Source organism: Phoenix dactylifera, chromosome 14 (genome assembly GCF_009389715.1).
Source record: "Phoenix dactylifera cultivar Barhee BC4 chromosome 14, palm_55x_up_171113_PBpolish2nd_filt_p, whole genome shotgun sequence".
In the NCBI taxonomy this organism is placed as follows: domain Eukaryota; kingdom Viridiplantae; phylum Streptophyta; class Magnoliopsida; order Arecales; family Arecaceae; genus Phoenix; species Phoenix dactylifera.
The window spans coordinates 11,443,850-11,575,414 of NC_052405.1; the positions used below are offsets into that span (position 1 = coordinate 11,443,850).

Here is a 131,565-nt window from a genome sequence, read left to right on the forward strand (position 1 = left end):
GTTATTGTTGACAGCCATCCATGTTTTGATGGCGGCCATTGAGCGTTGTACGACACTCTAGAGTGTAATCCATGCATCACAAAGAATCTTGGGTCCACTCCTTGTTCCCTTCCCATGATTGTTTGGTGCATCCAATCATGCGAGAAGCGCCTTTACATGTCCTTCCACCATCTAGGAGGGCATGGTTGGATATAGATGGGAGATTAGGAAAAAGCTATAGGGCATCAACGATGGTTAATTTGTTAGGCTCCATCATTAGGTATGGATGATATCATACATGCTTGAAAGAGACCAAATGCTATCATGATTGATAATATGCATTGGAGGTGGGTATATACATGCCCATTGAGGAGCATGACCTTATCATTGATAAAGCGGTTACTCCAAGTTGGGATGAGGACTCTCCCATCCACAACTATTTATATACACTTTCAAACATAATCTAGATTGTTCTTGATTCATCATTGAGTTTTTGTGCTATAATCATTTTATTAATTTAGAAGGTTCGAGATAGCAATAAATCCACTGAGAGTGATGACTCGCCAAATATAGAAGGTTTAAGATGGTTAAACTTAGTGGCTCGCCAAATATAGAAGGTTTTAGATGTCAAACTTAGTGGCTCGCCAAATATAGAAGGTTTTAGATGGTCAAACTTAGTGGTACCATATTTTTAGGCGTATATAAATCTTTTGATATGCAACCTATTTTTGATAGAAGTTTTAATGATGAATAACTTTTTACATTTTGAGCAGTTCTTCATTGATAGAAAGTGATATAATCATTTTCCTAGATCTTAGCATGTGAAATGTAGATGAGAGAAAGCATGGATAAGCATAATCACCTATGTAATTTAACTTATATTATGCAACTTGACAATTGCACTCTCCTTTTCATTGAAGACATTTTTCATGATTCTTCTTTCACCTAAGAAAGAAAATAGAGTATGACTAAGACAGGTGCATTTAGTAAGGAAAGCATGTATCTTGAAAAGTACTTCTAAAATGTCAAGACGATCGAACATCACAAAGACACGAATATTCATAGGTTTCATATATTATAGTGAGATATATTAATCATAAATATTGGTAGCAGTGGATCATCTAGGCCACTTAAATATTAGCTATTATGCATAAATCTCCTCATTTTGAATTTCTATTATCTATTTCAAGCATTGTACTATTAGGAGCTAAATCATGGACTAGATGAAAAATAAAATGTTTCATGGTCTATACACTTTATTTATCATAGTCTATACACTTTATGTAGATAACAATTTAATTTATTTTTTTCTATATTTACTATATCAAAAAGGATAGCAAAGATATGGGTTCTAGTCAAACTCATTTCGATCATCTCTTAAGAAAGCCAAAGCCAGAGTTTTTGACAGAATTCAACCTTCTATCTTAGAAAAGAATCCCACATTCTGCCAATGTGTTTCACCTTTCCTCATGTGGCCGATAACCACAAGGTCAAATGTTCGAATCCTTCTTTTAACATTCATTATTAATCTATATAAATTTTATTTCTATTAAAAAGAATAATAAGTGCATCACATGTGTTATATTTAACCAAAGGCTATAAGTAATCATTTGGATTGGATTATTGCAACTTTATGAACTTGAGACATTATCAAGATTAGCTACGATCTCATTCTAGTTGACTTAGATCTCATAAAAACCCTAGATAAGAGAGGAAGATCGGGCAACAATGGAAGGCGAGCCGTGATGATAAGTTGCAATCGTTGCAATCATTCGTTATTGGTTTTAGGTAATAAAAAAAAAAGTTAATGAGCATACAATAACAATTGTTTGATGTCAAGCTTAATATTTCTACCTTCTCTAATGGAGAGTCATCAACATCCAAGTTGTTAAAAAATGAGTTTAATTTCAATCATCATTAGTTCTCCATTTTGCAACAACTCTACTGCTACGATGGAAATGTAATGAGCCTACTTCTATAATCTTTTTTATTTTTATTTTTTTTAAATTTATTTAAGACTCGAAGGGGGCAAGTCCCCGTTTCCATCTTATACCCATCTCATCCCTTAACATGGTAGAACCTCGAGAAACAAGCGCTGGATTGCTGTTTTCATATTTCTAAGTGGAATCAATTCAATTCTGCAAACAAAGTCCCAAAGCCCTTAATCCCTGCACAAGAAGGAGACGTCCACAAGATTTAAACTGAAATCACTTCCAAAAAATCCTGATCCAAGAAGACCTTGTGTTGCTACGACATCGATTCATTCTAAGATTACACAGAGAGAGAGAGAGAGAGAGAAAGAAATCATGCTTCTAATGGAGATCTCAAAGCTGCCGGTCGGCCGCCGCGGCGACGAGCGGCAGATACGGCGTCCTCCCCAGGATGCAATTCGCGAGACTGTAAAAGAAGCAGGCAGCGGAGAAGATGAAGATGGCGTCGTAGCCGAGCTCGAGGAGGCGGAAGCCGAGGCCCCTCGACGGCACACCGACGACCCGCTGGACGAGCACCGGCAGCGCGAGGAGGACGTCGAGGACGACGGCCTGCATGGAGTTGAACCGGACGAAGCGGTCGAAGGCCGGGTTGCGGACGACGCCGAGGTAGAGGGCGAAGAAGGCGACGAAGCTGGCGTAGGGGAGGGCGCGGTAGGCGGCGACGAGGGGGAACAGCGGGGCAGCGGCGGCGGCGGCGACCGGGAAGCGGGCGAAGAGGAATCGGGCGTAGTGGAGGGAGTTGAGGAAAGGGAGGGAGTAGGCCAGGGCGGCGAGGAGTCGGTCCGACGCCGGGACTGCCGGTCGGTACGACGCCGAGATGGTGTTCGATCTCGGGACGGAGCGGATCGCGGCCGTCGATTTGAGGCGGAGGGGGATATGGACGGTGGGAGATGGGAGGAGGGGGCGAGATTTTGGTAGGGTTTGGAGAGGGGAAAGAGGGGAGAAGCGGAGGAGAGAAAAAGTCGCCATTTTTATTGTCTGGGTTTGGGAGAGAGGGGGTTTAAATAGGGGGCATTCTGTGGGGGGTGATTATTGGCCGTCTGATGTTTGAATATTTCGATCATAACCGTTGAAATTGTGGATTTGGATTGGATGGTCTCCAGGATCTCGTTGGCGGGATCGGGACAAAGATAAGAAGGGTTAATGGGTCACCACTCACCATCGAGAAGGGAATGGGGGATAGAGAGGAAAGGCCTCATCTTTTGGGGATCTCTTCTCCAATTTTGTGTTAAAAGTTGGAATTTGTTTTTCCGCTAAAAATGGCGATGAAGGCTTCCATCAGTGGGTTGAGCTTAGCTTCACCTTCGTCTTCTATGGCTTCTCCTTTGCCGAGGGTTCTCGTCTCTAGACGACTGCTCGGGACCTCATTTCTTAATGGTGGAGGTAATTTCTTCTGCCTTGTGTTCTTTTTGAATTTCTGTTACCTTATTGGACTGTGAGAAATATCAATCGACTCTGCAGCAACTACTTATCTTTTTCTGTATTTGGTTAGTGTCGAATTATTTGATAGTCTTCGGAGAATAGCAGGGGTCATGAATTTGCTCCAAAAAAGAATGGTGAACATAGTGCTAGAGAATTTGCTCAAAAAAGCGTAGTGCTGACCTTATTGTTACCCTTTCGGATCTCCAGTCATGTATGCCTGTTCTGCACAGTTCCTAGGCTGCATTAACATTAATAATCAGTTACCAACTGATGAATGAAGTGGATATCATTCATGTACTAGAGACTGTAGTGCTACTGCCGTGATATATTGTACATCAAAACAAAGTCTCTGTCTCTCTCTCTCTTGTGTTCGTGCACGCAAGCATGTATGTGTGCATGCTTGTGTGCACATATGCACATGCACATGAAATTCTGCGCGACAGGGATTTCTAGGGCCAGTTGGAAATAGTTGCAAATGATTGTGCACCACTAAACTTGATTTTGTTTGAGGCCCAAGGTTGATGGGACTGGTCTGAAGATCAAAAGATGACTAGATATTAGTGTCATGGATTCCTTTGTTTGAAATTTAAAAAGGGACCCGGCATGTTCCATTAACATTTCTTTTTTGGGAATTTGCTACCTTATTATCAATAGTAGATCAATGATTGTGGATATCCCAATGTCTCAACTTTTATGAGGCATAAAATTTCATTTTCATTTTCCAGCTCAGTTGTGCATCCCTTGTGAGCTTGGTTCTAATTGATTTATAGTACATTTGACTCACTAAGACATGTTTTTATCAATTTAGCGAATACTGAATAGGTTGTTCTATGCCTGGAAGCGAGCTGGTTAGGTTCAGCAAATGGGTTACATACCCTAGTCTACCTTATGTATGTTAGTTCAAGTTAATGCTACATATGCATCCATTTTTCGGATTTTATAGCTTGCTAGTGGTATCTGAATTCTTGCCTCATGTTTATGCCTCACAGTGGGAGCATTGAAAGCCAAGGGAGTACAAACATCCAATATCAAAAGAGTAAAATGTCATAAACACGGTGCCCTTGGTGCGCAGATGAATTTATTTGATCGGCTAGCTAGGGTAGTCAAGGTAAGATTAAGAAGTCCCTGTCACATCACCATGTGATATTCCAGGTGCTTTTTTTCTTTTCTTGTCGCTGGTAGAAATAATTCAGTGTACCTGTTTCATTGCAAAAATCTAGTCATATGCAAATTCAATCTTGAGTTCCTTGGAGGATCCAGAAAAGATTTTGGAACAAGCTGTGCTGGAAATGAATGATGACTTGACAAAGATGCGCCAGGCCACAGCCCAGGTACATCAGTTTATTTCTGGTAGTAGAGATGGTATTTTGCTCTCATAGGCACTTAGGCAGTCCATAACAAGCACATACCCTTTCTCTGAGATGATATATCGTTCTGGTTCCAAGTTGCAGATCAATTTAATTTTTTTTCACCTACACAGCTGCATTGTCATTCCTATAGTCTCTTTTTTGAAAGATTTTTGGCCATCTCTGAACTAGTTCACGAAATTGCGAGGAAAGAACTTGACTTCTTCCCAAGTGGAGCCAAGCCGAGGCTAACTATCTGAGGATGGAAAACTTCTTCTTCTTCTTCTTTTAATACTGAAGAAACCAAGAGTCCACTCTTACTAGTATTGCATTATCAGACTAACTAACACATGACTTCTGCATAGAAGGATAAAAAGGTATTGAGATATGTATCTTGTACATCTTGTAAATGACATGCAGTTGCCTTTGGACTCTAGTTTTATACATGCATAAAAGGTATATGCATGTCTAGTGTGATGCTCATATGTATTCTGTCCTGTTAAAGAAAGTATAATGGCCCGAAGTTTCGTACGCAGATGTGAGACATTCATGTGCAATATAATTCCAATATGAATTGTATTACCTGTTATATTGTATTTATGTTAAGAACTTGGTAATTACTGTACCAAATGCACCCTCATTGTGGTCTTTGCAGCCAGGTGTTTAAATCCTTTTTGATTGTACAAATTTGGTTCAATCCCCTATTCATATTATTAGTCATTCCAACTTGTTCTCTTCAAGTTTCATGACACTAGGGTAACTAGACTAGAGCATGAGATCATAATTTTCACAAGCTTCAAAGATCTACCATGTGAGATCATCATCAAATCCTTCCCCAATTTCCCTGCCATTAAACAGCCAAAGAGTTAACGTAGCATGTCCAACGTTCATTTTGGCCTCCTTTTCTTTATAATAAGACCTTTATTGCTATTTTCTCACTTATGAATTGGTTTATAACTGAACCAATCCAGTTTGATACAAGTTTCTGTACATGATGGAACTTCCACTCTGCTTCAAATCTTCCAAGAGACTCCTCATTAAAATTTAAGACCCTCTCCATCCAATTAGTGGCCTTTTGTTGAGCTTTGCATTTCTTTTTTTTGGCAATCATGTTGATTGGTCTTTGGTGTTTTTGGTTGCTGGATCTTTATTCTACCCTTCAGGCAATTTCCATATACTTTCCTATCATGCCCTAGCATGGGGTGCTCTTGTAGCCTCCGTGGGATAACCAGGAAAAAGAAAAAAAGCCTTGGTTGGTTGCTATTTATCCATTGGCGAGGACTCCCCTCTATTTGGTTGATAATCTGCGTTGATATTTTGTTGGCTGCAGTAGAGAGAAAATCATTCCTGCAGGCAAGGAAGGAATTTCTCTTTTTTGGGGATGGGCAATTATCCGCACTTGGCTTTATAGGTGCAAGTAAGGACGTGCTCTAGGGTAAGATGGTATGTTTGCAAGGTAACCAGCAGCAAATAATCTTATTGGCCTGATCTTAACCTTCCATGCCCTCTTTTTAGTCTAGTTGAGAAACTTGAGGTCATCTTTCATTGTTTTTGGTTGACTGAGTCTTGATACCTGGCCTCTCTCAATTTTGTTTGCATATGGTTGCTTATGGGCTTCAACTACCTCTCTAATTCATAGGATGTGCTTTAGGATCATCATGGGATGATTTTGCCCTCCACTAATTAGAGATGGCTTGTTTGCTTTTGCTTATCTTTATCTTGCCTCATTGGACTTAGTAGGGTGCTCCTTTCCTGGATTTTGAATTTCCTTCCTTGCAACCTTCTCTGGGCCTGGCTAATCTATGTGATTGTTGGGTTTAGGGCTGTAAATAAAATGGCTCTGACTCTTAGAAAGCTCATTTATCAGGAATCAGCAAACTCAAGTTGCATGTCAAGGCTCAGCTTATGTCCAAGCCATGCCTGAACAACCTCCAACCTGCAAAATTATGCAGAAGGTTGATTTGGATGAAGAATCTTGTTCAAGGGACTATTTAGTGAAGATTAGACACTCATTATTCACCTTAGCTCAAGGCTTAGGTAGGCTTGTGCTTGAGCCAAGATGGAACACCCATTTCATACAACTGGGTCAAGCTCAAACAGCCCAAAGATCTGCTGGGTTTGGCTCATTGTAGCCCCAGTTAGTTTGACACATAAATTTATAATTTCATATGCCTCATTCGTATAATTTCATATCTCAAAGGCCTTCCTTAGACTTAAGCTTTTCCATGTTTCTTGAATCGACCATCTCTTCTGGTTCATATATCTTTTTTGATGAACTTTCTGGTTCATATATCAGTGAGCCTATAATTTATCATGTCTTGTACTCTCAGTCTTAACCTTTACTTGGACATTCTTGCGTCATGTGCAGAGCTGAGTCACAATCAATTTGCATCTGCTAACCTGCAGATTGTCTTAATATTGTAGTCTATCTTGGTTCATCACTTGATGGTTGCATTGCCTTTTCATTTTTTTCACGTGTCATTTCCTCATCAGATTATCTCTGCTAACCTGAATCATCAGATTTTCTATCCGTTCTAATGTCATATGTTGCAAATCTTCTACCTGGAAATTCTTTCCTCATTACAGTGCATGATTCTTCAAATCCATCCATGTTTGCTTCATACATATAAAGTTTCACCCAATCATTGCTTCCAGCCTGCTTCTTTCTTGTGGAATACTCTCCATGACCACCAACTACCATTTATTTTGCTGCTTTTGGTGTTTGCTGTTTCCTGACATAGTTTGGCTTTGGTTTTGCATCTGTAGCTGACTTGATGATGACAGTACTTCATTATTAACTGGTTCATGGTGCCATTAATCTGCTTTGGTTTTGCATCTGTAGCTGACTTGATGATGACAGTACTCTCCATTATTAACTGGTTTTGCGTCGTTGCTACTCTGTAACTCGTCTGTAGCTGACTTGATGATGACAGTACTTCATTATTAACTGGTTCATGGTGCCATTATTCTGCTTTAACAATCAGGTCAACTCTTATAAACACAGCCTATCGAATTTTACTCTAATGCTTCCTGGAGGTTGGATTATGCCTTTAGCCACTTCTATTAGATTGCTTTCATTGCTACGTGCACCATGCTTTATGTATCTCTGCTCCCTTTGGTTTTTACTAAACAACAGACGTTACAGACCTGTAATTTCACCCCTTTTCACATTTGCAGTTGCACTGTTGATTCTCCCAATGCCTGCTTTCTAGTACTCACCAACAGCTATCTAGGCGGTACCTTAGCTCATTATCATGACATAAACAGTTTGGCCACCTATCATCCTTGAATCTTGGCTCTCAAATATTGTCCTATGGGATGATCCTTCCTATGTTCCATGGTCAGTCTGTACATCTTGCTACACACTCTTTGTAAAAGATCAGTATAAGAAGATATTTGGCACAGCATTATGAGACTGGATTTCTCCATTACTTCTTAGGTTTTATATCTTAAACCATTCTGGCATTCTTGTCCTTTAAAAATTCACTAAATGCAAAATAAACTGTTTGGGAAAATGGTGAGAAAATGCAGAAAAAGCATTGCTCTAAAGTTTTACTCGTTATGTAAGGGATGCTCTCACATACTTTACTGCTGGCTAAAAGCACGAGGTTATTTTGGTCAAAATTTCGAGGAGTAACGAGATATGTTACTTTAATCAGGCTGGCTAAGGTGTTGAAGTAGATATACCTACCTATGTTTTGCAGCGGTTCATGTTGGAAGGCACTGTGGCATGTTGATCAATTATGGTGTGTTAAATGCATTTGAACTTTACAATCATTAATATAATTTTTAAGCAGTGTTCGATGGGTACAGAATCTACAGATATGAGAATTGGATTTGGACATATCCAAGTGTTTGACTTGGTAAGAGGAAAAAGAAGAGATGGGGATACATAGGATGACATATAAATTTAACTAAATTATATATTTGTACCTTTAAATATTATCTATTTGAATATTAAAAAGAAGATGTTAAAAAGATATTATTTGTTAAGATCTTTTAGTATACAAGTATCTCATTCATAGCTACCAATTAAGTATATTAGCAAAATACTATTTTGCAAAGTTGTTTCAATATCAACATGCTTAACAAATATTAAAACATAACAGCTACTCACTCCTGATATCAAATTAGAGAATAACTCATTGTTGGAAGAGTTCAACTCAATTCATTGTTGGAAGAGTTCAACACTTTTCCAATCTTTAAAAGTGGCTATCACAGTTCTTAAGTATTCAAGTATCTGATATATCCAGCATGGATATTTGAAAATCATTGTCGTTCCTTGTCTTGATTATACAAAACATCGGTTGATTTAGTCTGTAAACAACTTTGATTACTCAGGCCCAAGTAAATTGATGAGAAAAGGTTTGATGGTTTAATGTTTTATGATCAAAATTTTATAAGGGTCATCACGAACTTACATGTTTGTGCACATATTTACTTATATTTGAAAATTTTGTACTAAACATATCTTCTGACACCAAAATATTGATAATAATCCAAGACTCTTATGAATAATTGGCATATTCAAACTAGAGCTGTATGATTTACCAATTAGAAACTTAGGATGGATGATGTAAGATCTATTTAGATTGACTAAAATCACTAAATATTTGATATCTAGCCCCAATATTTCTTTCTTTTCTTTGTAAATACATTTTTGTATGTTAGTATGTACTTGAGTGTGTTAATGTGCACATAGGTCCATATATTTTATACATTTTAAGTCCCTTCTTCTATCTTGTAAAACAAATCTTTTCATACTTCCTCCAAATGTTCAAGGTTATAGCATCTCAGAGAAGGCTGGAAAACAAATACAAAGCTGCACAGCAACAATCTGATGATTGGTAATCTTACCTTTGAAGTGGAGTTCTACTACTATACCAGTAACCAAATATGTTGCATGCCAAAAACCTGGAAGTCTTGTTCTGGTTGCAGGTATCGTCGGGCACAGCTTGCTCTTGCGAAAGGAGATGAGGATCTTGCCCGTGAGGCTCTCAAGAGGCGTAAATCTTATGCTGTAGGTATCTCCTAGAAATTCTGGTCAGTTATAATTTTGATGTGCACCACTTTTCATTTACTAGCATTGTTATGATTAAAACTTACAAACATGTCTCACGGAATTGGTCATATGTTTTGTTTTCTAGACTATCATGATAGCAGTAAGATGCAAGCTTCAAAAATTTTTTCATCACAATGAAGAAATTTTTTGGATTTATAAAAGTGAAATCATGCTTTCTCGCCAATTATGGAAATATTATAGTCTGATTATGGGTTTGGCTTTTAAATTGTTTCATCACCACTATTAAAAATCATGTTATGCTAATAAAAAGAGAGTAACAGAAGTGTTTAACGTGGTACCTTGCTGTTCTGATTGAAACTGGTCTACCTGGTTCCAGTCCTAGGTCAGACAGTTGTCTCCCAAATAGTCACATTTTTCCTCAAGCATGTCGAGATCCCTGTGGAAAAGATAAGCTTATAAGTTGATTATTACTATAATATATTAATTTTGTTAAATCATTTTGATCACTTCTATATATTTATATTTGAATTATTGATTATTTTCTTTTAGAACTGGCTAGGCATGGTGCTTCTGCAACGACTGCTGCAAAGGCAAGTGGTTTAGGATGAAATAAGAGGGTGCCTGTGAGAATTCTTGTGTTGAATCTTAAGATATGTCAAGTTTTAAGTTTTTTGAAATTTATGAAGTGCAACTTATCCCCTTTTGGGAGATGTATTGCTATATGCCTACAGTGGCTCTATGGTTGTCAATGGCCATGCTCAACTTAGTAGCCGAAAGGTCTGCCCTGAAAAATTTCGAGTCCAGGTTCAAGACTTAGGCATATTTAATCAAGAACCTCAGGCCGGGGGGCCGGGCTTATTTTGGGCCAGCCCGGCTTATGCCTAAGATTTCAAGAATAGGTCAAATCAGCCTGGGCCCGACCCTTCTCATTGGCACCCCTAAGTGGCTTAATGACTAACCCCATAATGAGATTTTGAAGAGTAGGAATGTATGAACTATGAAGTAGCACTCACGTTTAAATCACTGATATATGGCAGCATTCTAATGCTTCTCCTTTAATCATGTAATTTTTGTAAAGTATCTTACTTGTTGCGTTGCTAAAAAATCTCAGCTTTCCCTCTTTCTCGTTATCCACGGCTCAATCTGCTGTACAGTTGTTGGATTTCCTCATTATGGTAGATTGTCAATTTGTGTTTTTGGTCGATTGTATTAGATTGCTAACACAAGGGCCAAGAACAGTAGCTCGTATCTTCTCCATCTTTGACTTGGGGAATACATCATTTTCTTACATGCCAGCGTATGTACAAGCACATGTATGAATATGTTTGCATGTTTGCATGTGTTTGACTCCACTGTGCATGTATAAAGGTAGGCTGCAAGCCTCAATTGGTTTAACTATAAAAAGGAACACTGACATATTGTTTTGTAGAAAAGTATGTTATGAGTAGGGGTTAAGGTATACACAACTCTTTTTAAACTAACATCCATCTGATGGCATTGATTTTAGAGACTTTGATCTTCAAGTATGCCGAGGAAGGTTTGTATACGATAGAATATGTATATGCATGTGCTTATGTTTTATTTTAATGGAGTAATATAATAATGCACAAAGTTAGTTATTCTATAAATGGTTTTCTGATATTCATGTGTGGCAGTTTGAGGGTCTGATTGTTTTTATTCATTCTTTTCAGGATAATGCAAGCTCTTTAAAAGCTCAGCTTGATCAACAGAAGAGTGTGGTTGACAATCTTGTATCCAATACTCGGGTGAGTACGGTATCCATTACATAATTCTGTTACTCGTAAACCTGTGTTGCCACCTCTCCACCAGCCTTCCACCCCCTGCCGCCACCCTGGCCCTGAAACTTATTTATCCTTGCTTTCATATGATGTTGTTGAATTTAATATTTGGAATCTTAGATGGATTAAATTTAATCTTTAACAAGTATGACCTAGAGTATTTTCTGTAACCTTCTTATTTAGCAGGAGTTATGTATTTCATGCATAGCCTTTTCAGTTCCCCGTTATCCTTTTTGGTAGGCCTCAGTTTTCCTATGGCATTATCCACTGCTAAGCTGAAGGATATATCTCATTGAAACATTCGGACATGCTCCACCTTACTTTATTTGCAAATCTGTACCACTGGGGATCAAAGGCAACATCAGAGAGAATCTCCACCCCCCGCAGCCACCCCCCCCCCTCTCTCTCTCTCTCTCTCTCTCTCTCTCCCCATGTGATTAGGATGCCCTTGAACCAGTTGCATCATACTCCTATTGACATGTGGTGAATGTGCAATCTAATGGAACACTACAAAAAGATTGCCTCTTTTACTCTTATTTTTGCATCATTTTTACAATTTATGGTTGAGTGGTCTATTCAGAAACTTGAATGCTATAGTTTATTTAATGGAAGCAGCTAATCTTGAATGTTTCCATGAGGGGAAAGAGTAAAACAAGGATAAATATTCCTATATTTGACATTCTGATGAGTATTTAAGGTCTGCATGTATGAGATGATTTGGCTAAGAACTATAGTTATTGCTTCCTAGAGCTAAATCTGTGTGGGGGAATTTGAGGAAACTTTGTGATGGGGTTATATTGGTGGTATGCATCAATTAAACTTAACTAATCGAACTGTCTCTACCCTTTCTGATTACATTGTCTTCTAGTTTATCTCCTGGTTAATATCCTCTTATTAGGTGCACAAAGTTTCTAGTTTATCTCCTGGTTAACTTTAGAATATGAATTTTGATACCACTTATTTCAGATATCCCACCATCTATACAATACATTAAAGGATAGTCCAGTGCTCTCCCAGGCCGCCAAGTGTCATCCATTGGTGCAGCCGCCATGTGTCAACAATTAGTTATCCATGATAATGAAGTCCAGCACAGATTGCTTTTTCTTCTTCTTCTTCTTGGAAGATCAACACAGATGGCAAAAAGATGTAGCAATTTCAAGATCATTACATGCATGTGTGCTGTGTGCCAATATTATGCTAGGTCTTCATCTATAAGCCCAAGAAGGTTGTCTAGGGCTGTAGTTATTAGTATTTTTGATATTAGAGAATTTTAAATGCTTGAATTGTATAAGTTGTCACCTGCAATGTGTCATATAAATTTTTGACGAGGACTACAAGAAATTTGTTTCATGAAAATTCAATTGTTTTGATTACTGTTTTCAGTTCTGTATCTCTAATATCTGGTTTTGGGCCATGCATTATATTGATGATTATCTGATTTTAATTACTCTGATACTGTTTTGTGTAGCTTTTAGAGAGCAAGATGCAGGAGGCCAGGTCAAAGAAAGATACTTTGAAGGCTCGTGCACAGTCAGCAAAGTCTGTTCTCTATTCTGGTCGTGTTGGTAGTATTTAATTTATTTATTTCTAATTTGGTATGATACTTAAAAATTCATCTTTTGCCTTAGGACTGCAACAAAAGTGAGTGAAATGTTAGGAAATGTCAATACAAGTAGTGCTCTTTCAGCATTTGAAAAGATGGAGGACAAAGGTAAGCTCTTTGATCTTTTAGTAGAATTCTTATGGTAAATTATTTAACACTCTTCATCTGCGGGAAAATGATTTTTAAAGTCAAAACTCCAGCTACAGCTGAATCTAATCAATTAGTCGATACATTAAGCAAGAATCTTGCAGATTTGCAATCATAGTGGATGTTTGAACCTGAGTGGAAGGTAAACTATGTTTACCATGGCTCATTAGGTTGACAAAAACCATGCAAATCTGATATGGGGGTTGAAACCCACCTTACCTGTCAAATCGAGGTTTCTGAGTTTCATACCATCAAGGTAAGAGATTAGGCTTTTTAAAAGCTGAAAGTACTCCATGTTCTTTCTTTGCATGGTTATTTGGCCTCATCGACAGTGCCTTTCATACTTTTTCTGATTAATAAATATGCCTGGGGAAAGCAGCCTATATTTTGGTTGATACTGATATATTTTTCCATCAAAAGTTAAGAATTTGTACCACTGATTGTCATAATAAGGTCATGTAGCTTGAGTTAAGGTAAAGGCCACACCCATGTTCTCAGGAATATAATCCTATATGCTAGAAGGTTGGTTATTTATACTGGCTTGAGTGTTCCTCCAGATCTCCCCTTCCCATTCGAGGTGTTATGTTTGCTGTATTGCTAAAATTGAGACTGCCAAATTTCCTTGGGTTATTGAAAAGTGGAAGGGGTACAGAGGGATAATCTAGGATCTCAAGGCATGTCTTTTAAGTAGCGGCGTTCAGGGAGGGCCTGGAGCTTCCTCATATATGATCAGTGTAGGGAGGTTTGGAGTGTGCTTGGAGAAAATTATCTGACCTTTACTTTTGACAGTTATGGCTATGGAGTCCCAAGCAGAGGCTGTTGGCCAATTAACCAGTGATGATCTAGAAGGAAAGGTAGTTTTTTTTCTTTTCCCTGGGTACAAGTCTTGGTTAAGCCAGCTCAAAGTTATTTATATCTCTAACACACCCTTTTCTTGTTTGTAGTTTGCATTGCTTGAGAACTCGTCAGTGGATGATGATCTTGCAAACTTAAAAAGGGAACTATCAGGGAGCTCACCGGTAAATTTTCCTTATCTTGGATCATGTTATGCTGAAGTATTTTTTAAAGATTTTTTTGTAAGTAAAACATACTGTTCTTGGTCTCAAAAAACTACTAGATTGCAAGGTTGCACTCTTTCTATTACAGTGTTAGTCTTGTTGCTAGATTTTCTTTTTAAATATCCCTTGCAAATTGTGAGCAATTGTTAATATTATTTATAGCATGCTAGTAATTGTGCACGCGCAATACATGTTTAAGGTAAGAGATAAGAAAGAGCAAGTGATTGAGTCCAACCAGTTTAGGAGACAATTCAAGAATCCGATTGATTTAAGAGTTGAAGGAATTAAGGAAATAAATCGAATCCAGTTAGTTTGGAAGTTTTATGTAACAGGTTCAATCTGATCCGGAAAGTGGAAAGAGCGTATGTGGTAGTTAATTATGCCAAAGCTAATGAGTTATTTAATGTATTTTTAAGATAAATAGAAGGGGTATTATGGGTATAAAAATTGATAGATGGAATCAAGAGGGAAGATTGCTTGATTTCAAAACTGACATTGTTTATATATAGTATACATCTTGAATGCCTTGCTGTAACTATTACACGCTTAGGGCTTCTTTGGATCGTTTGTATTTCTTATTTTTTGCTTTTAAAAACAAAATCATAGGAATCAAGGCAAAAACATGTTTGGCACTATTATTTTTATTTTCAATTTTTAGAAAATATTTTTATTATTTCTAGAAAAATGAAAGTCGAAAAATATAACTTTCACTATTTTGAAAAACAAGAAACTTATATCTTTTACTGCCACCATCAAAACCATCTCCACCATCGCAGCCATCACCGCCACCATTGCCGCCACTACCATCTTCACCTCCACCATCATTGTTACCACCCTCATCTTTTCCGCTAACACCCTTGCCACTGCCGCCACTATCATCTCCACCACTGTCACTGACGCTACCGTCGACACTGCTACAAACGCTGCCACCGCCACCTCCACTACTTTTGCCACATTGATGTTGTTATCAAAGCTGCTGTTGCAACACCACCACGATCATTGCCACTCCCACTATATTGTTGGTTCCCCCACCACTGTTGTAGCTGTCGCCACCAAATCATTGGGATTGTTGTTGCTGCCGCCACCACTTCGAACACCTCAACCATCGTCATCAAATTTATGTTTTTAAAGTAATTGATTATATCAAATATATTTATATTTTTAAAAATTTAGAAGTAAAATAGGAACAAAATTTCTATTTTTCTATTTTCGATTAGAAAAGCGAAAGTGATATCTAACTGCATCGTAATTTCATAATCTAAATTCTGACATGAGTAAGTTGGGATTAATTTCTACAATTATTCATGTTAAACTTGTCATGCTCCCGTGCATCCACAATATGAAAAAGTGGATTTTAGAAAAATAAGGAATTCCTGTATTTCACCATTTGTTTTTGCCTATGTGTACAAGACCATCTAATAACCTCCAGCTTGTAAGGCAGTCACAAACAAATATTTTTTAATTTTATCATCATTGTGTTTCCCAAATTGCATCTGGCATTGAGATTTTTTGCCATTTTATTGTGAGTATGCCTGTGACCCTGAGCAGTGAGCAGTTGATGATTTAATAGACACCAACTAAATCATGTGCTACTTTTGTTCCGTCAAATTAAAAAGCTGCAATTATTTATTTTCATTATTTCTGGTGCACTGTTGTATTCCCTTTTTAATCTTGGAGCTTTTCTTCATAACCAAGTGAGTGGCATTACTACCATCTGTTTACATGATTCAGCGGGTTCCCACCTTTTTGGTATATATCAAAACTTTTTTTTTCCCATTTGACATTATATGACACATGTAACATTTTTCCCTTGCAAGTGTTTCAGTTTGGTGTTCTCAAACCATGAGTCATGCAAAGCTGCTTTCTTCCTTAATATGTATTTTAATTTTTTGTTTGTAGAAAGGGGAGCTCCCTTCTGGTAGAACTGTTAGCAGCTCAAGCACGGGATTGCCTTTCAAAGACATGGAAATTGAGAAGGAACTTAATGAGTTAAGAAGACAGGCCAAGGAGTACTAATGTTATCTTTTTTTTCTGTGTCTGGGAAGCTTAGCTTTAGTGCTCTTTAATTAATCAAACTCATCATCAAGGAACCTGTTGTTGCTCCATTGAAGTTGAGAAGTGAAAGATCGCAATATCTGTTGGTTGCCAAAATTGTGGATAACTTGGTTTTCTATGCCCATAGCTAAATGACTGTACATAGAACCTATTTATATATATTCTTCTATGCTTGATATTCCGTATTCCATCATTCAAAAATATCCAGGCTCAAAATTCGACTTGAGATCGATCAAACTTTTATATTAAAATTCGAACTCAAATCAATTAAAAAAATACAATATTGAAGACCGACTCGACGACGAATATCAATCAAGCCATACTTTAGCTCGAGTTCGAATTTGAATTTAAGCCTCGGTCATAATTAAAAATATGATTGAAACAAAACATACAAACAAAAAGTAGCCTATATATTATATTTTAAAATATTAAATTAATAATATATATTTTAAGTAAAATATAATATTATCAAAAATATATCTACTCAGGCTTTCAAAGTAAGTATTTTGCTACTCGATTTGGGTTCGAAAAATTGTTCGGGCTACTTGGGTTCGACTCGAGTTCGGTAATAGTCGAGTTGAGCTTAGATCCGAGTCAAGTATAAATTCGAGTCAAGCTCAAGCAACTCGTGAGTTGCTAAGCTTTTCACCTACGCAAACCTTTCCTATGTATAAACCTGAGACACAAATTGGGTCCGGATGAGCAGGAGGACAGCAGCAGTCAGATACAACCTCATTCCAAAACAAGCATTTGCTGTGCCAGTGAGAACTGGTAAGACTGCATGGTCATCTGCCACGAATCATATCAACTAATTGGCTGGTCGGCAGGTCAAAGATCATGTGTCCATGCTAGCTGAAAATGATCTGACTATCTCACTGCAACCATGTTTGTATTGCATCTTAACTTCTCTTTAAATGGAACTCATTTCCATCCAATTTCTTGAAGTATTGCATGTCTCTAATGACACTTCGGAGCATAAGTGATCTAGCTTTCCATCTAATGGACTCCCCTTGAGACATGCCATTGATCACACCAACCTTCTCAGCATTTCAGTTTTGCATTGTTTTTCTTTAGCCCTTGCTTAAATTTCTAAACATGCGTTAACTTTGATCTCATGGTATCCTTTTCGTTCTATAGGTTACTAAAATAACTTAAAATTTAAACAAGCTGGTGAACTTTGTTTTTGGTTCAATTATGAGCACGTATAAGCAATCAGCAACCTTTTATCACGGCATGAAAAGTGTTGGTTTGTGACCTTGGAGCTTGCTTATCCTTGTCGCAAAGCTAATCCCGGAATCCGAGCCTTTAGACTAATAGATTCGATATGTTGCAGAGAAAAAACCCTAGTGTGGACAACCATGACTTCAGAAAGGCATTGTAGTCACCCCAAAATTTAGTCCAGTCTCACACGGTCCAAAGACCTACGAGGGCCACGGTCATTTTAAAGTGTCAGCTTTTGAGCTTGGAATAGACTAAGTATATCCTTTCTGATTCCTTGATCTGAAACAGTCTTCACTGTTGCAATTTAATTTGGGTTGCACCAAGGGAATTTTACCAGAAGAGTTTATTTTTATGAAAATTATCTGCTTTTATTTTTTTCCCCCACCATTTCCACTTTAATACATCATTATGTCCCTGCTCGCCATGATTACAGTAAATATATCGACCTATATAGTACTATAGAAAAAAATAGTTTTTTCGGTCTGTGATGTGTCGAGTTAGAAAAAAGCGTCAGCAATTTAGTCACCGCGCTAGTGTCATTAGAAGTTAAACTAAAATGACGTTTATAAGCATCATCGAAAACCAAGGATAAACAGCCAGTTCTAATTTGTAAATGTGTTTATGTGCATTTGAGGGTTCTAATTGCATCATTTAAGGGTTGGGAATTGGGATAATAAAATCCAAGCTATAAGATTTCTGAAGAAATAAAATACATTATTACAAAAAAATAAATAAAGCAAACTTTTCCTGTAATGCCCATGACATTGATCTATCATCAAAATAGATTTTCGCATGCTGTCCTCTAAATACCACCTATTTACTGTACAAACCCCACAATGGAGATCCATGCAAGAATTTTGAGACAAATATGTAATTCATAACGTGCCATCGAATTTGATCCACAAACTAACTGCAGTTTTGAGTAGTATTAGCAGTTTGCTTGAATCCAGTTGGATCCGATGCAAATGATTATGAGATTTTTCTATTCTTTTCATAGAATGGCTCTGAGATCTGTGAACTAAGACCTCAAGATCCGCGCCAATGCTTCCATCCAAACGACAAGTATGCTAACGAAATCTTGAGACTGTTTGCATGGTGTTTACGTTAGTAGAAATTGGACATTAATTCTTTGGTCACAACAACCAATGCCAATTAAGCTATGTCCAAGAAAAATAGCATTCCACTTAGGACAAAGCATGCAGGACCATCACTCACATGCATTGCCATCAAAATATTATTTCACCATAGCTTATATAAAAACCAAACTAGTCCTTAATTATCGTGCTAACTCCCATGCATCAAAAGACGAGCCATCTCCTTTTCCACCGGCACGACGAATTCCACCAACTCTTAGTCAACACGGAACCCTTCGAACACATGCACGCAGGACCAACTAAAACACGCCAAGAGACCCTTATAAATATAACCTCATTTGAAGGCATCCCACCACCAGTCCAAGTTCCTTCCGAGTCCCAAAGCTCAGCACCACCAAGTTCACCAACCCCGTCCAAGTAACAAATGAGCTTCTTCACCGTGAGGGCAGGAACTCTCTTGCTCATCATTCTTATTATCGTCTCCACCATTGCCATGAGCTCCAATGGAGTCGCTGCCACGAGGCAAGTGCCGGAGGGTAGGAGGAGGGGCCAAGTGGCTGAGTTCTTCGATGGCATGAGCTATTTGGTGTATCCGAACGTCTACGAGAAGGCGAAGTCGACGATGGCGTGCTGGATGGCGAAGTTGGCCGCCGGGCCAAGCCCCAAAGGCCCCGGTCACTAGTCCGGCCAGCGGCGGAGACTACGTAGAGGGCCGGCCAGCTTCTTGTATAGCAGTTAATACTTTGAAGTATTTCAAAGAGAGGAGGAGGAGGAGAGATGGCTCCATGTAAAAGCTAGATGTGGTTTTTTTCTATTTCAGCATCGCTTGTTCTTGATCTGATCAAGATCTACTCGTTCTATATATTATGCTAATTATCACCTTTTTCTATTAACTTTTTGTCCCTATGGGCAGGGGGCTTCACTCCAAATAATTTGAATTATATAATTTTATATCAGAAAAGATTTCTCTAGACATTGTTAACCCTATTTTTAACTATTTATGCTTTTGGGTAAATTCAACGTCGTCTTAAAGCCGTGTCTGCTGGAGGTTCAGATTTCCGATACCTTCCATGCTAATTATTTATTTAGTTATTTCTAAATCAGAATCATGGTTGATATGTATGGTTTATTTAATTATAATGCTTGCTGATATCATTATTATCTCTTCATGTGCATATGTAAGATGGGAGCCATCAGGGTTGATATACATTGTTTATTTAATTATCCCGGTTATTGAAGTCATTATTGTTTTCTATGTGCATGATTTTGACTGATTATAAGAGGGATGTGAAGCCTGATATATACAATTGACCTTTTTTTTTCTATCAGTTTAAGTTGTCGGGATCAATGGATTACTTATAAACAATAGTGTAAATGTGCTCAGTATTCATGATTTTTTGTTGTATTTTTGACAATAGACGATATTATCTTTTGCTTAGCTAACCTCATGGATCAACGATCAAAACATGTATATATATATATATATATATATATATATATATATATATATATATATATATATATATATATATATATATATATATATATATTAATGTATATGTAGATGCTATGTGTATACATATATAAGTGCAATAATGTTAGTATAGTTTCCATCTATACTGCATCATACTCTAAGGATGCAAATGGGTTGCATGGGAGCAAGGTATGCTTAACCCTGATGCGACTTGATTTCTTATTTTGGTCATGATTTTGAACCTGGTCCAACCCATTATCTAATCAGGTCGGTCCATGGAAAGAATTTATACCTGATAGGGCAGGTTTGCCATTCGAGTCAAGCATCTAGCTATTTTTACATAGTTAAAATATAATAATCAACAGTTAAATATAAAATTATTAAAAAAATAAATAAAACTAAAAAGAGCCAACTTAAACTTGAATTTTCATCCAAAAATATTTTTATTCCATCCAATTAATTTATCATTCTTAAGTTTACAAATTACAAATTATAACATACATACATGCACATGAGGGTATTACAAAATAAGTATCCACCAAAAAAAACGATAAAATGAATAATTAAATATAGTTAAATGAAAATAGATGAGAGATATAGTTGTTAAGATGAAAAGAAGAATTAGTTTAAATAAGAGTATATTCAATGAATTGAGAAAAATATCTATAGTGAAGGAGAAAGATGCTTATATGATTCGGATTTTTGGATCAAGCAAAATTGGATTCAAGCCAGATCGAGCTCATTTTTATTGACCGAAACTAGGCTTGGGTTGAAAAATATAAAATCTGAACCCTATCCAGAATTTAGATTGGGTCAAATTGTTGAACCTGATCCAATCCATAAATCTTCAAATCTAGAATGTGTTGGCTCTAATCAGGCCAGGATCAAATTGGGTCATGAGTCGACCGGATCTATTTGTAGTCCTAATCATATCTTTTTCTCTTTTGCATATGTTAGAATATTAAAAAATGTAACATGTATACATGGCGTCAAATGAGGCCACTTGTCGCGTGGCTAATATTACAGGTGTCAGCGGTGCAAAGTTGATTGGCCTATATGGTTTCCACCTGAGGTGGACTTCTTCAGTTTTTTAATGTATAAGGAGGATCTTATGGTTATACAGGCATTGCCTCATTCGTGTAACTACTATCAATCAGAAAAAAATGAGGTAGTTTATTGTATTCATCACATATTTTTAGTTTTTTTAAAAATGCTAAATGGCTAGTATGCAGTCAGCCCATCACTTGTCTAAACAAAATTGTTTACAAAATATATATTAAGTGGGTGAAAAAAATAGAGAACTAGGAATGACTTCAATGATGGAGGGTACCAGAAAGAGCATCGTTTCATAGGCTTCATTTTAAAAGTGGAGATTGGTCTGTGTTAGAGATTTGTATTGGGATGATCCGGCTTTCGCTCTATTCAATCTCTACTTGTGGATGGAGGTTTTGATTGTAATCTAACTAGCCAGCCTTCTCTTCCCCCGTGTCAACTTTGCTCGACCCCTTCATGCATCATTTCATTTGTTTAATGAAATGGTGATGACTGTGTCTTTGTTTTACCGTCAAACTGATACGCATTGTAGACTTGGCCAATATGCATTTACCTTTTTCATATTTAAAGATTAACTAGAGGAGAAATTTTTTTGACATAAATCTTGATCAAGATATGATCAAATAAGTTTGATATCATCAAATCTAGGTAGATTTTAAAAAGCCTTGATATCAAGATCAACCAAAGATCCTAGGCAATTGCGAGAAGATCATTTCTATAATCACTTTCAACATTTGTACTTAATCAAATATTAACTAATTATAAGAGAGATTATATTCTACTTTCACGGATAAGAGCAGAATCCTACAACTGTAAATAGGGGTGCCTAATATCATTGTCTTAGATCGACTGAGAGTGTTATATGGGTTTTAAAGTCTGGGCTGATCGCCCATCAAATAGAAAGAAGCTATGACTCTATGACGGATGGTATTAGAGCCAGGTTTAATATGCATCACGATCTTATCAGCCCTGTGGATCTTTCACTAGGGATATTAAGGTCATCTAGGACTCAGGCCATAGGCGGATCCCTTTCTTGAATGCGAGCTAACCCGTGACAAGGGTGTTACAAGGTACCTTATATGGGTTTATAAGCTTGGGTTGGTTCCTCGGGTAATAACTTAAGTTTTTGGGCTATGAGTCTGTGATATGAGCTACTATAAAAAAGGTTATTTTGGATTAAATGAAATATTTAATTCTCTTCTTTATTGTTTTATGAGTTTCAGAGTCTTCTATTATTACTTCATCTCCTGTATTACTACTCCATTATTGGAAAGATCTTCTTTCTCAAGAAGAAAGATTATCATGTGCACTACAAACTTACTTATGTAATAGTCAACCGGTAATTTAGAATGCCAGCTCAATTAGTATCATCTATTTTGGAGCTAGATGCATAAGTAGAGGCATTAAAATATTCATTTTTAAGCTTATGAGCATTTTCAGTGTTTGAATATGATGAATGGTGAGAATCTCCACTTTGGATGGCCTATATTGATATTTGCATTATAATCATTGCTCAAGCAGGTGAAAAGGAAAATGTCATGCAACACAGCAGGAGAGCCATTTTGGATTTCACATTAAAGCACTCAAAGCTACTACAAAAAAAAAAAAAAAAAAAAAAAAAAAAGTTGGATTTCCTACTCTAGCTCTGAACAACTTAAACATATCAGATGCAAAAGTCATGCCAAAAACATAAAAAAAGGTAGCCTCATGTCATGCCAACCTTTATTCAACAATTTCAAATTAATATTTATTCCTCTCATTTTAACATGCAATGGACTTGGACCTAGGTAAATCATAAAATTAATATGAGAAGAAGGAATATGTAGGTAGCCACACCTTTATTCAATAATTTCAAATTAATATTTATTCCCCTCCATTTAATATGCAATGGACTTGGAGCTACAAGGAATAGATAGGTAGCCACACCTTTATTCAATAATTTCAAATTAATATGTATTCCCCTCCATTTAACATGCAATGGAGTTGGAGCTAGGTAAATCATAAAAGCATCTAACAAGTAAGGTTGTCTCCTGGAGCCACACCAAATTGCTTGCAGTAATCCAGGTAGTATCCAACGCGTTTATTAACTGTTTCTGGGTTCTTGCCATCACACTCAAGAGCTCCATTGATGGCTCGAATCGTGGCTCCGAACCCTTGGCCAGAAGTTATGAGCGAATGCACGTTGGTCATCCAATACCACAAGGCTGTCTTGAATGATATAACAACATCATTAGCCACGGTTTCAGGTGAATTCAAGCCATCGAATCCAATGCTTTTTCCCGCAGGACCGTAGTTAAAGTTCCAGGATAGCTGAATTGGGCCACGGCCGTAGTACCCCTTCCCTGGAACGCATGGCCACTGTGTGTTGGTCTCATCGCAGTAGTCCTTCGACGCGCCGTCGATCTCTTCTATGTAGCAGAAATCTGCAACGAAGAACATTAGAAATCAGTCATGTTGCTGGATGATTCAGCAGCACTAATTGATGAGATGCAAACAAAAACATAAAGGCTGCATATGGAGCAAACATAGAAGGTAGCCTGTAGATATTTGGTTGTGTTGCTACTTGCTACTGAAAAGCTGGACAGAGAGCAAACTAGCAGCTAAATTGGAGGAAATGATGAACAAAAAGTTTTGGGGCTTCTTTTGGGTGAGTTTCCTTCTTCCTATGGTCTCTGAACTATTTGTACAGTTTGGCTCGTTTCAGTTGTGCAGCTTCGATCGATGCTTTAATTTGACGGCATAGGAGATGCACTGCTCTTGGGTCTCACATGACTTCATGATGATCTTCCGATGCATGCGTGCATCTTCAAGAATCTGATATTATACATAAGCTTTTTGTTGGTGGGATTCATGGCTAGTGGAAAAGTCTCATTCACCTCGGCAGGGAGAACCAAAGCATATTCCAAAGAGAAATATCTTAAGAATATATGTTTACTTATGCCATGGGGAATAAACCAATGAAGCACCTAAATAGTCTTTGAAAAAGCCATATAAGAAAGAAATAGAGATTATACCAATTCCAAGCCTGCAACTATTTCAAGAGAAAACAATCATAAACTATTTATGGCTTAAAACCATCATTTATGCCTGTTTTATTTTCTTTGTTTTAAAGGCACGGATAAGAATACCCTTCACTCCAAAATTTTAGCCCACCAGAAATATAGGAATGGGAATAACATGGGCATAACTTTCCCATTCCAATTTTTCTTCTTCTCGATTCAAACGCAGCCTAAAAGAAAAACAAAGAGCAATATACCTGGCTAGACATGTCATGCACCAATATCTTGTTAATTATGCTGTCCGACTGGTATGGATAAGAGTATCCTCAGCCAAAAGTCATTCCAAAATTTTAGCCCACCAGAAAAGTAGGAATGGGAATAACTATTCGAGCAGGCATAACTTTCCTATTCCAATTTTTCTTCTTCTCGACTCTAACGCAGCCTTAAATGAAACCAATATCTTGTTAATTATGCTGTCCGACTAATGCTTAATCCATTCGACTCGTCTATAAAATCCTACACCATGGGTCGACAGGAATAAAGTTATACTTTGGAGAACTTACGTCCAGTCTCATGGGTGACATGGGCGAAGAAGGCTGCTATCTCCCTCTTGGAATCATCCACGGTCCCATCCCGGCCAAAGTTGGGGTAGGAGCCGAGAGCATCAAGGAACGCGGCTCTTGTGTAGAAGTTCTTGCCGACGCACCCGTTATCCGCCTGATTAATAATTCCGTCGAAGAATTGCTGCGTGACAATATCCGCCACCGAGACATCGTTGGGGGGAGGCGAGGACTCGCATGGGCCTTCGCGGCAGCTAGGGGCGGCCCAATGCATTTGGGGGCCTAAGGCGAACTCGCTAAGAGAGGCCTTTAAAAAAAAATGATAAAAAAATTTAATAAGTGTAAAATACTCTAAAAATTTATTTAAAAATAATTCGTCTATCAAACAAAGCAATTAAGACAATCACTACAAACAAATCAAAATATAAAAGAGTTGAAAATGATAAAACTTGATAATGTCAAGAAAAACGAACTCAAGTTCCAACAAAGCAGGGCCGAACTTGACGGTGAGAAGCGGTGCTGGAGACTGATGGATGGAGTTGGAGAAGAGGCCGAAGACGCAACCGTCGAGATTCGAGAACGCCCAGGATGCAAACTATCCAAAAACAATAAGATGAAACCAACAATCAAAATTAGAAGAGAACAATGAGAGGTTAGATGATAGAATACGCCACGAGAGCTTATTTGACAGACAAAGCACTCATTAGCAGCCCTGGCCCAGTCCACTATGCTGCTGTCTTTTTATATCGTTAGCCTAATCTATGTTCTATAATCTTTGGCCCAGTTGGCCCAGACCACTAGCATCACTAAAGGATAAAAGAAGGCGTATTATGCATAAAGAGTTGTTCCAAACATGGATGGAGAGAGAGGCTGCAAATTGTGACAGAATCTACAAACAATCTCCATTACAAATCAGATTTAGATGTAAGATCTTATAAAAAGAAGTTGAGCCCAACTTTAAATGCGATCTTGGTCCTCTTCCCAGGATTACAAACACTCAAATCCAACACCCTTAAACATAAAATCAGGAAGAAATTTTGTGATCCTAACTACTCCCCTGAGTCCCCTCATGGAAGATCTCAAGTTTGCAAGCCCATCTGAGAGTCTGAGACTATTGAGTGGATTTGAGAATGGAAGATAAAAGGAATTATTTTGGTATTTTGCTTTCTATTTGTTCATAGGCATTTCCTCAAACATCTTTCTTGTCCATCTAGAGAGACTGTGAGAGAGACTGCGAGAGAGACTTACAACTACAGATACTGAGATACAGTGGTAGTATACAGACGGAAGAGGCAAACCTCTTGGTCCTCTTCCCAAGATTTATAAGCACTCAAATCCAACACCTTTAAAGTTTAAACATAAAATCAGGAAGAAATTTTGTGATCCTAGCTACTCCCCTGAGTCCCCCCATGGAAGATCTCAAGTTTGCAAGCCCATCTGAGAGTCTGAGACTATTGAGTGGATTTGGAATGGAAGATAAAAGGAATTATTTTGGTATTTTGCTTTCTATTTTTTCATAGGCATTTCCTCAAACATCTTTCTTGTCCATCTAGAGAGACTGTGAGAGAGACTTACAAGTGCAGCGGGCTGACGTGAAGAAAACGGGAGTCAGGGACTCAGGGGACGAGAGGGAGGCGAGGAGGTTGCGGGAGATGAAGGTGGGCACGGGCGGTGCTGCGGCCGGTGGATGCCGGGGAGGTGGAGGAGACGACCGCGCCGGCGAGCGGTCGGTGAAGACTGAAGCAGATCTGCAGAAGAGGAGGTCAGGAGTCAGGAGGACGATGAGGATTGAGGAGTGGAGGACGATGAGGATTTTAAAGAAAGGGACGATGGGCGATGCTGCGATAGGATTGGGACGGCATCGCGGCGACTCACCCTCAGTGGCTCAATCGTCTTGTCGAGGTAGCCGTTGGCTCTGCGCCTCAACCTTTACGGACCACTATAGCTACGAGATAGGAGTCACCATCGGGCGAGGCCTTTCTTTGGGCCGGCGCCTTGGACGGCCGCCTAGGTCGCCTAAGCCTTGGGCCGGCGCTGGACAGTTGGTATTAGAGCCAGATTTAATATGCATCACGATCTTGTCAGCCCTGTGGGTCTTTCATTAGTTGGATATTAAGGTCATCTAGGACTCAGGCCATAGGCAGATCCCTTTCTTGAATAGGAGCTAACCCGTGACAAGGGTGTTACAAGGTACCTTATGGTTTATAAGCTTGGGTCGGTTCCTCGGGTAATAACTTAAGTTTTTGAACTGTGAGTCTGTGATATGAGCTACTATGAAAAAGGTCATTTTGGATTAAATGAAATATTTAGTTCTCTTCTTCATTGTTTTATGAGTTTCAAAGTCTGCTATTATTACTTCATCTCCTGTATTACTACTCCATTATTGGAAAGATCCTCTTTCTCAAGAAGATAGATTATCATGTGTACTACAAACTTACTTATGTAATAGTACTCAACTGGTAATTTAGAATGCCAGCACAATTAGTATCATCTATTTTGGAGCTAGATGCATAAGTAGAGCCATTAAAATATTCATTTTTAAGTTTATGAGCATTTTCAGTGTTTGAATATGATGAATGGTGTGAATCTCCACTTTGGATGGCCTATATTGATATTTGCATTATAATCATTGCTCAAGCAGGTGAAAAGGAAAATGTCATGCAACACAGCAGGAGAGCCATTTTGGATTTCACATTAAAGCACTCAAAGCTACTACAAAAAATAAAAAAAATGTTTGATTTCCTACTCTAGCTCTGGACAACTTAAACATATCAGATGCAAAAGTCATGCCAAAAAAAAAAGGCAGCCGCATGTCATGCCAACCTTTATTCAATAATTTCAAATTAATATTTATTCCTCTCTATTTAACATGCAAAGGACTTGGAGCTAGGTAAATGATACAAGCTCTAGCAAGTAGGGTTATCTCCAGCAGGAGGAGGAGGAGGAGAAGAAAAAGAAGGAATATGTAGGTAGCCACACGTTTATTCAATAATTTCAAATTAATATTTATTTCCCTCCATTTAATATGCTATGGACTTGGAGCTAGAAGGAATAGGTAGGTAGCCACACCTTTGTTCAATAATTTGAAATTAAGAAGAAGAAGAAGGAGGAGGAGGAGGAGGAATATGTAGGTAGCCACACGTTTATTCAATAATTTCAAATTAATATTTATTCCCCTCCATTTAATATGCTATGGACTTGGAGCTAGAAGGAATAGGTAGGTAGCCGCACCTTTGTTCAATAATTTCAAATTAATATTTATTCCCCTCCATTTAATATGCTATGGGCTTGGAGCTAGAAGGAATAGGTAGGTAGCCACACCTTTGTTCAATAATTTCAAATTAAGAAGAAGAAGAAGAAGAAGAAGAAGAAGAAGAAGGAGAAGGAATAGATAGGTAGCCACATCTTTATTCAATAATTTCAAATTAAGAAGAAGAAGAAGAAGAATATGTAGGTAGCCACACCTTTATTCAATAATTTCAAATTAATATTTATTCCCCTCCATTTAATATGCAATGGACTTGGAGCTACAAGGAATAGGTAGGTAGCCACACCTTTATTCAATAGTTTCAAATTAATATGTATTCCCCTCCATTTAACATGCAATGGAGTTGGAGCTAGGTAAATCATAAAAGCATCTAACAAGTAAGGTTGTCTCCTGGAGCCACACCAAATTGCTTGCAGTAATCCAGGTAGTATCCAACGCGTTTATTAACTGTTTCCGGGTTCTTGCCATCACACTCAAGAGCTCCATTGATGGCTCGAATCGTGGCCCCGAACCCTTGGCCAGAAGTTATGAGCGAATGCACGTTGGTCATCCAATACCACAAGGCTGTCTTGAATGATATAACAACATCATTAGCCACGGTTTCAGGTGAATTCAAGCCATCGAATCCAATGCTTTTTCCCGCAGGACCGTAGTTAAAGTTCCAGGATAGCTGAATTGGGCCACGGCCGTAGTACCCCTTCCCTGGAACGCATGGCCACTGTGTGTTGGTCTCATCGCAGTAGTCCTTCGACGCGCCGTCGATCTCTTCTATGTAGCAGAAATCTGCAACGAAGAACATTAGAAATCAGTCATGTTGCTGGATGATTCAGCAGCACTAATTGATGAGATGCAAACAAAAACATAAAGGCTGCATATGGAGCAAACATAGAAGGTAGCCTGTAGATATTTGGTTGTGTTGCTACTTGCTACTGAAAAGCTGGACAGAGAGCAAACTAGCAGCTAAATTGGAGGAAATGATGAACAAAAAGTTTTGGGGCTTCTTTTGGGTGAGTTTCCTTCTTCCTATGGTCTCTGAACTATTTGTACAGTTTGGCTCGTTTCAGTTGTGCAGCTTCGATCGATGCTTTAATTTGACGGCATAGGAGATGCACTGCTCTTGGGTCTCACATGACTTCATGATGATCTTCCGATGCATGCGTGCATCTTCAAGAATCTGATATTATACATAAGCTTTTTGTTGGTGGGATTCATGGCTAGTGGAAAAGTCTCATTCACCTCGGCAGGGAGAACCAAAGCATATTCCAAAGAGAAATATCTTAAGAATATATGTTTACTTATGCCATGGGGAATAAACCAATGAAGCACCTAAATAGTCTTTGAAAAAGCCATATAAGAAAGAAATAGAGATTATACCAATTCCAAGCCTGCAACTATTTCAAGAGAAAACAATCATAAACTATTTATGGCTTAAAACCATCATTTATGCCTGTTTCATTTTCTTTGTTTTAAAAGTATGGATAAGAATACCCTTCATTCCAAAATTTTAGCCCACAGGAAAAGTAGGAATGGGAATAACATGGGCATAACTTTCCTATTCCAATTTTTCTTCTTCTCGACTCAAACGCAGCCTAAAAGAAAAACAAAGAGCAATATACCTCGCTAGACATGTCATGCACCAATATCTTGTTAATTATGCTGTCCAACTAGTATGGATAAGAATATCCTCAGCCAAAAGTCATTCCAAAATTTTATCCCACCAGAAAAGTAGGAATGGGAATAACTATTCGAGCAGGCATAACTTTCCTATTCCAATTTTTCTTCTTCTCGACTCAAACGCAGCCTTAAATGAAACCAATATCTTGTTAATTATGCTGGCCGACTAATGCTTAATCCATTCGACTCTGTCTATAAAATCCTACACCATGGGTCGACAGGAATAAAGTTATACTTTGGAGAACTTACGTCCAGTCTCATGGGTGACATGGGCGAAGAAGGCTGCTATCTCCCTCTTGGAATCATCCACTGTCCCATCCCGGCCAAAGTTGGGGTAGGAGCCGAGAGCATCAAGGAACGCAGCTCTTGTGTAGAAGCTCTTGCCGACGCACCCGTTATCCGCCTGATTAATAATTCCGTCGAAGAATTGCTGCGTGACGATATCCGCGACCGAGACATCGTTGGGGGGCGGCGAGGACTCGCATGGGCCCTCGCGGCAGCCCGTGCCGCAGTAGTCGCTGCCGGTGCCGCAGTAGCCCCACTGGCTGCAGCAGAGGTCCGGCGAGCAACCGCAGTTCTGGGCGGTGGCGGAGGAGATTATTCCAGCAAGTAGGAAGGGGAGGAATAAAGTTATACTGCGTGCCATCTTGGCAGATATTTGAGGGTAGTGGGGAGAGAAGTTAGATGTATGGGGTTGAGATTTTGAGAGGGATTTATAGATGCGGAGAGAGAGGTTGGGTGTTGGGGAAGTTTGAATTCAAGCGCTTGGAGGCTTTTTTTGGTGGATTGACTTGGCTTTTTTTTTATTTTTTTATCCCCCCTCTCTCGTAGTGGTGGGAATAGTAGTGGTCTTTGGTGGAATAAAGTGGGCGCCGACTAGTTGGATGGCTGCTGCAAGCAACTCCAAGGATATCGTGCGTCACGTAGGGAAAAATTGTGGGTGTGAATAAGCCAAGATTTCATGGTGGGCGCTGGCAAATTATGATGGATCTGCAATGAGGGAAGTTAGATATTTTTTTTCCAATGCATCGCCATGTTCCTTAAATACACACATGATGCATCGAACGTGCTTTGATAGGTTTTCTTTGGCTATCCAGTTTGCATACTTTTAGATGTGGCGTGCAGCAACCGTCCCATACTTCGTATATTTTTTGCCTCGAGTCTGGCCCATATGCATGTAGAAAATTATAGAGAGAAGGATCCTACAAATTTTTTCTTTTTCATATGCTATATGAGGATCTTAGTTCCATATATCCCAGTTATTCATCAAGAAGATCTGAGATATTTATATAGAACTAAAGAGCCTTAAAAAAATAACTTCGAGCTAGTTATTTTGGGTGAGGTCCTGGGCTGTTACAGTCTATCTTTGGTTTTTTTTTTTTTTGGTAGATGGTTTTATCCACTTGGAAATGAAACAAAATTTTAGCATCTTCTGTTTGGAATTTGGATGCATTTCTTCTTCTTTTTCTCAAAGTTCCTTCAAAAGAATTATTATTGGTTTGCCATCAGACAAATTCCAAGGCTCAAACTTTGAAACTCTGCCCATGTGGAGGAGGGCTTTTTTCCACTTCGTGGAACTTCGAGAAGATCTTGTGTATTTATACAGAACTAAGGAGCTCAAAAAAATACCTTCCAGCTAGCTATTTTGGGTGAGGTTTTGGGTTGTTACGCACTTTATTTTTTTTTTAGCGGGTAGTTTTATCCACTTGGAAATGAAAAAAAAAAATTAGCATCTTCTCCTTCAAAAAAAAAGCAGGCTGCATATTTATGTTTGTTGGGAATTTGGATACATTTTTTGTTCTTTTTCTCAAAGTTCTTTCATAAGAATTATTATTGGATTGCCATCAGACGAATTCCAAGGCTCAAACTCTGAAACTTCGCCCAGTGGAGGAGGGCCTTCTTCCACTTCGTGGGAATTTCGAGAATTATTCTTTCAAACGGAGATGGTGGGAATCATGCGTGCTTCATGGATGAGAAGTCATTGATTTGGACCTTGGATGCCAATTTGCATTACATGGTCAACAGCGAAAGGATAGGAGCGCATGGCAGTACGGCTTGCCACGAGGTGCCTAGTTGACTTGGTATCTTCTTTTCTTTCTAGAACAACAAAGTCAGAGACAAACCTCGTGTAAGCGCTGCCAATCATCTCACCATCAAAATTTTCAAATAGATTAAAGCTGTAGTACTTTTGGCGTGTGATGTTTGGGAGTCAATGACTCATTTTTTAATGAGAAGTTAGAAGCGAAGGATAGTGGAAGATAACAGGGTTTGACATTGGATATTTGACTATCATCCGGATGCTCTTTCCAGCCTTAAAAGTCTTGTTCTGCGCCGCCAAAACACGGTCAATATATAAGACATTGTCAAAAGATTACAAAAGTCCTCCCTGGCTAACTGTTGAATAGTTTAGGCGAGATATCGAGAATCCATATGATGAATGCCTTAGATTTCCGTATCTTTGTTTACCAACATGTTATATCTCTGTTTATCAGCTTATGTTTGAGCAATGCAAATATGTAGCATCTCTGAACTTGTTTATATGATAAAGAGTCATGGTTACACTGAAGCTCCTGCTGCAAATAGTTTTAGGGCCCTTTTTGTTAAAGCACTTGGAGTTACTATAAATTTGGGATTGCATGTTGTTATGATTTAAGCACTGGCTGTTATTTTTCTGGCTAGTTAATGCAACGCAAAGCGCAATATTTGTTTGTTTAAGAGCAACCAGCTCATGAAAATTGACCATCAGTCAGGATGTGTTGCTACATTAAACAAAGGTTTTCTGATAAGTTTGCAGTTAAGCATGATTTGAACTGTTGCAATTGCTCGGCCAATTGTGACCAAACATGAGCTTACTAGTAATGTTGATTGATCTCTCCAGCAAATTATTTGATGCGATTGCCCTTGTTATCAACTAATGAGGGATGCAGCTTGGATATAGAGGATGGTACACAGCCGAGAGTGGTGCTACTCCTTTGAAAAGTGGTGTGAAACTGGCTGCCATGCAGGAGTACCTTACATCACCGAGGGGTTGCTATTCTCCTCTTCTACAAGCAATGTGTAGATACTGAGGAATCTATCAACCATATGCTATTTGAGTGCCATAGAGCATAAAAGGGAGGAGTCACCAGAATTTGGAGGCTTTTCTTCAGCACATAAAATGGAGGAGTCACCATGGAATTTGAGTTCAAAGAGTGATTGCCTTATGTTATGTGGCCTATCATATTTGACTAGCCTCCTAGTGATTGTAATGAAAGTACTCCGCATCTAAAATTTCTTTCAGACCAAGAACTCGAAGAGGTTTTTAATAGCTACAAAACTCTAGGGTCCTAGGTTCTGCATCTTGTGTGATTCGCTTCTTCTAGGAACCTCCACCGTGATCTTTCTCAAGATCAACTTCGATGTTAGTGTAAAGAATAGAGGATAGCATGGAGGAGCCATCTTTGTTGTCTGCGATGCAGGATCAACGTGGCGGCAATAGACAAATCCCCACTTTATGACATTAATAATCTCATTGGCTGAATAAGAGTTGTGTGGAAGGGGCTAGTTTGTTGCCATCAATTCACTAATATCCCCTTGTTGGATGATGTTCAGAGGCTTATAGCAAATATTATGGTCAAACATGTTTATAAGAAGGATGATAGTTGATGGGGGGCAAAATGGATCGTCCTGCTCGCTACAGTTGGGCCATCCAATTTCAGCCAAATAGACTCCAGCATCGGTTGAGCCGGACCTTGGTCCCGCTAAGAGCCAATCCGAGCTTGAACTTCATCGAAGGCTCAGCCAATCTTAGACAGGTCTCTCCGTTGCTACAACCTGCGCTGACCTTCTCCGATGCTCATAGCAAGGCGTCCCTCATGGGACGAAGCCGTGAGGGAGAAATTGTCGTGCACGAAATGCGCACGTGTGTGCTCCCCCAAAGCGGACAGTACCTTTCTCTCCACCGAGCTGTTCCAGCACACTCCATAGACAGTACACCCTGACCGAGCTCAGGACGCCCCTATATTCACTGACGCATCCTGACCGAGCTCGGGGTGCCTTATTCAATAATGCGCTCCGACCCCCGAGCTCGGGGCGCTCTACCGAGCACATCTCGGAATCAGGGACGCCGGGCTAGCCTCAGCACTCGTCAAGCCGACCTCGCCGAGTATATGATGCGACCTCTCAACAAGCTCGGCCTTGCTCACGGCCGCATCTACGAGCATGGCCACACCCACCTACGTGGCCGTACATCGCAACACCTCCCCACCATGCCTTACCTGCTGGCCAACAACAGTCAACGACAACGCCATGCTACTCCGACTATCCCCTTCTACGACCGTCAATGCCTTACCGTTCACAAGAACGGATCGCGCTGCGTGCCACAAGCAAGCCTCCTCTTCCTCAACACTTCGGCAGCTCTCTTGACTCCTCCGACATGGTCACCTTCGGACCAAATTTAAACCACAACAATAGTATAGTGGACTGGATGACATCCTTCGTGACCGATCACAACAGCAGGAGGCTCCTCCTATTTTACCCCAATGGCTCCGAGATGTACTTAAGACGGATGCCGGTGGTTGTATCTATTCAAGGAGGCATTCACTCTGATATGCACAGGTATGCATGACAGACTAAATGTTTGGGCATTGCATACTTCAATTTTTGCAGAACATTTCACATTACGTCTCCATCTCACCCACTATTCCGACCACTCCATCTCACCCACTATTCCAACCACCGCTGTCACCATACAAGCGGCTGAAACGATGATAGATTTGAAATAGTACTGATAGGACACTATGGGATGAGTGGCTCGAATTAAGATCCATAATTATACAGCAAATTTGAAGAAACCCCCAACAATTGAACCTATGATCAGATATTAACACATCATCTCACATAAAATTACTCGATGAATGCCCTGAAGGGGTCCATAACAGGACTAAAGAAATGATCCAGTGGCTCTAACTGAAAAGAATATTGATTGCATAAACAAATGCATAGAGTTTCATAGAGCTCTCCATTATCAAAAATCACTAAACCATCTAAAATATAGTTCGAATCAACATTTTTTTTCTCGATTGCAGAATTCCTCGCTTGCTTGCAAATTCACTACCTTGCACAGTTGCACCCTCTCTCAAGGTTCCATGTTCAAGTTTGTAATGACTTCATGGCAACAAAAGAAAAATTTAAGTTCTTAAAACTCTACTCTCTGCATCGCAATTACTTGATGAACTCCCATAGCTTGTGTAAACTTATGTTATCAACAAGTTGTCCATAATAAACAGTGTCACAAATACATATAGTAGGTGAAAAGTAAGGGTACAATCCACTAAAAAAAGAGTGCCTCTCCTCAAGAATATAATGCCGTACAAATATGATACATGGAAGAAAGAATATAACAGAAATCAACTCGGGTAAAATCAAAAGAAAAACTGACCACTAGCAATTGATTGATTAATGCGGAAGCGTTCTTCATTAGAGTAGAACATTTGAATATGGCCTTTTCCATAAAATATTTAAATATGATCTTTACTCCAAACCTGCAAAACAAAGTGGCAACCCTCCTCTTTACAAAAAAAAAAAAAAAACCTCCATTGCAACGGAGAGCTCATTTGTGATCTTCCACTCCCACCACTTCTGGATTTTTCCTTCATCTGATCATCAAAGCGGCATGTCGCACCGTAATCCTTCTAGGCTCCTGATAATTTAGCCTTCAGCAATCATACAAACAACAAAAAAGGGTGACAATTGCATGCATTCGGTGCAATGACATGATATCCGAGCAATCATGTCAAGCTTTTCCCTACTACTTCTCATCCTCGTAAGCAGATGCCTTGCCAGTCCTACCAATTACATAAGATTGAGGAAGAGGATTTTCATACTGCATGTTCAGACCTTGGAACGATCGAGCTGCAAAAAACTCTGCCCCGAATCTAGCTTTTCCTTTAAATAACACAGAATCTGTACACTGGTTTTTCAAATTCAGAGCCTTCTCTGTAGCCTCCGCCAAGGCAAGAGACGACTCCTTGTGTTCTCCATTTTCTGTCAGCATACAAGCTCCAATTATTAGACTCACGAATAATAAGAGAAAGTGACAAACAGAGAGCAATTCTCGGTAGCCTATGTTCGAAGAAAATGGAAACGGGTTTATTAATCCCGACCCAGGTGCAGGCGGGATTCCCCAGGTCACTGGCACCAGCCCCTGGTGACTTTACCAACCAAGCCCGTTGGTACCCACAACATATGATTTGGATATATGAAGAAAAGTAATGAAGCCAAGGGAATGTGCAGCAAAGAAGTTGACAATGAAAGTGTCAGCTAAAAGCAGAGGTCATTAATTAAAAGCATGTAATAAAATCTATTCATGAAAAGCACTTAATTATTATGAAATTAGAACATCAAGGGGGATAATATCTGTATCCATCTTTATGTATGACACAAAGAATAACTAAGCTCATAGTTAATCATGTCCAAGTAAGTTTCATTGGCTAGATCAATTTTTTGGTGGTATAGATAGAATGGATCAGTGCAAGAATAAGGTAATCACTTCCAATCTTCCATTAGAATAACAGAAATATTCATGAATTATGTTCAAGATTGCTCAGGTCAGTGTTGTGTGGCCTTCTTCTAAAAATAGCAACAAAGTGATCAGTTTCAATAGTTCAAAGATGCAGTGAGATCGATCATTCTTGATCTAGAAGTGCAACAACTTTTTTCATTATTTTTATGTTATAGCTACATTTGTTCAAGAAAAGCTAATATTAGAAAATAAACAGATTCTTGTTTAATTATCATCCATTACATGCAGAGTCATCTTTTACTGCCCTGCACACAAAACAAAAGCATAGGATGGTAATGATCCAATTCTAGGATCCAAATGGAAATCACTGATTGCCGCATGTTGGATATCTGAATAAAATAATGCCTTTAACATGACTAATGAGTAAACTTTCATGCAAATCCAACTTTTAGCTGTAAAAGATTAATGAGCATGAAAATGAAATTTAATAATTCAACAAGCACATAATTAAGGATCATATCACAAGAATAATACCTAGAGGCTGAATATCTTCGACATAGCCTCCTTGAATAAAAGAAAACCTAGCTTCTTCTGTGTCGTTGACAACTTCAGATGTAGTAGAAGCTGTCAAATCCTGAAAATTTATCACATATTTTCCTGTCCATTTGCTTCCCCTGATAAGATCAGGACTATGATTAGATTAAAAATAAAGATGACAAATTGTTTTATGCAGAAAACAAGTTCGTTTAAGTAAGATGACAAATTGTTTTAGGCAGATAACAACTTCATTAATGTAACTATGTAAAGAAAAGGAAAGAATTGCATCACTAGACTACCAAAGTGATCCAGGGTCACAAATTCACATGACCTGAACAATTATGCATGGATAGGCCATGACCAACGACTTGAATTTTGCCTATTTATACGTGATTATGCAATTCATTACTTCAAGCAAGGAAAGCCAGTAAAACATGTTCACAGAAATGTGTGAAGTTCCTTTTAGCGGGGAAAAACAAATGAAGTGTCAGAATGGAGAAAATAACCCACCTATTCTTTTATGGTGTTTAAAATAACAAACATGGTGAAAGTAGAACTGGCATGAATCAGCAATTAGCTTTATGATTTGCCATGTTTGATCTTCTTACAGATTTCAAAGAAAATTAAATACATCATAATAATTAAAGAAAGGTGATTGAAAACTGGCCAATCCGTCCACATATAGAAAAAAAGCTAACACTCATTTACAGTTACTAACAAATATCATCTACATATAACTTAACTGCCAAAGCGGTTAAGAGCTTTTGCACTTCTGCAAGAAATATGCAACTGACTGTAATACTTATGAACGTTAACTTTCCTTGTAACTGCTGGTATCTAATGAACCATCTCATCCTTTGGTACTCTCTTACTGTATGTAAAACATCAAGTGCATAACCGCAAGGATTCAAGTCCTGATGAGACGTGGCGAGACGGGGGTGTATGCTGTTCCACGGAAAAATCCAGGACAGTCCCATCCCACAGGACTTGAATAATTGCATGAGGATGTTCCCTCTGCAATCTGCAGAGAAAGAGGAAAGAAAATTCAAGAGGCAAAAATAAACATCCAAGAAGGAGCATCATAGACAGTTTCTAACTATTAAATATATGAATAGCCAATAACCAATCGGAGAGTGATCATGGTGGTCATTGCTCTCATACATTGGAGAAAAAAATCAATGTATTCTCCTGAGTTATTCAATTATTGCAGGTGTTGTGAAGTTGAAGCAGAAGTGATGCAACATGCATGGTATGGAGGCTCAAAAGCTAGCTTGGGCCGGGCCTAGTGCTCGGGGATTTTAAGGCTTTCTGCCCTGTTTGCCTGTGCATGTATGTGCATCCGTCTGTGAACACCCAACTGCAGTCGCAGCTAATACAATGAATAAAATCAAATAACCAGTTGCAAGTGGCTGCAGAAAGTTAACATAGCTGCAAAGATGCGATGGGCAAAACCAAATAACCGGCTGCAATACTGGGACTCAGATGAATTAAGCAATTCAGCATGGCACAGATTTGGATATTCAAATAAAATTGCACCTGCTGAAAGCTAATACGGCTTCAAAAGGGGTGATGACTGGAGCCAAGAATTCTTTGCTATCCAAAAGTGCAGTTTGGGCACAAGAGACATAAACAAAAACATCACACTGCAAAACAAGAAATTTGATTGAGATAATTCAACCATGACCAAATAAAGAAGAGTAAATCTGTGCTGAGCTTGTAAACAGTAATTACCTCAGGAAAGTTGGCGAGTTTGGCAGAGTTTGGTCTTCCCATAACAAGTGTGTAGGACTTCTTCCCAGCCCTCTCAATCAGTTCTTTCATTTGTTGAATTATACGAAGATAACCAGCTGGAAAAGGCAAAACCAATTTAACATAAAATGCCCGAAAATAGAAACCTGTTTGGCATGAATTTTAAAGAATAACTTTTTTTTATTTGTTCTTATCTTGGTCCGTAACAATGTAAAATACGATGTAAAATACGCCATTCGTTCAACCCCTCAGCAGTAAGAAGGCAGAAGAAACATTGCACAAAGAGCACATTTTTTAAGAAGTACTCTTAGGTATAGCAGGGAACTTTATGATCATATATTGCAGAATAAGGAAATATTTTTGAGTCACAATAAAAGGATATCAGTTGTCTTCAAAACATTGGAGAGACATTTCAACCGTCATGACTAGATGTCAATTCAAAACCTAAGTCCCAAAAAATGTAAGTCCCTTAGGATGAGGAACAATTATCTAGGTCACAACTTGAAAACTTCCAAATGTCTGGGAAGTTGCTAATGAAGTTAAACCCTAAACAAATAGCTTGGGTAATCGACTTTAAATTCATGATTTCTAGGAATGACAGATATCATAGATTAGTCATTTAGGTCCAAAAAAAAAAAAACTCCAAATGTTTGAGAACTGGTTGATAAATATTCACTCAAAATCAAATAAAAGGTTAAACCATAAAATTGTGATACTACAAAGTGTAGATATGAGAAAACGTGCAAAGTGAACTTATCCAGTCCATAACTTTTGCAGTATATATATCACATATTTCATGATGAAGGGTCCTAGATAGAAGGTCATTTACAGGTTGACAAGTTATTGTGTTAAAGATCTTTCAGCATGTCATGGCTATGACAAGAAAAGCTGCATAGTAGAAATTTCTTTGGGTTTAAAAATTCATGGTGAATGTGTTGCATTTGTCCTGATGAGTGATGACTGGTCCACATTATGCAAGATTAAAAGTTAGAACTAAAGTTCCTCAGAAACTTTATAAAAAATAGAAGTATGGGATCATTGATGATTGAAAAAGCAATTATAATAGCATATAGTCTCAAAAACATAGCCGTTTCAATGATCCTGTAAGAGAGTTTACCCAGAGAAAACCTTTGCAAAGAAAATTAGCAGAGTAAACCTTTATTCCAATCACACCTTGTACGATAATTTAGGATCAATGTTAATTGGATCTGCAACCGACATGGGTTTTATCTATATCATCTGTGAAATGATAATGTGGCCCTATTTCAAAATATAGCATGAATATGTCTAACAGAATATATGAACGAATCTCTAAATTGAACATACCAACACCAAGAGTGCCCACCAAAATTCCAACAATGTTTGCATCCTTTGCTTTCTCCACAAGGTAATATCTACAGAAGTGATATATATCAGGGCACACTGTCGGTGAGCATAGAACAGTTCTCTCCATGTCCACAAGTTGATTGGCATATTACATGCTTAAAGAAAGGCATACAAGAAAATATTACATCAAATACCTTCGCTTAAGAATCCTCCTCTGATAAGCAAAGTCCTTCAGCAAGTTACTTTGCTCTGCATCATACCTGACTGAACATGACCAAACCTTAGAACACAAAAACAGCTCCAAAAAATATCAACATAATTATGGATGGAGAGAAGGAATTATTTTCTTATGAATCCATATTTTATGCATGTATTTTTGCATTTAAAAGGATAAAAATATAATTCTGACTTATAAGGAATTAAGAAATACTTTTAACAAATAATAAAATCTTTAAACTAAAAGGCCTAGATATTTAATTGACTTGCAGCATACACTCAAATTCAAGCATCCTAAAGTCTTTCCAGATTACAGGATCCATTGAATATAATAATGAGTAGTATTAAAAGATGAGAAGATGATGATTCAAAAACAAATAACAAAACCAAGAGTTATCTCACCTATTTCACAATTGTTGAATGTAAGCACAACATTGGTAAAGGCAGGGTTCTCAGAACCAATCCAGAACAACAAATAGTCCTCCATCTTGTGGCCTACTGGCATATTCCATATCAGTCCACCAAGACTGTATTTGGTACAAGGCTCCAATTTATTGCAATCAACAGAAATAAGACTAGAATTTCCATTTGCATACTTATGAACTTCCTCAATATCAGAAACACCATTATGAGAATATAATTGCTCCTTCTCTGTCATTTTATCCCCTGATGGATTTATACTTGAACAAGCAACCTCTGCAAAGTGGACACTAGAGTTGGACACACTAAACTGCAACAATTCAGCCATTACGGTTTTGAGATTCTCCAAAGCATGTGCATATTCCAATCCATATAGGACCTGCGCTTTCCGCACATAAAACAAAAAAAATTAAGTAATTCACAAAAATACGCATTGAAATATGTAAAATCAAATCAGATGCCCTACTTTGTACTTTGTATGTTCTGCCAGAGCCTTTTGGACAAAGTGAGAAAAGCAAATCATAAAGCAATAAATTACACTGCTTATGCACTAATCAATAACATGATTCATATCGATCATTCTATAAAACGAGAAAAATAAGTATGGCAACTAAAGTATACAGGCAATGAAGAGAATGTAAACATGAAACAAAAGCAAAGACGAGTGGCATGCTCAATGTGTTGCATACTAGTAATGACAGTGAAAAAGAATGATGTTAATAGCAAAGGCATTCCTTTCCTTTTTTTTGAAAAAATTGGGGGGCAGGCAGTTGAAGTGGGAGAGAATAGCAAAGACATTCAAAATGACGACACTGAAGAAAAAAGCGGCAAACTATGTAAAGAGATAGAAAGTAAAGAGAATTATAGTGTCTATAATGAAGATCAGAGGAGGTTCCCACACACAGAATACTTAACCTGCAGAGCAGGGTAAGGGCAGTGAAACTTAAGGGAAGTAGGGAACTTGGATAAAGGTTAAAAGAATTCCAAAAAGGAGAGCCATTTATAGAAAATAAATGTCAAAAACAAACATGGAATACATAAATCCAGCAACAAATAGATTCTAGAGGGTCTACTACTTCTCATGAATCGATTGTGCAAATTGATGTACATATCATGTTATATTACTATGGAAGTCTAAGAGGGGCAGCCCCTCTTAGACTTCTCAGGTTTAGAATAGAACGAACACCCTCGAGAACTTGGTTTGGAGCAAGCAAAGCAAGAGGCAGGCCCGCAGTTCCTTTTCTTCGGTCAGTCATTCCCGGCAAGCAATCAAGCATTCCATCGAAGCAAAGGAGGCAAAGCAGTTCCTTGAGTTTGTCCATCGAGCCAGTAGCACGCTTGCAAAGGGTTGAAAGCGGACAGATGCCATCAAATTGTATGTGAAAAAAATGCCTTAAATCCGTTCTTAGAGTTCGAGAAAAAAGCGCATTTTTTTGAATAAAGGGGGTGGGAAAGCTGCAGTAATTCTTTGGAAAAGTTCTGTCATAAATGGATATTAAGTGCAGGAATGCATGCTGAATGGTAATGGAAACAAGTGCCAAAATATGAACAAAAGTAGATAATTCAGTTCAAGTACCACAATCTAAAGGCATCAGTTTTGATTACAAAATAAAAATAGATTGCATAAGAATCAAAAAGATGTGGCAACATCCACTGCAAATATCTTTTAGTTTTTCAATTAAGCAAAAAATGTCCGTAGATAATGTGTTTTGGATCTACGTTACAGGAAAATTTTTCATATTGAAATATCTCACCTAGTCATTGGAAGACATATATCTTGGCTAAAATAAAAATACAAATGAGATTTACTAGCTTTTAGAAGTTGGGCCCTCAACATCGATATAACTTCTTTAAGGAGAAGAATGTGCAAGTTCATATTTAAAAGAAAACTTACAGAAATAACTTTTTTACTGAGATTACATATTTTTGCATGCTTTAAGATGTTCAGATGTTGGATTCTCTGACAATTACACCATAAACAAAAGGATCTTTAAGGACAAGCAAAGCCTTGTGTTGCTTGTGCCCATACCAGGATCCAATTACCTTGACCCAGGATTTCAAAGGTATCTTGAAGAAAACACATATTTCGCTGCATCAAGCAGGGAGACATGTTCTTATAGTAAACTGATTAACTACAGGAGTTCAGCTTTGACCATAAAACCTAGAGATACATAAAGTAATTTGCATTCATGACGAGCTTTTTATATATTTTTTTCTTGAGAATGATGTATGCTGAACTTATGAAGTTCACAATAGAAAATAGGCAAATATGTCTTAGGGTTTTACTTTAAAAGAACATATTAGGGTATTGGTTACCAATCATAAGTAAGTCTTGCTTTATCATGTTCAATAAATATTCTATAGCGTAAGTTTTACTTTATCATGTTCAAAAAATGTTCTATAGCATGCGACTATCTTTTCTAGACTTTTGCACAGAGCTTAGACCTGTCATCATCAAGGTTTGGTATATTGATCCATACCACCCAGTATGGGTGTATACCACTCTGTACCAGTAAGTTACGAGGCTCAATACAGTAATGCACCGACACATGGTACAGATGCGGTCTCACCTCCAATAGTATACCATGTGTTGTTATGGGGAGTGCACCATACCAACCCATACCATGCAGGTAAGCTACCAAAATGGTGCCTGATACCGGTGCAACAAACCTTGGTCATCATATGGGTTGCATGAAATATGCACTTATGCAGAAAATGATAGTGCTGATTGACTTTCATTTAAATCTAATCATCATTGAGGTAAGAGTGATAAGTTATTCAATCCATACCACTATATGCTTGCTGGCGGTGGATAAGCAGTGACGCAGAGACTCCGCACAAGCATTTACATCAATAGAGGCTTTCCCAAAAACGAAAAGAGCCGGCAGAGTTGATGTTCTGCAAGTAGTAGAAAAGAGAATCTGAACTTTGCTGACAAACAAAGCAATATGAATCAATTCAATACATCAAAGGAAAAGCCGAACAAAACTCCTAAAACCTGATACTAATGTAAAATTAAACATAAATTCAAGACACTTAAGTTGAAGAAGCAAATTTTTGAATAAACCACCACTTACAGGGGGGGAAAAGGAAAGTATGAAAGTTGATTCTTTGAAATACTGAGACTGATATAACATGACAAGCAATAGGGTTGAAAAATGGAACCTCAGCCATACAGTACAAACAAGTTTAACTAGCTGAGCCATTTCAAACACAATAATCCACAAATCCATGTCCTTTGCCACCCAAAATTACAGTCACAATTATCTATGCTGTTTATTTCCAAATCCAAAGATGTGACTGCAAACACATAGTTTCGTCCAGAAATACCGTAAATGCAATTCACACACACCATGAGCTAACATCTCAATTCAAACCCTGAAATTTTAACTAATCGAACAAAACAATCTAGGAACTAAAAGCCCCAAACCCAAAGCCTTTACCACTAATACTCTTCGGAGAACTAAACTTCTCTCCTGAGACACATCAGCCCTGAATTCCCAGTCTCAAACACCATCTCTTAAAATTAAAATCTCCAAAGCCAAGAATACTATAACTTCTGAAAACTAATCAACCCACCCAACAACATGCCACTCAAAGGTCCATTCTTTCTCCACCACTAAGGCAGTCGCTTCACCAATTACCCCTAAAGACAACCTTCTCCAACCTTAAAACTTTTAACACATCAAACGTCCACTAAAAACTAATGTTTCACCTCAAGACCATAAAAGGTTTAACTCATCAAACTATTACAGCAGGATCTAAACCCAAGTACCCACAGCCCATTACACTAAATATTTTGAGCAAGAAGCCTCTCACAGATCCCATCTTTATCAGCCACCAAGCTAAAATCTACAAAGAGCGACCTAAAAGACACGATCTTTTAGAATCAAAAGCCAATAAAATCGAAAACTCCAACCACCCAGAATCGCAGAACTCGATGAGAACTTACGGGCTCATGCACGCGTGGCCATAATGCACCACACAGTCGGCGTCCACATGCGAGGCCCCGATCTCGTCAACACAACAGCTACCGTACGCCGTGTCCGCCATGACGTACAAGCGCACACCCTTCCCGAGCTCGCTTCTCAGGGCTTTCGCCACCCTCGTCGAGTCCTTCAACAGCTCGTCCGGAAACTAGAAAGAAAGATCAAATTTTGAGAACTTTGGGTACTAGGATTGAGAGACAAAAAAAAGTGGGGGAAAGGAGGCTAAAACCCCACAATTTAGGGTTTTTCTCGTCGGCAAAGCGATTGGGGATTGAGAGAAGAGGGCGAAGGAGAACCTGCAACGCGACTTTGGTGAAGTTTCTGGTGCGTATGAAATCGACCGTGCGGGAGATCTCGTAGTTCGCTTCAAAGTCCATGGCGAAGAATCGGCGGCGAAGGCCCGGGAGAAAGAGGAGCCGAAGAATAGCGGAAGAGCAAAATCCCACCGGGTACGGGAATTATACAGGGTTGGGTTTAGGTTGGATCCGAGAATATTTCGCCCAAACGCGATAAGATTGGTTTCGGACTTTCATTAATGATCGGATTCCATCGGTAAAATCGCTACTCACGAGGGGTTTGGGATTTAATTGCTGGATTCAATTAGTTAAGTCACTTGGGTTTTGGGATTTAATTGTTGCGCTCGATGATCCAATATGTCCTGTTGTTTGGTACAAAGTCTTTCCAATTGTTCAACTTCAAATTTACCTCAATACACATTAAGATACGGCTAGGTAACAATTTTCTTTTTCCTTTTTTTATTTTTTGTTGCAATGGATGGGCATACAGTGAATGCATCCAAAAAAAAATTAAAAGATAATAAATTTTGGAGCGCTTTACACAACTCTCTCCCTCTCTCGCTTACCTAGAGGGCTCTTTTGGAATGGTCAGCCATAAATTCGCGGCCCCATTAGCCTCTCTATAGACATGCTTGGCCTGAAATGCAACATCTCTACCTACTATGGCCCGAATATCTCTAAGCAATGAGTGGTAGCCACCCATGTCACATGTGCACATCTAGATTTAGCCGATTACCAGAGCTGAGTTATCCTTAAGCAGAACTATGCTGGCCTGCAGCTTATGTCGAGCTTGACACAGCGCAACCTAAGCAGCCCTAAGCTCCGCCACAGAAACAAAGATGTCAAAAATTTGACATCCACCAGCAATAATTATTTTGAAATCCAGGCCTTTGATCATGAAGCATGCACCACCGTCCTACCACTATCTAGAACACATTTTCTTTCTCTCTCAAAAAAAATATAATTGGCGTGCATCTAATCGGTGTGTGCATCTAATTTCCGTGGAGTTATCGAACTAGTTGCATCCTTTCTTTGAGCAGCAACTTGCAATATAATGGTGACTGAGCCAGGTAAACCACCAGTGTTGTTGATAACTTGATGTCTAGCTTCAATTTCTTTCATTATTAATCAAGATTTATGTAAGTTGGCAATGTGGCCGAACGTGATAAGCCTTTTAAATCCAAATGACTGGACAAAATATTGGTGGTCTGATTAATGCTAGCTCCGGCCCAGATAGTTTAATCTTTTCTTAATCTTGTTTCGCCGTTGCAGTCATTTCTTTTTTCACTTTGCAAAAGCATGACACTGGTGACTCCTTTTTCTAGGTCGAGCCTTCCTCTGCTCCAACACAATACTAGATCGCTAGTCCTAGTTTTGTGCTAGTGGAGAATCTATATGATGTGGACATGGAAAAGGCTAGTGTTTGCATGCAGCAAAACTTGCAATACCTGGCTGTTTGATGAAACTTTTATATATTACTACTTGAATGTAAATAGAATTTTTGCAGCATTGTTAAACTATTTTCATCCTCTCTTGACCAGAAATGTATAACAGGCAAGAGAACTTTGATTATTTTTTTAATTGAGTAGAAATATCTTGGAACTCATTTGGTTTGCGGAAAAAGAAAAAGAAAAAAATATGGTCAATGGAAAGACAAAAAAATGTCTTTGATTGGCGTTTTCAAAGAAGAGAGATAGAAAAATAGTATTTTCATGAGAATAAGACTTTCGTATTTTATGCATGAAAATAAGATTTTCATACTTTATGGGAAAGAAAAATTCCGTCCATACCCACCGATTTGAAATTAGGGTCCTTTTTTCTTCTAAAAGTATTCTTAAGCCATCAAAATTCATAGGTAAGGTCTTTCCCTTTATTAAACCTATAATAGATATTTCATACATTTTTTTTAGAAAAATATAGACTCAACTAAATATAAGCCATTCTGAAAAGTACAAACTTTTCTATGATCAACTAAACATGCCAAAATGATTTTTTCAGGCATCATATTCTCAGGAATCATCTTTCCATGAAAAAAAGTATTTCAGTAAAAAAAAAAAAATTTCCGCGAACCAAATGAGTTCTTAATACTAAAGTTTCTTCTCTTTTAATTATAACTTTTTATCCCTCCTCCTGTTGATTACCAATGAACTTGGCTAGAAGATGGAATTGTTCGTTTGTCGAGCCTTATGCATGTGTGTCTTGCAGATGTCTATTTGATCGCTTGATCATCAGTAGGCTAGCTATAACACATGCAAATGAATTAATACTAGAGGTTTGCATTTTATTGCGAAAGTATACACCTTTTGTCATCATTTGCACCTACTCTGTTTCGTATTCAAACCACAAAAGAACACAGCAATTTCTACATTTCATCTTGCAGTATATTTACATGATCAGAAGCGAGGAAACGGATGCAGCTCGGTATCTTTTGGGGGATAAGAGCAGTATGCGGTTTAAATGTGCCATGGGTGAATGGCAGAAGTGTTATGAGAGTATTACCAGGAAGGAGGTGGATACAAATGATATAGAGCTTGAATGAAAGAGTGACACATTAGCCATGCAACCTTTTTTTATTTCTTCTTTTTTGCATCATATTAACTGCGTTAGCATGCAACGACTGCAAAGTCTTGGTCAAGCCATCTTAGAAGTCACACCGACTCCCACCTAACACACCGACTACTAAAGTCTTGGTCAAGCCATCTTGGAAGTCACCAAGATGCCCCCCAACTCCAAACAAACGTCATTCCACCCCCCTCTTTTAGATGGGATACGTGATAGCTATTCAGGATTGCACATTCTTTTAAGGCGCCAATCACGCGGCCCATACGTTCCAAATTTGCGTAGCTTTTTTTTTTTAAGGTACTTGTTGCTGTCATGCTAGGTTTTCATATACGTACGTACGTATGTACGTACATATATATATATATATCAAAAAAATAAGAAAAATGCTTCCTAACCAAATAATATAACGTCAAAAGCTATGACTCTTACATTTCATGATATGATGTCCAATTTCTCTCCTTTTAGTTGAGTGCTTCCTAACTAAATGGATAATTTTTTTTTTTTGCTGGTCTCCCTCAGCCAGATATAACATTATGAACTTATCAAATACTAAAATAATACAAAATCTCATCTGAAAAAATGGGGTATGTAATAGCCAATTCTAACTTTAAGTCCAACTATAACACTTATCCCAAGTTTCAAAATTTCTTTAATTTCCCAGTTATGCATACTTATTCTCCTATATATATACAGTTATAAATAATTGTGTATATATGGATATAAATGTACACAGAGACAATATAATTATGTCAAGGAAGAGTATAACTATATGAAAAAACTAGAAGTAAGAATGTGCAGAGAAAATATAAGTCTGTGCGAGACTTCAAATTTAAAAATAATAGTCAAGGATCATGTGTTGAAGTCAGGCGATAGAAATGATCAAAAATGGACATTTTATGCATGATTTCTTTACTTGGGCTCCACAACAACACGTAGCATGTACCATGTCTGTAACTTGCTGACAAGTGGCTCCATAAGAGCCATATAAGTTCTCTCTCTCTTTGCTTAGATTGCCGTGTACTAGTCTTGCAACGACTGCCAAATTGCAGCCGCGGCACGGAGTCCTCGTGATCAGCCCATCCCCGAAGCCTCCATGATGCTTCCCGTCTCCCTACGCTGCTTCTTTTTTTCTGTCTATAAATACATCTCAGCCAGAATTCTACGACTCCATCCACGTCTATAGACAAGAGCAAACAAAATGGCACGTAGTAGTGTGATCTTATTCCAGGTGAGCCTCCTGCTCGCCGGCATAATCTCCTCCGCCGCCGGAGTCTCCGTTGCCGATCTTGTCACCCAGCAGTTCTTCGACAACATCATGAATCAGGCCTCTGCGAATCCATGCCCGGGCAAGAGCTTCTATACGAGGCAGGCGTTCCTGGACGCGCTGGGGTCTTACTCTCAGTTTGCCCAGGACGGCTCCGACGACACCTCTAAGCAGGAGGTTGCTGCCTTCTTTGCCCATGTCACCCATGAGACCGGATGTAAGTTCTCTACCAGCCTGGGCTTTTAATTCAAGTTTAATTGCTGTATATTAGTGTTTTATATTTAATTTCCTCCTTCCAGTACTGAGTTAAGTTTGTCTTTTGTCCCTAGACATGTTTCTCAAAAGTATACTTGAGTTCTAAACAATTCAAGGGTTAAAATGCCAAGAACTTTCCTATGTGTCTATATATATATACCTATAGACATACATATGCATACATACATACAGAGTTAAAATGTAAAGAACTTTCGTATATATATTTATATCTATATCATTTAGTAGACTGATTGATCGATCTATCGATCCATCTATCGATCGAACGATTTCAGAAATATGACAAAAAGTGAACTAGCTAAGAAATATATATATTGAAACCCTTTTGTTTCTTCCAATAAAATCTTCAGAACTTCGAGCAGCAAAAATATATTTCTTTTGTGAATAAAAGCGAGAGATAGCAAAAGTTTTTTTTTTTTTTTGGCAAATAATATGTTCAACATCAATCTCCATGTGATACTCCATTAACTTGCAGGAAAAAAAAGAAAATGCAAAACACAAGAAGATCATAGCAAACAGGACCTAAATTTTCTTCTTTTTCTAATCAGATCTGTGCTACATAGAAGAGACGGACCAATCCAATGGCTATTGTGATGATACAAACTACCCTCAATACCCGTGTGCCCAAGGGAAGAAGTACTATGGCCGTGGCCCTCTTCAACTGACCTGGAACTATAACTACGGTGCAGCTGGACAAAGCATTGGATTTGATGGCTTGAACTCGCCCGAGACTGTGGCTAATGATGTGAACATATCATTCAAGGCTGCCTTGTGGTTTTGGATGGAAAATGTGCACTCTGTCGTAACCTCCGGCCAAGGGTTTGGAGCCACAATTCAGAAGATTAATAGCCAAGAGTGCAATGGAGGTGCGCAAGATGAGATGCATGCCCGGGTTCAACTTTACCAGCAGTATTGCCAGGACTTTGGTGTGGCTCCAGGAGATAACCTCACTTGCTAGAGGATTCACTCAAGATTTTATTCATTGCATGCAACTTGAGGGAAATAAATACTTGGAACAACCTATTCTAATATTGTACTATTGAAATAAACTATAGGGTGTGGGGTGCAGGCTTCCAGTGATTTGTCTCCACCTCTACCTCTTATCTCTGCTGTAGCAACTTATATGAGATAAATATAAAGGGAACCTAGCACAAGGTCCTTTCTTACATGCTTGGCATTTTGTCACTAGTCTACTAACGTTTTCTATATGCTTCTGCTTGATTCTGCACATAGCTATATCTATTTTGCACTTAATAGTTAAATTTTTACAGCCTTCGTCGCAGAAACATGCCGTGCTTAAAAACTTAAAAATGTGATCTTATGAACATAAATCATGATGGAATGTATTGGATGTGTCCTACTTGAACAGATCATTTGTGCTAATTTGTGACACTCCAGCTTTGTTGGGATTGGAGGGAGACATAGATGACCTTCCAAGCATTGCTATGTGGCATCTCATCAATCCAAAATTGACAGAAAAACTTACAACCATTTACAATTCTGCATTAGTAGCAATTTTGGACTATTCACGATAATTCTACTCAACGTGGACCAGTTTAACCGCTTACATATTGTGTTGATATCTTAGCGGTACAGTATGGCACATTTGGTACGGAATACTACGTGTTGATACAAAAACTTTGCCACCACGGTTGATAGTCAAAAATCTCGGCCGTCAATGAAAACTACATGCAACCTCATCAATCTAATATTTCCAATTGTCTGTTTTCTTAGTTCTTTTTTTCAACCTCTGAAGAGTCTCATGAGGTTTCCGGATGTAATTACAAACCCTTAGGATAGTTTTTCTATGACCCCGATCTTTCTCAAAGCTGTGGTTTAACTCATCAAACTATTACAGCAGGATCTAAACCTAACTACCCACAGCCCATTGCACTAAATCTTTTGAGCAAGAAGCCTCTCACAGATCCCATCTTTATCAGCCACCAAGCTAAAATCTACAAAGATAGCCACAAACTGCTGCTCTATTACCATCTCTATAGATATGCTTGTTCTAGAAGGCAATATCTCTATCTATAATGATCCAAATATCTCTCAGCAATGAGTGATAGCCACCCACATCGCCTGTGCACTTTTGGATTTCATCGATCGCTGTAACCAAGTCATCTTCAAATAGAACTACGTTGGCCTGCAGCTCTAAGCTCCGCCCCTAGAGCAGAGATGTCAAAAATCTAACACTCACCAGCAACAATCATTCTGAAGTCTAGGCCTTCCAATCACGAAGCCTACACCACTCCTGCCACCATCTAGCACGCATTTCCTTTCTCTTTAAAAAAAAATAATTGCGTGCATCTAATCCGTATGTGTATCTAATTCTAGTAGAGATATGGTACTAGTTGCATCCTTTCTTTGTGCAGCAACTTGCAATATAATGGTGACTGTGCCAGGTAAACTTGATGTCTAGCTTCAATTTCCTGTGGACTACCGTAAAATCTTTCGTTATTAATCAAGATTTATGTAAGCTGACGATGTGGTCGATCGTGATAAGCCTTTTAAATCCAAATGATTGGACAAAATTTTGGTGGTCTGATTGATGCTAGCTCCGGCCCAGATAGTTAAATATTTTCTTAATCTTGTTTCGCTGTTGCAGTAATTTCCTTTTTCTCTCTGCAAAAGCTCCTCAGCTCCAATACAATACTAGATTGCAAGTCTTAGTTTTGTACTAGTGAGGAATCCATATGATGTGGACATGGAAAAGGCTAGTGTTTGCATGCAGCAAAACTTGCAATACCTGCCCGTTTGATGAAACTTTTATATATTACCATCTTGAATGGAAATAGATTTTTTGCAGCATTGTTAAATTATTTTCATCGTCTCTTGACAAGAAATATATAAAAGGCAAGAAAATTTTGACTATTTGTTAAATAGAAATATCTTAGAACTAGTTTGGTTCGAAGGAAAAAAAAAAAAAGGAAAATGCAGTTAATGCGAATATAGAAAAATGTCTCTAATTGGATTGGAGTTTTCAAAGAAGAGAGATGAAAAAGTAATATTTTCATGAAAATAAGATTCCCATATTTTATGCATGAGAATAAGATTCTCATATTTTATGAAAAAGAAAAACCATGTCCTTGCCCATTGGTTGGACATTGGGGTTCTTTTTTTTTCCAAAAGTATCTTTAAGGCATCAAAATTTATGGATAAGATCTTTTCCTTTATTATGTATATAATAGGTATTGATGGGGGGCGAGAATCAGCCCAACCTTGGACTTCGCCGAAAGCTCCTCCAACCTCAGATATTCGCCGACGCGCCTCGGCCAAGTTCGGGGCGCCCTCCTTGTTCGCCGATGCGCCCCGGCCGAGTTCGGGGCGTCCTCCTTATTCGCCGACGCGCCCCGACCGAGCTCGGGGCACCCAATTGCGACCGAGCTCGGGGCACTTCGCCAGGCACACCTCGGCACCCGTCAAGCCGACCTCGCCAAATGCATGATGCGACCTCTCAACAAGTTTGGCCTTATTGATGGCCGCACCCATGTGCGTGCCCACGCCCTCCTACGTAGCCGGACATTGCAACGCCACTACGCCACGCTTTGTTAGCTGGCCCATGGCAGTCCAAGGACAGCGCCATGCTACTCTAGCTATGCTCTGCTATGATTGTCAACGCCTTACCGTTCTCAAGAACGAACTTCACCGTGCGCCACAAACAAGCTCTAGCTGCGCGCCACTCCCCCTCATGATGGGAACGGGTCATACCTCCGCTATCTGAGTACCCCTACCGGAACTATAAAAACCCCCGACGGGTAATATTGAGGGGACTTTTGGCTTGACCTATTAAGCTCCACTCTAACTTAATCGTCGGAGGGCCCTCACCGAAAATACCGGTAAGGCTTTGTGCAGGTACACCGTCAGTCGTAGGAGGTGGTTCCCTTTTGTTTTACTCCGCACACCGGCAGCTCCCCTGACTCCCCCGGCGTGGTCACCCTCGGGCCAGATTTGAACCACAATAGGTATTTTATACAACTTTCGTAGAAAAGCAGATGCTCGACCAGATATAAACCACTCTAAAAAGTGCCACTTTTCTATGATCAACCAAACATGTCAATATTATTTTTGCAAGTATCATATTTTCAGAAATCATCTTTCTAGAAAAAATATTTCAGCAAGAAAATTTTTTTTTCTCGCAAACTAAATAGATTTCCTCTCTTTTAATTACAACTTATTATCTCCTCCTCCCGTTGATTACCAACGAACTTGGCTAGAAGATGGAATTGTTCGTTTGTCTAGCCTTATGCATGTGTCTTGCAGATGTCTATTTGATGGCTTGATCATCGGTAGGCTAGCTATAACACATGCAAATGAATTAATACTAGAGATTTGCATTTTATTGCGAAAGTAATACACCTTTTGTCATCATTTGCACCTGCTCTGTTTTGTATTCAAACCACAAAAGAACTCAGCAATATTTCTACATTTCATCTTGCAGTATATTTACATGATCAGAAGCGAGGAAACGGATGCAGCTCGGTATCTTTTGGGGGATAAGAGCAGTATGCGGTTTAAATGTGCCATGGGTGAATGGCAGAAGTGTTATGAGAGTATTACCAAGAAGGAGGTGGATACAAATGATATATAGCTTGAATGAAAGAGTGACACATTAGCTATGTAACCTTTTTTTATTTCTTAATTCTTTTTTGCATCATATTAACTGCGTTAGCATGCAAGGACTGCAAAGTCTTGGTCAAGCAATCTTAGAAGTCACACCGACTACTAAGTCTTGGTCAAGCCATCTTGGAAGTCACCAAGATGCCCCCCAACTCCAAAGAAACGTCATTCCAACCCCCTCTTTTAGATGGGATACGCGATTGCACATTCTTTTAAGGCGCCAATCACGCAGCCCATACGTTCCAAATTTGCGTAGCTTTTTTTTTTTTAAAAATGGTACTTGTTGCTGTCATGCTAGGTTTTAATATACGTACGTAGGGGTGCAAATGAGTCGGATCAGGTCGGGTCCTAGGTGACCCCGATCCAATCCGGTTTTTTGTTCGGGTCCCAATTTTGGACCCGGACCCGACCCGGTTGAAGATCGGGTTGGGTCGGGTCGGGTCCGAGTCGGGTTCGGGTCGGGTTCGGATCCGATCGGGTCTAATTTTTTTGTGCTTTTGGGAAAAAATTTGGGCAAATCTAATTTGGTCATATCATAATTATGAGGTGCTGGGTGACCCATGACTTGAAAGACTTGCAATTGAGCTCCAGTCAGAACAGATGGCCCATGACTTACTAACTAAGTCGGTCTACAAGCCAAATTTCATATCACACTATTTTTTATCTGTATGACTGATTGGACGGAACTCGGTGTCTCCCAGCTCCCCTCTCACGAGGACAAAAAAAATCCCAGACCTTCTTCCAAAATCCAATTCCATTATAGAAAACTGGCACATGACCCATATTCAGTTGCAGTGTTCCCTCACTTTCTCCCTTCAAAGTTCAAAAGTTAAAAGAAACAAAAACCAAAAAACAGAAGGAAAAAAAAAAAAAGGCAGCTACCGAGACACCAGAGGTCTCAACAGTGTAATAGATCGAGAGAGAATCCTGACGGGCCGACGTTCCTTTGGATTCTGTGAACCTATGCTTGTTGCTAACTTGCTATCCTCCCACACTGACCAACAGTACCACAACCCACGCCAAAAAAAAAAAAGAAAAAGAAAAAGAAAAGACTTTCTTTTGCTTTTCCTCTCTCTCTCTCTTCGGGTCCATTCGGGTCGGGTCGGGTTCGTTTGGTAAACCCAGACCCGATCCAGAAAATGATTCGGGTCCAATTTTAGGACCCGACCCGACCCGGACCCGCGGGTCCTAAAATTCGGGTCGGGTCGGGTCTACGCGGGTCGGGTCGGATCGGGTCATGGGTCGACCCGACCCATTTGCAGCCTTATACGTACGTACGTATATATAATATCAAAAAAATTAGAAAAATGCTTCCTAACCAAATAATATAATGCCAAAGGCTATGACTGTTACTTTTCATGATATGATGTCCAATCTCTCTTCTTTTAGTTGAGTGCTTCCCAACCAAATAAATAATTTTTTTTTACCTGGTCTCCCTCAGCAAGATATGACATTATGAACTTATCAAATACTAAAATAATACAAAATCTCATTTGAAAAAAATGGGGTATGTAATAGCCAATTCTCTCATTGATCGGACTATAATTTTGAATCGGACTATAACACCTATCCCAAGTTTCAAAATTTCTTTAATTTTCCAGTTATGCATACTTATTCTCCTATATATATACAGTTATAAATAATTGTGTATATATGGATATAAATGTACACAGAGACAATATAATTATGTCAAGGAAGAGTATAACTATATGAAAAAGACTAGAAGTAAGAATGTGCGAGACTACAAATTTGAAAATAATGGTCAAGGATCATGTGTTGAAGTCAGGCGATAGAAATGATAAAATATGGACATATGATGCATGATTTCTTTACTTGGGCTCCACAATGACACGTAGCATGTACCATGTCTGTAACTTGCTGACAAGTAGCTCCATAAGAGCCATATAGAAGTTTTCTTTCTCTTTGCTTAGATTGCCGTGTACTACTCTTGCAACGACTGCCAAATTGCAGCCGCGGCACGTAGTCTTCGTCAAGCCATCCCCGAAGCCGCCATCATACTTCCCGTCTCCCTACGCTGCTTCTTTCTTTCTGTCTATAAATACTTCTCAGCCAGAATTCCATGACTCCATCCACGTCTATAGAGAAGAGCAAACAAAATGGCACGTAGTAGTGTGATCTTATTCCAGGTGAGCCTCCTGCTCGCCGGCATAATCTCCTCCGCCGCCGGCATCTCCGTCGCCGATCTTGTCACCCAGCAGTTCTTCGACAACATCATGAATCAGGCCTCTGCGAATCCATGCCCGGGCAAGAGCTTCTATACGAGGCAGGCGTTCCTGGACGCGCTGGGGTCTTACTCTCAGTTTGCCCAGGACGGCTCCGACGACACCTCTAAGCAGGAGGTTGCTGCCTTCTTTGCCCATGTCACCCATGAGACCGGATGTAAGTTCTCTACCAGCCTGGGCTTTTAATTCAAGTTTAATTGCTGTATATTAGCGTTTTATATTTAATTTCCTCCTTCCAGTACTGAGTTAAGTTTGTCTTTTGTCCCTAGACATGTTTCTCAAAAGTATACTCAAGTTACAAACAATTCAAGGGTTAAAATGCCAAGAACTTTCCTATGTGTCTATATATATATATATATATATATATATATACCTATAGACATACATATGCATACATACATACAGAGTTAAAATGTAAAGAACTTTCGTATATATATTTATATCTATATCATTTAGTAAACTGATTGATCGATCTATCGATCCATCTATCGATCGAACAATTTCAGAAATATGACAAAAAGTGAACTAGCTAAGAAATATATATATTGAAACCCTTTTATTTCTTCCAATAAAATCTTCAGAACTTCGACAGCAAAAATATATTTCTTTTGTGAATAAAAGCGAGAGATAGCAAAAGTTTTTTTTTTTTTGGCAAATAATATGTTCAACATCAATCTCCATGCGATACTCCATTAACTTGCAGGAAAAAAAAGAAAATGCAAAACACAAGAAGATCATAGCAAACAGGACCTAAATTTTCTTCTTTTTCTAATCAGATCTGTGCTACATAGAAGAGACGGACCAATCCAATGCCTATTGTGATCCAAGCTACACTCAATACCCGTGTGCCCAAGGGAAGAAGTACTATGGCCGTGGCCCTCTTCAACTGACCTGGAACTATAACTACGGTGCAGCTGGACAAAGCATTGGATTTGATGGCTTGAACTCGCCCGAGACTGTGGCTAACGATGTGAACATATCATTCAAGGCTGCCATGTGGTTTTGGATGGAAAATGTGCACTCTGTCGTAACCTCCGGCCAAGGGTTTGGAGCCACAATTAAGAAGATTAATAGCCAAGAGTGCAATGGAGGTGATCCAGCTGAGATGAATGCCCGGGTTCAACTTTACCGGCAGTATTGCCAGGACTTCGGCGTGGCTCCAGGAGATAACCTCACTTGCTAGAGGATTCACTCAAGATTTTATTCATTGCATGTAACTTGGAGGGAGATCAATACTTGAAACAACCTATTCTAATATTGTACTATTGAAATAAACTATAGAGTGTGGGGTGCAGGCCTTCAGTGATTTGTCTCCACCTCTACCTCTTTTCTCTGCTGTAGCAACTTATATGAATATAAAGTGAACTTGGCACAAGGTCCTTTCTTACATGCTTGGCATTTTGTCATTAGTCTACTAATGTTTTCTATATGCTTCTGCTTGTTTCTGCACATAGCTATATCTATTTTGCACTTAATAGTTAAATTTTTACAGCCTCAGTCGCAGAAGCATGCCGTGCTTAAAAACTTAAAAATGTGATCTTATGAACATAAATCATGATGGAATGTATTGGATGTGTCCTACTTGAACAGATCATTTATGCTAATTTGTGACACTCCAGCTTTGTTGGGATTGGACGGAGACATAGATGACCTTCCAAGCATTGCTATTTGGCATCTCATCCATCCAAAATTGACAGAAAAACTTACAACCATTTATAATTTTGCATTAGTACCAATTTTGGACTATACACGATAATTCCACTCAAGGTGGACCAGTTTAATCATTGTATCTTACATATTGTATTGATATCTTACCAATACAGTATGATGCATTTGGTACGGAATACTATGAGTCGATACAAAAACCTTGCTACCACGGTTAATAGTCAAATATCTCGGACCGCCAATGAAAACTACATGCAACCCCTTCAATCTAGTATTTCTAATTATATGTTTTCTTAGTTATTTTTCTCAACCTCTCAAGAGTCTCATGAGGTTTCCGGATGTAATTACAAACCCTTAGGATAGTTTTTCTATGACCCGATCTTTCTCAAAGCTGTGGTTTCAGCATCTAAACAAATTTTTTCATTATCACGTGCAATCACGTGATTTCCCCCTCACATGCCATGCGCGTGCAAAATTCTAGGCAAGAGAGAGTCCAAACCCTTTTAGCCTACCCGTCTCTTGCCGATTCCCCTTTCTTCCATACTACCGGGCAGCTCTCTCAATCTCCGACCATCCTTCCTCTCTGGCGGCCGGAGACTACGGCGGTGGCGCGGGTGGAGGCGATCGACGGCGACCGAGGTCAGTCTCTCCCTCTCTCCTTCTCCCCCTCTCTATCGTTTTCTCGACGGCCACGGCCACCGCCACGAGAATGACAGGTAGCGGGTGGCGGCGGGGAGAGGAGGTACGGCTGGGCCGCCGGGTTAGCTTGACTGGAGGCGTGGCACGCGGGGGCCAGGGTGTCCCCGCGGAGCGCGGGCCACCGCCGGAACTCCGGCTACTTCGGGGGTGGTGGAGACCGCCCCTTTATTGAAGTTTTGCGCCGCATCGTCTCCAGTCGCAACATCTTCGTGGTGGCTGCGTCTAGAACACAACCCATTGGCTTAAAAATCCGATTTTTATTCCGGGAAAGTTCGATCTTTTACGTTCTTCGGTTTAGAAATATCTCTCAGAAAAATTCGATTTTTATATTCATGCTGCTGATCTCTTTGGGGGAATTTGGAGATGCCCAAGTGAAAATCTTAACTAGCCGACTGACTCGACCTCGAAGGGTGTGTTTGGCAGTGCCTATGAAAAAAAAAAAATCTTTTGCTGCTTTGTAGCAAAAGAGTGCTTCTAGGAAAAAATAAATATTTGGTAATAGAAAAAGTGCTGCTATAAGAAGAAAAGTCTTCTTCTAGGAGAAGTTAGAAGGCCTAACATCTGGCTTCTGCTTCTCTTTTTGTAAAGCAGAAGCAACATCAGACATGCCAAGCCTAAAACTTGGACTCTCCAATTCCTCTTGCTTCCAGCCGTATCCACCGTTTTAAATACCATGAAACGGGTTGGTTTTTCCATGGAACGGGACATCCTTTGGATCAACACTTGGAATGGTGGATGCTTTGTCCTGTTCTGGTCCATTTCCTAACTTGTCCAGTCCCAACACTGGGGATGGTAGGATGCCTTGCGAGTAATTAAAACCTTCCTGCTGCCACCCACAGCCTTTGAACCCCTATCCTCTACCTCTCTCGTGCTCCTTCTACGGTCTGAGTAACCTTTCTCTATAGATATAAAGGAAAATTATTATATCTTGTTTCTCAAGGAAAAAAAGAAGAAGTATTTTGAGATAACTTTACCCTCTAATGACCCTATTGTGAGTTATTATCTCTATTGTCTAGTCTCATTCATGCAGGAGCGGCCCAATGTATTTGGGGCCTAAGGCCGTTTTGTCTTTGAGATCTTTCCTGCAGTGGGTCGGCCTAAGGCGAACTCACAAGGCCTTTTTTTTTTATTTTTTTTTATTTTTCATTTTGTCATTAAGGTCTTTGGCCTTCTTTGGGCCTGGGTCTTAGGCGACCAACTAAGTCGCCTAAGGGTTGGGCCGACCCTGTCCTCGTGCATGTGTCTTGCATTTGTCTATTTGATTGCTTGATCATCGGTAGGCTAGCTTTATAACACATGCAAATGAATTAATACTAGAGGTTTGCATTTTATTGCGAAAGGATACACCTTTTGTCATCATTTGCACCTGCTTTGTTTTGTATTCAAACTACAAAAGAACTCAGCAATATTTCTACATTTCATCTTGCAGTATATTTACATGATCAGAAGCGAGGAAACGGATGCATCTCGGTATCTTTTGGGGGATAAGAGCAGGGTGCGGTTTAAATGTGCCATGGGGGAATGGCATAAGTGTTATGAGAGTATTACCAGGAAGGAGGTGGATACAAATGATATATAGCTTGAATGAAAGAGTGACACATTAGCCATGTAACCTTTTTTTATTTCTTCTTTTTTGCATCATATTAACTGTGTTGTTAGCATACGACTGCAAAGTCTTGGTCAAGCCATCTTAGAAGTCACCAAGATGCTTCCCAACTCCGAACAAACGTCAATCAAAATGCTAATGCACTAACTACTAAGACTCTGTTTAGGGGAGCCGTTGACAGTAGAGTTTTTGAAAGTAGAGCCGTTGAAAGTAGAGCTTTCTGAAGTAGAGATTTTATAAAAAGCTGTTTGTTGTTTGGTAACTATATTTTTAAAGTGCTGTGGCACATTAACATATATTTGGCAAACAAACTGAGAAAGTAATTTTGTATGATAAAATTACCATAAAGGACATTGCATAGTATTATACAACAAAGTATAATAAAATATAATATATATTAATAAATAAATATATGATATAGTATAATATTACTGTAACGTATTAATATATTATAATAATATTACTGTAATGTATTACTATAGCATAATCATTTAATATAATATTAAATTATTTAATATAAAATATTAATATATTATGATATAATGTAATATAATATTATATTCTAGTATAATACAATAATAAAGGTATAAAATATTATAATTATTAGCGTAAATTATTTTTTCACTCTCCTGATAACCATTTATCTCTTTGATCTACGACTAGGATATTTTGTTAAGGCTCCAGCAGATTTTTAGGTTTATAAAGGAACAAAGTATGTAATTGTTATATTTTATTATGGATATTTTGGTCAAAAAAACGGCTTTCCGACAAAGCTTAAAATAACTTTTTTGGAAAGTTTCAAAATGGAGCTTATTCCAAAAAGCTGTTTTTAGCTTTCTGAAAAAGCTAAAACAACTTCTCGAAATTTTTACCAAGTACAATTTTTCATCCAAAAGTATTTTTGGAGGGCCAGAAAATACTTTTTGGCCCTCCAAAAGCTTTCCCAAATGGGGCCTATTCAGGACTGCTGTGTTCTTTTAAGGCGCAAATCACACAGCCCATAACTTTCAAATTTACATAGCTTATTTTTTTTAAAGGTGCTTGTTACTGTCATGCTAGGTTTCATATATATATATACACACACACACACTTTCTAACCAAATAATGTAATGCCAAAGGCTATGATTGCTACTTTTCATGATATGATGTCCGATCTCTCTTTCTTTCAATTGAGTGCTTTCTAACCAAATGGATAAATTTTTTTTGCTGGTCTCGCTCAGCAAGATATGGCATTATAAACTTATCAAATGCTAAAATAATACAAAATCTCATCTGAAAAAAATGGTATATGTAATAGCTGATTCTCTCATTAACCGGACGATGATTTTAAGTCCGACTATAACACCTATCCCAAGTTTCAAAATTTCTTTAATTTTCTGTTCTTAGCAGTTGTGCATACTTATTCTCCTATATATATATATATATATATATATATATGCAGTTATGAATATATAATTGTGTATATATGGATATAAATGTACACAGAGACAACATAATTATGTCAAGGAAGAGTATGACTATATGAAAAAACTAGAAGCAAGTATGTGCTGAGAAAATATAAAGTGTGTGCGAGACAACAAATTTGAAAATAATAGTCAAGGATCATGTGTTAAAGTCGGGCGATAGAAAAGATCAAAAATGGACATTGATGCATGGTTAGATTGCCGTGTACTACTCTTGCAACGAATGTCAAATTGCAGCCGCGGCACGAAGTCTTCGTCAAGCCATCCCCGAAGCCACCATGATGCTTCCCGTCTCCCCTACGCTGCTTCTTTCTTTATGTCTATAAATACTTCTCAGCCAGAATTCCATAACTCCATCCACGTCCATAGAGAAGAGCAAACAAAATGGCACGTAGTAGTGTGATCTTATTCCAGGTGAGCCTCCTGCTCGCCGGCGTTATCTCCTCCACCGCCCAGAACTGCGGGTGCTCGCCGGACCTCTGCTGCAGCCAGTATGGCTACTGCGGCACCGGGAGCCAGTACTGCGGCAAGGGCTGCCGCGGGGGGCCGTGCGACGCGTCCGGCGGCGTCTCTGTCGCCGATCTAGTCACCCAGCAGTTCTTCGACAGCATCATGAATCAGGCCTCTGGTAATCCATGCCCGGGCAAGAGCTTCTATACGAGGCAGGCGTTCCTGGACGCGCTGGGGTCTTACCCTCAGTTTGCCCAGGACGGCTCCGACGACACCTCTAAGCAGGAGGTTGCTGCCTTCTTTGCCCATGTCACCCATGAAACCGGATGTAAGTTCTCCACCAGCCAGGGTTTTTAATTCAAGTTTAATTGCTGTATATTAGTATTTTATATTTAATTTCTTCCTTCCAGTACAGAGTTAAGTTTGTCTTTTGTACCTAGACATGTTTCTCAAAAGTATAGTTAAGTTACAAACAATTCAAGGGTTAAAATGTGAAGAACTTTCCTATGTGTCTATATATATACCTATAGACATACATACACATACATACATACATACATACATACAGGGTTAAAATGTGAAGAACTTTCGTTTATATATTTATATCTATATCATTTAGTAGACTGATTGATCGATCTATCGGTCCATCTATCTATCGAACGATTTTAGAAATATGACGAAAAGTGAACTAGCTAAGAAATATATATATTGAAACCCTTTTGTTTCTTCCAATAAAATCTTCAGAACTTCGACAGCAAAAATATATTTCTTTTGTGAATAAAAGCAAGAAATATCAATTTTTTTTTTTTTTTGTGCAAATGATATGTTTAACATCAATCTCCATGCGATACTCCATTAACTTGCAGAAAGCAAAAGAAAATGCAAAACACAACAAGATCATAGCACAGAGGACCTAAATTTTCTTCTTTTTTCTAAGCAGATCTGTGCTACATAGAAGAGACGGACCAATCCAATGCCTACTGTGATCCAAGCTACACTCAATACCCGTGTGCCCAAGGGAAGAAGTACTACGGCCGTGGCCCTCTTCAACTGACCTGGAACTATAACTACGGTGCAGCTGGACAAAGCATTGGATTTGATGGCTTGAACTCGCCCGAGACCGTGGCTAATGATGTGAACATATCATTCAAGGCTGCCTTGTGGTTTTGGATGGAAAATGTGCACTCTGTCATAACCTCCGGCCAAGGGTTTGGAGCCACAATTAAGAAGATTAATAGCCAAGAGTGCAATGGAGGTGATCCAGCTGAGATGAATGCCCGGGTTCAACTTTACCAGCAGTATTGCCAGGACTTCGGCGTGGCTCCAGGAGATAACCTCACTTGCTAGAGGATTCACTCAAGATTTTATTCATTGCATGTAACTTGGAGGGAGATCAATACTTGAAACAACCTATTCTAATATTGTACTATTGAAATAAACTATAGAGTGTGGGGTGCAGGCCTTCAGTGATTTGTCTCCACCTCTACCTCTTTTCTCTGCTGTAGCAACTTATATGAATATAAAGTGAACTTGGCACAAGGTCCTTTCTTACATGCTTGGCATTTTGTCATTAGTCTACTAATGTTTTCTATATGCTTCTACTTGTTTCTGCACATAGCTATATCTATTTTGCACTTAATAGTTAAATTTTTACAGCCTTCGTCGCAGAAACATGCCGTGCTTAAAAACTTAAAAATGTGATCTTATGAACATAAATCATGATGGAATGTATTGGATGTGTCCTACTTGAACAGATCATTTGTGCTAATTTGGGACACTCCCGCTTTGTTGGGATTGGACGGAGACATAGATGACCTTCCAAGCATTGCTATATGGCATCTCATCCATCCAAAATTGACAAAAAAGCTTACAACCATTTATAATTTTGCATTAGTACCAATTTTGGACTATACACGATAATTCCACTCAAGGTGGACCAGTTTAATCATTGTATCTTACATATTGTGTTGATATCTTACCAATATAGTATGACGCATTTGGTACGTAATACTATGAGTCGATACAAAAACCTTGCCACCACGGTTAATAGTCAAATATCTCGGACCGTCAATGAAAACTACATGCAACCCCTTCGATCTAGTATTTCTAATTATATGTTTTCTTAGTTATTTTTCTCAACCTCTCAAGAGTCTCATGAGGTTTCCGGATGTAATTACAAACCCTTAGGATAGTTTTTCTATGACCCGATCTTTCTCAAAGCTGTGGTTTCAGCATCTAAACAAATTTTTTCGTTATCACGTGCAATCACGTGATTTCCCCCTCACATGCCATGCGCGTGCAAAATTCTAGGCAAGAGAGAGTCCAAACTCTTTTAGCCTACCCGTCTCTTGCCGATTCCCCTTTCTTCCATACTACCGGGCAGCTCTCTCAATCTCCGACCATCCTTCCTCTCTGGCGGCCGGAGACTACGGCGGTGGCGCGGGTGGAGGCGATCGGCGGCGACCGAGGTCAGTCTCTCCCTCTCTCCTTCTCCCCCTCTCTATCGTTTTCTCGACGGCCACGGCCACCGCCACGAGAATGACAGGTAGCGGGAGGCGGCGGGGAGACGAGGTACGGCTGGGCCGCTGGGTTAGCTTGACTGGAGGCGTGGCACGCGGGGGCCAGGGTGTCCCCGCGGAGCGCGGGCCACCGCCGGAACTCCGGCTACTTCGGGGGTGGTGGAGACCGCCCCTTTATTGAAGTTTTGCGCCGCATCGTCTCCAGTCGCAACATCTTCGTGGTGGCTGCGTCTAGAACACAACCCATTGGCTTAAAAATCCGATTTTTATTCCGGGAAAGTTCGATCTTTTACGTTCTTCGGTTTAGAAATATCTCTCAGAAAAATTCGATTTTTATTTTCATGCTGCTGATCTCTTTGGGGGAATTTGGAGATGCCCAAGTGAAAATCTTAACTAGCCGACTGACTCGACCTCGAAGGGTGTGTTTGGCAGTGCCTATGAAAAAAAAAAGTTCTTTTGCTGCTTTGTAGCAAAAGAGTGCTTCTAGGAAAAAATAAATATTTGGTAATAGAAAAAGTGCTGCTATAAGAAGAAAAGTCTTCTTCTAGGAGAAGTTAGAAGGCCTAACATCTGGCTTCTGCTTCTCTTTTTGTAAAGCAGAAGCAACATCAGACATGCCAAGCCTAAAACTTGGACTCTCCAATTCCTCTTGCTTCCAGCCGTATCCACCGTTTTAAATACCATGAAACGGGTTGGTTTTTCCATGGAACGGGACATCCTTTGGATCAACACTTGGAATGGTGGATGCTTTGTCCTGTTCTGGTCCATTTCCTAACTTGTCCAGTCCCAACGCTGGGGATGGTAGGATGCCTTGCGAGTAATTAAAACCTTCCTGCTGCCACCCACAGCCTTTGAACCCCTATCCTCTACCTCTCTCGAGCTCCTTCTACGGTCTGAGTAACCTTTCTCTATAGATATAAAGGAAAATTATTATATCATGTTTCTCAAGGAAAAAAAGAAGAAGTATTTTGAGATAACTTTACCCTCTAATGACCCTATTGTGAGTTATCATCTCTATTGTCTAGTCTCATTCATGCAGGAGCGGCCCAATGTATTTGGGGCCTAAGGCCGTTTTGTCTTTGAGGTCTTTGCCGGCCTAAGACGAACTCACAAGAGCCTTTTTTTTTTTTTTTTTTTTTTTTTTCTTCTTTTTCTTTTCTTTTCATTTTGTCATTAAGGTCTTTGGCCTTCTTTGGGCCTAGGTCTTAGGCGACCAACTAAGTTGCCTAAAGGTTGGGCCGGCCCTGGCCTCATGCATGTGTCTTGCATTTGTCTATTTGATTGCTTCATCATCGATAGGCTAGTTATAACACATGCAAATGAATTAATACTAGAGGTTTGCATTTTATTGCGAAAGGATACACCTTTTGTCATCATTTGCACCTGCTTTGTTTTGTATTCAAACTACAAAAGAACTCAGCAATATTTCTATATTTCATCTTGCAGTATATTTACATGATCGGAAGCGAGGAAACGGATGCATCTCGGTATCTTTTGGGGGATAAGAGCAGTGTGCGGTTTAAATGTGCCATGGGGGAATGGCATAAGTGTTATGAGAGTATTACCAGGAAGGAGGTGGATACAAATGATATATAGCTTGAATGAAAGAGTGACACATTAGCCATGTAACCTTTTTTTTTTTCTTCTTTTTTGCATCATATTAGCTGTGTTGTTAGCATGCAACGACTGTTAAGTCTTGGTCAAGCCATCTTGGAAGTCACCAAGATGCTTCCCAACTCCGAACAAACGTCAATCAAAATGCTAATGCACTAACTACTAAGACTCTATTTAGGGGAGCCGTTAGCAGTAGAGTTTTTGAAAGTAGAGCCGTTGAAAGTAGAGCTTTCTGAAGTAGAGATTTTATAAAAAGCTGTTTGTTGTTTGGTAACTATATTTTTAAAGTGCTGTGGCACATTAACATATATTTGGCAAACAAACTGAGAAAGTAATTTTGTATGATAAAATTACCATAAAGGACATTGCATAGTATTATACAACAAAGTATAATAAAATATAATATATATTAATAAATAAATATATGATATAGTATAATATTACTGTAACGTATTAATATATTATAATAATATTACTGTAATGTATTACTATAGCATAATCATTTAATATAATATTAAATTATTTAATATAAAATATTAATATATTATGATATAATGTAATATAATATTATATTCTAGTATAATACAATAATAAAGGTATAAAATATTATAATTATTAGCGTAAATTATTTTTTCACTCTCCTGATAACCATTTATCTCTTTGATCTACGACTAGGATATTTTGTTAAGGCTCCAGCAGATTTTTAGGTTTATAAAGGAACAAAGTATGTAATTGTTATATTTTATTATGGATATTTTGGTCAAAAAATGGCTTTCCGACAAAGCTTAAAATAACTTTTTTGGAAAGTTTCAAAATGGAGCTTATTCCAAAAAGCTGTTTTTAGCTTTCTGAAAAAGCTAAAACAACTTCTCGAAATTTTTACCAAGCACAATTTTTCATCCAAAAGTACTTTTGGAGGGCCAGAAAATACTTTTTGGCCCTCCAAAAGCTTTCCCAAACGGAGCCTATTCAGGACTTTTAAGGCGCAAATCACACAGCCCATAACTTTCAAATTTAGGTAGCTTATTTTTTTAAAAGGTGCTTGTTACTGTCATGCTAGGTTTCATATATATATATATATATATATATATATATATACTTTCTAACCAAATAATGTAATGCCAAAGGCTATGATTGCTACTTTTCATGATATGATGTCCGATCTCTCTTTCTTTCAATTGAGTGCTTTCTAACCAAATGGATAAATTTTTTTTGCTGGTCTCGCTCAGCAAGATATGGCATTATAAACTTATCAAATGCTAAAATAATACAAAATCTCATCTGAAAAAAATGGTATATGTAATAGCTGATTCTCTCATTAACCGGACGATGACTTTAAGTCAGACTATAACACCTATCCCAAGTTTCAAAATTTCTTTAATTTTCTGTTCTTAGCAGTTGTGCATACTTATTCTCCTATATATATACAGTTATGAATATATAATTGTGTATATATGGATATAAATGTACACAGAGACAACATAATTATGTCAAGGAAGAGTATAACTATATGAAAAAACTAGAAGCAAGTATGTGCTGAGAAAATATAAAGTGTGTGCGAGACTACGAATTTGAAAATAATAGTCAAGGATCATGTGTTAAAGTCGGGCGATAGAAAAGATCAAAAATGGACATTGATGCATGGTTAGATTGCCGTGTACTACTCTTGCAACGAATGTCAAATTGCAGCCGCGGCACGAAGTCTTCGTCAAGCCATCCCCGAAGCCACCATGATGCTTCCCGTCTCCCCTACGCTGCTTCTTTCTTTCTGTCTATAAATACTACTCAGCCAGAATTCCATAACTCCATCCACGTCCATAGAGAAGAGCAAACAAAATGGCACGTAGTAGTGTGATCTTATTCCAGGTGAGCCTCCTGCTCGCCGGCGTTATCTCCTCCACCGCCCAGAACTGCGGGTGCTCGCCGGACCTCTGCTGCAGCCAGTATGGCTACTGCGGCACCGGGAGCCAGTACTGCGGCAAGGGCTGCCGCGGGGGGCCGTGCGACGCGTCCGGCGGCGTCTCTGTCGCCGATCTGGTCACCCAGCAGTTCTTCGACAGCATCATGAATCAGGCCTCTGGTAATCCATGCCCGGGCAAGAGCTTCTATACGAGGCAGGCGTTCCTGGACGCGCTGGGGTCTTACCCTCAGTTTGCCCAGGACGGCTCCGACGACACCTCTAAGCAGGAGGTTGCTGCCTTCTTTGCCCATGTCACCCATGAAACCGGATGTAAGTTCTCCACCAGCCAGGGTTTTTAATTCAAGTTTAATTGCTGTATATTAGTATTTTATATTTAATTTCTTCCTTCCAGTACAGAGTTAAGTTTGTCTTTTGTACCTAGACATGTTTCTCAAAAGTATAGTTAAGTTACAAACAATTCAAGGGTTAAAATGTGAAGAACTTTCCTATGTGTCTATATATATACCTATAGACATACATACACATACATACATACATACATACATACAGGGTTAAAATGTGAAGAACTTTCGTATATATATTTATATCTATATCATTTAGTAGACTGATTGATCGATCTATCGGTCCATCTATCTATCGAACGATTTCAGAAATATGACAAAATGTGAACTAGCTAAGAAATATATATATTGAAACCCTTTTGTTTCTTCCAATAAAATCTTCAGAACTTCGACAGCAAAAATATATTTCTTTTGTGAATAAAAGCAAGAAATATCATTTTTTTTTTTTTTGTGCAAATGATATGTTTAACATCAATCTCCATGCGATACTCCATTAACTTGCAGAAAGCAAAAGAAAATGCAAAACACAACAAGATCATAGCACAGAGGACCTAAATTTTCTTCTTTTTTCTAAGCAGATCTGTGCTACATAGAAGAGACGGACCAATCCAATGCCTACTGTGATCCAAGCTACACTCAATACCCGTGTGCCCAAGGGAAGAAGTACTACGGCCGTGGCCCTCTTCAACTGACCTGGAACTATAACTACGGTGCAGCTGGACAAAGCATTGGATTTGATGGCTTGAACTCGCCCGAGACCGTGGCTAATGATGTGAACATATCATTCAAGGCTGCCTTGTGGTTTTGGATGGAAAATGTGCACTCTGTCATAACCTCCGGCCAAGGGTTTGGAGCCACAATTAAGAAGATTAATAGCCAAGAGTGCAATGGAGGTGATCCAGCTGAGATGAATGCCCGGGTTCAACTTTACCAGCAGTATTGCCAGGACTTCGGTGTGGCTCCAGGAGATAACCTCACTTGCTAGAGGATTCACTCAAGATTTTATTCATTGCATGTAACCTGGAGGGAAATAAATACTTGAAACAACCTATTCTAATATTGCACTATGAAATAAACTATAGAGGATTTGTCTCCACCTCTACCTCTTATCTCTGCTGTAGCAACTTATATGAAATAAATATAAAGGGAACCTAGCACAAGGTCCTTTCTTACATGCTTGGCATTTTGTCATTAGTCTACTAATGTTTTCTATATGCTTCTGCTTGTTTCTGCACATAGCTATATCTATTTTGCACTTAATACTTAAATTTTTATAGCCTTCGTCGCAGAAGCATGCCGTGCCTAAAAACTTAAAAATGTGATCTTATGAACATAAATCATGATGGAATGTAATGGATGTGTCCTACTTGAACAGATCATTTGTGCTAATTCGGGACACTCCAGCTTTGTTGGGATTGGAGGGAGACTCTTGGTGCCTCATATAGATGACCTTCCAAGCATTGCTATATGGCATCTCATCCATCCAAAATTGATAGGAGAACTTACAACCATTTACAATTCTACATTAGTACCGATTTTGGACTATACATGATAATTCCACTCAATGTGGACCAGTTTAATCGTTGTATCTTACATATTATGTTGATATCTTACCGGTACAGTGTTGGTACTGAATACTACGATTTGATACAAAAACTTTGCCACCACGGTTGATAGTCAAATATCTGGGCCGTCAATGAAAACTACATGCAACCTCATCAATCTAATATCTCCAATTATTTGTTTTCTTAGTTCTTTTTTTCAACCTCTCAAGAGTCTCATGAGGTTTCAAGATGTAATTACAAACCCTTAGCATAGTTTTTCTAAGACCCCGATCTCTCTCAAAGCTGTGGTTTCTGCGCCTAAACAATTTTTTTCCTTATCACGTGATTTTTTCCCTCACATGCCACGCACGTGCAAAATCCTAGGCAAGAGAGAATCCAAACCCTTTTAGCCTACCCGGCTCCTGCCGATTCCCCTTTCTTCCATACTACCGGGCAGCTCGCTCAATCTCCGACCATCCTTCCTCTCTGGCGGCCGGGGAGTACGGCGTGGCGCGGGTGGAGGCGATCGACGACGACTGAGTTCAGTATATCCCTCTCTCCTTCTCTCCCTCTCTATCGTTTTCTCCACGGCCACGGCCACGGCCACCGCCACCGCCACGAGAATGACAGGTAGCGGGTGGCGGCGGGGAGAGGAGGTACGGCTGGGCCGCCGGATTAGCTTGACTGGAGGCGTGGCATGTGGGGGCCAGGGTGTCCCCGCGGAGCGCGGGCCACCGCCGGAACTCCGGCTACTTCGGGGGTGGTGGAGACCGCCCCTTTATTGAAGTTTTGCGCCGCATCGTCTCCAGTCGCAACATCTTCGTGGTGGCTGCGTCTAGAACACAACCCATTGGCTTAAAAATCCGATTTTTATTCCGGGAAAGTTCGATCTTTTACGTTCTTCGGTTTAGAAATATCTCTCAGAAAAATTCGATTTTTATTTTCATGCTGCTGATTTCTTTGGGGGAATTTGGAGATGCCCAAGTGAAAATCTTAACTAGCCGACTGACTCGACCTCGAAGGGTGTGTTTGGCAGTGCCTATGAATAAAAAAAAATCTTTTGCTGCTTTGTAGCAAAAGAGTGCTTCTAGGAAAAAATAAATATTTGGTAATAGAAAAAGTGCTGCTATAAGAAGAAAAGTCTTCTTCTAGGAGAAGTTAGAAGGCCTAACATCTGGCTTCTGCTTCTCTTTTTGGAAAGCAGAAGCAACATCAGACATGTCAAGCCTAAAACTTGGACTCTCCAATTCCTCTTGCTTCCAGCTGTATCCACCGTTTTAAATACCATGAAACGGGTCTGTCCTGGTTTTTCCATGGAACGGGATATCCTGCGGATCAACACTTGGAATGGTGGATGCTTTGTCCTGTTCTGGTCCATTTCCTAACTTGTCCAGTCCCAACACTGGGGATGGTAGGATGCCTCGCGAGTATTTAAAACCTTCCTGCTGCCACCCACAGCCTTTGATCCCCCTATCCTCTACCTCTCTCGTGTTCCTTCCACGATCTGAGTGACCTTTCTCTATAGATCTCAAAAGAAACTTGTTATATCTTGTTTCTCAAGAAAACAAAAAAGAGGTATTTTGAGATAACTTTACCCCCTAATGACCCTATTTCGAGTTATTATCTCCATTGTTATTGGAAGGTGATTTTTTTCATTTTTTTTCATTTTTTATGATATAATTTCAAGCATGTTAATCTCTTGCAAAATTTGAGAAATGGTTGTGAGAACAAAGGAAGTGATTTGAGAAATTTTTATGGCTTGTAGGTAAAAGAAGAGGTTAGGGGGATAGAAGGGAGGAGGAAAAGATGAACAAGGATAAGATTTTTAAGTTGGCAAAGGGCTTTAGGGGGAGGGCAAAGAATTGCATAAGGATAGCAAGGGAGAGGGTGGAGAAGGCCTTGCAGTACTCCTACAGAGATCGCCGCAACAAGAAGAGGGACATGCGCTCCCTCTGGATCGAGCGAATCAATGCTGGCACACGCTTGCATGGGGTAATGTTGAATTATCATATCTTTATGAGAATAAGTGAAGTAATTATAATAGTGACTTTTTTTCTCTTCTCGAAATCTATAGTTCTCTTGTTATCAATGCCAGAAGTTTATATGGTTTCATTGAAAGTTTTGATATGTGCCTTTTCTTGGGTATATTCTCCCTTTATGCTCCATAAAGGGTATAGGAAATAGATGTAAAATAGCTTATAATAATCATTTGAAAAAGATGGTTTAGAAGTTTGTGTCAACTTGAAAATCTTTTCTACAAGGTGGAGTCTTAGCATGAAAAAGATGGCCAAACCCAAATCAGAGGATGGATGTCATGGCAGTTGTTTGTCATAATTGTGGTCAAAGTTTCAAGTGACCTCTGACAAAGTTCATGTTTTAAGGAAATGCTGGTATGTTGGTGCCTATCCATTAAATTCCTCGGTGAGGATTTTCTTAAACTCCTGATTACATACATCTGGCGGTGTGATTGTTTCTAGTGGAAGCTTAAACTATGTTTTATATAATGTTTATATTCCTTAACCAAACGCCTTTGCTCAGGTGAATTCTTCATTATGCTGCCTTTTATATCATAATTTGTACATCGTGAATCCTGACATTGTATTGTCTAAATGATTTATTGTGTGCCTGGCTTCTGTACGGAACTTGGATAGTCAGCAATATCTTAGAAGCTTACTTAATTTCAATTTTCCAATTTTCTTTTTCTTTAGGAGAAAATAATATAAGTGGCTGTCTTATATTATTGGAGCACGTACATCCCTTAATAGAACTCTAGCTTTACATTCTAATCTGCAAAGGTGCTCTAAACTAATCGTAAAACATTTCAATAAAATTATTGACTTCCTCCTTCTCAAATACTTGAAAAAAAGGGGAAGAATTATAAGAAAATAGTAAGTTCCTGAACAACTCCTCAATCAGATTTGGCATACTTCAAGGACTGTAACAACCGAAAGAGTAATGAAACAACAAAACTTATTGGAAATATGACCAGCTTTAAAATGAGTACTTCTGTGCTTGAAATAAATGTGTGATTTTAAAATTTCCAAAATATTATGTAGAAATTATAGGATCTGGACCTACCTATGGATTTTAATTTGCATAAATCTGTTTAATGAACTCTTATTATAAGTCAGATGTCCAAAGTCATCCAAATATCAACCAAGAACGGATTGCATAAAACAAATAAGAAAAATTCTAGTTCCTGATGGATTCTGCATTCTTTGGACAAATAGTACCATGAAAAGTTCTCTGCCTTTTCCATGACACTCTTCTTTACTGTGCATGTGTTGCTGTCCTTGAACCTGCTATATGAGTACTCTTTTCTCAGATTTTCTTTTTTTCCCATTGATAAGTTTGTTTTGATGATCAATGGTGAAAACTCTTGTTATTGAAACTGGTGTGTTCTCGGTATGGAAGTCGTCATAATACTAGTCATGGAGAAATGCAATCCATTATACATTGCCAACTTGAAAGGCCCTTATATACCTCTTGTGTTCAAGCTTCAAGTAATTATCAAGGTCATTGCATCTCCATAGGTACATATTAAGGTGTCTCTGAACAGGTATTGCATGGACAAAAGAGGTGGATTAGTATGCTTCCTGTTGTCCATGCCAACGAGATTAAGGAGTCCCATTTTGCTGCAGTCTTTGCACAGCCGATGACTGGATTGATTGAACACTCACTGAATGTCAAAGTTTTCATTCGACTTTGCCTTTCTTTGTTCCACATTGTTCACAATAAAATGTAGCTAAGAAATTAGGACATGATACTGACCATTTAGTCATAGATATGTAGAGGCAAGCTGAACAAGTGGAAGCAAAGGAAGAGAAATTCTTCACTGAAGAAGCTCTCTCTATTTTTATCATGATGTGAATTAGTGTCATAGTTTTGCATTGGATCTATCACAGAAATCTGCTAAGGTTACTAAAATACTAGTTGTGGGTTTGCCAGGTGAATTATGGTAATTTTATGCATGGATTGATGAAGGAGAACATCCAACTGAACAGGAAAGTGCTATCAGAGCTGTCAATGCATGAGCCATATAGCTTCAAAGCACTTGTTGACATTTCTCGCAATGCATTTCCAGGAAACAAGGTCCCAAAGAAGGAAGGTCTATCGACTGTGTTGTGAGAATGTCTCTTTTCAGATGTTCTGTTGAACCTCTGTATTCCTTTGTCTTTGTCCAAAACCAGGACCAAGATGGTCCAAACTTGGGGAACGTTGTAGATGCCGTTCTTTTATTCATATTGTGGCCATCGCTTTACATATGGGAAGCATCAATTTGGTATTATACCGAACCATTTTGTCTCTTCAACACATTTCACTTGATATCAACAATGTTGAGTTATTGATATGAGTTGCTACATTTGCCGAACAATCTTATTTGAAATCTTCGGATCTGGTTGGGCTGGAGGGCACCATGTGAATTTATCAAGAGAAATGGAACTCAAAAGAAAATTTAGCTCTTACACACTAAGCAGTTTGTTGCTAGTACCAGACAGAGTTAGGCTAGTCTTTTCCACATGCTTTAGGTATATCTCTTTTTGCATAGAGAATACTTAAATTTTCCCAGCTTATTATATCTTTGTTGCATAAAAGGAAAATGGCATGCTTAAAAACTTAAAAAATAATCTCACTTAAAGTGCTTCAATAGGATAATGTGCAAATGTCTCGTAAGTAGGGCATTGGCCATATTAATTGTAAAATTTGTATTAAATGACATAAATCATAACGAACCTGCTTGACATAGTTGTTGTCTTCTTACGCATAAAATGAAGCTTTGTACTGCAATAAAGCAAATCAATTATGTTAAGAAGATCAATAATTTGATCAGATGCAAGTGTGTATGCATAGAAATTATGTCAAAGAATATAGAGGATAACAAAAGCATGAAGCAACAATGCATGAACATTACAAGGATCAATAGTAAATGAAAATCATAGGAAGTTCCCTTTGATAAATGAAGGTAGTTAAATAAGAGAAATATAGTGAACAAAAAATCAAGTGTGTATGAAGTTGTAACTGGGAAAACAGGTAGCAAGCTACAACATAATGATACTATGTCCAAGTTGCACTTATTTTATCGTGTCCAAGGTTCATCATGCAACCTTACAACAAGCACCTATATTGGACATTTAAAAAATTAAAAGACATTTTCACCAGCCAGTGTCCAGAAATTTGGCATTAGCTAACATCTAGAAAGTGAAGACATGGGTGTACAAATGCCTGCATGTTATGTGGCTGGGAGAACCAGTCCAACACATCAAACTTCTCAGAGCCTATCATCTTGTTAATCAATATAGCATATATTAATAGTCTAATATCAGTAAATAAGGTAATAATTGTGGGTTAAAATCAACACCATCCTGACACAGAAAAAGGAGCTATGGACATACCATATCACTAGGCAAATTGCCAAAACCTGCAAGCATATAGCTGTGTCCACAACAATTGAGGAAACAAGTTTGTGTATAAAGAACTGTTGTTTTTCTCCAAGCCTTGTCACAGTTCATAGCCACAATTGATATGTTTGCATGTTAAGTCTTAAATAATTTTGCACAGAAGGATACATCTTCCGTTTGGGTTCCATCTGATGGTATTATAAGGACCTTAACCAAGACCAAGCAGTGGATTGCATTTCTTGACACAAGTTGTTGTTGTAGGCATGACTGAAACAAGTGAAGGAACACTGTAATAAAAGCAAGATACGTATCATGTAATAAATTAAAGCCAATGTAATGCAGAAAAAGGAATAGAAATGAAAGAATCAAGATGTTACATCCATAAACAACAGCCAATTCAGACCCCCAGAGAAGACCCCTGGACATCATGAACAGACCCCTATTTACTTGTGATCCACATGGAGACACAATGGCAGAAAGAAGAGAAGGAATCTCAAAGGATCTGATCTCAGTGAACCTAGAGCAATCATAGGCACTAACAGCAGAAGTGCTTTTAATGACCATAAACTTCAACCTGCTCGCACTGAACTCTGCAGAAGTACAGGGAACTCTCTCAAGATTAACATGTGGTTGGCCATTACTGAATGGGGGTCCTTTCCAAATTGTTAATCCTTAAGGTTCTCGAACTGAAGTAACCAAGAAGAAAAAATGTAAGGAATAATAAAACAACAAGAAAAATTGGCTACACAAAAAGCAACAGAAAGTTAACTGAAATCTGCAGGCTTGGTGATTGATTCATGGACATTATTAGCTTTGAGTGTTAATTTAGACCACAAATGGTCAGGAATGGAGGGACATATGCCAACTTTGAGAAATCTCCAATTTATTTCTTCTAAACTGGAAGATTGGCATTCCAGTACCTGTTGTTCGCAAAAGGGTTTGATTTTATCCTAACATGACAATAATCTGATAACAAAGCTAGTTATAAGTCTGCTATATCTGGTGGGTTTTTGTATGGTAAGTTCCATTCATTTCCATTACCTGTAAACTTACCAACTTGGATCATCTAAAATCAACCTGAAACTGCAACGGTCCAAGTCCAGATTCTCTTGGTTTTGAGTGTTCCATTTGTTTTGTCCCCATAACAATGTTTATCTCATTAGTATTTGACAAATTGGGTCCCAAGTCGGGTTTATTCCTCTCGCAGGAGGCTCATACCAGATCGAGTTATTAATCAGGTCTGTTCTGAAATTTCAGCTATGTAACAGGGGGCCAAGACCCTACTTATTAGCTGAAACATGACAGGATGTGGAGACAAACCAAACCCAGTGCATGCAGGCTCAGATCAGATCTATAGAATACTGATGAACTTGGCTAGATCTCTTCCACAAGAATGCAATCGCATTCGGTTTCCTTGACTGCTGGTATAAGACACATTTGAACCCATATAAAAATCTTGCTGCTTAACCCATAAGCAGATGTTCATCCTGAGCCCCATACAAGAACAAAATTACAGGAGAATAAATCATGTAATGAAGGAAAGCAGCAAGACATTGTTTCAATAGAATGCATCCTAGTTCTATGATTGCAGTTTTCGTGCTTTTTTGCACCTTTTTCAATTTTTGAAAATATGATGTTGCTTACTGAAATATAACAGCAGAAGTGGGCATAAACTACATGATGTATTCTCAAGGATATATATATGAAAAGATTCAGAAAGTTGCCATATATCATAACAGTATAAAGGTCTTATTTGATGCACAAAGCACCTCTTGAAAGCAATCAAGCAAGGCTGGAGGCACAGAGAAGTCAGCTTTCAGACTGTAGGACTATTTGAAGAACAAAATAAAAAAGTTGAAGCAACCGAAATGGAGTCAGGAAACTAATTGATAACATCAACAACGTATCTTTGATTAAAGTCATCCAAAAGAGGGCATGTCTAATGACCTTGGAATTCTAGTTATAATCCAAAAACCAAGTTCCAGATACCATAGTCCATGTCCAAATTTACTTCACCACATAATACAATGTGCTTATATAATACAGAATCCTGTCATGCAGGCATAGCTACTTAGCTAGTGCTGTACATAACCAAAATTTATAAAAGAACTCCCTAAAAAAGTAAGTTATGAGGGAGCTTGTTAAGTTTCAGCTTAGATTATCTTCTTTTAAGTATCTATGGAAAATCAGAGAAATATCAAACATCACTGATATTGCGATGTTACATGGAGCACAATAACCAGAAGCAACATATTAGTGGCCTATTAGTAATGAGGTTTTAACATGGGTTAAAGTGAAGCTCAAAATTGATCAACCATAAGCTGATCCATTGCCAGCCCGAATGCTGTGAAAGAAATTTGCTGCAAAATGCCTTTTTTTACACATAATTAATCATACTTGCTGCTTTTGCGTGCATGTTCAACGTTAATTTGTAATGATCAATTGCTGTAGCACAAAGGTGAAAGCAAAAGCATGCCAACTACAAGGGCTAAGAGTGGATTCAAAATTTTCCTAATTTCTATTAACACCCAGCTAAGAAATGCTCATCATCCTAGTGATTATTATCGCAACTAGTTTGTGTTCGGTCCAGGTCACTAGTAGAATCATGCAAGGTGTCTTACCAATTAGTCATTCACCATAGGCACAAAATGGTGGCAATTTTATTGCCAACCCTCCAATCCTAACTGATCAGCTTCAAAAGAGAAGAAAGATAAATAAATATTGGGTGGAGGAAAGTAAGGGATCTTCTAATGCTAATTAGTTCCATAATTGATAAGGATTCTCAAAGGAAAACCACAAATAAATATCCATTAAAAAAAAAAAGTTCAAACAAAAAGAAAACATAAAAACAGTTCAACTATGTGCTACCTCCATACATGTTCAGCCATCGACATTGTTCAAAATCCAATAGTACATGGCATTCACAACCACCATGACAATCAGAGAAGACAAACTAAAAGACTGGAATAAGCAAGGAAAGGACGCATGCCCTCCTCATATCCTTAGGAATGGAGAAGAAGCACTCAACCTCATTGTTGTCTTTAATAATCTTCCTTCCAGCAGCAAATCTGTCCTTGTCAGTTAGTCTCTCAATCTTTGATAATGGAGGTCGCTCAACATACTTACAACAATGTTTTTGCTCCAAACTGCTACTGTAGCATTTTTGGGGACATGAAGTGTATGATGTTTCACAATGCACACTTCATTATTTTTGATGTGCATAACTATAAAATACATAATTTTAAGGTGAAAAGGATATTATCAATATAGATCATGTCGCAACAAAAGAACAATTTCATTTTCTGTGAGATAGGAAATATAAACACATTTAGTTATACATCAAGAAGATAAAATATTATTGACATACCATGTTATTTGTCATAATATTTAACCAAGTTGATGGGGCAAAATCAAGCACAGCTTCCAAATCTCACATTTTGGGCCATTATAAACAGAACTTTTGGCATAGTGGGCTAATTCTAAGTTCTAGCCTATTTTTTGAGGATGGATCTAGAAGGTATGGATGGGTACTCAGTTTTGTTATACATGTTAAAAGAGATGGAGAAGAAGATATATATATATATACACACATACACATAAATACATACATATACATACATATCTACACACACACATATATAGATATCATATATACATACATTCATGCACACACACAAGATGGTCATGCATATATATGTATATGAGGATGGTCATGCATTTACATAAGGAAGTTGTGGTAAAGATGGAAGAGTGAGGATATAGTACTTTAGCACGAAGAAAAGATGACTTTAAATGATGAGCCACGTAGTGCTTACACATAAATAAGATAAAATAGTATTGATATACTATGTTATTTGTCATAATGTATAATTGAGTTGATGGGGCTAAATCAAGCACAAATTTTCTCAAAATACATTTTGGACCATTCTAAATAAGACTTTGGCATAGTGGGCTAATTCAAATTTCTAGCCAATTTTTCATGGATGAATCCAGAAGGTATGGGTAAGCGGTTTTGTTATATTTGTTAAAAGAGATAAAGAAGAAGATATACATGTATCTCTGAAGACGGCCATGCATGCATGCATCTCGCATAAGAACGCTATGGGTAAGGATGAGAGAGGATGTAGTTGAGCACGAAGAAAAGATGACTTTAAATGATGAGCCACCTGGTGAGATACGTAGTCATGCAGTGACAACTTATAAATAAAAAGTCTAGCATTGGGACAAAGACAAATGAAGAATGCCATGGGTAGAAAGAGAAGATTGAAGGTAAAGCTGAGCACATAGAAAAGATGACTTCAATTGGCGAGCCACATAGTCACATAAAAACAACTTGTAAATGAAAAGTTGAGAACTAAATAAAGACAAATGAAGAATTCTGTGGACCAGGAAGGGAGAATGGAGGTGGAGTCGAGTCATGTGGTTAGCCACATAGTCATGTGATGATAACTTATGAAAGAAGAGTCAAGTATTGAGACAAAAGATGAATGACAGTGTAGTGAGCATTAAAAGAAGAAGAGTTCAACTTGGTAGACACGTATCCATATAATGACATATGATTAGTTGGCATGAGTATATTAATAATGCCAGACACCATTAGTATGGTGAAAGAAGTCATTAATAAGATTGTTGGAGGAGAAACTTTTAGATTGTCGTTACTTGTATTTACAGATGCAGTGAAATACGTATATACTCATAATTATGTTTGAAAAAGTTTAATTTACAGAAAATTGTGAATCTCGTATAATGTTGCCATTTACTATCAAACCAATACTTAAACATTCAAGTACTCGTGACCTAAATAGATTCTTTATTAATGGTGTATTTTGTCAAGGTTTTATTTATTTATTTATTGAAATAATCAATCTAAATTTTACGTTCAAACTTATTTTTATGAACCATTTATCATTTTTTATTTATTGATATAATTAATCTATATTCTTTCCTCAAAATTGCCTTTTTCTATTTTGAACTATTTCTTAAGAAATATACTTAAAATGTCACCATTAGAATTCGAACTCAAACCTATCTCCAGAGCAAGCACGGGAGATGTTATGGACATGAATATCTAATCTGATCATCAAATTAGTTCTTTGTAAAGACTACTCTTCAACCTAGCTCCACATCATACTTGTTTCAAACTAATCCATAAAATTAGGTGTAAATTCTATATGTAGAACAAATCAATTAAAATTTGTACCAAGCATAACTAAACTTAATCATTACGAGGCATTGTGACCTTAAGCAGAGCTCACTCATGTCATGCGCATGCTTGTTTAGCAAATTATATCTATAGCTATGTCATGTATAAATTGGCATTTAAACACTTTTACTCTACAATAAATGGAAAAATCAACACAAAAGAAACACGCGTGCATGTTGCTTGTGGCCATGAAGTGTTATACACGTCCAATTATTCAGTGAAGAAAATCTAATAACAGTGTCGTGTGTGGCTGCAAGCGACATGAGAATGCTTTCATATAATTAAGCATGCGGCTATTCGATTGGTAAATCTATAGCTGCTTACGACCGCGAAACGACAAATGAATGCCTTTACGTTATAACGAATGCGATAATTCAGGAAACTGAATCTAGGGTTAACTTATGGCGTCGACGAAACAACAGTCGAACATTGTCGCATTGTAATCCCACAAATACGACAAGTTATCAGCAAACAATAACCTAATTACGATATTAACATGCTAATCATGCACTTGAATCATAATACATATTCTAATTGGATTCTACATTACATTACCTTTTAAGCCCGATATTTCGGCAACCGTTATCAGAATCAACCGACATTTCGATTCATCTCGATCGCGATAAGAGTTCTAAAGAAATTGGAAATAACTAGGGCATTCTAAATATTGGCCAACATATAGAAACAAAAATGTTAATATTTAACTCAATATATTTAAGAAAACAAAAACAAACTACCATTCTAATGCAGGCAAAATTAGAAAAATCTTTATTTATATATTTACTATATTGACCGCAAATTGTTAAATACATCAAGTCATACAATACTTGAAACAATGAGTGTTAATATAAATATATACACACACATACATATGTTTCGTATCGGTGAGTGTAACTTTCCATTGCAAACCGACACTTGAAGTGAGTTGGAAAGGTGATTAGCTTAATTAAAAGTGTAACCGAAAAGGGATAAGATAAGTACAACAGTAGAGCGTTTAAAGTAAGAGCGGTGTGCATGGAGACAGAAGAGGAGCTCGAGTTGGAACGAAAGAGCCAAAGATCTGATGGAAAGAAGTCGAGGATCGTTGAGAGGATAAGTTCGTCATTTGAAGATAGCTTCATGGTGCCGTCTGCTTTTTTGACACCTGAAGGCTTCTCGTCGGAATCGAGGCCACGCTCCAACCGCGCCAACTTATTTCCTCCTCTACCCTTCCAAATTACCGAGCTGCCCACGACTTAAGTTTCAACTGTTACACTCTTACACCGTCCATGCTTTTTTATCTCGTTCTCTTCCTACAAAGTAACCATGCTATTAATGGTGTTTTTATGACTACACAAATAGCTGTTATTTACATGCATGGTAAGGAGACACTACTGCACATAGTTGAATTGATGGAAGATATTAACATCACTTGCAAGATTGCGTTACATCGAAAAATCTCATTTTTTCTAATTCATGCATGAGGACTGGAGCATCTTGCTTATTAGCACCGGGTTTTATTTTCTAAAGATGTAGAACATTGCCATGATAGTATGCTCTATATATTTATTAAATAACTAAAAAAATATTATATAATAAAAAATTTGTTAACTTGTTGTAAACAATCTAAAACTTAAACAAACAATTTTAGACATGGACTGAGCGCTCATTTTTTTTGAGGATGTTCATATTTTATGTGATAATGGTAGCCATAACATATTTTCGAAAGGAAGGCAGGAAAATTTATTTCTGTTGTCACATACAAACTCTGAGTTCTTTGCCTGCATCGAGACAAAATGCAAAAAGTGATTTACCATGGTTGACAGCTTTCTTGTTCTGTAGTACAAGGGGCAACTTTGTCACACGAAGTTCACCAAGCTCAGGGCACTTTGGTACCCTCCCTCATGCAACCCTATACTTATACCACTCCGCCTGGCCTCTCCGCTGCACCATTGCCTTCTTTGAGCAGAAGAGAGAGTTCGAGGGAGAGAGCGAGCGGAGAGGGAGAGGGAGAGGGAGAGGGAGAGAGCGAGCGGAGAGGGAGAATTTTAGGGGGGGAGAAGTTTAGAGAGAGACAGGGAGAGATGTCGGACGAGGTGGTCGTGAACGTCGACAGCTTGGTAGCCAAGGCCGCAGCGGCCCTTGAGGCCGGGAATGGTGCCGGCGGCGACGGCGGAGTTGGCAGCGGGGCCGCTGCTTCGCTGATGCTGGCGCCGGAAGGCGGAGTTCCGGAGATAAAGATCTTCATCGAGAGCCCGGGGGCTAGCGCCAGCGGAACCAAGAACGACAGCGTGGTGCAGTGCAAAATTTGCCATGACGAAGGGCTGGAAAGCGAGATGGAAACGCCCTGCGGCTGCGCTGGTACCATAAAGGTATCATTTTTATCTCTTCTGTCTCTAGATCTCAACTATTGGTAAAAGTTGGTGCTTTGAATCGTTTTCCGGAGCCTGATTTCTTTTCTTCTTGTTGGCATTTCGAATTTATCGCCTTTTCTCGGATTATTGATTTGTTGCGTTCGCATTGTTTCGCTTCTTGCTTCATAAAATTGGGTGCAAGAAAGGTGCTTTTTTTGATTTCTTTTATAAAGATTGCTTCTTTTTTTCTTTTTTGATGAAGATATTTTTATGGATCCATTACTCTAGCTAGCTTGTGTTGATCACGAGAAGTTTTCTTCTCTCTGCTTATAGTCAAGCAGTTGTTTGCTTTGTTTTGGAACCTAGGAGGACTTGCATTCAGTCCTTCTCTCTCTAGACTCTAGCTTGCTTGCTCGCTCTCGCTCTCTCTCCCCTCCCTCTCTCCTACCAAATTTTTATACTGTTTTTCTTCGGGGTTAATTTATACCATTATTCCTTTTGTTTAATTTTGTCTATGGGTACCACATCAGAGCTGCATGGAGTATACTGAGAATTGTTTTCTATAAAACAAAGGTTTATTTGTTTATTTCATTTGTTTTAAGTTTTGATTCCTCTGAAGGAATGCATGTCAGCAATTTAACGATCTGGATCCGTTAAATGCTTGTTGTTTGTAGTCGGGATGTTTTATTTGAGATTTTATCTCTCCAGTTGATACATTGAAAGTAACTCATTTGATTGTCATTTGAATCGAGACAACCTTAAATGTATGCCAGATTTCACATTACTCCCTGCAAATTATGGAATGCATGACCGTGGTTTAGAATTCTTCATTAATTCCTTATTTGGCATTTGTTGTTGTTAATATTATATCTGATATTTTGATTTTTTTCTGGTCGATACATCGAAAGAATTACATTCGTTGTGGTTCACTCAATTTGATAGAGCCTTAAAAATATACTTAGTTTAATGCTAAATCCCCAAAGTTGGAATGCATGTCAGTAGTTAATTTAGTGTTTTTATTTGTTGTTGATTGTCGGATAATTTATTTTTGAGATCCTAATTTTGCTTACTTGATCCTTTAAAGCTATTCTTGTGATTGTGATTCATATGATTGTATAGATCTTAGATGTATACTAGTTTCATGTTAGTTGCTCCAAACTCTAAAATGCATATCAATGGTTTAGTGTTATTAATTCTTTGTTTGTCGTTTGTTGTCGGAAATTTTGTATTTGAAATATCATCCTAATGATTGACATTTCAGAAGTAATTCTTTTGATTGAGGTTTATTTGGTCTGATAGATCCTTAAAGACATCACTTGATTTTAGTATTTCAAATTAGTCCTCCAATATTCTGGAAATACACATCAATCATTTATCATTCCCCATTCTATTTTTGTCATTTATTTTTGGCAATGTTGCATCTGAGATATTGCAATTGATATGTTGAAAGTTGTTGTTTTGATGAGGTTCACTTCATTTGGTAGAGTCTTACACATCTATTTCACTTTACATTAATCCCTCCAAAATTTTGGAATTTCATTCCATTGGTTTATTATTCTTCATTCGATTTTTGTCGTTTGTTGTCGGAACTGTTATATCAAAGATACTATATTTTTGGATGATGCTTTTAGAAATAATTCTTTTATTGAAGTTCGTTAATTTGATAGAGCCTCAAACATATAGTTCAATTCATATTAATTCCTCCAACATTTTGGAATTGGATATCAGTGTTGTTCATCCTTTAGTTGTTATTTGTTGCCAAAAAAAAAAAATCACATTTGAGATTTTATAAAAAGGTGGCCTAGTGCACGAGGTTTCTACTATCGCAGGGTCTGGGAAGGATCAAAAATATGCATTCTTACCCCCACATGCAGAGAGGCTGCTTCTATGTTTCGAATCTATGACACTCAGTTTGCATGGAGCAACTATACCATTGCACGAAAGCTCACCCTCGCATTTGAGATTTAATCCCTCTACTTTATCCTTCTTAGGTGAAACTTAATTTAGTCCATGGAGTTTGATCAAAGGGCATGATCCTCCACAATATTCCATTTCACCTATCCCTCATCTCCATTTAGTCCCTTCAATCTTTATTATTCGAATCCTTCTTTGAGAAACTCATTTTCAATTTTCAGCCATATCTAGTTTGCTTCCTTCCTCGATCTCAACTTGCTCGATGATGCATGCTTTCCCTTCTAACACTAATTATGCATTGCATTCCTCACTAGTACGGCGCACCATTTTTCTCACAAGCAATTCTTACATCAGAGAAGTCATTTGTCATGGTGGTCGTGGTAGCAAATTACCACCACCTCACACTGTCTTCGATGAGCTTCATCAACTTGCATGGACTGCTCGCTTCATCAACTTGCTCAATGATGCATGCTTCCCCTTCTAACACTAATTTTCATTGCATTCCTCACTAGTATGTTGCACCAATATTCTTCTCACACGCAATTCTTAGATCAGAGAAGTCATTTGTCATGGTGGTCGTGCTAGCAAATTACCACCACCTCATGCTGTTCTCGATGAGCTTCATCCACTTGCTTGTAGAATTTAGAGCATGTGTATGTTTGAGTTTTTTTTTGCCTTACTTGCTTTTAAAGATGAAAACCTGTTGATCTGATAATCGAATTCTTTCTGCTCCTGCAGTTTTCACATAGGAAGTGCGTCCAGAAATGGTGTGATCTCAAAGGAGATATTATTTGCGAAATTTGCCACCAGGTTTTTTTAAACTGATGTTCCTGTCCTCTATCTATCTCTCTCTCTCTTTGAGTGGGGTGGAGTGAGGGGCCATGTTAGTTGTAGCTTTCTCTTCTAATGCTTCAAAAGCTTGTTCCTTATCGACTGTTTTAAAATTCAAAATGTTGTCAGTATTTATATTTGTGTTCTTATTAGAAGGCCCTTTTGAGTTCTTGCTATTTAGGCATTTTAGCGACTTAATTAACAAGAGTTCTGTTAGCATGGCTAATGTTTTCTTTCCTTTTTCTTGGAGAAAAATTAATAAGGCTGATGTTAACCTACAATGTTTTTCTGTTTTGTTAAATTGGCAACTGTGCCACATATTCTAAATTTAAAACCAGATTTATTGAAAAAATAAGCTGCAGTATCACTCATGCTTCCCTGAATTTGTACATACAAATTGCGATTTTCCTATTCATGGAATTGTTCCTAAAATTTTTACTGATAGCAGATGTTGTATTTTCTTTTTTTTACTCATTTACCTTAAAAATTAGACACTTTTGTAAATCTGTGACATGGCTTTCAGAATTATCTCTAAGAAAAGTAATACATGGCAAAATAACATAAAAAAATCAAATTCTTAAAGTTTCACCACCAGTTTATGTGTTCTGAACAAAAATACAGAGAAGAGATTGTAGAAGTATCATACAAGTGTCATTGCTTGATGTGCTCTGTAAAGCACTCATGGAAAATATATCCTAATTGCTTTTGTTTAATAGGAATATCGCCCAAATTATTCTGTTGCTCCAGAGAGTGAGACTAACCGCAGGTATGTTTTAGCATCCCTTATCCTTTCCTGCTTTCCTTTAAATTCCATCCAAAATGCCTTTTTGTCTGTAAATGCATCAGAGTTACTGCTGAATTCTCCTTTTCTATGATATGTAGGAGTACCGATTTTCTTTGTTTGCGGACTTGAAGATTTATCAGTTAAATATTTGTGGTCATGCACTTCTTATATAGTTAATTGAGTTCCTAGGCTAAAATCATTTCTGGTAACCTTAATTCTTTTAGAGGAAGCAATCTTGGTGTTGGCTTGTTTATTGGTTGTTAGAACATTTTCTTGTCTATTGCCACCGCTAGAGGGTGAATAAACGTTATTTATGTCAAATGACTGAAATTTTGGTTGAAACATCAATTTAAAGACTAAGTTGCAAATTTAGGGGAATTTATTGAGCTCTAAGTACTTTCTCTCTCCCCCTTTCACACTACACACACATGTAGAGGATAATTTCCCACATTATCTATAAATCATTGGAAGTAGATAAATTTTGGCATTGACTTCCTAACATGTAAACCATGCTTTCTATTTTTTTTCTAAGGCTTGAATATCTAATTCAAAGTAACAGAAGAAGGGTATCAGAGAAAAATGATGTGGAATACTCCATAGAAATATATTGATTAAGCAAAGATGCAAATGTTTTCTGCACCATTAATTTTGTGCTTTTCATAGATAAGAGTTTGCAAAACATAATGTTTAATCGCAGCCAAAATAGTAATAAACTAATTATAACGGTTTTTTGATAACAAGATAACCTGAATGTTGGTTTTTTGGCTTAGTAGGGCCGCCCATGATGGGCTAACCCGACAAAAATCATCTAACATTTGAATTGAAAGAGAGAATAGTTGAAAGAAAGAAGAAACTACCAGGTAGTTTCTCCCTCTCTCCCTCTCTCATCTGCGCACCATTCATGTCCAGACTTCTGTCCTAGAGAAATTTTTAAGTGTTTTAGAGAGAGAAACGTGAAGAAACAACTTCCTTTCATCCTTTTTTTTTCTTGCACCATAAGCATTTGAACAATGATTTTTGTGTTCTTTCCATTGTGATTGAACACTGGACCGTGAGCATATTCTAGAAGTGGATAGACTTGTGGTTCAACCCCCTGATCTTGGGAATTTCACTTTGGCACTCTTTCAAAGTAATTCATGAAACTTAAAATTCTATTTATTTATTTATTTATTTTGTATGTTATCACTAAGAATACTATAAATGTTTTCCAAAGTCATTACCATGTATTATAATGGATAAGATAAGTGTGATTAAGTCATGTAGCAGTTGGCTCAGATTGCAACTTTAATGTAATGATCATGAATCAGAGCCTTTATTTCTAGCTACTTTTGTCCACGGTTTGTTTTAGCAAGTCATTTCCACTTTGCAGAGCTCTCTCTCATGCTCCAGAGAAGAACATAAGATTACCTTTAATACTGACTCATCCTGGGTGTGAACTTCCCTTTGCATTTTATGGCGTTTTGGAAGGAATATTCTTATGCAGCAGGAGTTACAGGACTAAAATCTTTACATTGTTCTTCAGTTCTCCTTGGGTTGGCTTTAACTTAGTTTTCTTCCTGCGATAAGGAAAATATACATTAGCTCCTCTATTCCAGAGATACCTTTATTAAGGAGGAGGAAGCCTAAGTTTCATTGCCAAATATCCCACAAGTTAGCAATAATGCTTGAGGCATGGGCATAATGCTTTGGTTATCAAAACACCAACCTGTTTTCGGAAAACTGGGAAAGCATTAGTTGGAAAAGTGATGCTTATACTTGCCCACAGTAAGATGCCCTCTCCATGAGGTTGTAATGTAGCCAAAGCAAGAGATTCAATTACTTTGGCATTTAATCAGCCTAGCATTTAGGTCAACATAATCTAGCTGATATGTGAGCTGTGTGATCCTATTGTTTGGCATGCATGATGTATGCAGAAATCAAGAAATTTTTGGCAGACTGCTCTGCGTAAATTATAATCTTCCATATTTGGTGTGAACACCATCGGAAGACCAGTTGGATCGATAACTGTGACCATCAAAATGTACATTTTACTGTCTTGAAAGGCCTGAAAAGTACTAAATAAATGTCAAAAATACATACACTAGAGCTCTCTACTTGTTCTATCTCAGATTAGAGCTCTTCAACCATATACTAGTAATCTGTCAAGTTACATTGCTTTAATGCTCCATTAACATGAAAAACACATTTTCTACTTTAAAGTTATCATGCAGTCATGGTTATTTTTGAAGCAGCCTTGACATTTTCTGGTTTACCATTTTATCTTAAGATCAAATTTGGACTCCAGGCTCAATAATGCACGTTTTCTGGCCTTTTCTGCTGGTGCTGAGAATGATTTCGTGCCATCAGACTCTGAGGATGAGGAAAGTGACCGTGGCGTCAGCTGCTTCAGATCTGCAGGCTTCGTTGTAAGATAAAATTTCTCTTCACCAACACTTCATTTTCCTTAGAATTGTTTGAGTCCCTAAAAATCTGATGATTTTGTACAGGTGATGGTGCTTCTGTTTATTCGCCACCTCTTAATGATTATTGTCGACACCGGACTCGTGCAGGACCCATCATCAAAGTACTTTAAAGTAAGTGAGGTCAAAGTGCCTGATGTTTATGGTGATGGGTATTTACTGTCTTCATGATATTTAAATGGGATGCAAACTTAGACTTACTTAACATAAACATTTCATTTACCAGATGAAGGTTTGTCACATAATTTTGAATAGTTAAGAAAATTGATCTGTGCTCAAGAAAAATCTCTTATTATATAGGTTTAACTTCAATTCTTCTGTAATCTTACTTCCCTTCCAACTTCTTAGATGAAATCCATTTTTCTTTATTGGAGTCCTTGTCTGAATTGTAAAGAATGTTTTACAAAAAAAAGGTAAAAAATGATTCTTGAAGTCATACTCTTCATGTCATCATACTCTTTCCCTACTCCATTTTCTGAAAACCACATGTTAAAATTTCATGTGATACATGTGTTAAGTTTGTCATTTAAAATTGTTGTACTATAAGAATAAACAGGAATCAATTGATTATTACAATAATCATTGGCTTACATTTCTCCATCTGGTTGGCACCTAATACTTCTTTTTTTCAATATCTTTTTCTTTTTGAGCTATGTACATATTCATGCTTGTATCTGTATGTTGTGTGTGGAAACTTACAATGTCTATGTGAATAGTGACAATAGCTATCTTGAACTTACAGATGTTTGTTGATTTCGCTGGCTTTCTTTTGCCAGCCTATGTGCTCCTAAGGTCACTTTGCCTTATCCAGTGGCGTCGATGGCGTCGATGGCATCGGGTATGGTTTAGATCCAACTGGTGGAATTTTTTTATTTCTTTCTTTTATCTTTTGCGTACAAAACAGTATGAATTGCTGCATTACTGGGTGCTCTTAATGAACCTTGGCTATTTCAAACATTGGGAATATAGAGGCATGAACTTTGAATCAAACAACCATTTGCTTTAACACATGCAAAAAAAAAACACTCGCAGAAGCACATATGGGAGGAAAACTTACAAAAAGTCAAGCAAAATGGGGAAAAAAAAGAAAGAATAAAAAAAATAATGATGCTTGAGGTGCTGTGGGATCAAAACTATGGAATTCAAACAGTAAAAACGTGCATTCGCATTCATATGTTATATTAAAGTAATAAACTCATTGTTGTAAACCACTGAGCTAAGAATTCTAATGTATTCATGAAAAGATGGAGCTCAGTCTAACTAGGGCCAAGGGAATTGGTCGTCTACAAGTCCTATCATTATATCATTTCTGAAATTTGAAGCAATTGGTTAACACAATCTCATTTTGTGCTTCTCATGCAGGTCCGCTACTGAAGCAGGGGAGACGGGAAATTTCTGAGTGTATGTGCATGTTTACTTTTGCTCTATGCTGGTTTATCTGCTGTCCTTTGGTTGCTTCGTTTTGTGGTTGGTTGGTTTTGTTGTTGGTTGTCCTGTGGTTGCTTGGTTTCTGTTATCCACCCTTGTTGAGCTTGTAAATGCTGCTCTCTTGATAAAGAGAGATGGTGTAAATAAGGAGCAGATACTGGAACTCCCGTAGTTCATTGCACCAGTTTATATTATTTCGTATCATTTTCCTTGGACCATGGAAGTTGGCAGAGATAGTTTCCTCTTTATTTGTTAGTATTCTCAAATGTGCAGCTCTCATATGCGAAGCTTGACAGATAAACCTCTATAAAGGAGAAATTTGGAAATTTTCCATCCTGATGATTCCCTTGGATGCTATAGTGAAAGTTCTTGAACTGTGGAAGATTACAAATCACCAGTAACTGAGGCTTCTCATTCACTGCTGATCAAATTAGATGATTAATTTTGACAAAACATTTAGCCATATGAGAAGCACTATCTCAGCAGCCCAACATAACCCAATAGCATTCCAACATACCAGTGTGCATGGTATATAGTATGCCGTATTGTACCGGTTTGGTAGTGGTATGTGGTGCGGAGGTCGTTCCATATATAGCCTTGCGTTAGATGTACCAACACAGTTACAGGGTGGTACTGATATGGCATATTTTGATTATGCACTTAAAATTTTCAGTTTTGAATCCATTTCCATAGCTCTGGGTGGGTGGCAGCAAGGGTTTGTACTTGTCTCTGATGGCCATTCTGCGTCTCCAGCCGGTATTTCCAGTTGGAGATTGGAAGGCACTGCTACGAAGAGCTTAAGCTCGACCTATCTTCATTAAGACTGAAGCAAGTTACGAAAGGTCCTCAACGTGGTGAGGACCGAAGTACAGAAGTTCTGATCTTACTGCACTCTTGAGGCATTCAAAAGAAGTTAATAGCAAGAAGACAAGCCAATAACCTAATATCTACTATGAACAGCAGAAAGATTTAGCGGTGGTGAATCTTAAAAAAAATTGCACCATATCCATGTGAGTTACCAGTATTGGTGAAGGCCAAGCACAGTAGGTTGGTACCTCTTTCCTATTCAGACTTCATGGGCTTGACTCCAAAGTTTAAGCAGTTCAAGATTCTTGGATTATTGCTGTAGAAATCTAGCTCGATTTGTTGCTGCCACTGCCACTATGTCCATCACAGTCTGATACATTTATTTTTTAAAAATAATTTACTATACTAAACCATTTATAATTTTCAAAATTAAAAAAAAGTGAAATAATTTTTTTATTTTTAAAAATAAAAAAAATGAAAGTGATGCCAAATGATATCTTATTATTTCACCGAGATTCTACAGCCAAGAGACCTTAATGTCCTATCTATCGATCTTATTACCCTCAAGGAAAGAGAGAAAGGGGGAAAAACATAAAAACAAGAGCTGCTAGCATCACCCACCAATTCTTAGGTGCCCTACATTGGCAGACATGTTTGTAATCTACTGATACTTTTTAATCAACTCCCAGTACACAACCCATTCTAAGCTGCTCAAAGGAAATGATACTGAGAACTATATGTTTAGACCACTTGCATGTCAGATTCGATTTGATCCAGCTCCTAATACTGGACACGAACCCGACCGTAAGACATATAAGTCATGAGTCAATGTGAGACATTGGGTCTGGATTTGGATACTGGCTCACCTGATCCACTTATTATGTTAGAATCCATTGATTGATTGATTATGCCAAACTTAGTCGGCCTTACCAAACTTCGTCAGCCTCCTAATCTATATAAAGACTGCTTCTGTACATTGTAATTGACGGATAGAAATACAATTCTCTTCTCTTATTCTTTTTTTTCAACATATTACATTCCAACCTATTGCAATGATGGAGTTGTTGAGTGAGATCTCGCTAATTCTCACCAGAGTAAAAGATAACAATGGTACCTCTAACTAGCTAACAAAGAGAAATGCCACCATGGAAGCTCTAGTAATAATATTGGTTCCCTGGCCTTCTGTTTTCTTATTTATGGACTATAGCTCTCGCATATCTGGGTCCGATGTACGATGGAAAAAGAGGAAGAAAAGACGCTCATTAAACTACAAAACTGAAACAGTGGAAAACAAAGCAGGTCTCTAAGTTTGTGGACATGGTGATTGGTGGGCTTTTATGAGCTCACAGTAATGAAAGCTGGCAAAACTTTCTAGTTCCAGCAGCTTCATTGAGATGACTATTGGACCAGTAACAGCTTTTCCCACCTGAAAATATGATGCAAGATTTATGTGCTTTTGCATGCAGTTGAAAAACTCCAGCAGTAAATAGCCTTCCACCTTTTGATGTTGTCACTGCTCTCTTCCAAGCACAGTTCTGAACAAGGTTTAGTACTGATGCCACTGTGGCTGCAATATGCTGTTGCTGGATTATTGTATAGTGGACCTTAACTCTGCTGTTTAATTTTTTGATATTTATTTCCATTATTAGATGTTATTAGCAGCAAATAAAATAATGCAACAACAGCATGGTGAATTCATGTCATTTCAGTAACAAATACTATTTTATGAATAAAAAATGATATTATAAACTTATATTGCCAATATATCTAAAAATGATTTTTTTGAGAATATATTATTAAAAATAAAATAACTGTTGAAAAAATGGCTAACAAGGTCACTGTTGATAGGCTATCGTATATGCCTTAATAGCAAATTTAAGATCCTATCCATTATAATTGTGAGAACCGTACGGATGTGTGTTTAATTCCACACCGATTATTCGTCGGATAGATTTTGGATATTTATATAGGATCAAATAATCTAAATAATATCTTTCGACTAGCCTTTTTGGATGAAGACCTGCATTATTATAAATTGTATCAGAGTGGAGCCGGTCCAGAACCTATATGGACTGGGGAACACTGTAACACGGATTTATTGGAGTTGATCACGGGCCGATTGTGGTGTTAGTAATAGATTTGAATATATTTAAATCCTTAGCTTAACGAAAACAACTCGTACGGGCACAGAATCAACGAACCTAAATAATAACTTCACAACACAGTCGCAACCAGCCACACCCATCCAATAAATGATCTTGTTACATAGTGTGTGTGTTTTTTCTTTTTTTTTTTTGGCCTTCGTAACGAACCATCTTATTAGAGCCTAAACTATGGGAATTAGATAAGATGGTCATGTCATTAGAGATTTAACTAAAACTTAATTGGGGTATCTAATCTTTGTTTAAAGCTGCTACTAGAGCCGGAATTTACGGCATGATCCGGCCTAAATATTGGACAAGGTTGACAAAAGTGCACGTACAGAATTGGAATCCAAGGTGAGGGAGGGAGATATCATTATCCATCATGGCCGATCTTAAGGAGAGACAAAGCAAAGAGGATCAAGAGACAACAAAAGGACTTGCAATAGCTCTTGTAGGGCCACCCTACCGCAAATTAAGGCACAACTGAAAGATTACAGAATGGAACAGCCTTTAAAGCCGGATGTTACGGTGCAAAATGGAGCAAAATAACGGCTGTTTGTGACAATTCTGTATGCCATCCAGATAGCAGTTATTAGTTGCAAATGATGGCCTACTTGTTTTCTTCTCCTTTAGATATCAAATAAGATCATTGCCAATAGTTATCAAGTAATGCTATAGGGCTGGCTTCCATTATGTACACACATGAACAGTTCTCCGCATAAGGAGATTGATCGATATAAATTGCGAGATTTGTCGTCGTATATGGAATCGATTGATTATTAAATCGCCCGATCGGCGCATATGAGTCTGATCAAATAAGGTTATTTTTCTCATTGTAGAGGAGTACTCGATACATGTGCATGCACATAAAGCTTGCCTTCATATGTCATGAATGATGAACAGCGGCCCCTGGAAATTGACTCCATGCCATATTTAGATGAGTCCTGCTTGTGAAGCAGTACAATGTGATACACATTGCATGCAGGTGAGCTTTGCTTGTAGACATGAACATTGCATGCTACATAATGATCATTTCGTTCTAATGCGATGAAGCAAACAAAAATTCTTTATTTTTGTCGAAGAACAATGGATGATGGGCCAAAGATCTTGCATAAGTTATGGGTGTATTGCCATGAACTGTGCCAAAGATGCACACACTACACACAAATCTCATTCATCACTTGTTCCCCGGGCCATGTTGATATGTTTGAAAGTCTTACTGTGATTTTGGCAGGCTTTAGATTCCTAAAAACATTATGTTTGGTTCATCTCCTGACATTTTAGTTGGGTAGTCTCATCCATCAGCAACAGTGCTCAAGGAAGAAAAGGAGAAGCTTCCCTTTTATTTTTCTACTAATTGCCACTCTTTCTTGGATTCGGTGGAGCATCCTGTCAAAGCTACCAGTTGTACTTCTAACATCCCTTGACTCATTGAGAGGATAACAAAATGCTGCAATTGCGTCAGGGGTTGGTGCTCAATATAATCCATAATTCTTGTCAATTTAACGGTGCTGTGCTCTCACAATCCATGGACAACATCACAGCTTCCAAATGTACTATTAGAGATGCTGATACTTTGCACGAGAAATTAGGAAAGTGTTGTTCGGTTATGAGACAGGAAATTATGTTTCCATTTTTTTTATGTGATTAGAAAATATTTCTCCATGTCTTCCAAATGTTGTTCTAATGAAGGAATGCCTAAGCGATTCTTAATTAAATATCATTGAAGTGTGTGATGTTTGTGTAATGCTAAATAGAAGCTTTGTGATGAGTGAGAATCTTATCAAATCTTACCATGCAAGTTTTTATATGTCTTATTCCATGCAACATAAAAAAAAGAGCCAACAACATGAAGGCGTCAAATGATGACTTCATTCAAAACAATATATATATATATATATATATATATATATATATATATATATATATATATATATATATATATATATATATAAACTTTAACAAAGAAAGAAAGGACAGAATCTAAAGATAATAACTTATTCTGTGAAGATCCAGTCAAGATCTTAATAGTGACGTCTGAAAATAGCATTGCTGCAAACAGCCATTATTTTTTTAAACAAATTAAAATTATTATTTTTATTGCAAAAAAGAATATATTCATTACTCACCCAACCTGAGACTTAATTGATGCGAAAAAAAAATATATAGCTTTTACGACTATTATTGACTATTATATAGCATATGCATTTGAAATATAAATTTATTATTTTCTTGAGATAAACAGCAAAAATAAAATAACGATAGTTATTTCTATTATATAAGAATCATTGTATTAAAATCATAGTTAGATAATGATTATTGTTGAAAACTCTACTGTGTTTAAGGTTAATAACGGCCCTTTTTTTTTTTATTTTAACGTCAATCACAAGAGCAAAAGAAAACGCGTAGACCCCACCACTGTGGACTTTTGGGACGCCTCCAAACTGCGCGTCCAACATGACTAAAAGGCATGGGTCACAGTCGAGCAGGGTTCAAAAATAAAGTCCGGAAAGCAGCAATCGCTGGGCCCAGCATGCTCGACCGGTAGCTACCCTGATTGAGGGAAGCCGGAAACTGCCCGAAAGCCATTTCTCCTCAAATATAAGTTTTTTTTTAATCCTCCCATGAGCACAGATTCATCTGAACGATGACCCACAATCCATATCTTCTATATATAAATATATATTTAGATTATATATATATATATATATATGTATGTATGTATGTATGTATATATATGTATATATATTTATATGTATGCATGTGTGTATGTGTTGTATATATATACACACATATACATACATATAGTGGGTCAATCCGTACTAAGAGGATTTATTATTCATGTAGTTGTTCTCGGATCACTCCGTAGGGAGAGAAAAAATACAAAGAGAGTACAGATAAACACTGGTGTATTTAAGAGAATACTTCTTAAGGAATAATAATAAATTCAGGTTATGTTGTGGTTCTCATCAGTAAATTTTTTTAATAAGAATAGAGAACAATTGCCTAAACATACCCTAATAATAAGTATGAGAAACACTGAATAGTAATACACACTAGGGCTAACTATGTTCAAATTTAGTAGCTTGGATTTTTTACTCCAATCCAGAATTAATTTCTTTATAAATACGACAAGTTATGTTTAGAATTCATAAATTGATATTTTTATTTACTAGATCACTTAAATTCTAAATTCATATTTTCTTGCAGGTTAAGTGGGGTTACTAGAAAGTCATCCACTTAACCTCCCAAATATCATCCAAAAAGTGAATATCTTTCTATTACTCATCCCAGTAATTTTTAAACATCTACTAACCAAAAAAAAAAAAACATCCACTAACCAAGAAATATTACTAATACAATAATAAAGTGATATCCTGGATTAGCTATCTTGCAACTAGATTAGCCTAAAAGAGAATTGACATCAGTAAGAATGTAATGGCTTGTTGTTCAAAAGGATAAGGGTATCATTTAACAAAATAAAAGTCCAATTAAACATGAGATTATGAAACGATCAAACTGAATGAAACTGAATTGGAACTTTTATTCTGCTATCTTTAGACTTTTCACCAATTAATTGATGGCTTGCAAAACCACAATCTTGTAGAAAATAATTTTAACTATTAAGATATTTAAAACCTGTGGAAGGGAAAAATTATTATTGAAAAACTATATTTAAGAGGAAAAAATTATTGGAACAGCAATAACACTATACTTGAATTATTCAAGTTCATGCATTAACAACAGAAATAGAAGGTAAGAAACTATGATGTACATTTTTGTAGAGCATTATTTCATGTAACTAAAAAGTGTTATATAAAGTTCCAACATCAACTTGACATTACACTGAGTGCAATTATTCAATGTATAAAGCTGATATTACATAATTATATGATTTCCATTGTGCAATTAGATAGAGTGTCACATGAGAATGTCTCAAAAAATCAATGGGGCTACTGGAATATTGAGGGAAAAACTATAAAATATGGATTTGTACTAGTTATTAACCATGGGCATCAGCGATTTACTCAACTTCCTAAATTTGTAGTCCTTTTTTTTTCTGAGATAGAGAGAAGGGAAGGGAGACCTATCCTGTATTATCATTACTCTGGTCTTGATTTTTAATGGATTCTGACATCCTAGCTTTTAGGGGATAAATGCTCCAACATTTTTTTTTTCATCTCTCAACTCTCAAGAGGATCGCTTGAGCACAATATTAGACACCAAATTATACACGCATGCACGCACATAATATTTGTTATGTGGACACAATTAAGCTAGAGGATTGACCTTAATTTTTTATATAAATACACCCAACTATAGTCGACAAAAGCTAAAGCTAGAAGGAAGTGTGGAATATAATGCCTATTTAAGATTATGTTATCCTAATCTTAGGGATAGGATGCTCCCCCATCTCTCAAAATTTCCTACCATATTTTACATCTCCTCCAGAACTCTTGCCAAGAAGATAATTCGAGGAAAACATTGGCAACTAAAGCATGGCACATATACACAATATGCATTGTCAGGATATTATTAAATATATTTATTGATTAGAGAAGGAATTAATCTTAATTTCTTGCAAAGTACATCCGAAACAGCCAGCAGAAATCAAAGAGGAACATTATCTTTGATATGGGTAGCCCGAAATACTGAGAGCTGAATGAGAGAGCATTTTGTTTGCCAGATTAGTCCTAGAGATGATATCTATATCTATCTTGAGGGCAACGCAGTCCTAGTAATCAACTGGATTTAGAAAAGTACTAACAATCATTTTCAAGATATTACAAAGAGGATAGGAGTCCAATCTACTACCGCGTGAAGATGTGATCCAATGTTTAATATATATATAAAAATAATCCATAAATATATTTATTATTATTATTATTATTACTATTATTATTATTAAAATTAGCCTGTTTGTGAAGTCTTTGACGATGATGTTTGCAAGATAAGACTTTGGTTAAGTAGTTTCTACTCTCTACTGGAGAATAAATTAAAAAAAAGAATAAAATTAAAAAAAATAATGGAAAGTAATTTTTTACTGCTCCAATAATATTTAGTAAGTGGTAGATGGTGGGAAACTTCCTTGGAGTTTTCTATCTAACAAAGAGGGTCAATTCTGGCGTACAAATTTGGCTAACCGCGGGCATGTCACCTTCCAGGGGCTGTATGTAGGCCCTCTCATGGCTGTATATTAGCTGTCAAAAAATAATAATAAAAAAGGGTCAGCCGAGCTAAGAGATTTTCTTTCCTTTTTTTTTAATATTTTCATAGATTTAGTTGGTGCTTTTCTGGGCTTTTCGTTTTTATATAAAGAGGAGCCACCCACCCCATCCTTAAACCCCTCTTCTCTTCTCTCTCTCTCTCTCTCTCTCTCTCTCTCTCCCTCGAGAATCCTTCGTCTCTTGGACCCTATAATCGAATATTCCAGCGGCGCCCGACCGAACCATACGGTCGGATTTCATGCCGGAACGTTGGATTCCGACAGCATCCACGGCGGTCGGATTCTTCGGATTGCGCGGATTCCGGCAACATCAAGAGCTTTTTTCCCTCCAAATTCCTCCAAATCTCGGTGAGCTCTCTCTCTCTCTCTCTTCCATCGGACGGACGGTCAGGATTGGCATGATCGTCTTCGACGTCAAGAAGGGCCGTCATCGGACGGTCTGACGTGATCGCCGTCCACGTCTAGAAGGGCCGACATATGGACGGTGATTTCGTAGGTATTAGGTGGAAGGACGATCCGATAGGCGGCCACGTATCACTAGAGCCTTCTTGGCGTCATACCAAAATGCAACCTGGCTTAATATATCATAGTGGAATTCAATGCTAGTGAGTTCGCCACTTGTCAACTAAATGGCTTCTAATGGGAGACGTAATTAGAGTACAAATATATGTTAACAAGTATTTTAAGCATTAATTAAGAGTTAACAGCATTTGTTTTGCGAATTTGATTAGAGACATAAACATACTATTGTAAAATTTCTTGTTACTTATTATTTATATAGATTTTTTTTGGAAAAAAAAAATTATTTCAGTGTATGAGTTTGGTTTTATTGTCAATGTCACTTTTCTATTTTTTTAAATATTAACATGAAAAAGAGGAGTTTCAAATTGGATATATATAAAGAGTGCTAGGTTAGCGATTGTCAAATCACATATTTTTTTTACGTGCACTGTTTAGATATAGTATATCACTTTCAACAGCTCGGATCTGATCCACATCGAGGCAAAATTTACATCGTCTATTTTTTATCAGATCAGATTTGAGTGAAGGTAATGTAGCCAAGTTCAATTCTATTTCTCTCTCTTTCTATTTGTATATAAAGAGAAGTTTAGTCCAAGAAGCATCGTGTGTGTATATTGGGTGTCAAAACCATCAACATGAGTCATGCACCATAAAGATCTTATCTTTGGGTAATTAGAATTTTAAATCAAACATAAGATAGGGCCCACACTTGAAGAGATCTTGTATGACTCATCACTCTAGGCACATGCATTGATGGTTTAGGTGGACACGCAGGCCTATAATATTGCTAAATGACAAAGATCTGAATTAGATGCATGAGAAAATTGGAAAATTTAATGGTCGGGGCCGTCGGGCTCCACCAATTTCAGTTGGCTCCCTGACCATCTAAGATTGGGACTCACAACAGTCAACAGCGCAGCGAAGGATTTAGGCATTGGGCCTATTAATAAATTTCAAATTCCAAATCATTAAAGTGACAAAAAAGTTATCAGATATGGAAACGCTGCTAATAAAGCAAACATAGCCAAGCTGAGCCGGTCCAATCTATTTAATTTGTTCAGCCAATGGGCCATATCAAGGACTGAGTTATTAGCCCAAACTTAACTAAGTTCTGTAATCCAAACAGGTCATGATTGTGAATAAGAAGATAACTGTCCTCTTTAAACGCATAAACTAATAGAGGAGACTTCTCGGCTGGTTTTGTACTGTGATAGGCAGCTTCTGGAAAGGTAACAACATAGAGTACCAGGAGGCAACAAGATCATAAACACATGTCCCATGGGGAACAAGGCCTAAATAGAGACCAAATTGATGAGGTAGCTGTAGCTCAGTGCATGCTTCTATACCTGAAAAGACTTGAAAACCCTCACCTCATTCTTTTTCTTCAATTTATTTCGTTGTGTTTTAACTCGCTAAATCTACTGTTATCTTGGAATCAACCTTTTGACAGAAGTAACAAAGAAAGCAGATGATGATGATGATGATGGCAGAAGTTACTGATCAGAAGAGAAGAAGCCATGATAGCTGCCTCCTCAGCAACATCGCCGGCGCCGGCGGAGGTCACAGCCATAACAGTAGCATTACCACCACCACCACCACCACCACTTGCAGTGGCCTGACTGCCAAGAGGCTTAAAACTGGTGGTGGTGGTGGTGGTGGTGGAGGAGGAACCATCACCACAAAGGTTTGCTGTTTTCTTCCATCTTTCTTTGTATCTAGTCCTAGATCATATATTCACAGCTGAAGCTAGCTAGAATGCTGACGAGGTTTGAGAGTAATGAGCAGGAGAAGAAGGACAAGATTGGAGAGCGAGTGGCCAAGCTGCAACAACTGGTCTCTCCTTTCGGCAAGGTAAGTGTTGGATTGCCATTGCTGCCAGCATAACTTGGAATAACTCAACTTGATCAATTTTCTATGCTTCTTATCTAGTGATCCAGAAGTTGAATAATCCTGTGTTGAATGCAGTCGGACACGGCGTCGGTTCTTCAGGAGACTACTGGATACATCAAATTCCTCCATGATCAGCTACAGGTTCATTCCATGACCCTTTCCTACTTTCCCCAGTATTTTCGCATCTTGTTTTACTTCCTCCTTTCAACAAGGATTCTAGGAGTCATTTAGTAACCTTTGCTTCGGTTGCTCACTGCGAGAGTTGCTGTGAACAGGTGCTGAGTGCTCCATATCTGCGGGCGAGGACACCGACCGGGAAGACCGAGGTGAGATATCTTTCACCATATCCCCCTGCTCATGCTGAAGTTTTGCACTCTTTAATCTTATCTTTCTTCTCAAGGGTGGCCAGGACTTACCAGAGGCTGCACAATTGGAAAGGATTCCATTTGGGCAATTGGAAACGATTCCATGGCAAGTCCATGAGGACCACCTTCAAATCCACATTTCAAATTACAAACAAAATAAAAGAGAAAAGAGTATCATAGTATAAATTGGATGGAAATGAAAACTGTTGATATAAAGATAGAATGCAGGGCTGTAGCTTTGATGGATTCTGTCTTCCTATCTTTTTCATATGCATGTGTGCTTTTGAAAGGTGAAAATTAATGAGACTTTCACTGATGTCAGCCTCCTTAAATATGTGATTCAGGAAGCTCAGTACTGCAGCCTAAGAAGCCGCGGCCTGTGTCTCATGCCGATCTCCTCTACACTCAGAATTGCTCAAAGCAACGGCGCTGATCTCTGGGCTCCTGTCAGTTCGAACAAACAACCATAATTCTCAAAGTTCGTCACTTACTCCCGTTGAATGAAGAAAGCATGTTATGACCATGCTAGAGGCTGGAAGTAGTTTTAGAGATAGATTGCTAGTTAAAATCCTAACTCTATTCATCTTCTATCCTGACCACAGATTTTATTCCAATGCAACCTGCAGTGGGATAAGTTTCTTGCATGAATTTTGCATCCCCAGAAGAATGTAAAATGCCTACTGAGCCATACTTTAATATCCTGCTTGCTGGAAGCAGCCAAAGCTCTGTTATGTATTACTATTCATCCTAGTAAAGAAATGGATATCAGCATATGGTTCTGGTTTCTGTCATATCCTTCTGCTTAAAGAGACAAGGCAAAATGCACGGCCATTGCCTATGGGCCTCTTTTTACCTAGAGGAGAGAATGAGAAAGCGTCACAGAGCTTTTCAACAGATTTCGATGTCGTCAAACTTACTCTACTTGTTGCAAGTGCTATCAAGTTTTGAGCTTGCTACATCCCATCCGAACAATGGTTTTGCATATTTCCTTGTTCTTGATTCAGTGTTAAAAATCTTGCTGTTCGATTTGTTTTGCAAAAGATACCAGGAAAGAATGGCTCTGATGTCATTCCCCTGCTTGTCCTAAGATCTTGCTGACACATGAATGAACAAATGGGGGCATCCTGAAGCTATAACCATGGCACCGTTCTTCCACCTCCCCTGAACTAGTCCCTTTCCTGGGCACAACTTAGAGCTACAACCCAAACCCAGATACTCTGCTATTTCCTCAAAAAATAGCATCTCTTACCCAGTATCACCTTTAGAAATTCAGAATTACCTTGGAGGGTGCAACTGCAGTGATAGAGCCCAATTTATGTATGAAGTGATGAACTGAGCAACGAAAGTATATCTGGCAAGAGAAAGTAGACAAGCTTTTGGACAATCTAAGACAGCAAAGATAAAAAGAGAAATTAGCATACCTATATAGCAGTGATTGCAGTTTGGGATTTGAAGTCCTTTACATCAAAACATATAGAGATCTAAAATCTCAGACATCAACTTTTGCCTCCAAAGCCTACTAGTCATTTTACATCTCTAGCTCTTGCACCAGCCTCATGACAGAGTATAATAAGCCAATTAATCTAGTGTTTTGAACCTGCTTCTGAGACAGCAAGATGTCCCTATAGAATTGTCCACAGTAGCCAATGCACCTCTTGCTTTTGTCACAAGCGAGGCAACTTTTTCCTAGTGCACACCATGTCCTGGTCCCGGTTGCACCTCCCCAAGCAGCATTGGATTTACGAGTCTCGAACGTTGGGAAAGAACCCTTCCAGAGGCCACTGTCATATAAAAAGCGCTTTCTCCCTGAGCCTGGTCAACAATTCATTCCTTTAAATCAGCATTGTCATCGGTTATAAGCTCAACTCAACCACATAGAAAGATGTGTAATAAGCTCGTTTTGGATAACTTCATTTCTCAAACCTGACCACAAACTTCTTCTTCTTTTCTTTTTTTTTGTGCGTTGAATGAACGCACTGAGAGCTTTCTTATACTTGGCATCGTATTCTTAATATTTACTTTGGGTATCAACTCATGGGCCACAGAAGAACACAGTTCCAAGTCTGGAAGACAACAATAAGACAGTTTGTGAGGTCGATATATATTCAGTTGCTATTCGCTGGGCAGATTTTAGATATTGATACAGAATCAAAAAATCAAATAATATCTTTCGACTAGTTATTTTGGATAAAATTTCGAGTTGTTACAAATGGTATCAAAGCAAATATAGTCCCTAACCTATATGGACCGGAGGACATTGCAGCACGAATTCATTGGATTTAACCACTAGTTGATTATGGTTGGGCATGTGTTTAGTCCCGTATCAGATTTTAGGTACTTATAAAGGATTAAAGAATCCAAATAATATCTTTCGTCTAGCCATTTTGGATACCTTAGATAAAAACAACATAAAAGTATATGCCCATTTTCCTCCAGGTATAGCATGGAATTACTGTAACAAAATCAAACTAGGCATTCATGTAGAACTACTAGATACACAGCAGCAACGCATAAATCAGAAGCATGTACTCACAAAGAATGAAATATGCAACCTTAATAAATTGGTCTGTGATAACAACTATGGAATTAAGTCCAGAAATATTTAAGGGAGACCAAGAACAAAATCCTGAAATATCTATCCACAATGCAAAATGTATTGAGATACGTTTCTGAGCAACTGTGACAGTTGCCAGCCGAAGATATTAAAATCTAATAATAATAAAAGACTGTTCTCTGCGTCGTCTAATCTTTTGAAAGAATCCAAGAACAAACACTACGGGCTCGTTTGGTTCGCAGGAAGCATTTTCCTTCCTAGGAATATGATTCCTGGGAAACAAATTCCTAGGAAGAGAATGCCTAGGAAAGTACTTTTGGCATGTTTGGTTGACCATGGGAAAGTGACAAATTTCCAAGGTGCTTATGTTTGGTTGGCCATCCACTTTCCTAGGAAAGTTATATATAATTCCTATTATGCCCTTAATAAAAATTAGGTTTTTAATGCCTCTTTAATGCCTCTTTAATGCTGAAGGGACTTTTTGGAAAAAAGTAAAAATGGAGTGATTCCCGCCTCATGGGAAAGTTACTTTCCCATGTTTCTCATGGGAAAGACTTTCCCATGAAATATGGGAATCACATTCCCATGGGAATACAACTTTCCCTTCTCTCTCCTTTGAAAACTCCAACCAAACAAGAGGCATATCATTACTTTTCCGTTGACCACACTTTCCCCCTTTTTTTTCCCGCGAACCAAACGAGCCCTACCAGAAAACATGCGTATAGTGACGGAGATTCCCGTCACTATACCGTGTTTCCGGTTACTAATATGGAATTGGTGACCGGAGCTCCCGTCACTGACTTGGTTACAAAAACACGCGTCACTAAATTATCAGTGACGGCGGAGATTCCCGTCACTAACCCTCGTGACAGAACCGCCGTCACTAAGCCGTTACAAATTCAAGAATTAAAAATTTAAGAAATTATGTATTTCCCGTCACTATCTAGTTGCGGAGTTAGTGACGAAGATAACTTGGTCACTGATTTTGTCACAGAATGCGGTCACAAGTTTGGTCACTGATCTGTCACAACCTTTAGTGACAGATTTAGTCGTCACAGACATGGTCACACATTTTGTCACTACATTTGTCATTAATCCCGTCACTGACCTAGTGATAAGTTTACCGTCACTAATTAGTTACAAACGCGCTGAGCAAAATCAATTTTTATTAACCAAAATCCTGTCACTAAGTTTATGACTGCTCGTCACAATACTTGGTAAACAATTTAGTAACCAAAATTTGGTCACCGATCACAATCTAATAACCTGGTACATTTGGTACATTGATTGGCTCATAATAATAATAATAATAATATCATTAATAGCAAAGGCATTCAACATTACGCAAAAGTCATTTTAAATGTCATTCAAAATTGGCATCAACATGTCCTGAATCCATCAAAATCAAAGTCTAAAAATATGTCATAAAGATCAACAGAGATTTCATTCCTCCTAGGAATGCAAGGACCTATCATCTAAGGCAAAAACAATCATAATAAAGTATGATCAGCAGAACCAGAATCACCATTACACCCCCGATCTGCATGCCTTGTTCCAAAGCCAATCTCTTCTCTCATCTTTTGAAGAACCTCCTCTTGCCATTTTTTCTTTTTCTGCTCAAGAATACGTAGAAGGTCTTCATGAGTGTACAGCTCTGGAGCTTGACTTGTAGAGGTGGAAGAGGATGATGATTGCCCAATAATTCCAGTGAGATTCTCTAGGGGACTAAAGCCATAGACATGGCCATGAGTTGGGACACCAGTTGCCTCAAACCACAAGTCATAATCACATGGAGGAGCATCTGAGGTGGAGGCATCACCATATTTTTTGGAGTATTCAGCTGAATACTTTGCCTGCCAGTTGATTTAAAAGAAGAGAAAAACATTATGGTAGATCAAACAAGAGATAAACATGAGCAAGCTCAATAATATTTATGAATCATAAAAAAATTATACTAACCATGACAGCTTCACTTCTCTTATCTACATATCCTCCCATGCCTTGCTTTGTCTTATGCGTCCGATTAAAAGATTCAACTATTGTTGGCTCCCTACCTAACTTTAATTTCTACAAAAGAGAAAAGAAAAAAATCATTAACATATAATGGGCTAATTTAAGATGATTGAACAATAATATAAAAATTATTATAGAAATCTAATTGAATAAAGATATGTACCAGTCGTTCGTCATGATTGACAAATGCGATTGATCCTCCACAGTGTTTAGAGATGCTACCATTCTTCATGGTGTTTCTATTATTTTTGTTGGCTTCTGATTTCTTCTTCCATTTTGGGGAGATCCAAATATCAATTAGCTTATTCCAATTTTCTCTAGAGATCCAATTAGGGGGTTTATCACGGGCTTTATTTAAATCTCCTTTTGCTTCCAAAAGCTTTTGGCTTCTGACCCTCCCTAATGAGGTTGTCAACCGTCGCTGACAATGCTTGTCCCAAACTTGATGCACATGATGCAATTGTCCTGGAAGAATTGTGTGTATCTCCTAACAAAAAAAAAGTCGCAAGTAATCAGACTTATTAATTGGCATGTGTAACAAGGGCAAAAGTTAATGATAAGAAATATAAATTAATTACATCACCTCAAATTTGTTCCACATTCCAACTTTAGCATGTGTAGGGACCTCCCTCCATGACAACCACGGACCATTGAAAAATTGGCGCATGATAGCAACAGCTTTGTGACTGACCTCATAATCAAGAAACCTGCAATTCAAAAAATATTCATTAGAAAATAAATTAAATACTTTAAATGCAACAAACACATAAATTCAAATTAGTGATATAAGAAAGTGATATTTTCATACATTCCTCTTGTGCACCTAACAATCACTTTTCCATTTGCATCAACAGGGGCTTTAAGGGTTGGTTCTCGGCCATTGCTTTGTCGTGGATCAATCCCAAGTTCATCATTCATCTGATCCTCATTTATTGTATCCTCATGATTTTGCACTGCACCATTCATTTCTTCATCGTTTATTTCTTCATTTGTATCCACCTCTTCAATCATGTCCCCATCAGGAATGTAATCATCATCATCATGACAATCCTCGACACGCTCAGGCAACCTAGAAGGTTGAGAAGGAACTTGAGTAGCAGCCAGTATTAAAGCTGCTTTTCCATTACCTCTTGGTTTCCCTTTTTTCTTGGCCATAACTGCACAACAATAAAAAGTTGTAGTTAGTTCACAATGTAAATGTCAACAAATCCAATCAAAGTAAAGAACAATCAGTGGACCTGTTGCTTTCCCTTTGCTCTTTCTCATGTCTGCACAATTATAATTTATAAGTCTAAAATTAGTTATATTAGCATTCACAAAGTTGCATGTTGTATTTTAATCTTCCTCAGCCTCATGCTCCTCTTCCTCGGTTTGTTCATCTTCAAAATCTTCTTCTTCATCCTCAAAGTCCTCTTCTATTTGGTTAGTTGTCAACTCAATTTCTGCTGCATCAATATCTTCTGCATCTCTGTTAACACCAACCAAAATGTCTGGATCATCAAGCTCATCTGTCATCGAGATTGGGGTAGGAATCCTGTGGTTTTCTTCTTGATAAAAATCAAGAAAATTTTCTTCTGGCACACTAGGAGTGAACCTACCTCTAGCTTTTGTCTTAATTACTGCCCACCACAATCTTCGATTCTTCTTCTTACCTGGGTAACCAGTATAGAACACCTGATGTGCTTGTTGAGCTAATACAAAAGGATCATTGGTTGGAAGTCTTAGTTTGTAATTGATCTCAACGAGGCCATGTTGAGGGTGCACTTTCATACCCTTGTCTCTATCATACCAGTCACATTTGAATAACACTACTTTATTACCAACCCCAAAATAGTCTAACTCGATAATGTCAACCAACATCCCATAATAGTCACTCTCAAAGTCATTGTAACTGCTTTCCTTAATGCACACACCACTGTTGAAGGTTCTTTTATCCTTTCCATATTCTTTAGTGTGAAATCTGTACCCATTCACAAAGTAGCCTTTATAACATTTAACTTTATTCCCAGGGCCATATGATAGGTCCTTTAAGCGCCCATCAACATGATTTTTGCTGTCATTAATCTAGCATGATAAAAATAATATCGTAAGAATAAATCAAGAGAAAGTCTAATTTATTATTATATTTATGAATTATGTACTCACATATGACCTAAACCAAGCCGAAAACTCCATTTCGCGTCGTCTTTCCAAATCTATTTGGCTTATATTTGGACAAGATTGCCGGATATAATCATCAAAATACCTACAACACAAAAGCTAGAATCACATATATTGTACTCCATATGCATTTTTAAGGATGATTATAATTAAGTACTTGTGTAACTTACTTTCCAAAAGGTTGAACCTCCTCACAATTCAGAAGAACATATAATTCAGCAGCATTAAACTCCTGAGTAGTTAAATGCCTTCCAAAAGGTTTCCCAAAAGGCTGACCTTGATGAGCAAAAATGGATAGACGATCCACAAGATCAAACTCCCCTTCGTCTTCATTACGGGGAACTTGATTTAACCTCGTTTGTATAGAAGGCTCAAAATAATGCGAACAGAAAGTTGATATTTCTTCTATAATGTAAGCCTCGACAATAGAACCTTCAATCGATGCTCGATTCTTTACCTTCTGCTTTATATCATGCATAAGCCTATAAATAAGATTAATATGTTAATTTCTCAAATTTAATGGATACAAAAAAACTATTTAATAAAATTATAGAAATTGTTACCTTTCAAAGGGGTACATCCATCTGTACTGCACGGGCCCCCCAACCTTAACTTCATAAGCTAAATGAACAGGTAAGTGCTCCATTGAGTCAAAAAATGCAGGAGGAAATATCTTCTCAAGTTTGCAGAGAGTTACCACAATATTTTTCTCAAGAACCTCCATATCTTGGACACGCAAAGTTGTGTTGCATAAATCTCTAAAGTAACAGCTTAATTCTGTCAATGCATCCCACACTGGTGCTGGCAATACTTCACGGAATGCAATTGGAAGCAATCTCAGCATGAAAACATGACAATCGTGACTTTTTAACCCGTAAAACTTATAATCATCCAGGTTAACACACTTCGATATGTTTGAAGCATATCCATCAGGGAGTCTTAACCCTTTCACCCACTCGCAGACCTCCATTGCTTGGTCTTTGGACAATACATAGGAAGCTGGAGGCTTAACTAGCTTTCCATTAACAAATTGAATCCTCAACTTGGGACGCTTGCAATACAGCTCTAAATCTTGCCTTGCTTTCACATTATCTTTAGTCTTCCCTTTTACATCCATACAAGTGTAAAATATATTGAGAAACACATTTCGAACAATATGCATGACATCTAAATTGTGTCGAATAAGTAGTGTATGCCAATAGGGCAACTCCCAAAATATGCTCCTTTTTACTCAATTATGATCTTTACCGAATCCAGGAATGGTGTGCTTAGGAGCTTTCAAACCAAAAGTTACATTAGGCAAGGCAGAGACCCTATTTTTCAACTCCTCACCAGACAGTCGAGGAGGTGGGGGGTCTGTCTCTATTCTACCATTGAAGAAACCATCAACTTGGTATCTGTATGCATGGTCCATGGGCAAGAATTGACGATGGCAGTCAAAAAAAGAAGTCTTCCCACCATGTTGTAGTGTAAAAGTTTTTGAGTTCTCCATACAATACGGGTATGCCAACTTTCCATGTGTACTCCATCCTGAAAGCATGCCATATGCAGGAAAATCGTTGATAGTCCACAATAAAGCTGCCTTCATTTGAAAATTCTCTTTTCTAAAAATGTCATAAGTGGTGACCCCTACTTCCCACAATATTTTAAGTTCATCAATCAAAGGCCTAAGCAAGACATCGATACTTTTGCCGGGGCTCTTAGGTCCAGAAATGACTAAACTTAGAAAAATGTAGGGTCGTTTCATACATATTGATGGTGGAAGATTGTAAACTATTACGAAAACTGGCCAACAAGAATAAGGACGAGCTGATTGGCTAAAAGGGTTAAAACCATCTGTACATAACCCAAGTCTCACATTACGAGGCTCGGTAGAAAAGGATGGATGAATGCGGTCAAAGTGCTTCCAAGCCTCCCCACAAGCAGGATGCACCATCTCATCTGAATCACCTCCCTTTACATGCCATGACATGTTTTCAGCCGTTCTGCTTGACATAAAAAGCCTCTGAAGTCTTGGTGTTATTGGAAGATATCGCAACCTTCTATAAGGAACATCTTTTCTCCTACCACCACCATCATTTCTTCTGAGTTTATATCGAGGATGACCACAAATAGTACACTCAATCAAATTCTCTGTTTCCTTATAGAATAGCATACAATTATTCTCACAAACATCAATACTTGTATACTCCAACCCCAACTTCCGAAGCATCTTCTTTGATTGATAGAAATCAAGGGGCAGCTTCTCACTTTCCGGCAACATATTCTTCACTATTTTCATGATTCGATCATAGCAAGATATACTCATATTAAATTCAGACTTGCAATTTAATAATTGAGTAATAGCAGATAACTTAGAGTGTTTTTTACACCCTTTCCATAAAGGTACTTCTGCATCTTTCAACAAAGAATAAAAATCTGCAGCATCCTTATTTGGCTCTTTCTCATGATTAACTTCAAGTGCACTACTCAAATGGAGTTCCTCTTCTGGACCCATAGCTTCCATCACCATGGTTCTATATTGCTGACCATGTTCACAATCAACATCCATTGATGTGGATGCTTCTACTGCACTTGTACTTACAGGAGCAACTGCACCAAGTAACTCCCCATGTGCAAACCATGTTGAATACCCCGGTGTAAACCCCTTTCTCAACAGATGAACATTGACCGTATCACGGTTAAGAAATTTCTGGTTGTCACATCTCATACAAGGGCATCTAATCTTATCACCACTACAATACTCTAACTGAGTAAATGCAAACTCAAGGAACCCTTTAACTCCATCACAGAACTCAGCTCTTATATAACCATTTTCACTAAGTCGGTGGTACATCCAATTACGATCAACTGACATAGTTCCTCTAGAAATCAAAAAAATAAAACAACATTAGAAAGCCTAGAAAATATTAAAAATCGGGCCATTAAAAAACACGAAAGGCAAGATCATAAAAAATGTAAAAGAAACAAAAACTGGTATGATATTTATGAAGATGAGAAGTTATCATAAGAATGACAAAAATAAGTCATTCAATCTTGTCCTAGCATCATTGACATTAAAAAAGCATTCAATCTTTATAAAAAGCTGAACATAACGAATTAATCTTTACAAGTTATCTCTTCATTCATCTAATACCAGCAATATTCAAAAAGCATTTAATCTTTACAAAGACAAGGAATACAAGTCAAATCATCCAAATTTACATATGGAATACTATCTGCTTCACATAGAACAAATGTCAATATACATGATCGCCTCTGATGCTAGGAAAGCATGGCACTTCTTAGCAAGCTTTTTTGACCACCTTCTTGATTGCACACTGAAAATAAGTCACAACCATGAAGCAACACCATTTTCCACCACTTTCCATTTTTCCTTGCAGATGAACAATGATTGTAGAAATGAATAACATGACGAAGAAATTAAAATCCATGAACTTTACAGAGTCAAGTTAAAGTTTTGAGAAAATTTTCAAAAATGTAAACCAATGTCATAAGAAGCATGACTGGCATGCTTTGAAGTACTATTCAACAATTATGAAAATAAATTTTGCAAGTTGATGAAGAATCAATAATTGATACACTTTTTTAAGTATTAGATCTCTAATGGGCCCAAGTTTGGTGCTTGACGAATGATATTCATAGGAAAGCTCAAATATATCACAATACACAAAGATTAGATTTCCTACAAAGGTCCAAGTAAATAAAATACATTCAATTATATTACATTAAATTAGAGGTTACTGTAGATTCAGATTTAGGAGGAAAAAAAATGGCAACAATGATACACAACTCTTCCCTTAATATTTTCACATGAACAATAAAAAAATGAAGATTAATCATTGAGAGCTAATAGTATCGGACCATTGGAACCACAATATCTGATGTTGAAACTCTTGAAACAAAGTACTACTATAATCCTTGGCAGCTGGAAACACAAGCCTTTAGTCAATGATTTCATCAGTTTTTCAGTTGAAGTTGTTTCAAAGAGTGAGATCTGTTTATTTAGAAGAACCCCCAAGAACATATATTCTCTAAATCCTGGCTGCTTCATATTTCTCAAAAAGAAAAAAGGGAAGAAAAAAAAAAAGAAATAGTTGCTGCTCCATGTCACAACATGAGATTTTGCGGTTCCAAACTTAACAGACACTATTAATCAAAAAATTCGTCAGCTAAAACGAAACATCAACAGGGAATTAAGGGAAACAAACCCTGCTTCACCACAGCATCTCAAAAACCCTGCTTCACCACAGCATCTCAAAAACCCTGCTTCACCACAGCATCTCAGAAAGGAGATTAAAATGTATACATTTACATCCACATCTGGAATCTTGGATCATGTATATAATGACTAGATGAAGATGAACACAAAGAGATGTAAACACAGGATCATGTATATAATCGAAAGGCACGGCGATCAAGCGCGGCGCCGGATCCACAGGAGGAGACCCTCGGTAGGTTCCTTCCCCCTTCCTCTTCCTCTTCTTCGTTTCTTTTATTTTGTTATCATGGGGTAAAAGGAAATGGGGTTAGGGTTTACCTCCGGGAAGAACCGGTTCTGAAAACCCTAGCCGACGAGCAAGAAACAGGGGAGCGTCGACGGGGTGACGTAGCCGCGATGATCTCGTCCCGGGCAAGAAGGAGATGAACACAGGCGCCGAGCAAAGAGACAATGAAACCCTCGGTAGGTTAGGGTTTACCTCCGGAAAGAGATCCTGGCTGACGAGCAAGAAGGAGGGGGCGTCGACGAGGTGATGTAGCCGCGATCGGGAGGCGTGATGTTGCCGTGGTCGCCGTCGGCAAGGGGGAGCCGGAGAGGAGAGGCCGGAGGTGGAGGGGAGGAGAGGAGATGGGAAGCCGGGATGCCAAATCCCTAACCACGCCAATCTTTTAATCGAGACCAAATGCTTCGAGTCCCAGGCTCCCCCTGTCACCCAGCTCCAAATCGGGACGGGACTGCAAGCCAAATTTCATATTGAATTATTTTTGGACTAAGTCGGTGTGCAAGCCAAATTTCATATTGAACTATTTTTTATCTATAAGGTTGATTGGAAGAAGGCTGATTGGACGGAACTTGCTGGAAAAAATATTTTTGAACTATAAAGCATGGTAAAAAAAATTCGAGACCTTCTTCCAAAATCCAATCCCATTGCAGGAAAGTTGCAATAGGGGTACAAATGGGTCATGGCCAACACCATGAGATTTGAAAATGAGAAGGAATTTGAGTTTTCTGGAGAGCGTTTTGAATTTGAGTTATCGAAGAAATTTGGGCGAAACGGCGGGCATACTTAGTTTCATGTTGGATTTTCCTCCTTTTATCTTTTTTAATTTAGATTTACTCAAAAATAATATTTTTAATATTTATGGAATTAAAAATTAAATTTGGTGACGGAAATTTTTGTCAATAACCTGTCACCGCCAAAAATAATCTTTTAAAAATTTATAAATACTTGGGTTACGATATTTGTGACGGCTGAATTTGTCACTGCGGGGTTGCAATTTCGGTTATCATTTTGCTGACAGATATTCCGTCACTATGATGGTTACTAAGGTTTGGCGTCCATCCTACCCGCGCATTCTGTGACCGGTCTGTCACTAATCGGTCACTAAGTTTACACCACGGTGACCAAATTTCTGGCGGTTACTAATCAGTCACAAATAGTGACTGATAACGGTCCGTCACTAATTTTCCGTCACTATACGCGTGTTTTCTGGTAGTGAAAAATGCGAGGACTACTCCTTGTTAGGTTGGATCGACTACACTTTCTACCAAAGAAGCAAGCCTTGTTTTGCTAAACTAGATCGCCTAAATGCAGTCATTGGATAATGTTCGTTCGTGGAGAAGAGTTAAATATTCTTTGATTTAAAAACGAAGAAGAGTAGAATATTCACTTCATTCAAACATGAAAGGTGGCATTCCTGCCGTATTTCTTCATTTTTAAGTAGTCATATTTCTATGGTTGTAAGGAAGACTAAAATATTTCTATGGTTATAGAAGAAGACTAAAATATTCTTCAGATTCAGCCCAATGCAATAGGCCATAGTAGGTTTGGAGCATCAAAAAGTCCACCGCGCTAGGCGTAGCCATGCTCACGTCATCAGTAATTTCATGGCTATTGGATATGCATGACATCCAGTATCACTTCATTTTCTTTTCCGAAAAAAAAATCTTCAGATCATGATGAGTGGGCTTCATGATTCTTGACATACATCATCATCTCAATAACATATAAACTGAGAAATACTTTCAATTTAGAATAGCATATCATATTATATAATTCTACACCAGTTTATTAAAGGTTTGTTTGGTTCGGAGGGAAAAAAAAAAAAGTATGGTCAACGGGAAAACAAAAATCGGCTTTTCAAAAAAAATATTTTAGTGAAGAAAATTTTTCCACACGAACCAAACGAGTCCTAAGTTCAAACAAGCAAGTAGAAAATCAGAACAACCTAGAGTTGAAGTATGGTGCCATATGCATCATCTAAAATTGGTATGATTGCTGCTTGTAGCGGTCCCTCTGGTATCTTTGATCATACGAAGCATGATATTTTATTGGCATATCAATATAGAAAGTTGGATGCGCATTATGTATATCTTTGATAGGGAGCAAAACTGAAGTTTGCATTTAATTTTCTACGCCATGCAAAGAATGAAATTGTCAGTTCCACATTATGAATGTTGAAAAATATGTATGTTTTTGCAATGTCCATGATTTTAAAAACCTAAGACCCAACCCATGTCTATTATAATCAGAAGTTATAACCGAACATAATAATATCTAGAACTATCTTATGCATTCTTTGCTTCATATCTAACTTTCATCAACTGACCCTAAATTGATCAACAAGGGGCGATAGGAGCTGAACTTCAAATTAAGATGAGGGATTACCTTTGAAACCTAACGCACCATTCTTTTTTTTGTTGATGTTGCATATGGGACATTTGAAATAGCAAAGAACATCTCCTTTTGAAAAGCAATAGGTTGGGAGAGATGGGTGAGCCTGGTGGGGTAAGCCGGCGGTTCAGTCGCCGGGATTGACAGGTCTTCATACATTGTTTTTGCTGGTGATGAGTGATATAAATATAGATTCCCTCAAAAGAACTCAAATAAACCACAAGTAATTTAATTTCACTGGAACAACTAGTTCCGATGTGTGCCTCTTCAACGTCGTTTTCTTTCGATCCACAACAAAATAAATAGTACTTGTAATCGTCTGAGGCGTGTCGTCATTATCTTTGAAAGAGATTTGTCTCTTTACGTGCATTGGATTCTGACGATACCTCCCTAAGATACAACAGACCGTTGAATTTGCAGACGTGCACAGTACTACAAATTCTTTTGAACTCGGCAAGGTATTTTCTGTATGTTCGTACACGATAGTTTGGTGGGAGATGACGAAAGGATAGAGAAAAGAAAGAAAACAAGGCCTTTCTTTATTATTTTTTTTCTGCTTGAAAAAGTAAAGAAAAACCAAAAAAATATCACCGCTAGGAAGATAAGAATCAGAGCACCTGTCTCTCTCCCTCTCGGTTACTTTTTGGGCTTCACTTAGAGAGACATCTATTCAAGATGGTTTTGAAACCGCCATCCGTTGATTTCCTCAATGGGCAGAGCAATCAAGTTGATAGCCGCTGAGTTCCTCAACGAGAAAGACTTTAAGGACCGGGCAATAAAGATTTGTAGCGGTTGTTCTCAAATTTCAGAAAAACTTCTTACATTCCCCACCATTTTTGAAATTTCAGAAATTTTTGAGATAATTTTGAAAATGACAGAAATTTTGAAAATTCAAAGTACGAGCAATCAGTACACTTAGCTTTCGATGAAAGGTGTCTTCCAGACTTGAATCGTCATCTAGTTGGTATTTCGCCATCCACACCGGTCCGAAGTGAACAAAGTCTTAAACTTGGACTTTATGTATAGATTTTGAGAATACCGAACAACTAAGAGTTGACCCTGCATGTAAGTTCCATCGGGGTAGCGCATTACGGTCGTGCGTAGGTACCTTGTTTTGCGAGTGTCTCTTAAAGAACAAGCCTTAATTCTCTATTTAACTGCGGCCCCACAGTCACACTCATATTGGTGATATCTCCAAGAGTATACTGCAACTCTATACCCTGCTATAATAGCCCTGATATCATTAAGGCATTACACCATCCTTCTGTCTAGTGCAGTTGAGCATCTGTTCCATAGAGATGGGTAGTGAACCGAGTTCACTTTAAATTTGGTACTCCTACCAGCCACTCAGTCAGCTTGTTTGTCCCATTGAACCTATATCTTAGGATCTCCAGTCAGATAGGTTGGGTTGCCGCTGACGGTCACTCAAAAATAAGCTTTATACCCATCCCCCTCGAAGCATATTGAACTTGTCCTTTCGACAAGCCATTGGTCAGATGATCAGCCAAGTTCTCCACTGATTTAATATAACTTAAAGTTATAACTCTAGTAGAGGTGAGCTTCCTTAAAATTTTATATCGAAGCTCAATGTGCTTGACAACTTCGAGTTGTGATTTTTACTTTTCACTTTTGCTATAGTCGCTTGATTATCATAGTTAATTAGAATAGCAAGAATAGGCTTATCCATCATGGGAATATATGATAACAGACCCCTAAACCAATCTGCTTCTCTATCAGCTAACTCTAAGGCTACCATCTTAGCCTCTATGGTGGATCTAGTAATCAAGGTCTGCTTGGAAAATTTCCAAGCGACTACACCACCATCTAGTGTAAAAACAAATTCACTAGTAGCCTTTGTGTCTCCGGAATTAGAGATCCAGTTAGCATCACTATACCTTTCTAGTACAGCAGAAAAACCAGAATAGTCTATTCCGTAGTTAATAGTACCCTTTAAATATTTAAGAAGCCTTTCTATTGCATCCCAATGTGTTTTATCGAGGTTACTCATGTATCTACTCAGTCTTCCTACAGCATAGAAGATATCTGGTCTTGTATAGTTAGATAAATACATAAGACTTCCAATTAATTGAGAATACTTTATGTAACGTCCGGGCCCAATACAAACCGGGCCCAATGCTTTTAGGGCCCAATTGGAGAGTATTTGGGCCAGGTGGTTAGTGGGCCATACTGGCCCATGGAGAGCAACCCATGAAGGGCTGCCATCTGCCGCCTAAGGGCTGAAAGGACAGGACCCTAGCTGGCCCTCGGAGAGAAGGCCTTAACCATGCAAAACGGGAGCCCGCCACCTCTTCACCCTCGGTTAAAGGAGAACTGAACTGGCCTGAGGAGGGGGGGCAGCTGGTGGCTCCAGAAGCAAGGGTGAAGGAGAGGATTCCACCTCTCCAAGGGGTCAAATTCTAATCCACACTATATAAACCCTTAAGCTTGCCAACCCACTGTTACTATACCCTCTTAACCTCTAACACTCTAGAATACTGCGCCAGAGAACCGGGCCTTGGAGCTGGAGGCTAAAGGGATCCTGCAGCCTTAGGAGAGGAAGGAGGGACCGTGTGAAGGTGGTATTGCTCGGCTACAACCGGCCAAGGCAAGGTAAGGGTTACTGTAAATAAGGTTTTAAAGAAAGAAAAAAGGGGTGAAAAACCCCTCTGTGGGGTGTTCTCACAAGGGAGAAGACCTGCACAGGAGAGAAGACCGGCACAGGAGAGACGGGAGAAGGGCCACGGGCCGGACCTATAGGCCACGGACCGGACCTACAGGCCACGGGCCGGCCTGAGAACGGCCCAGGCCTGACGTCCACCCGGGCCGAGCTCAACCGGACTCGGCCTGCGGGTGACAGGGCACCGTAGCCACGACTGCGGCTACCCTAGGGCTCAGGGGCGGCCACGGGCCGCTGGGTCTGGCCGAGCCGGCAACAGACGCAGCCACGAGGCCACCAGCCCCAGCCAAGCCCCCACCTCTTCTCCAGCGAAGAGGTGGTGGCGTCGTTTTAGGAAAAAAAAAAGCTTACCGGACCCTTGAGGCTTCATCCTCGGACGGCGGCCTTACCTCGCCGTGGTCGGAGCAGATGAGGACCTCCCGGAGGAGATCCGGCCCCGACGCCACCTCCCGGCTCTTCTTTCCTTCTCCGGCATCAATTCGGAGAAGAGGAAGGGTCGGGCTTCCGTCCGCCGCTACCTGAGGGGAAGCTCCGCCTCGGCCGGTGGATCGAAAGAGCCTTGCCTCCCCGGTCTCCTGCAAGAGGAAAGAGAGGAGCCGAAAGGCGGCGAGGAGAGAGAAAGGGGACCGGAGGAGGAGAAGGAGGTCGGGGGTTTCAGCTGGAGCAAGGGTGAAGGAGAGGATGCCACCTCTCCAAGGTGTCAAATTCTAATCTACACTATATAAACCCTTAAGCTTGCTAACCCACTGTTACTATACCCTCTTAACCTCTAACCCTCTGGAATACTGCACCAGAGAGCCGGACCTTGGAGCTGGAGGCTAAAGGGACCCTGCAGCCCTAGAAGAGGAAGGAGGGACAGTGCGGAGGTGGTATTGCTCAGCTACAACCAGCCAAGGCAAGGTAAGGGCTACTGTAAATAAGGTTTTAAAGTAAGAAAAAAGGGTGGAAAAACCCCTCTGTGGGGTGTTCTCATAGGGGAGAAGACCTGCACAGGGGAGATGAGAGAAGGGTCACGTCCCAGACTCACAGGCCGCTGGCCGGCCTGAGAACGGCCCAGGCCCGACGTCCACTCGGACCGAGCCCAACCAGACTTGGCCTGCGGGTGACAGGGCACCGCAGCCCCGGCTGCGGCTACCCTAAGGCTCAGGGGCGGCCACGGGCCGCCGGGTCTGGCCGAGCCGGCAACAGACGCGGCCACGAGGCCGCTAGCACCAGCCGAGCCCCCACCTCTTCTCCGGCGAAGAGGTGGTGGCGTCGTTTTAGGAAAAAAAAAAGCTTACCAGACCCTTGAGGCTTCATCCTCGGACGACGGCCTTACCTCGCCGTGGTCGGAGCAGATGAGGACCTCCCGGAGGAGATCCGGCCCCGACGCCACCTCCCGGCTCTTCTCTCCTTCTTCGGCATCACTTCGGAGAAGAGGAAGGGTCGGGCTTCCGTCCGTCGCTGCCTGAGGGGAAGCTCTACCTCGGCCGGTGGATCGAAGAAGCCTTGCCTCGCTGGTCTCCTGCAAGAGGAAAGAGAGGAGCCGAAAGGCGGCGAGGAGAGAGGAGGAGGAGGAGGAGGCCGGGGGTTTCAGCCGGAGCAGCGAGGGCTTCGGTGGAGACGAAGGAGAGAACGAGAGAGAGGGAGAGATCGGAGGAGAGAAAGAGGCGCGGGAGACGAAGAGGCCGAAGCCTCTGGAAGAACCCAGAACGCCTTTAAGCGGGCTGGGCCCAAATAACTTGAAACGGCTTTGATAAACCCAATAAAATTTGGACTGAGCCCAATTGAATGAAATGGACTAAATTCAAGCCCAAATAGCATCGGGTCTGAACTTAACTGAGCCTGAACGAACCCAATTAAGCAAATTGGGTTAAATCCGAACCCAATTAAGCTCAATTGAGCTGGGTCCAAACCCTATTCATGCTATGTTAATCTCAGCAGGCCCAATTAATTTTAAATCAGGCCCCGATCAAGTCCAATTAAATTGGCAGAAGGCCAAATTGGCTAGAAAAAGCTGGACTTAATCATAAATCAGGCCCAATCCTTTTATTAAAAGCCCAATTAAACCATATGGACCCAAATTGGCTTTAATTGAACCCCCAAAGGCTTCAAATTGGGTAAATTGAATTAGGCTAAGATCCTTGGATGGGATTCAAGCAAGTCCATAATAAGATGGGCTAAAATTTATAATAAATAAATAGAGAATAACATGATTCCTATGATGTGATTTTAGGTGATTAAAGATTTGTCACCTGAACTTAAGAAATTGGATAACGAACTTCTGTAAGTAACCTGTCCTAATCCTATTATGAATCATGTCATGTTTATTAATATTTTCTAAGTATTATTCAGGTATATGCTTCATGTATGATATGTTATGAAAAGTAAGTAACTTGCCTTAATCTTTTATGGATCATGTTATGTTTATACCTTCTTACATGAATTAACAAGTATAAATTATTTATTCTCATCTTGTTGAATCATGTATGCAAGTAGCTTGTTCTTTAATCTTAATATGAATCATGCAAGCATCATGTTTATTAAGATTTTTCGAGGTATTATTCATATACATACTTCATGTATGGCATATTATGAAAAGCAAGTAAAATGCCTGATTTCATAATTTATGGTTATGCATGCATCATGTTTATACTAATTTTAAAGTAATCATGCATGCAAATTATTATAGTAAATTGCATCTTGTTATGTGTACTGCTTGCGAGAGGTACTATGGGATCTTGATGCTATGGGCTGAATGCAACTGAGCCGGCCTTGCCAGTGGCCGAGAATGACTGAGCCGGCCCCGCCAGTAGCTGATACAAAACTGAGCTGGCCCCGTCAGTGACCGTTAATGAATTCGTCCTAGCATCCAAGAGGTACTACTTGCAAGAAGTACTATTAATGAGCTCAAAGATACTACTGATTGAATGCAACTGAGCTAGCCTTACCAGTGGCCGAGAATAACTGAGCCGGCCCCGCCAGTGGCTGATAAAAAACTGAGCTGGCCCCGCCAGTGGCCGATAATGACTTCGCAGTAGCATCCGAGAGTATGGACCACGACATGTCGGGGGTACAGTTTTCACAATATATGTATATATATTTATGAAAATTTTTGTTGACATAAAACACTGATTTGTTTACTCAGTATGAATACTTTTTCATGATGAATTATTAGATAGTATACATGTCAGCTTCTCAAATCCCGTTAAAACATGTTTAGCGTTTATAGTTGATCCGACGAGATTATGCAGGATTACTTATTAAGCCGTTTAGCTCATACCTATTTATTTACAATTTTCTTTCAGATAATGTAATGTCTGGGCCCAATACAAACCGGGCCCAATGCTTTTAGGGCCCAGTTGGAGAGCATTTGGGCCAGGTGGTTAGTGGGCCATACTGGCCCATGGAGAGCAGCCCATGAAGGGCTGCCATCTCCCGCCTAAGGGCTGAAAGGACAGGACCCCAGCTGGCCATCGGAGAGAAGGCCTTAACCATGCAAAACGGGAGCCCGCCACCTCTTCACCCTCGGTTAAAGGAGAACTAAGCCGGCCTGAAGAGGGAGGGGCAGCCGGTGGCTCCTGGAGTAAGGGTGAAGGAGAAGATGCCACCTCTTCAAGGGGTCAAATCCTAATCCACACTATATAAACTTAAGCCTGCTAACCCACTGTTACTATACCCTCTTAACCTCTAACCCTCTGGAATACTGCATCAGAGAGCCGGACCTTGGAGCTGGAGGCTAAAGGGACCCTGCAGCCCTAGGAGAGGAAGGAGGGACCGTGCGGAGGTGGTACTTCTCTGCTAGAGTTCAAGAAGACAGATTCAAAGAATGCCTTTGAGAGGCAATGAATGACGATGTCTTGCGCTAGTCTGAATCCTACACAGAAGGAGAGTCCGTCTTTGAATCCTACCTTGGACTCACTACAAATCTCGAACTAGCGATTGCCTAGACTCTCGGATCTTCTGTCTCAAGTGAAAGGTCTTTCGATAGGCTTTGCTCTTAAGAGGGGAAATCGACTGAATCAATCTTCTTGATGGTGTAGCCGAAGTCTGATTGATTGACGAATGGAAGCTAACCTGTCCCTGAGGTTGAGTTCGTCAAAGCCTATTGTGAAGTTGGAGCGCACTGACCTTCAGAGCAAAAACGAGTGCATGATGGATCATTCATTCATCTTCGCTTTCTCTCCCTCCCAATAATGAACCTTTTTCTTCCCTTTCACTTTTCATCTTGAGGTGGTGACAAGTAGGAGTTAGGAATTCAACCGACTTTTGACTGCCATGAATCGCATCACTTCTCTTTGAGTGAAGTGAAGGATGAGGGCCCACCTGAATCAGAAGACCAACCAAGTCGAAGAAAGTAGGTTTGTCTCCACCGACCACAGATGAATGCCGGCTCAGGAAGGAAGAAGAAGGTGACTCTTGATGCCTTGCAGACGTATGATCCCCTAATCATGATCTGCCCTCATCCGATCTTGATAAAATCGTTCTTGGTCATCTTCCTCTTTGTTCTTGTGCATGACTTGAGACAGACTTCTTCTCGATGGCATTGGAGCGACTTGATGGTCAAATAGCAGTCTGAGCGGCCATTCTCTTTCTGGCTGTTGTGACAGGTGAAGTGGGCAGCAAGTTTTGCTTGTCTGTCAAAGCCGGGAATCACAAGGGGTAGGTAGGCAAGGAGGATAGTATACATGTCAGCTTCTCAAACCCTGTTAAAACATGTTTAGCATTTATAGTTGATCCGATGAGATTATGCAGGATTACTTATTGAGTCGTGTAGCTCATACCCGTTTATTTATATTTTTCTTTCAGATCCTCACCAGTGATCGCCATCAGATGCATTTTTCTTTTGCAACAGGGCTTCTTTATTTTTGGGTGAAACATACATACTTTTGTATACATAAACTATATAGAAGTTCTGTATTTTGTATCAACCAACAAGTTGTACTGCACTTATTTTAATATATGAAAGTTTGACTGCTTTTGGCTACCTGTTACCCTTGTATGAAGCTGCGTGCTATTGTGGGCGATAGTCGGCAATAGCACAGCCGTATCACGGATTCGGATCCGGAGCGTGACATCTTGTGGTATCAGAGCCCTAGGTAAAACAAAAAAATAACCATAAAATATCTGGGGTAATGGGTAGTTAAGAATATTATAGCTTATAGGGATTGTCGTAATATGTTAGTTTATTGTAATCTTATTTTAAAATTTTGACTGCTAGGTGACCATTAAGAAGATATGGACGACGATAGGACACCACCCTCTCTAGAGCCTAGCTATCAGTCAGTCTCCCAGGATTCTCCACGTTCTATAACAAGTCAAGCAGATCTGGTCGGGGTATACCAGTTGATGGCATAGCCGCTCCAACAACAGCAGCAGATGTAGTTGGCTGCTATACAATTGGCAGATTCCTACTATGAGAGATTTCGCAGGCTGAACCCACCAACGTTTGATGGTGGACCCGATCCCATGGCAGCAGAAGCATGGATCAAGGAAATGGAGAAAATGTTCCGAGCGCTCCATTTTCCCGATGAAGTAATGGTCAGACTGGCTATCCTAGTGCTAAAAGGGAATGCCGAATTTTGGTGGACGGCTATGGAAACGGCATATGCCGTCAATGGAATAACCTGGAGGGACTTTAAAAGGTTATTCCATACTCAGTACTTCCCGAACTCAGTCAGCCAGACGAAGCAAAACAAGTTTTTGGCGCTGACTCAGTCCGATCAGATGTCTGTTCTAGAGTATGCTAATAGATTTAATGAGCTAGGACGATTTTGTCCCCAGTTCATGGAGGATGAAAGAAGCAAAGTTAACCGTTTTGAGCAGGGATTGAGCTACGGGATTCGATCCCGGATATCCTCTCACTTGTTCACCAGTTATAGAGATGTGTTGGACCGAGCCTCGAAGATTGAGGCTGACTTAAGAAGGTCTGACAAAGAAAGGGCGGACCTGAAGAGACCCAGGCCAGCTGAAAGCCAGGGTGATAGGCCAAGAAATACTCAGGCCCAGAAGAGGCAGAATGGGCCATGTCCTAGCTGCGACAAACAACACAGTGGGCCCTGTTTGTAGAAAGTTGGGGCCTATTTTACCTGCGGGCAGACGGGACATATGGCGCGCGACTGCCCGAGCCGAAGAAAGAATGAGCCCAGACCCTCTGCATTGGAGGACCAGAGGCCGAGGAGCAACTCTCAAGTCTTCGCCCTAACTCAGGATGTCAGTGCTAACGATCGAGTGGTGACAGGTACATTACCCGTCAACTCGGTTGATGCCTCTATTCTATTTGATTCTGGTTTTGCGCATTCTTTCATGACAGCTAGTCTTTCCAGACAATTACACCATACACTTGAGAAATTAGAAGAACCATTGCATGTCGCCACACCCCTTCAGAAAACAGTAATTGTTGACACTAAATACAAGAACTGCATAATTCAATCAGGGAAAAGAGAATTAGAGACAAATTTTCTACAACTCAACATGCAAGACTTTAATATCATTTTGGGAATGGACTGGATGTCTCAGTACCACACCCATATTGACTGTTACAATAAAAAAGTGGTATTCCGGATGCCTGGAGAACAAAAGTTCTTTCTGGGCGACACACCCCTTCAAGGTATTTCAACACTGCATTTTATTTCCGCTTTGAAAGCCAAAAAGGCGCTAAGAAAGGGGTGTACGGCTTATCTGGCATGGTAACGGATACCCAAGAAGAGATCAAACTAGAAGATATTCCAGTAGTCAGGAAAATACTCGGATGTTTTTCTGATAAGTTACCGGGATTACCCCCTGACCGAGAGATTGAATTCACCATCGATCTCGTACCAAAAATGGGACCAATTTTCCAAGGCTCTTGCTGAGCTAAGGGAACTGAAATTTTTGGAAGAGAACTTTGTCTTTCTAAAAATTTCTTTTTCGAAGGGTGTTACCCGATTTGGGCGACATGGCAAATTGGGTCCTCGCTACATCGGTCCATTTGAGGTTCTTGCAAGAGTAGGCAAGGTTGCCTACAAGTTGGCCTTGCCTCCAGAGTTGTCAGGCGTACATGATGTTTTTCATGTCTCTCTACTACAGAGGTACATCCCGGATCCCAGCCATATGGTGCCATATGAACCTCTGCAAATAAATGAAGATTTGACACATGAGGAGGTTCCCCTGCGCATCGTTGATAGAAAAGAATAAATACTCCGAAGGCGCACCATTCCCTACATTAAAATCCAGTGGACCAATCACACTAAAAGAAAAGCTACCTGGGAACTAGAAGAAGAGATGCGTCAGTGTTAACCCCAGCTCTTTGAGAATTGAGGTATGTTTAATTTCGAGAACGAAATTTATTTAAGGAGGGAAGAATGCAATGTCCGGGCCCAATGCTTTTAGGGTCCAGTTGGAGAGTATATGGGCCATGTGGTTAGTGGGACATACTAGCCCATGGAGAGTAGCCCATGAAGGGCTGCCATCTTCCGCCTAAAGGCTAAAAGGACAGGACCCCAGCTGGCCATCGGAGAGAAGGCCTTAACCATGCAAAACGGGAGCCCGCCACCTCTTCACCCTCGGCTAAAGGAGAATTGAGCTGGCCTGAGGAGGGGGGGCAGATGGTGGCTCCCGGAGTAAGGGTGAAGGAGAGGATGCCACCTCTCCAAGGGGTCAAATTCTAATCTACACTATATAAACCCTTAAGCTTGCTAACCCACTGTTACTATACCCTCTTAACCTCTAACCCTCTGGAATACTGCACCAGAGAGCCGGACCTTGGAGCTGGAGGCTAAAGGGACCCTGCAGCCCTAGGAGAGGAAGGAGGGATAGTGCGGAGGTGGTATTGCTCAGCTACAACCAGCCAAGGCAAGGTAAGGGCTACTGTAAATAAGGTTTTAAAGTAAGAAAAAAGGGTGGAAAAACCCCTCTGTGGGGTGTTCTCATAGGGGAGAAGACCTGCACAGGGGAGAAGACCGGCACAGGGGAGACGAGAGAAGGGCCACGTGCCGGACTCACAGGCCGCTGGCCGGCCTGAGAACGGCCCAGGCCCGACGTCCACTCGGACCGAGCCCAACCGGATTTGGCCTGCGGGTGACAGGGCACCGCAGCCCCGGCTGCGGCTACCCTAAGGCTCAGGGGTGGCCACGGGCCGCCGGGTCTGGCCGAGCCGGCAACAGACGCGGCCCCGAGGCCGCCAGCCCCAGCTGAGCCCCCACCTCTTCTCCGGGGAAGAGGTGGTGGCTCCGTTTTAGGGGAAAAAAAAAGAAAAAGCAAAAGCTTACCGGACCCTTGAGGCTTCATCCTCGGACGGCGGCCTTACCTTGCCGTGGTCGGAGCAGATAAGGACCTCCCGGAGGAGATCCGGCCCCGACGCCACCTCCCGGCTCTTCTCCTCTTCTCCGGCATCACTTCGGAGAAGAGGAAGGGTCGGCCTTCTGTCCGCCGCTGCCCGAGGGGAAGCTGCGCCTCGGCCGGTGGATCGAGGGAGCCTTGCCTCCCCGGTCGCCTACAAGAGGAAAAAGAGGAGCCGGAAGGCGGCGAGGAAAGAGGAAGAGGACCGGAGGAGGAGGAGGAGGAGGAGGCCGGGGGTTTTGGCCAGAGCGATGAGGGCTTCGGTGGAGACAAAGGAGAGAACGAGAGCGAGGGAGAGATCGGAGGAGAGAGAGAGGCGCGGGATATGAAGAGGCCGAAGCCTCTGGAAGAACCCAGAATGCCCTTAAGCGGGCTAGCCTAACGGGTCGGATCCAGATTCCGATCTGAAACCCGTTAGGCCCAAATAATTTGAAACGGGTTTGATAAACTCAATAAAATTTGGACCGAGCCCAATTGAATGAAATGGACTAAATTCAAGCCCAAATAGCGTCGGGTCTGAACCTAACTGAGCCTGAACGAACCCAATTAAGCAAATTGGGTTAAATCCGAACCCAATTAAGCTCAATTGAGTAGGGTCCAAATCCTATTCATGCTATGTTAATCTCAGCAGGCCCAATTAATTTTAAATCAGGCTCCGATCAAGTCCAATTAAATTGGCAGAAGGCCAAATTGGCTAGAAAAGGCTGGACTTAATCATAAATCAGGCCCAACCCTTTTATTAAAAGCCCAGTTAAACCATATGGACCCAAATTGGCTTTAATTGAACCCCAAAGTCTTCAAATTGGATAAATTGAATTAGGCTAAGATCCTTGGATGGGATCCAAGCAAGTCCATAATAAGATGGGCTAAATTTTATAATAAATAAATAGAGAATAACATGATTCCTATGATGTGATTTTAGGTGATTAAAGATTTGTCACCTGGACTTAAGAAATTGGATAACGAATTTCTGTAAGTAACCTGTCCTAATCCTATTATGAATCATGTCATGTTTATTAATATTTTCTAAGTATTATTCAGGTATATGCTTCATGTATGATATGTTATGAAAAGTAAATAACTTGCCTTAATCTTTTATGGATCATGTTATGTTTATACCTTCTTACATGAATTAACAATTATAAATTATTTATCCTCATCTTGTTGAATCATGTATGCAAGTAGCTTGTTCTTTAATCTTAATATGAATCATGCAAGCATCATGTTTATTAAGATTTTTCGAGGTATTATTCATATACATACTTCATGTATGGCATATTATGAAAAGCAAGTAAAATGCCTGATTTCATAATTTATGGTTATGCATGCATCATGTTTATACTGATTTTAAAGTAATCATGCATGCAAATTATTATAGTAAATTGCATCTTGCTATGTGTACTGCTTGCGAGAGGTACTATGGGCTCTTGATGCTATGGGCTGAATGCAACTGAGCCGGCCCCGCCAGTGGCTGATACAAAACTGAGCTGGCCCCGTCAGTGACCGTTAATGAATTCGTCCTAGCATCCAAGAGGTACTACTTGCAAGAGGTACTATTAATGAGCTCAAAGATGCTACTGATCGAATGCAACTGAGCTAGCCTTGCCAGTGGCCGAGAATGACTGAGCCGACCCCGCCAGTGGCTGATAAAAAACTGAGCTGGCCCCGCCAGTGGCCAATAACGACTTCGCAGTAGCATCTGAGAGTATGGACCACGGCATGTCGGAGGTACAGTTTTCACAATATATATATATATATTTATGAAAATTATTGTTGACATAAAATACTGATTTGTTTACTCACTATGAATACTTTATCATGATGAATTATTAGATAATATCCATGTCGGCTTCTCAAACCCTGTTAAAACATGTTTAGTATTTATAGTTAATCCGATGAGATTATGCAGGATTACTTACTGAGCCATGTAGCTCATACCCGTTTATTTACATTTTTCTTTTAGATCCTCACCAGTGATCGCCATGAGACGCATTTTTCTTTTGCAACAAGGCTTCTTTATTTTTGGGTGAAACATACATACTTTTGTATACATAAACTATATAGAAGTTCTGTATTTTGTATCAACCAACAGGTTGTACTGCACTTATTTTAATATATGAAAGTTTGACTCTTTTGGCTACCTATTACCCTTGTATGAGGCTGCGTGCTATTGTGGGCGGTAGTCGGCAATAGCACGGTCATGTCACGGATCCGGATCCGGGGCGTGACACTTTAATTGGGAAACACTGTCCCCACCATTTTTCTTTAATTTTATGCTAGGATCATATGGGGTGCTAACTGGCTTGCAATTTTCGTAACCAAATTTCTTTAACACCTTTTCAACATAGTGAGATTGACTCAGAACAATCTCATTTTATGTCCTTATAATTTTGATTCCTAAGATTACTTTAGCTAACCCTAGATCTTTCATCTCAAAATTGTCACTTAAGTATTTTTTTTACTTCTAAAATTGTGACATGTTTACTACCAAAAATTAAAATATCATCTACGTATAAACATAGGATAATAATAGACCTATCAAATATTTTCCAATATATATTTATATTAGTCCCAAATTTTAAAGCCATATGATAAAGTGACTTGGTCAAACTTTTCATGCCACTGTTTAGGAGCTTGTTTTAATCAATAAAAGAATTTGACTAGCTTACACACTTTATTCTCTTGACCAGAAACTACAAAACCTTCTAGTTGTTCCACATAAATTTCTTCATCTAACTCGCCATTAGGAAAGGCGGTTTTCACATCCATTTGATGGATTTCAAGTTTATATAATGCTGCCAATGCTATAAGCACTCGAATTATGGTTATCTTAGTGACTGGAGAATAAGTGTCAAAATAATCCATTCCTTTTCTTTGACTAAAATCTTTAGCAACTAATCCAGCTTTGTATTTTTCAATAGATCCATCAAGATTTTGTTTCATTTTAAAGACCCATTTGCATCCTAGTGGTCTAGACCCCGGAGGTAAGTCGGTCAACACCCATGTACTGTGTGAAAAGATTGATTCCCATGTCACTTTTAATGGCTTCCTCCCATAGAGGTGCATCACTAAATTTCATCGCTTCAACATATGTCAAAGGTTCATCTTCAACAAGGAATGTGTAAAAGTCATCTCCTAGGTTTTTTCTCTATCCTAGGTCTCTTGCTCCGTCTAAGTTCGACTTTGGGTTCTATTTCAGTGTTATCATTTTATGATTTAGAGGATTCTCATATTTCTAACTTTCTTTTTTCTTTTATAGGAAACACATTCTCATAAAATACTACATCATCCAATTCCTTAATAATATTTGGTGTAATGTCAGGTACATCTGATCGTACTACTAAGAAACGGTATGCGCTACTATTTTCCGCGTACCTTATGAAAACTGTATCAAAAGTCTTAGGAGGCAATTTAGTCATCTTGCTAGAGTTAATTTTAACTTTTGCAAGACAACCCCAAACTTTGAAATAGTTTAGACTAGGTTTTCTACCCCACCATAACTCATATGGTGTTTTCTGGTTATCTTTAAATGGTGTACAGTTAAGTATTTTACATGCTAAAATTAGAGCTTCACCCTACAAATTGTTAGGAAGACCAGAACTGGTAAGCATTGAGTTAATCATGTCAATAAAAGTTCTATTTTTTCTTTCAGCAACTCCATTTGATTGAGGAGAATAAGGGGCAGTAGTCTCATGTATAATCCCATGTTCTTCACAAAATTTTCCAATTTCTGTTGAACTATATTCTCCTCCTCTATCTGACCTAAGTCTTTTTATTATTTTCTGGGTTTGATTTTCAACCTCTGATTTATAAATTTTAAATTTTTCTAAGGCTTCATCCTTAGTTTTTATTAAATATACATAGCAGTATTTTGACATATCATCTATAAATGTAATAAAGTATTTTTCCTACTCTCGTCAAAATACCGCTCATCTCGCAAATATCACTATGTATTAAATCAAGTAGGTTCGAACTTCTACTCATGGTTTTCTAGGTTGTTTAGCTTGAACACAAATTTCGCATTTTTGTTCTTCTCTAAATTATATTTAGGAATTAAATCTAAACTCATCATTCTTTTGAGGGTATTGTTATTTACGTGTCCAAGTCTACTATGCCATATCTCTAAAGAGTCGATATGCATAACAAGTGGAGAAAAGATATTTTTATTCATATTGTTGCATGGTGATACACTCAATTTAAATAACCCATCAGCACCATAACCCTTCCTATAAATGTCTCATCTTTGGTAATTACAACCTTGTTTGATTCAAACACTAATTTAATGCCTAACTGACTCAAAAGAAAACCACTAACAAGATTCTTGTGAACATCTAGCACATGTTTCACGTTATGGAGAGTAAGAATTTTTTCAGATGTGAACTTCAATTTTACTTCTCCTTCTCCAATCACTTGTGCAACACTAGAGTTGCCAATGGTCGCAATTCTTCCTTTAACCTCCTGTCCTCGATTCTAGTAGAGCCAGAACTGATTATCATGTTTGCCTGAGGAGTCACTTTGTCACCTTGCCCCTTGACCTTGTCCTTTCTATGTGTACATTGTTTGGCATAGTGTCCTGATTTTCCACAAACCTAATATGTTCTCTTGCTCAGTTCCTTTTGAATCTTCGATTTTGGCTTCTCAAAGTGTTTCTTGGGTTTATTCCTCGAGAAGTTAGTTTCCTTCGTTTCCACTAAGTTTGCCTTTGCACTAACTTCTGAGTTATTACCCAAGTCCTATTTATGGTTATTACTATGTTTTTCTTCTATTTGAAGAGACACTAGTACTTGATCCAAAGAGAGGGTGTATCTCTTATATTTCAAAGAGACCTTAAAATTCGTCTAGAAAGATGGGAGCTTTTCTATGAGGGCTGCCGCTTGAATTCTCTCATCAATAGGGATACCCATTGCTATAATCTTTGCCACTATATTTTGAACTTCATGTGCTTGATCAATTGTCGATTTGTGATCTACCCTTTTGTAAGAAAAATATTCTCCTATGATAAATTTTTCTTGTGATTCAGTTTCTTTACCATACTTCGACTCAAGTTCATCCCACAACATCTTAGCTGTACCTTTAGCTTTAGAGTAAATATCATATAAGTTATCATTTAGTGCATTAAGTATCAAGCTTTTACACAAACAATCATCTCTATCAACTTTGTATTTAGCAGCTAATCTGCCGGGTTCATGATCCATTGGGTCCTTAGTTGAAGAATTGTTTGAAACCACATAATATAGATCTAATGTGTCTAACCAAGACTCCATCTTTGTTTGCCATCTAACAAAATTCTTTCTATTGAATGACTCGAGTTTCAAGATATCGTTTAATGAGTTCTTAAATTTATCCATCTTTGTGTTTCGGAAACGAATATCTCTTTCAAAATTGATGTAAATATAAATCACCTCAAAAGAACTTAAATAAACCATAAGTAATTTAATTTCACTGAAACAACCAGTTTCGATGCATACCTCTTCGACGTCGTTTTCTTTCGATCCACAATAAAATAAATAGTACCTGTAATTGGTCCGAGGCGTGTAGTCACTGTCTTTGAAAGAGATTTACCTCTTTACGTGCACTGGATTCTAGTGATCCCTCCTCCAGATACAACGGACCGTTGAATTTGTAGATGTGCATGGTACTACAAATTTTCTTAAACTCGGTAGGATATTTTCTGTATGCTCGTACACAATAATTTGGTGAGAGATAACAAAAGGATAGAGAAAAGAAAGAAAATAGAGCTCGAAAGGCCTTTCTTTTATTTTTTTTCTGCTTGAAACCGTAAAGAAAAATCAAAAAAATATCTAGGAAGATAAGCATCGGAGCACCTGTCTCTCTCCCTCTCCGTTACTTTTTGGGCTTCACCTAAAGAGACGTTGGAGCCCAACATCTCTCCATTCAAGATGGTTTTGAAACCAACGTCCGTTGATTTCTTCAACGGGCAGAGCACTCAAGTTGATAGCCGCTGAGTTCTTCAGCGGGAAAGGCTTTAAGGACCAGGCAATAAAGATTTGTAATGGTTGTTCTCAAATTTCAAAAACACTTCTTACAATGAGAGCGTCATGGATGATGTCTTTGA

The 131,565-nt window shown here is 38.8% G+C and overlaps 11 protein-coding genes across 22 annotated transcripts; 7 read left to right on the plus strand and 4 right to left on the minus strand.

Moving 5' to 3' along the window:
* Positions 1-2,165: 2,165 nt before the first annotated feature.
* LOC103715978 (protein TIC 20-II, chloroplastic) lies at positions 2,166-2,959 on the minus strand. Its single transcript, XM_008803792.4, has one exon. The coding sequence runs from the start codon at positions 2,937-2,939 to the stop codon at positions 2,304-2,306; it is 636 nt and encodes a 211-aa protein (XP_008802014.1). The 5' UTR covers positions 2,940-2,959; the 3' UTR covers positions 2,166-2,303.
* Positions 2,960-3,100: 141 nt separating this feature from the next.
* LOC103714722 (probable membrane-associated 30 kDa protein, chloroplastic) lies at positions 3,101-16,608 on the plus strand. Its single transcript, XM_008802096.3, has 11 exons — positions 3,101-3,353; positions 4,382-4,500; positions 4,613-4,723; positions 9,521-9,585; positions 9,677-9,758; positions 11,453-11,527; positions 13,029-13,099; positions 13,189-13,271; positions 14,100-14,164; positions 14,255-14,329; positions 16,268-16,608. The coding sequence occupies exons 1-11, from the start codon at positions 3,230-3,232 to the stop codon at positions 16,382-16,384; spliced, it is 987 nt and encodes a 328-aa protein (XP_008800318.1). The 5' UTR covers positions 3,101-3,229; the 3' UTR covers positions 16,385-16,608.
* Positions 16,609-23,086: 6,478 nt separating this feature from the next.
* LOC103714703 (endochitinase EP3-like) lies at positions 23,087-26,837 on the minus strand. 4 transcript variants are annotated; one of them, XM_039133690.1, is made up of 5 exons: positions 26,700-26,837; positions 26,400-26,572; positions 25,325-25,419; positions 24,828-25,131; positions 23,087-23,688 (listed from the first exon to the last, which is right to left on the minus strand). In XM_039133690.1, exons 4-5 carry the CDS (start codon positions 25,096-25,098, stop codon positions 23,276-23,278), a joined length of 684 nt encoding a protein of 227 aa, XP_038989618.1. In that variant the 5' UTR covers positions 25,099-25,131; positions 25,325-25,419; positions 26,400-26,572; positions 26,700-26,837; the 3' UTR covers positions 23,087-23,275. The 4 variants fall into 4 exon arrangements, with proteins under 4 accessions (XP_038989618.1, XP_038989616.1, XP_038989619.1 ...); XM_039133688.1 differs by having other exon boundaries at positions 25,298-25,419; XM_039133691.1 differs by lacking the exon at positions 26,700-26,837 and having other exon boundaries at positions 26,400-26,693.
* Positions 26,838-28,289: 1,452 nt separating this feature from the next.
* Positions 28,290-30,524, minus strand: LOC103715375 (chitinase 6-like). The gene is made up of 2 exons (XM_008802979.4): positions 30,016-30,524; positions 28,290-28,875 (listed from the first exon to the last, which is right to left on the minus strand). The coding sequence occupies exons 1-2, from the start codon at positions 30,410-30,412 to the stop codon at positions 28,463-28,465; spliced, it is 810 nt and encodes a 269-aa protein (XP_008801201.1). The 5' UTR covers positions 30,413-30,524; the 3' UTR covers positions 28,290-28,462.
* Positions 30,525-35,078: 4,554 nt separating this feature from the next.
* Positions 35,079-45,112, minus strand: LOC103715374 (2-(3-amino-3-carboxypropyl)histidine synthase subunit 2). 2 transcript variants are annotated; one of them, XM_008802978.2, is made up of 10 exons: positions 44,802-45,112; positions 44,469-44,653; positions 43,306-43,414; positions 40,499-40,895; positions 40,075-40,144; positions 39,881-39,948; positions 38,537-38,652; positions 38,342-38,448; positions 36,803-36,942; positions 35,079-35,790 (listed from the first exon to the last, which is right to left on the minus strand). In XM_008802978.2, the coding sequence occupies exons 1-10, from the start codon at positions 44,880-44,882 to the stop codon at positions 35,555-35,557; spliced, it is 1,509 nt and encodes a 502-aa protein (XP_008801200.1). In that variant the 5' UTR covers positions 44,883-45,112; the 3' UTR covers positions 35,079-35,554. The 2 variants fall into 2 exon arrangements, with proteins under 2 accessions (XP_008801200.1, XP_038989620.1); XM_039133692.1 differs by lacking the exons at positions 35,079-35,790; positions 36,803-36,942 and adding an exon at positions 36,964-37,826.
* A 3,408-nt stretch (positions 45,113-48,520) lies between these two features.
* Positions 48,521-57,150, plus strand: LOC103715372 (endochitinase-like). The gene is made up of 4 exons (XM_039133954.1): positions 48,521-48,844; positions 49,449-49,855; positions 55,623-55,920; positions 56,540-57,150. Exons 1-4 carry the CDS (start codon positions 48,562-48,564, stop codon positions 56,944-56,946), a joined length of 1,395 nt encoding a protein of 464 aa, XP_038989882.1. The 5' UTR covers positions 48,521-48,561; the 3' UTR covers positions 56,947-57,150.
* An 846-nt stretch (positions 57,151-57,996) lies between these two features.
* On the plus strand, positions 57,997-73,936 carry LOC103715376 (50S ribosomal protein L20-like). 5 transcript variants are annotated; one of them, XM_039133694.1, is made up of 3 exons: positions 57,997-58,067; positions 71,351-71,577; positions 73,534-73,936. In XM_039133694.1, exons 2-3 carry the CDS (start codon positions 71,392-71,394, stop codon positions 73,711-73,713), a joined length of 366 nt encoding a protein of 121 aa, XP_038989622.1. In that variant the 5' UTR covers positions 57,997-58,067; positions 71,351-71,391; the 3' UTR covers positions 73,714-73,936. The 5 variants fall into 5 exon arrangements, with proteins under 5 accessions (XP_038989622.1, XP_026663596.1, XP_008801202.1 ...); XM_026807795.2 differs by lacking the exon at positions 57,997-58,067 and adding an exon at positions 64,020-64,114; XM_008802980.4 differs by lacking the exon at positions 57,997-58,067 and adding an exon at positions 70,020-70,125.
* LOC120113059 (endochitinase B-like) lies at positions 61,476-63,197 on the plus strand. Its single transcript, XM_039133693.1, has 2 exons — positions 61,476-61,974; positions 62,587-63,197. Exons 1-2 carry the CDS (start codon positions 61,581-61,583, stop codon positions 62,991-62,993), a joined length of 801 nt encoding a protein of 266 aa, XP_038989621.1. The 5' UTR covers positions 61,476-61,580; the 3' UTR covers positions 62,994-63,197.
* On the plus strand, positions 67,571-69,213 carry LOC103715370 (endochitinase B-like). Its single transcript, XM_008802973.3, has 2 exons — positions 67,571-68,009; positions 68,620-69,213. The coding sequence occupies exons 1-2, from the start codon at positions 67,616-67,618 to the stop codon at positions 69,024-69,026; spliced, it is 801 nt and encodes a 266-aa protein (XP_008801195.2). The 5' UTR covers positions 67,571-67,615; the 3' UTR covers positions 69,027-69,213.
* An 8,227-nt stretch (positions 73,937-82,163) lies between the features above and the next one.
* On the plus strand, positions 82,164-90,159 carry LOC103715377 (E3 ubiquitin-protein ligase MARCHF8-like). 2 transcript variants are annotated; one of them, XM_039133696.1, is made up of 7 exons: positions 82,164-82,538; positions 85,173-85,244; positions 85,982-86,031; positions 88,316-88,454; positions 88,536-88,622; positions 89,251-89,346; positions 89,871-90,159. In XM_039133696.1, the coding sequence occupies exons 1-7, from the start codon at positions 82,251-82,253 to the stop codon at positions 89,880-89,882; spliced, it is 744 nt and encodes a 247-aa protein (XP_038989624.1). In that variant the 5' UTR covers positions 82,164-82,250; the 3' UTR covers positions 89,883-90,159. The 2 variants fall into 2 exon arrangements, with proteins under 2 accessions (XP_038989624.1, XP_008801207.2); XM_008802985.3 differs by having other exon boundaries at positions 82,167-82,538; positions 88,334-88,454.
* Positions 90,160-98,216: 8,057 nt separating this feature from the next.
* On the plus strand, positions 98,217-101,787 carry LOC103715378 (transcription factor bHLH153-like). 3 transcript variants are annotated; one of them, XM_039133698.1, is made up of 7 exons: positions 98,217-98,462; positions 100,087-100,320; positions 100,422-100,487; positions 100,602-100,667; positions 100,802-100,852; positions 101,236-101,369; positions 101,494-101,787. In XM_039133698.1, the coding sequence occupies exons 2-6, from the start codon at positions 100,105-100,107 to the stop codon at positions 101,359-101,361; spliced, it is 525 nt and encodes a 174-aa protein (XP_038989626.1). In that variant the 5' UTR covers positions 98,217-98,462; positions 100,087-100,104; the 3' UTR covers positions 101,362-101,369; positions 101,494-101,787. The 3 variants fall into 3 exon arrangements, with proteins under 3 accessions (XP_038989626.1, XP_008801209.2, XP_026663597.2); XM_008802987.3 differs by having other exon boundaries at positions 98,218-98,462; positions 101,236-101,787; XM_026807796.2 differs by lacking the exon at positions 98,217-98,462 and adding an exon at positions 98,481-99,952 and having other exon boundaries at positions 101,236-101,787.
* The last annotated feature ends 29,778 nt before the right edge of the window (positions 101,788-131,565 follow it).

Excerpts from the sequence above, each read along its gene's own strand:
- LOC103715978 (XM_008803792.4), bottom strand. The coding sequence starts at position 2,939 with ATGGCGACTTTTTCTCTCCTCCGCTTCTCCCCTCTTTCCCCTCTCCAA.
- LOC103714722 (XM_008802096.3), top strand. The coding sequence starts at position 3,230 with ATGGCGATGAAGGCTTCCATCAGTGGGTTGAGCTTAGCTTCACCTTCG. Across the intron at positions 4,501-4,612 it reads GGCTAGCTAGGGTAGTCAAG|TCATATGCAAATTCAATCTT; the intron begins GTAAGATTAAGA and ends GCAAAAATCTAG. Across the intron at positions 13,272-14,099 it reads TGAAAAGATGGAGGACAAAG|TTATGGCTATGGAGTCCCAA; the intron begins GTAAGCTCTTTG and ends TACTTTTGACAG.
- LOC103714703 (XM_039133690.1), bottom strand. The coding sequence starts at position 25,098 with ATGCATTGGGCCGCCCCTAGCTGCCGCGAAGGCCCATGCGAGTCCTCG. Across the intron at positions 23,689-24,827 it reads TGTCACCCATGAGACTGGAC|ATTTCTGCTACATAGAAGAG; the intron begins GTAAGTTCTCCA and ends TCTTCGTTGCAG.
- LOC103715375 (XM_008802979.4), bottom strand. The coding sequence starts at position 30,412 with ATGGCACGCAGTATAACTTTATTCCTCCCCTTCCTACTTGCTGGAATA. Across the intron at positions 28,876-30,015 it reads TGTCACCCATGAGACTGGAC|ATTTCTGCTACATAGAAGAG; the intron begins GTAAGTTCTCCA and ends TCTTCGTTGCAG.
- LOC103715374 (XM_008802978.2), bottom strand. The coding sequence starts at position 44,882 with ATGGACTTTGAAGCGAACTACGAGATCTCCCGCACGGTCGATTTCATA. Across the intron at positions 44,654-44,801 it reads TCACCAAAGTCGCGTTGCAG|TTTCCGGACGAGCTGTTGAA; the intron begins GTTCTCCTTCGC and ends CTTTCTTTCTAG. Across the intron at positions 40,145-40,498 it reads ATTCAACAATTGTGAAATAG|TCAGGTATGATGCAGAGCAA; the intron begins GTGAGATAACTC and ends GGTCATGTTCAG.
- LOC103715372 (XM_039133954.1), top strand. The coding sequence starts at position 48,562 with ATGGCACGTAGTAGTGTGATCTTATTCCAGGTGAGCCTCCTGCTCGCC. Across the intron at positions 49,856-55,622 it reads CAGGAGATAACCTCACTTGC|AGAAGAGCAAACAAAATGGC; the intron begins TAGAGGATTCAC and ends CCACGTCTATAG. Across the intron at positions 55,921-56,539 it reads TGTCACCCATGAGACCGGAT|ATCTGTGCTACATAGAAGAG; the intron begins GTAAGTTCTCTA and ends TTTTCTAATCAG.
- LOC120113059 (XM_039133693.1), top strand. The coding sequence starts at position 61,581 with ATGGCACGTAGTAGTGTGATCTTATTCCAGGTGAGCCTCCTGCTCGCC. Across the intron at positions 61,975-62,586 it reads TGTCACCCATGAAACCGGAT|ATCTGTGCTACATAGAAGAG; the intron begins GTAAGTTCTCCA and ends TTTTCTAAGCAG.
- LOC103715370 (XM_008802973.3), top strand. The coding sequence starts at position 67,616 with ATGGCACGTAGTAGTGTGATCTTATTCCAGGTGAGCCTCCTGCTCGCC. Across the intron at positions 68,010-68,619 it reads TGTCACCCATGAAACCGGAT|ATCTGTGCTACATAGAAGAG; the intron begins GTAAGTTCTCCA and ends TTTTCTAAGCAG.
- LOC103715376 (XM_039133694.1), top strand. The coding sequence starts at position 71,392 with ATGAACAAGGATAAGATTTTTAAGTTGGCAAAGGGCTTTAGGGGGAGG. Across the intron at positions 71,578-73,533 it reads CTGGCACACGCTTGCATGGG|GTGAATTATGGTAATTTTAT; the intron begins GTAATGTTGAAT and ends TGGGTTTGCCAG.
- LOC103715377 (XM_039133696.1), top strand. The coding sequence starts at position 82,251 with ATGTCGGACGAGGTGGTCGTGAACGTCGACAGCTTGGTAGCCAAGGCC. Across the intron at positions 86,032-88,315 it reads GAGAGTGAGACTAACCGCAG|ATCAAATTTGGACTCCAGGC; the intron begins GTATGTTTTAGC and ends TTTTATCTTAAG. Across the intron at positions 88,623-89,250 it reads CATCATCAAAGTACTTTAAA|ATGTTTGTTGATTTCGCTGG; the intron begins GTAAGTGAGGTC and ends TTGAACTTACAG.
- LOC103715378 (XM_039133698.1), top strand. The coding sequence starts at position 100,105 with ATGATGATGATGATGATGGCAGAAGTTACTGATCAGAAGAGAAGAAGC. Across the intron at positions 100,668-100,801 it reads TCCTCCATGATCAGCTACAG|GTGCTGAGTGCTCCATATCT; the intron begins GTTCATTCCATG and ends TGCTGTGAACAG. Across the intron at positions 100,853-101,235 it reads CACCGACCGGGAAGACCGAG|GAAGCTCAGTACTGCAGCCT; the intron begins GTGAGATATCTT and ends TATGTGATTCAG.